The 142,624-nt window shown below is 40.0% G+C and overlaps 9 protein-coding genes, 1 non-coding gene and 1 pseudogene across 15 annotated transcripts; 6 read left to right on the top strand and 5 right to left on the bottom strand.

Annotated features, from left to right (window-relative positions):
• The first annotated feature begins 4,195 nt into the window (after positions 1-4,195).
• On the top strand, positions 4,196-10,616 carry LOC114823408 (putative germin-like protein 9-2; annotated as a pseudogene).
• Positions 10,617-13,358: 2,742 nt separating this feature from the next.
• LOC103407785 (uncharacterized) lies at positions 13,359-15,898 on the bottom strand. The gene is made up of 4 exons (XM_008346664.4): positions 15,536-15,898; positions 14,861-14,957; positions 13,793-13,847; positions 13,359-13,701 (listed from the first exon to the last, which is right to left on the bottom strand). Exons 1-4 carry the CDS (start codon positions 15,674-15,676, stop codon positions 13,521-13,523), a joined length of 474 nt encoding a protein of 157 aa, XP_008344886.1. The 5' UTR covers positions 15,677-15,898; the 3' UTR covers positions 13,359-13,520.
• Positions 15,899-26,757: 10,859 nt separating this feature from the next.
• On the top strand, positions 26,758-30,065 carry LOC103409670 (26S proteasome regulatory subunit 8 homolog A-like). The gene is made up of 9 exons (XM_029093565.2): positions 26,758-26,921; positions 27,377-27,474; positions 27,580-27,804; positions 27,934-27,996; positions 28,098-28,261; positions 28,785-28,941; positions 29,044-29,142; positions 29,457-29,567; positions 29,669-30,065. Exons 1-9 carry the CDS (start codon positions 26,780-26,782, stop codon positions 29,804-29,806), a joined length of 1,197 nt encoding a protein of 398 aa, XP_028949398.2. The 5' UTR covers positions 26,758-26,779; the 3' UTR covers positions 29,807-30,065.
• A 36,442-nt stretch (positions 30,066-66,507) lies between these two features.
• On the bottom strand, positions 66,508-71,888 carry LOC103429769 (endoglucanase 14-like). Its single transcript, XM_008367900.2, has 7 exons — positions 71,847-71,888; positions 68,652-68,831; positions 67,869-68,282; positions 67,655-67,741; positions 67,394-67,546; positions 66,953-67,234; positions 66,508-66,837 (listed from the first exon to the last, which is right to left on the bottom strand). The coding sequence occupies exons 1-7, from the start codon at positions 71,886-71,888 to the stop codon at positions 66,508-66,510; spliced, it is 1,488 nt and encodes a 495-aa protein (XP_008366122.2).
• Positions 71,889-73,764: 1,876 nt separating this feature from the next.
• Positions 73,765-73,838, top strand: TRNAV-CAC (transfer RNA valine (anticodon CAC)). The gene has a single exon. It is a non-coding gene; the product is annotated as a tRNA-Val (tRNA).
• Positions 73,839-73,850: 12 nt separating this feature from the next.
• On the top strand, positions 73,851-77,042 carry LOC103429744 (riboflavin biosynthesis protein PYRD, chloroplastic-like). Of its 3 annotated transcripts, none has more exons than XM_070817486.1 (4): positions 73,851-74,071; positions 74,539-75,081; positions 75,687-75,985; positions 76,164-77,042. In XM_070817486.1, the coding sequence occupies exons 2-4, from the start codon at positions 74,713-74,715 to the stop codon at positions 76,771-76,773; spliced, it is 1,278 nt and encodes a 425-aa protein (XP_070673587.1). In that variant the 5' UTR covers positions 73,851-74,071; positions 74,539-74,712; the 3' UTR covers positions 76,774-77,042. The 3 variants fall into 3 exon arrangements, with proteins under 3 accessions (XP_070673587.1, XP_017186245.3, XP_070673588.1); XM_017330756.3 differs by having other exon boundaries at positions 73,897-74,071; positions 74,589-75,081; XM_070817487.1 differs by having other exon boundaries at positions 73,924-74,071; positions 74,292-75,081.
• A 56-nt stretch (positions 77,043-77,098) lies between these two features.
• Positions 77,099-91,978, bottom strand: LOC103432010 (uncharacterized). 2 transcript variants are annotated; one of them, XR_011578295.1, is made up of 7 exons: positions 91,818-91,978; positions 91,634-91,689; positions 91,452-91,502; positions 91,271-91,381; positions 91,109-91,163; positions 90,536-90,644; positions 89,905-90,035 (listed from the first exon to the last, which is right to left on the bottom strand). XR_011578295.1 is itself a non-coding variant. In XM_070817495.1 (5 exons), the coding sequence occupies exons 1-5, from the start codon at positions 91,509-91,511 to the stop codon at positions 77,317-77,319; spliced, it is 381 nt and encodes a 126-aa protein (XP_070673596.1). In that variant the 5' UTR covers positions 91,512-91,634; the 3' UTR covers positions 77,099-77,316. The 2 variants fall into 2 exon arrangements, 1 of the variants encoding a protein (XP_070673596.1); XM_070817495.1 differs by lacking the exons at positions 90,536-90,644; positions 91,818-91,978 and adding an exon at positions 77,099-77,345 and having other exon boundaries at positions 89,910-90,035; positions 91,452-91,634.
• On the top strand, positions 78,778-82,796 carry LOC139193804 (uncharacterized). Its single transcript, XM_070817493.1, has 6 exons — positions 78,778-81,554; positions 81,638-81,735; positions 81,819-81,916; positions 82,000-82,097; positions 82,181-82,278; positions 82,454-82,796. Exon 1 carries the CDS (start codon positions 80,100-80,102, stop codon positions 80,772-80,774), a length of 675 nt encoding a protein of 224 aa, XP_070673594.1. The 5' UTR covers positions 78,778-80,099; the 3' UTR covers positions 80,775-81,554; positions 81,638-81,735; positions 81,819-81,916; positions 82,000-82,097; positions 82,181-82,278; positions 82,454-82,796.
• Positions 91,979-92,012: 34 nt separating the features above from the next.
• LOC103432009 (DNA replication ATP-dependent helicase/nuclease JHS1-like) lies at positions 92,013-96,545 on the bottom strand. 2 transcript variants are annotated; one of them, XM_070817489.1, is made up of 11 exons: positions 96,006-96,545; positions 95,316-95,754; positions 94,960-95,022; positions 94,472-94,681; positions 94,335-94,388; positions 94,190-94,251; positions 93,327-93,459; positions 93,107-93,191; positions 92,856-92,952; positions 92,618-92,700; positions 92,013-92,483 (listed from the first exon to the last, which is right to left on the bottom strand). In XM_070817489.1, the coding sequence occupies exons 2-9, from the start codon at positions 95,388-95,390 to the stop codon at positions 92,876-92,878; spliced, it is 759 nt and encodes a 252-aa protein (XP_070673590.1). In that variant the 5' UTR covers positions 95,391-95,754; positions 96,006-96,545; the 3' UTR covers positions 92,013-92,483; positions 92,618-92,700; positions 92,856-92,875. The 2 variants fall into 2 exon arrangements, with proteins under 2 accessions (XP_070673590.1, XP_028949384.2); XM_029093551.2 differs by lacking the exons at positions 92,013-92,483; positions 92,618-92,700; positions 92,856-92,952 and having other exon boundaries at positions 92,980-93,191.
• A 22,485-nt stretch (positions 96,546-119,030) lies between these two features.
• On the bottom strand, positions 119,031-121,616 carry LOC103412575 (uncharacterized). 2 transcript variants are annotated; one of them, XM_008351117.4, is made up of 4 exons: positions 121,468-121,616; positions 120,462-120,786; positions 119,423-120,352; positions 119,031-119,297 (listed from the first exon to the last, which is right to left on the bottom strand). In XM_008351117.4, the coding sequence occupies exons 2-4, from the start codon at positions 120,632-120,634 to the stop codon at positions 119,195-119,197; spliced, it is 1,206 nt and encodes a 401-aa protein (XP_008349339.2). In that variant the 5' UTR covers positions 120,635-120,786; positions 121,468-121,616; the 3' UTR covers positions 119,031-119,194. The 2 variants fall into 2 exon arrangements, with proteins under 2 accessions (XP_008349339.2, XP_028949376.1); XM_029093543.2 differs by having other exon boundaries at positions 120,462-120,776; positions 121,468-121,603.
• Positions 121,617-128,546: 6,930 nt separating this feature from the next.
• On the top strand, positions 128,547-129,008 carry LOC139191614 (secreted RxLR effector protein 161-like). The gene has a single exon (XM_070812559.1). The coding sequence runs from the start codon at positions 128,547-128,549 to the stop codon at positions 129,006-129,008; it is 462 nt and encodes a 153-aa protein (XP_070668660.1).
• The last annotated feature ends 13,616 nt before the right edge of the window (positions 129,009-142,624 follow it).

Here is a 142,624-nt window from a genome sequence, read left to right as displayed (position 1 = left end):
CAAGGGCCGTTGGGGCTTGATCTTGAATTGGGCTGGAAATTTCTTCAAGGGCCATTGAGGCTTGTTCTTGGACTTTGTTTGAAATTTCTTCAAGGGCCGTCGAGGCTTAATCTTGAAGGTTAAAATTGGACCACAAGGAGCTTCATGTGGTAGATGATCTTTGGCTTTGGTAGTGGATGAATCGGCACGTATTTGTTTTTGCGCTTTGTTGACTTTCCACAGCTTTGATCTTGAACTGGGTTGGAGGATTTTCTGGATTCCTCCAATTGTTGATTTTCCACAGCTTATTCTTGAACTGGATTTGATTCAAATATGGTGGACGCTTAATCTTGAATCGAACTTGTGATTTCCTCAAGGGCCGTCGAGGCTTGATCTTGAATTTGGCTAGAAGCTTCTTCAAAGGCCGTTAAGGCTTGATTCTTGAAGGTTGACTCGAACATATGGCAAGCAGACACGAGGTGAAGGTGACGACTTGTTGCTTTGTTCAATCTTTCTAATTCACACCTGAGCAGTTTGGTCAACGGTATGATCTTCAAGATTGATGGGCTATTCTTCCAGTTGGTGACTTGATCTTTAAGGATTTGATTCAAGGGTGGTGAATTGGCACGTGCAGCCCACAACGTCTAGCGAGTCGACCCAAGAATTTGAGGGTCAAAATGAGTCCTCCACCCATAGTGATTGCAACCCTGATGATATGAGATACTTTTGATTTTGAAGAAGTAGCGGATGAATCGGCACGTGCTTTGTTGTGCTTGTCTCCACATGCTTCAATGTATCATTATCCCTTGCCTTATCTGTTCTTCTGGCAGATGTGGTATCTTCTCTGGAAGCATAAGATGTTGAGATAATGGGTACCTCGAGAGCAGTGCTCGGTAAGCAATCAGGGAAGGGTTCCAAGCAGTCGGTTCCAGATCGGAAGATTGATACCAAGTGCTGACTGATTGCTTTCTTTCTCCTTGTCCCGCAGGTAAGAACAAGGACAAAGAAAAGGACAGGGAGAAAGCATGATATGAAATACTCTTGCTTTCGAAGAAGTGGTGGCGATTTGACAGCGTTGCACAGCGAGGCTTTGCTTTTCGGCGATGGTGCCATCAATATGTTGTTAAAGCTTCTCGAGCTCTTGGATTCAACTTAGACCCCTTCTTCTCTCTAATTCTTCAACTCGGACTCATTCTACTGAGTTGATTGTGCATGCCGCATTTCTTTATTTGTTCTCCAAGCAGATGTGGCAGCTTCTTGAGTTCCTCAACTTAGACTCCTTCTGCTGAGTTGACTATGCAGGCTGCATTCGTCTCTACTTGTGTCTTCTGCACGTTGTCTCCACATGCTGCAAGGTATCATTTTCACTTGCCTTATCTATTCTCCAGGCAAATGTGGCATCTTCTTTGGAAGTACATCAGCAGCTGAAGATGAGTACTAGAGAGCAATGCCAGGTAAGCAACCAGGCAAAGGTTCCAAGTAGTCGATTCCTTACCCGAGTTTGAGTGGAGGTTCCGGCATATGGTTTTCTTTATCCTTGTCTTTGTAGGTAAGAACAAGGACAAAGGAAAGGATAGGGAGAAAGCATGATATGAGATACTCTTGCTTTCTACTCTGGTGATATGAGATACTTTTGCTTTGGTGTCATTTGCTTGCAGAGGTACCCCAAGGAATAAGGAACACTGAGTGACTTGAGAGGCTTCATTGGGAAGGCATTCTCGGAGATAAAGAAAGGTTATGTATATCTGCCTTGCTATGGAGGGTGAAGGTGGACAGTTATAGGAAGTTCTTTAATACCTGTAAAGGTACTATTCTTTCACTTGTGTCGGCAACCATTGAGTGATTGATCAGTATGGCTTCACGTGTTTTATTTTTTATCAGAAATCTTCGACAAATTGTCCGTAATTTCCGCCAAGCTGAGTGTGCATGTGACAGGTGTTGACGAGGCTGAAAAAGACTGGCGCCTCTTCGATATCTGGGATCGGCGCTTCGACAAATTACCCGTGATTTCCGCAAAGCTGAGTTTGCATGTGATGGGTGCTGACGCGTCTGGAAAAGCAAGATGCCTCTCCGATTTCTGAGCTTGCCTCTTCGATTTTTGAATTGGCCTCTTCAATTTCTAAGCTCCGTCGATTGCAGAGGTTGCATGTGACAAGTGCGGACAAGTCTGGAAAGGAAGATTGGCCAGTGGTTTCCGAGCAAGCCCAGCTTTTGAGAAAGTTAGCACCTCTTCGATTTTTGAATTGGCTTCTTCGAATTCTGAGCTCGCCTCTTCGATCTCTGAAATCCCGTCGAGTGCTGATTTTTTATAGAGGCACGGAGTTCATTTCAAAGCACACTTGAATTTTCGCTTGTAGAAACTCCCTTCTTGCACTTCTAAGATCTTGATTTGTCCGATCTCTTCTTTCTTTCAACACTTTTGAAAATGTTTGGCCCCTCCGACCGTCGTCTTGACTTGAACCTTGGTGAAGAGGCAGTCCCGCCTTCTCCAGACAACATATGGCGCCCATCCTTCATATCCCCTATTGGTCCTCTTACCGTTGGGGATTCGGTGATGAAGAATGATATGACCGCTGCGGTGGTGGCCAGGAACCTTGTCACTCCCAAAGATAACAGACTACTTTCCAAATGGTCTAATGAGTTGGCTGTTAAAGATTCTCTGGCTCTCAGTGTGCAGTGTGCAGGTTCTGTGTCTAATATGGCCCAACACCTATTTGCTCGAACCCGTCAAGTTGAATCATTGGCGGCTGAGGTGATGAGTCTCAAACAGGAGATTAGAGGGCTCAATCATGAGAATAAACAGTTGCACAGGTTCGCACATAACTATGCTACAAACATGAAGATGAAGATTGACCAGATGTAGGAATCTGATGGTCAGATTTTACTTGATCATCAGAGGTTTGTGGGTTTGTTCCAATAGCATTTGCTTTCATCTTCTGGGGCTGTACCGCGTAATGAAGCTCCAAATGATCAACCTTCGATGCCTCCTCCTTCTGGGGTTCCACCGAGTATTGAGGCGCCACCTGATCAATGAAGGCTTTTGTTTGTTTGCACATTTTTTTTTTGGCATGTAAATGTTCCCACTGTAATTTTCCAGAGAAATCAATGAAATGGACTTTATTTCTCTCAATGCATTTTTTTTTTGCTATATACATACATATATTATGTACATATATATATTTTTTTTTTTCACATGGACTGATCCACCATTCCAAAAACCCTTTCCCTTTTTTTTTTTTGGCATGGTGCTAGCCACCAAGAATCCATTTACTTCTTTATATATATATATATATATATATATTTATTTTTTTTCTTCTTTTCCGTTTGCTTTCGGTGCTGACCACCACCAATTGTGCAAATGGTGTGGCACCATTCTCCTATTTTGTCATGCATCCACTACCATATATATTATATATTATTATACATATTTTATATGGTGCGGATGTACTAACATTCCACCATCTTTCTTTTTTATTATTATTTTTTTTTTGTATAAATTTGGATGGTGAGTTGAGGAATTTGCAGGGATGGTCGGGGAGCTTGTCCTGCTGCTGTAGTTTGCAGGAGTTGATAGAGGCAATGATGGACGCATAAGCAGCAACTGCCGAGCATCCTATTGCTCAGAGAAGGTCACGAGTATGGTGATGAAGTTGGAGGCTAGAGAACAAAGAACAGGCTGTCCCAAGATCACCCCGAGATCACTGGAGCTTCGACGAGATCTGATCTGGGGTCGAGGGAGATCGTCTTGTTGCTTCCGCTAGCATTCATTAACGGTTGGTGCTGCATCGACACTCTGCTGCCATCGGCTGAGCAGGGAAGAAGTAGAGTACCTCTCAAGCTTTCTTCATGTGTCTCGGTGAATAATCCAGCAGAAAGAACGGTGTATTGCAATGGCAGGAGAATGATGCAGAGGAGGACGAGGAGGAGTTGGTGGAGATTCAGGCGGTGGAGCAGATCTTTGGAGCATCAGGGGAAGAGCTGAAGGGTATGACATCGACGCCCCGTCCGCCTTCGTCCACTTTAAGCACGAGTCCATCAAGCTCCACGTCATCACCTTCCTCGAGAAGTTCTTCAACTACCAGTTCCAAAACGCCGGTGTTGACCTCTCTTCCGTCCATGTACTCGACATCTCCGACGCCTGCCTTGAACCTCGCTTCCTTGCCGTGCATCCTCTCGGCTCCGCAACCTCGTCGGTGATGTCGCTGCACCCATCTTCATGAGCAGGCGGCAAAACGGTGGTGGAGATCATGAGGTTGAAACTGAAGTTGAAGATGGTGATAGTGAGGAGGAGGTCTTCTTTTCGTTGACAAGGAACGTGGGCTGGAAGAATGTCCACTTGCTCCGGGTGTGCGCACCGTGTGTAGCAACGGTGGAAGAGACAGACTGGGCGATGGAGTTTATCCACTACTCTGCCGCGTCAAGATCAGAGGCGAGGGCCTTGATGATGGGTCTGCACCGTTGAGACGAACCTGCCTAATGGAGATCTACTGTCGACAGACAAGGAAGTGGGCTTGGAGGCTGCCATTTGGGCCTGGATGGCCTCCTTTTGAGAGGCTTGCTGCTGATGGATATACATACATATATACATATATATATATATATATTTGTATGTATATGTATGTAAATTTTTTTTTTAAACAACTAATAACGTATGTATTTTTTTTTAAATATATATTTGTATGTATATATGTATGTAATTTTTTTTTAAACAACTAATAACGTATGTATTTTTTTTTTAAGTACATAAAACATATGTATTTTTTTTCTAATAAAACATTATTATTATTTTTTTATTTGATGTGATGCTAGGAACCTTTAATTTTGGAGAAGGCAGAGCATGATGTTGGAACCCTCAAGAAGCTTTCAGAGACATGGTATTTTGAGTGAGCAAGATGTGGGCATATCTGTGCTTTCTGCTGCCTAGGGTTTGTGCAAGAGACTGCAACGGGGTTTCGCTATGTAGTGCCTTTTGATCACAGTTTTCCCCGGTGGTGCGCTGCCGTGTGGTGCTGTGCAAAAGGCTGCAGCAAGTTTATGTTGTGTAATGCCTTTTGGTCACAACTTTCCTCGGTGGGGGACGTTGCCGTGCACATTGACCTTGCTGCTTGCCATGGGCTATTTGCCGCTGCTGTTTGGAGCTTGTTACAGTGCGTCACCTTTACCTTGTGGGGTTGTACAAAAGACTGCAGCGAGTTTATGCTGTGTAATGCCTTTTGGTCACAACCTTCCTCGGTGGTGACGTTGGCGTAATGCCCACCTTTGTAATACGGCTTTGTAACCAAATCATTCCTTTAAAGAAAGAAAGTATTCATATTTTGAATTTGCTTTTTATTCTTCAAAGTGTTTGTGTTTTTTGATGATGATGTGACTGTACTTGAAGTTTTGAAGTTTCAAGTTGCCTACGTACTCTTCCAAAGAAGAGATCAAGTCATAACGTAGTTCAAATGAGTGATGAATTTAACAGTGATTTTGATGCTGATTTTGCCGTACACAGTTTATGCTCTTGCGGGCCAGGAGTGTTGGTGTTGCCTTTTATGCTCGTGTAGACCAGGAGCATTGGTGTTGCCTTTTATGCTCGTGCAGACCAGGAGCTTTGGTGTCACCTTTTATGCTCTTGCAGATCAGGAGCGTTGGTGTTGCCTTTTATGCTCGTGCGGATCAGGAGCGTTGCGCCATGCAGTTTAGGCTCGTGCAGGCGAGGAGCCTTATTGCCGTGTACAGTTTAGACTCGTACAGGCTAGGAGTTTCCATTCATGCAGTTTAGGCTCATGCGAACAAGGAGCATTGGTTCGTGCAGTTTAAGCTCGTGCGAACAAGAAGTATTTGTGGTTCGTCAAGCGATCCGGGAGAGTTGTTTCTCACAATCTTCATAGCAAAGAGCCTTGACTGAGTAGTTGAATAAGTCTTCTGGGAAGATGTCACACATCGTGATGGGGATGGATGATCTTCGTGTCAAAGTTTCATTATCTCCAACACTTTCACATTGTTCTGGAGGTTGACAGGAGCTGTTTTGCCCCTTTTCCCATTGGTGAACTTGTGGAAGAGATGGTTGCTGCCTGGAGAGGTGTTCCTCGCAATCTTTATAGCAAGGAGCCTTCATCGAGTAGCTGAATAATTTTCTGAGGAAGGAGAGATCGCGCATGGTCGATCTTTGTGTCGAAATTTCCTCATCTTCAACACTTTCACATTGCTTTGGAGGTTGGCGAAAGTTGCTTTGCCCCCTTTCCGATGGGTGAACTTGTGGAGAAGTTATATGCTTCTTGTGCAGTTTCTTCGGAGTGACATGAGTCCATCCTTCAACTTCACTTGGCTTGACTGGCATGGTTTTGGAGCATGCCCCCAGCGATTGAGGTGAAGATTTTGAGTTGACAAAGCCAGAAGTGACGTATTCTTACAGGATTTCGTCTTTTTTGTCTTCTTGGGCCTCCTCTTTAGTGCGGTCCTCTTGGGTTTGTTGGTGTGAAGATTGGCCGGTGTAGATGATGGTGCACCTCCTTACCTTCAGTGGTCCTTTTGTGTTGACCTCCAAAGCTGCTTGGCGCTTCATCCTTGAAGGAATCAAGCTTTGAACATCGTCTTTTCTTGCTAGACTGTCGAGCTTTTCTTCCTTTGGCGTTGTCTTCCCGTTTCTAGAAGGCTTCTTAGTTTCTTCAAGTCTGTCCGCAGCCGACCGTTGCGGGGGAGATCTAGCTGTGCCGCTTTGTTTCTTGGGTTTTGATAACCTTTCAAAGACAGATATTTGTGGTGTTGGCGTCTTAAGCCTTCTGAAGACGGAAGTTCGGTCTCGACCACTGATGCGATCAAGTGCCGAAATTCTAGGTTTTGAATGATTTAGCCTGTCGAAGACTGAAGTTTGAGGGGCGGGTTTAGGATCCTCTTTTGGCCTTGTGGCTTGTGGTCTTGGCTTCCTCGTTTTTTTGTAGGTCATCGATGTCCACCCTTCCTTATTACCGGTAAATGCATCTTGGTTGCTTGCCCCCGGTGATGGTTGTGTAGGAAGTGCCGTATGACTTGAACATTGACGGGAATGGTCATGCATGCTTTGGAGAGGCACATGATTGAGTGATCCAAACACGATAGTAGTAGTGTGTGCTTCAACCGTGTCTTCGAGGTCAAGCTCGATTTTCCCTTGTTGTGCTAGCTTCAGGATGAGATCTTTCAGTACGAAGCATTTTTCCGTTGGATGACTGATGAAACGGTGGAATTTACAGTACATTAGACTGTCGGTACGATTCATCTCCTCTGGCCGTCTACACTCAGGCAAGCCGATCACCTTCTTTTCCAGCAAGTCTTCTAACATGGCAACCACATCAGAGTCGGGGAATGGATAAGTCTTCTCCTCAAGCTCCTTTAAAGTGCGTCTACGCATCTCTTGATCACGAAAAGCTTCAGCTTGAATCGCATTGCCTTGTGTAGAGATTTTGACGGGAACTATGTTGACCGTCATTGCTTCCTTGGTGGATTTCCACGCAGCCTTCTCCACCTTTGTCTCAAGAACTTTGTCGTTGTTATAGTCGGCGATCGGTTCCTTCTTCCCATGATGGGCGATGCTTAACTCCATGTCATGGGCGCGAGTGGCCAATTCCTCGAAGGTCCGTGGTTTAATGCCTTGAAGGATGTATTGCAAACCCCATTGCATGCCTTGGATGCACATCTCGATTGAAGAGGTTTCCAAGAGTCTGTCTTTACAGTTGAGGCTTAGAGTGCGCCATCTGTTGATGTAGTTAATGACTGGCTCGTCCTTCCACTGCTTTGTGCTCATTATCTCTAGCATGCTCACAGTGCGGCGAGTGCTGTAAAAGCGGTTGAGGAATTCCTGCTCCAATTGCTCCCAGCTGTTGATGGACTCAGGCTCTAGGTCCGTGTACCACTCAAAGGCGTTTCCTTTCAGCGAGCGCACAAACTGCTTGGCGAGGTAGTCCCCTTCGGTCCTTGCGTTGTTGCAAGTTTCAACAAAGTGGGCAATGTGCTGTTTCGGGTTTCCCTTTCCATCGAATTGCATGAACTTTGGCGGTTGATAACCCCTCGGCATCTTTAAGGCGTCAATCTTCTTTGAATACGACTTCGAGTACAACCCGGAGGTATTTGAGCTCCCTTCGTACTGTGCCTTGATGGTGTTGGTGATCATCTCCTGCAGCTGCTGGATAGAAAGAGATCCCATAAGTGTCGTTGCTTGGTTTGGCTCGGCTTCACATCGATTTTCTTCATCGGAGGCTCCTCTTCTCCGCCAGTTCCTCCCTTTAGTGGATCATCCTCTGGGTCGGGTTTTTCGCCGTCCTGTACCTCCAATCGGTTGACTAGTGCTGCAATTTACAAGTCTTTTTCTTCCACAGTTCGGGTTAGCCTTGCGATTGCTTCATTCATTTGAGCCAGTTGCTCTTCGATGGAGGTAACGTCGATGGTCATGACTTGTGTAACCAATATATGTGACTTTCCTTTAGATATCCAGGATGCTGACGAAGAACGTCGTTGGCTGCTTTGGGATGTCATCTTGTGTGCCTCAGTAGCATGCTTTGGTACACCCAATGAGGTCAGGTTGATGACGGACTCGCGCCTTTGATGCTCCCCTTGCTCTTTTAGCAGCATTAACTTTGAAGTGGCATGTTGAGGAGCGTTTGTGGCGCCAATGGATGCTCCGTTCATGGCTGAAATGCTCAGGCTTCTTCCCTTTGTGAGAACGGCTTGTCCCTTGCTTGATGCCATTGATTTTTGGAAGTGTGCTTGAATTTCTTGAACGGAGAAAGAGATGAGAGGCAGAGATTGTCCCACTGGGCGTGCCAAATTTGTGAACACGAAAATTTCCTAAAACGAAAGAGACAAGAACAACGTGCACAAAATAATATTTGTATTTGATGATTTTGGGTTACAATCTCTCTTAAATTTGATCCTCTGATTCGATCTCCATAAGGTGTTGATTTGTGGATGTGCGATTGATCCAAAGGGCCGTTGGGCTTGATCTAAGGATGAACGTTCTTCAAGGGCTGTGGACTTGATCTTAAAGGTGGATTTGAGCGGATCTTCAAGGAGCCGTTGGGGCTTGATCTTGAGGATGAGCGTTTCTTCAAGGGCCGTTGAGGCTTGATCTTGAATAACGGTGATGAATGGATCTTCAAGGGGCTTTTGGGTTTGATCTTTGAAGAACAGTGATGAACGGATCTTCAAGGGCTTTTGGGCTTGATCTTGAAGAACGGTTGGGTGTGTGGATTTGTTGATGTTGTTGATCCAAGGGCCGTCGGGGCTAGATCTTGGAAGAACGAAGAACACTTTCTTCAAGGGCCGTCGGGGCTTGATCCTGAATTGGTGGAAGTTCTTCAAGGGGCCGTCGGGGCTTGATCTTGAAGGTGGATGATTGTTGATCCAAGGGCCGTCGGGGCTTGATCTTGGAAGAACGATGAACGAAGAACGAAGAACGAAGAACACTTTCTTCAAGGGCCGTCGGGGCTTGATCTTGAATCGGTGGATTGTTGATCCAAGGGGCCGTCGGGGCTTGATCTTGGAAGAACGATGAACGAAGAAAGAATAAGGCTTTCTTGATTCTTCGGGAATCTGGATGCTTGAGAGCTTCGGAGTTTCAGAGCTTCAGAGCTTCAAGGTGTAATATGAATTCCTCCTTAAAATGAAATGAAATTGGCTTCTATTTATAGAATTTTCCAAGGCCTAATTTTGAATATAATATTCCAGATGAAATAAGTCGTTTCTGCCATGTGTTGACACGTGTCCTGTTTGATGACTTTCCGACTCATTTCATTTTTTCGTCGAGTCATATGCTACGTGTAAAATTTATGTAATATATGAGCGTTGAAACTTTGATTTATCGATCAAGGGTTATTTACCAAAATTTTGATGTCTACAATAATATAAAATCAACTCATCACTGGAGAAATTTTTAGTTATTACGGGAACACAAGTAGTACATCACGTGTTTTAATAGGAGTGGTGAGAAATTTTATTTTTTAAGTTATTAACTTTTTAGCACACATATCCCACCATTTGTATAGTGACACGTGGTGTACCACCCGTGTACCACCCGTGTACCGGTTATACTGAAAAATCTCTCCTCATCACTGGTCATATTGTATTTTCCTGGGCCACCTTCAAAAGGGCAGTAATAGCAAGTGATCCTGACATTATTTCCGACTTTATAGTCCCACCAGATTACAACGGTACAGTTGATGGAAAGTTCTTCACTTTCACTGGATTTCACGGCATCTTCGATCAAGCTCCTCAAACCGTTAAGGCGTCAAAGACAAGCATTGTTGAGTTCCCAGCTCTCAATGGCCAAAGTGTGTCGTATACAGTACTTTAGTTCACACCCGCCCGGACGAAACTGGACTGTTGTTTCTTCTTGATGGTACCTTGGAAGTAGGGTTGATCGACACGAAAAACAATCTATATACTCAAAAGCTTCAAACTGGAGATCTGTCTGTTTTTCCCGAAGGATTAGTCCATTACCAGTACAACTCGGATCTCAGTTGCCAGCCACCGCCATTGCAGCATTCGGAAGTGCAAGTGCTAGAGCAGTTACAGTCGTGCCGTCTGTATTTGGCACGGGAATAGACGGTGTGATCCTTGCCAAATCATTTAAGACACATGTTGGTACCATTGAGAAGATCAAGACTGGCTTCAATACCCACTAGCTCCTACATAGCAAAGTGCAACTGAGCTTAATAATTCGCTTATTATGCAAACTTTGATTTGATAACTTTGTGTTTTGGATTTTGTTGACGTATGGTTTTCCCTTTAATTCTATTTTTTTAATAGAGTACTTATTCGTTAAAAAAAATAATATTTCCCTCATTTCTAGTAAGAAGGACTAAGGTGACATCATTTTATTGTACGGTTATTATAATCAGAATTGTTCATTATTTTCATCATTTAAAGATCATGTCTAGAAAAATAAAAAACACAAGAGTCATTTTCTACTTTCATTTGGTTATAAGGATCTTCAGGGCCATTCGCTCTTTTTATCATCATGTATATCTATAACTGTTCATTCTTATTTTGGGGAATCAGATTGTTGCAAAGGTAATGAGATTGTTGGAAACCAATGGAATTCAGTTCTTACTCCAGTGTTTCAGAATGTTAGGAATTGGAATCACAGTTTCATCTTCAGAAAGGACCATGAGTTAGTGCTTGTATGCTTCAGAATTATGGCAAGCTTTTGTTTTGTAGAACCCCGAGTTGGGAAGTCAATGTCTTTCATAGCTTTATTTACCCTTGGTCGAAGAAGATTTTGGATTCAAGTATCATAGACTACAATTTTTCAATAAAAAGCTAAAACACATACATTTATCTTGCAAGTTGCATCTCATGTTGTCAAATATTGCAGCCAAGTACGTCCATCGTAGTTCCAAAGCCAATAATGGATTCTTCTTCATGAACACACGTACGTTGCTGTCATTTTCCATGCAAAAACTCTCGTTTGCATACGTATGTACGTCCAAAAAACTTCAGACAATTAATTGACTAATTATTAATCGGAATATAGGAAGCATTTTATGCTCATCACCATAACTATGGTGTATGCTTACCATACATCTAATAATTTGACATGTGTTATTTCACTTAACTTTAGTTAACTTTCACATCAAATGTTTCTTTTTCAATTAACTTTGGTTAACTGTAGTTAACTTTCACATTAAATGTTACTTTTTCACATTAAATGTCATTTCATCTAATCATCTGTCACATGCCCTTTCACTTAACTTTGATTTTTTTGTTTTCAAAATTGAAAAAAGTAACATTTAATGTGAAAGCTAACTACAGTTAGGTATAATGACACATGGCAGATGATTAGATGTGTGGTGAGTATACACCATAATTATGATGGTGAGCAAAAATGCTCCCGAGAAAAAAAGCAACCTCGGAATATATAATATGTCAGCTATGCTATGAGAATAAACAGCTGTGAAATAAAATAGTAGAGTGTTTGGTAAACTTTTTTTTGTGAAAGTGCTTTTAGCAAAACAAAACAGTGTTAAAGTATTTGGTAAATTTTTATGTAAAACCACTGTGACTGTGTAAAATGACTAAAAAAGATATGATGTTGAATATTATATAATAATTTATGACATTTATAAGATTTATATAAACTATTTATAAACAGTTATAAACCCCTAAGAGCCGATTAGTTCGGACCAGCGGTGGATTGTTGTCTATCTTATCGAACAACCGGTTAGGAGCCTTCTTCTTGATTAAGAATCTGGACACGAGAACTGAGTTCATGTGAATGAGTACGATCAGGACAGGTGCTGGAATCGACTGAGAGATCTCCAAACGGGGAAGCAATTGACGGTCGACGAGTTCGAGAAATGTGTCGGTTACTCATCGGTGGTGAAAGAGGTTATGCGAAGATAGAGCATTTCTAGCGAAGGCAGTGGTGATGACAGGAAGGTTGGTGCAGGGGCAAATTCGTTTGTTTCGAAGAGCCTGAGTATGAGCAAGAGAAGAAGGGTTGCTCTGTTGAAGAACAGCATACGAGGCGTGGGGACAGCTGTGAGTGTGTTGACTGGGGAGAAAGAGAGGGAAAATACGATGTCGCCGCTGACACCACCGCCGGAGCAGAAACCCGCCAAGAACTCGAGTTCTTCTTCATCGGCTTCATCGGAGTAGGTCAAAGTTAGGCAGACAGGGAAGCATTACAAGGAGTTATCGGCATTGCATTAGAATCAAGAGATTCAAGCTCATGAGGGGGCAAGCAAAAAAAGCTGGTTTTTCAAAGTTGGGTTTTGCAGCTTTGTGTTTTTGGCTTTTTTTTCACCCAAAAATATGAAAAAAACTGAAGTTGAATGTTTACCAAACACAAAAAAACTTTCAACTTTTTTTTTATACTCACTTTTTTTTTTATGCTCACTTTTTTAGAAGCACCTTAGTACCAAACCAGAGCTAAGCCTTTCAATCCATATATCGTCAGAATTTCAGCCAAATTAACTAATTAAGTTGATGTTATTGTTAGCCGTATAGTGTATACAGCTCCGGTAAGCATATATCTATGCCGTCTTGTCCGTGACTCTCAGGCCAACTAAGAAGAAAACAGAGAAAATGACAACACAAATCTCAACAATACAAGCTGATTATTTAGCTCCTCAAAAGGCAACACAGGCAAGCGTCGAGTTTCCAGTTCCCTCAAGGCAAGCGTGGTCGAGTTTCCTTTTCTTAACGACCTGAGTGTGTCAAACGCAACGCTTCATCTTCCACCAAACTCACTATTCCCACCTCACACTCACCCCGGCGCATCTGGATTTATGTTCCTGATGGTTCCTTGGAATTAGGCCTAACCAACACGAAAAACAATCAATACACTAAGAAGCTTGAAGCTGGAGATGGGTTTCTGTTTCCTCCAAGGGATTTGATTCGAGTTGGTCTGCTAAAACAATGTATACACTAAGAAGCGCTTTTCCATCTGAATTGAATAACAATCCGATTGTGCATTACTGAGAGCAGATACTTGATCCGAACTATTGATAGCATTCCTACTTTTACATAACCGAATTTTGGTACAACATCGACTGAGTCTGTCAAAACGTATATATATTTATTATTTACCCTTTGTAGAAATCTGCTGCAGAACGGCGGTCTTGCTTGCATTGAGCCTCATTCTTATCGTCTCTGCTATGAGATGAATTCATCTTCATGAACTGAAATCCCATTATATACCGATATTCACCAGTCCCAAGGCAGCGGGAGCAGTAACCGAGACCACTTCCACCGCAAGTCCTGCACCTGCAAGAGTGGTTGAAGCAGTTTATGGGAGCACATTCAGAACTGGGCAGAACTTGCAGTTTACAATGTATACGAAGTCTTGAAACATCACCATTTTGGCCATTCTCCTTTGGGGAGCATCTTCATGTCAATAAAATTTGTCCTTCCTAGAAGATAGAAGATAACAGAGTATTAGAGACAGAGAAAAGCAAAAATTGTATATAAAGATAGAATTGCAAACAAACATAGGAATCCACACATCTAGCCAGACATTATAAACATACAAAAAAAACCTCCAAACATCTGAAAGACGGCAAAAAACTGGTGTAACAGGTCTGGACTCGAAATACATCATGATTTGACACATCCATTTTTCAATGTACAGTGAATTCCATATCAGAAGACTGGGGATAAAATAACCAGTCCATCTGGACAAAGCGTATATTTGTTTACCGTATGTTGGCAACCTAACTTCAGAGGATGGTTAACAAATTTGTTAAATAAGAATGTTTATGCGAATCACATATCAATTGAAGTTAGTTTGTCGTCCCGTAACTTAAGTATATTTCTTAACTGCTACAGATGATTGAAATCTTTAAGTAAAGAAAACAGTCTTATTGTATTCAAAGGCTTAAAACAAAGGAAAGTCAAGAACTCAGCAGTACAACAACTTCAGTATTGAAAAGTAAACACTGACTTCAGTGGCATACGCTGATGGTAAAACTTTTTAATCTTAACTATTCTCTCAAAAACCAACAGATTTCGGTGGGAAAATGATAAATCCAGAAACATCTCTTAATCGTTTTTTACTGCACTTCTGGTATAACTTCAATATTTCAGGAAGACTGAACTATATTTGTTGTATGCCTCAGAACCACGGAAAGGTGTGTCCTTTAAGTTTGTTCCCAATGCACAAGGCTCCCGCTTTACGCAGGGTCTGGGAGAGGTCGCACTTGGTGCGATGGCAAGTGCCTTCGCCCATGAGCGGTAGGTCGCACTTGGTGTGTCCTTTAAGTTTGTTAAAATAAAAAAAACAAGGCAGAGGCACCTAAGCAGCATTAAACGAAACAATTCAACATTTGCTTATGTCAGATTAAAGTCAACTGATAAAAGCACTGAAAATAAGCAAACAATAAAAATGCTAAGAATAGTGTGTACAAATGGAAAGAAAGAGAGAGACCTCTTCCACAACAATCGTGGCAATTGACCCTTCCGCTCCCAGTGCAGACTTCACAAGGAGGATCCGGCTTCTTCCTTACTTCTCTGTGAACATTTGACTGCAACAAACAGCGCGTGATCCAAAAGTTAAACACACAAAGCATGAGAAACACATGCCACATATCCATCCCTTACACTTTAGCAAGAGCTAAACATTGAGTTTTGCAGATAATTTTGATAAAATTTCTCGAAAAACCAATGCCGATACAGGCACTTGAGTGTCTATGATTGGCAGAATACAAATCACCACTATTTCAGCCCACATTCCAGAATCCAATGATTTTCACAACTATGGTTTTAGTTTAATGTCAGATATGCATAAATTATCTAAATTATGCTGAAAGATTCATCCAATATTCAAAATATTATTATAGAATTCTCCAAATAAGATAATAATAATCAACAATAATACAGAAAACCCCAACTGAAATTCTGAAATTAAATTTCAAAGCAAATATAATTTCACCCGACTAAAAATTTCAACTTTTGAAACAATCCCAATACAGAAAACCCCATTTGGGTTCTAGTAATTCAACATCTAAATATAAATTCTTGTCTTTGTTTAATTTTAATTGACTTCTCTTACTTAATTTCCACCATTTTCTCAGGAATCAAACAAGAGATATGAAGAACTTGCCTCTGTACGGACGACCCAAGAGGGCTTGGAGAGGGAGAGTCGGGGCCGCGCCTCTGGATTCCGCCGCGGAGGAAGAGCACCGTTTGATTTTGAGGCTTCGAATCGGACGGCTGGTAGTGAGCTCAGGCTTCTGACTGCCATCTATCACTGCCTTTAGAATCGGAAAGGCGGCCTTATGGATAGTTCCTTCATTGTTTTCTTTTCCGAGAAAATTGCGCAAATCGCAACTTAAATTTCTTTAATTTTGTTTATTTCCCACTCAATCTATTTTCTTACAAATGAAATTCCCACCGAGACTCTAACTCGTTGGACAATATTTTAACCCTACACATTTTCCATCCACAACTTCGTTAAATTTATTATGAATATTAATTAATATATGATTGTATAAATACGAGTTAAATTTGGTTTTTAAATTATTTATTATTCTAGTGATTATTTTTGTATAAGATTTTATTTATTTGAAGGGTAAGTTAATTCGTTTGTTATAAATAAGGACACTGATATATGGAGAATCACACAATCTCTAAGCATTCTACAATTTTTCCACTCTATATATTGCCGCACCTCTCTCCCTCAAATAAAATAAGTCATAACATGTTATCAGCAAATTAAATAGGTATCACGTTATTAGCACGCTCCTATGTTGCAATATGGAATTTGATGAGGAATTCGTGGTACATACCAAGTTGTATCTTATGAGGAATTCCTGGTACATACCAGTTCATGATATCATTATCGCAATCTAGGTTCTTCTAAAACACGATCTTTGTTTGTACCATACTTGACCAATCCCGAAACTATCGAGCATCGGTCAACGTTATACCATCAAGGACCCAGAAGAGTTTCCCTCCAACCAGGAGGCCAATCACAGAGCGACACGTGTCGACATCAGAAGCCAATCATAGCGCGACACGTGTCAACATCGGAAGCCAATCACAACAAGACACGTATCAATGTCAGAGCAAGGCTAGAAACTCTATTCTATAAAAGGAGATCATTCTCCTACAATATTTCCTAATGTCATTTGTACTAAATCATTCACTTGTACTCACTAAAGGAAAGCTTGAACCTATGTACTTGTGTAAACCCTTCACAATTAATGAGAACTCCTCTACTCCGTGGACGTAGCCAATCTAGGTGAACCACGTACATCTTGTGTTTGCTTCCTTGTCTCTATCCATTTACATACTTATCCACACTAATGACCGGAGCAATCTAGCGAATGTCACAAATTTAACACTTTCTGTTGTACCAAAGTCCTCACTGATTTTGTGCATCAACATTTGGCGCCGTCTGTGGGAACGACACTTATTCCCACTCTCTTCAGCTTTGTCAAGCTAGCTCCCACCATTCGTACACTCTCTTTTGACTAGGCATCCCTCTCTAACATGGAGAGCGAAGGAAGCCACAACACACAGAATAACACCCCTCTTACACCTAGTGCGAAGCAACGAAAGAAGGAAGGAAAGAGGGTTACTTTTCAAGCTAAAGTCGATGAGCTAGAAGCTCAAAACAACAAGATATCAATGAAGAATGAGGTCATCTAGGAGTAGTATGAGAAGCTCTTTGAGACGTTCCACGAAACTAAGCGTACTCAAACACGTGAGCTCGTTGCCCTGGTGGACATTAACCATCATCTGGGTACCCCCCAACATGGAGGGTCACCTCCCTTCGACATGGGTATCCCTGATGAAGAGCGAGCTAATCATCAAAATATTGATCAACATGAGACTTCTCTCAACCCAGATGCTTCAACCTAAAGCAGGAGAAGTGGAGTAAGACACCTCATTGCAGAAGGGTTGGAAGGATCAAAAGCCATTTATCGTGACTGCCGAGACTTCCTAAAGCAACATCTAGAGAATCCCCTCCACATATGCTCGAAGATCAATGACCCAAGGGTTTCTGAAAGACTCGGTTCCCTCCCACGACCCAAGCCAATTGCCAATCTAGGGAAGGAACAACAAGTCTTAGAGGAACATAAAGGTACATGAGACTCTGAGGTATTCCTACAGACTCGCCCTAGAAGTCAATACGGCGGGTCCAAGAAAAAACCACAAGCATTTGCTCAAACTTTCCTACTTCTAAAAGGCGATGGAGACTTACGAAAGAAAATTCTATTGGTAAATGACTTCACTCAGAACCCCCTTATCTTACAGCTCATTGAAGAAGTAAACAAGTTGAAGGCCGAACGTCAGGCCGAGATACCTGACTGGAACCAACCCAGGCCTGGCCCTCTCACAAAGAGGATCCTTGACACCCCCTTTAAGCGAAGACAAAACAAAAGCTTGGTTTACAACTCTATACTGGAAGGGAGGACCTAATTGAACACCTTAACCTCTTTGAGTCCACCATGGCATATCGGATGAACACCGACGAAGAGTGATGTCTTCTCTTCCCCTCCACCCTCTCTGATGGAGCTCTAAACTGGTATTGCCATCTTCCACCTGAGACAGTAGACTTATTTGAGGAACTGAGGAAACTATTTCTCTCAACACATCTTCCAGGCCGATCGCTTGCATTCTACAGATGACTTGTACACTATTCGCCATAAGCTGGATGAGTCACTACGAGAGTATGCCGGTTGCTTCAACCATAAGTATTCTCGCTGCGCTGAGGCAGATGACAAGACCGCCCTCAAGGCCTTCACAACAGGCCTACGTGATTGTTTCTTCAAGTTCATGATCAATGCCAACATTTGGAAGACTTACTTTGAGGTGATGGCACAGACTTACAACCACGCCTCCGCCGAAGCAAAGACATACCAAGGGAACCCCCATATGGTTAACCCCTATCAACAAGTGGGAAGTGGAAGTCAAGTTCTACCAAGTGAGGAGATTTTGGCCATTCAGACACCCATTGCATCATCTCCTGCCTCATTTAGCTACTCGCTAAGTCACTAAACGTATTTGTCTTTTGGTAAGAGGAAGGATTTTTACTCTCAGCAAGCCCATTACAACAAGAGGGATAAAAGTTCGTATCAAGACAACCAGGGGTGAACGTACCGTCGACTATTATGACTATGGGGCCAAGCCTCACTCTTTCAAAGTGGAGGACTAAGTAATGAAGGAAATGCTATTATAAGAAGGCATACACATTACAAATGTTTTGACTCTCAACCGCTTGAGATCTTTTGTCACACAAGCCATTCGACAAATATTTAAAGAAGAGGGAATTCAGACAACTTCTAAGTCTTTTGCTTTCCTAGCACTGGAACACTTGGTCGACGCTGACCTACCCTTATACTCCAACTCAGAGCTTCAAAATGCGTACTTTGACACAAAGTATGTGATACTAAGTGTTACAACCAACATGGTTCACATATCAAAAGCATGGATCCCTTCATGCATATCAAAACATTCATAAGCATCACTCATATCAATTAACATAAACATCATACATTCCAACACATTCATACAAAAACATCATACATTCCAACACATTCATACATAAACATAATACATTCCAACACATTCATACATAAACATCATACATTCCAACACATCCATACATAAGCCAACTGTGCTTCGAAAGGGTTCAACATACTTTGTGTCTTCGACACTTGCTACAATGTGCATCGACACCTTGCCCTTATTCTCACCAACTAGGTGATGAAATATGAAGAAGGAACTCATCTTCATGCCACCAACCAGGTGATGAAATATACAACCCGTACTCTAATATCATTTGGCAACTTGCCACTCATGCCACCAACTAGGTGAAGAAGAAACTCATCTTCATGCCACCAACCAGGTGATGAAATGTACAACCCGTACTCTAATATCATTTGGCAACTTGCCACTCATGCTACCAACCAGGTGAAGAAGGAACTCATCTTCGTGCACTAACCAAGTGATGAAATGTACAACCCGTACTCTTTTTCATGCCACCAACCAGGTGATGAAATGTACAACATGTACTCTAATATCATTTGGCAACTTACCACTCATGTCACTAAACAAGTGAAGAAGGAACTCATCTTCGTGCCACCAACCAGGTGATAAAATGTACAACTCGTACTTTTCTTCATGCCCCCAACTAGGTGATGAAATGTACAACCCGTACTCTAATATCATTTGGCAACTTGCCATTCATGCCACCAATCAGGTGAAGAATGAACTCATCTTCGTGCCACCAACTAGGTGATGAAAGCAACTCACCATTCATTCCACCAACTAGAAGACGAGTGGTACAACTTGTACATGTGAACTCCTAGCATTCACAAATAATCAAAAGCCTTCATGTTTTACAACTCAACTAGGGGAGCATTTATGCCCAACAAGAGTTATAGTCACCAACAAAGTCTTATTGCAAGCCAACAACAACTTCGGTGCATGGCATACGAAGATCAAACTATTCAGCCCTCCTGCATTTGCTTCAAAAATTTCTCTTTTGTAACAATGCAAACACTACAAGGTGTGGCTTGCAACACAATCTCTTGCTCAACAGTGTGGAAGCAAAATTTGTATATGTTGTCATCAAAGAAGTTTAACCACAATTCTCAAAAGCTTCACACACTCTTGATCAAGACAGTGTGAAGCAAAACCAATCTATGGTGCCAACAAGAGCTTCATCAATGGAGGACAACCACAATTCTCAAAAGCTTCACACTTTTGATCAAGACAGTGTGAAGCAAAACCAATTTATGGTGCCAACAAGAGCTTCATCAAAGGAGTTCAACCACAATTCTCAAAAGTTTCACACACTCTTGATCAAGACAGTGTGAAGCAAAACCAACATATGGTGACAACAAGAGCTTCATCAATGGAGGCCAACCACAATTCTCAAAAGCTTCACACACTCTTGATCAAGACAGTGTGAAGCAAAACCAATTTATGGTGCAAACAAGAGCTTCATCAAAGGAGTTCAACCATAATTCTCAAAAGCTTCACACACTCTTGATCAAGACAGTATGAAGCAAAACCAATTTATGGTGCCAACAAAAGCTTCATCAATGAAGGGCAACTACAACTCGTAGAAAGCTTCACACATTCTTGATCAAGATTGTTCGAAGCAAATTCAATTTATATGGTCCATCCAAACCTTCGACGACTACAAGGTGTGGCTGGCATCACAATCTCTTACTCAATAGTGTGGAAGCAAAATTTGTATATGTTGTCTCTCCCACATTTTCAAATTTCTAATTTTCCCAAAAAAAAAAAGGAAATTGGGAAATTCAACAAAGCTTCATCAATGGAGGACAACTACAAATTCTCAAAAGCTTCACAGTATCTTGATCAAGATAGTGTGAAGCAAAATCAATTCATGGTACCCAACAAAACTTCACCACAAAAGCTTCACCAACAAAAGCTTCATCAATGGAGGACAACTACAAATTCTCAAAAGCTTCACACTATCTTGATCAAGATAGTGTGAATCAAAATCAATTCATGGTACCCAATAAAAGCTTCAACTCCAAAGCTTCACCTACAAAGCTTCAACACAAAAGCTTCACCAACAAAAGCTTCATCAATGGAGGACAACTACAAATTCTCAAAAGCTTCACACTATCTTGATCAAGATAGTGTGAACCAAAATCAATTCATGGTACCTAACAAAAGCTTCAACTCCAAAGCTTGACCTACAAAGCTTCAACTCCAAACCTTCACCTACAAAAGCTTCAACACAAAAGTTTGACCCATAAAAACTTCACCTACAAAAGCTTGACCCACAAAAGCTTCACCTACAAAAACTTGACCCATAAAAGCTTCACCCACACCCACAAAAGCTTGACCCACAAAAGCTTCACCGACAAAAGCTTGACCCACAAAAGCTTGACCCACAAAAGCTTCACCTACAATGCTTCACCTACAAAAGCTTCACACACTCTTGATCAAGATAGTGTGAAGCAAAATCAATTCATAGTACCCAACAAAGCTTTGACCTCAAAACTTCACCTACAATGCTTCAACATCAAATCTTCACCTACAAAGCTTAATATATATATATTTTCGAAAATTCGAAAATTCAAAAATTCAGAAATTCAAAAATTCAGAAATTCAGAAATTCGAAAAAAAATAAAATTTGCCAGGCCTCATCTTCTTTGGGCGTAACAACTTTCATAACTCATATATATGAAGGAGGAGTTTTGGTCTACCACTTAGAAAGGAAAATGGTGAAGTTTTGTTACTTTAGAAGCTTGGCTACTAGCAAGACACCTCATTCGTCAACGCCCTCGACCGGAGACTTAGGGGACTCCTACCATATGCTACTGCACCTTGATACTCGGAAGTCTCACGACCACTCAGTGACTTGGATTTTTCAAGTCTCCAATCGAGAAGTTTTCCTCATTCTGGAAATTAAGGGAACACTACCTCAACCTATATGCTTCACTCACAAAGCTTCAACAAAAGAAAAAATTCAAAGAACTTAGTGAAGAAGGCTTTGGTGTATTTAACACAATATGTTGAAATGAAGCAAAACTTATTTATTGATATCTCCGATAAGTTACAAATATGTACATATACATGAGTCAAAATAAACAAACAAGAGGGAGCCTTCACAAAGGTTGCTTAGGAGAAGTCTCATCAGTCGGTAGAGCTCTAGAAAGAAAAGGCACCAGAGGGTGATCATTCGGAGCCTCAGTACTGGACAGAACCCCATAAGGAGGAGGCATCAGAGGTTGACCATTTGGAGCTTCATTACGTGATACAGCCCCAGAAGATGAAGGTAATAAATGCCTTTGGAACAAACCCACAAACCTCTGATGATCAAGTAAAATCTGACTGTCAGATTCCTGCATCTGGTCAAGCTTCCTCTTCATGTTTGTAGCATAGTCATGTGCAAGCCTATGCAACTGTTTATTCTCATGCTTGAGGCCTCTAATCTCCTGTTTGAGACTTATCACTTCAGCCGCCAATGATTCAACTTGGCGGGTTCGAGCAAATAGGTGTTGGGCCATATTAGACACATAACTTGCACACTGAACACTGAAAGCCAGGGAATCCTTAACAGCCAACTCATCAGACCGTTTGGAAAGTAGTCTGTTATCTTTGGGAGTGAGAAGGTTTTCGGCCACCACCGCAGCGGTCATATCATTTTTCATCACATAGTCTCTAACGGTAAGATGACCAGTAGGGGATAAGAAGGATGGGCGCCATATGTTGTCTTAAGGAGACATAGCTACCTCTTCACCAAAGTTCAAGTCAAAACGACGGTCGGATGGGCCAAACATTTTCAGAAATGATGAAGGATAAATGAGGTCTAATAAATCTCTGAAGTACAAAAATAAGGGAAAAATTCTTACAAACAATAACTCTCTGAATGTACTTCTTACACACAATTGGTGCCCTTATAAAAGAAATGGCAACATGGCCGTTGGTTAAAAAATCGAAGAGGCATCGCTTTCCGGATTTGGAAGAGACATCACTTTCCACACACAACATCAGCTCATTGGGTACCACATATAACTTTGCCAAAGATATCTGACAAAGTTTAGACACGTGAAGCTTGTAGCTCCCACTACATTTCTATGACCAAGAAGGGTAAATGAATAGCAAAGAAAGGGCAACATGGCCGTTGGTTCAAAAATTGAAGAGGCACCACTTTCCACACGCAACATCAGCTCATCGGGTACCACAGATAACTTTGCCAAAGATCTCTGACAAAGTTTAGACACGTGAAGCTTGCAGCTCCTACTACATTACTATGACCAAGAAGGGTAAATGAATAGCAAAGAAAGGGCAACATAGCCGTTGGTTGAAAAATCAAAGAGGCAGTACTCTCCGGATTTCGAAGAGGCACCACTTTCCACACGTAACATCAGCTCCTCGGGTACCACATATAACTTTGCCAAAGATCTCTGACAAAGTTTAAACACATAAATTTTGAAGGTCTAGCTACCCTACTATTACCCACAAGGGTAAAAGAACAACACAACTGCTTGATAACTGGAAAGTCCCTATATGTGTCAACCTCTGTAATCCATGGCAAGGCAAACTGGAAAAAATGCCCAACCTTTACTCACATTCGAGAAAACACTCCCAACAAGACTGCTTGCTCAAAAATTGAAGAGGCACTGCTCTCCGAATCTCAAGAACCAGATTCCCAACAGAATTGCTTGCTCAAAAATCGAAGAGGCACCGCCCTTCGAATCTCGAGAGCCAGACTCCCAACAGGATTACTTTCTCAAAAATCAAAGAGACACCGCTCTCCGAATCTCGAGAGCTAGATCCTCGATAGGATTGCTTGTTCAAAAATCGAAGAAGCACCATTCTCTGAACTTCGAGAGCCAGATTTCCTTGGATAAAGCTTGTCTGCAATCTTCACACGCAACATCAGCTTTCCAGATACCACAGACCATTTTTTCAAAGTAATCTGACAAAGTTAAAACACGTAAAGCTTGCAGCTCCCACTATATTGCTATGACCAAGAAGGGTAAAGGAATAACATTACTACTTGTTGTTAGGGAGACTCCTATATATGTCGACCTCCATCCTCAATTGACAAGAAGACCTGAAAAAATGCTCAACCCTTCCTCATATTTGAGAGGGCACTCCCAACGAAGCCTCTTGAAATACTCAACTTTCTTCCCCCCTGATAATACCTCTGCAAACAAGCTACACCAGAGCAAGAATATCTCATATCATCAGGTTAAAAGCAATAGTATCCCATATCATGCTTTTTCCTTGTCTTTTCCTTTGGCCTTGTTCTTACCTGCAAGACAAGGAGAAAGAGAGCAATCAGTCAGTACTTGGAATCAAGCTTCTAGTCAGGAACTGACTACCTAGAACCCCTTGCCTGATTACTTACCTAGCATTGCTCTCGAGTACTTCATCTTCAACATCTTATGCTTCCAGAGAAGATACCACATTTGCCTGAGGAACAGATAGGGCAAGTAAGAAGGATACAAGGAAGCATGTGGAGACAAGCGTAACAGAACACGTGCCGATACATCCATTACTTTGTCAACAACAAAAGTATCTCATATCATCAGGGTCGAACGTACTCTAGATTTGATGGACTTGTTTTGACCCTCAAATTCTTGAGTCGGCCTTATACTCTGGAGGAAACCAGAAAACCCTCCAGCCCAGTTCAAGAATAAGCTTGTGGAAAGTTACTTCTTCAAAAGCAAAAATATCTCATATCTTATCTTCTCATTTTTCTTCTCTTTATCCTTCTTGCTGCCTACAAGATAGGGAGAATGAGAACAATCAGCTGGAACTTGAAATCAAGCTTTTGATCTGGGACTGATTGCTTAGAACTCTGATTGCTTACCTTAACTGTCACCTCTTTCGGCAAATCTCCTAGCTCGGTGACTTGGAGGACTCCTACTACATGTTTTGTATCACGCTTGACCAAGCCTGAAACTACACGTAAGCTTCCAGTCAAATTGATACATTACCTTGTGCATCTCTAACGGTTAAAGATACCACCCCTAGATGGAGGAAAAGTACTTCTAGAGAAGAAGCCACATCTACCTATGAGACAGATAAGGCAAGTGAAGACGATACTACACTTCGATACTTAGAAGTTTCGTGATTACGTAGCCGCTTGGATCTTGCAAGTCCCCAACCGAGGAGTTTCCTTCACTCGGGAACTTAGGGGGACACTGTTTGTACCATACTTGACCAATCCCGAAACTACTGAGCATCGGTCAACGTTATACCGTCAAGGACCCAGAAGAGTTTCCCTCCAACCAGGAGGCCAATCACAGCGCGACACATGTCAACGTCGGAAGCCAATCACAATACAACACGTGTCAATGTCAAAACAAGGCTAGAAACTCTATTCTATAAAGGGAGATCATTCTCCCACAATATTTCCTAATGTCATTTGTACTAAATCATTCACTTGTACTCACTAAAGGAGAGCTTGAACCTATGTACTTGTGTAAACCCTTCACAATTAATGAGAACTCCTCTACTCCGTGGACGTAGCCAATCTGGGTGAACCACATACATCTTGTGTTTGCTTCCTTGTCTCTATCCATTTACATACTTATCCACACTAGTGACCGGAGCAATCTAGCGAAGGTCACAAACTTAACACTTTATGTTGTACCAAAGTCCTCACTGATTTTGTGCATCAACAATCTTAATTGTCCATATTTTCTCAGCTTGATTGCATGAAACTTCACCATAAAACATTAACTCAACTTTACGCTTTTCGAATTATAGATTTTGAATAAATCGTGTTTGCATTATATCATTAATATTGTTATATTTTTGTAAATTGATATTATGAGAGAGAAGGAAAAAAAAAGTGTTTTTTCTGAAGGGTTCCAACCCCAGCGAGCAGTGGCTAGAAGCCGTGTCGTCGAGCAACCCGAGCTGACCCCGTGAGCCACCATGGAGCCTTGTTGCTGCTCCATGACTTAAAACCATCCGCAACAAAGTTTGCCTTCCTGAAAATGTGTTTCCAATCAATATGACTAGAAAATCGAACTAGGACACGAATATCATTGATGATAAAGCTAACTCTCCAAGGAATGACCACACAACTTCAATGATGATCTTAGAGCTCCCTCCACCGCCATGTTAGTGAAACCCTTGCGCCTAGCACACTGGAGATCCTCTCGCAAACCCATCACTTCTGCAACCGAAATAGTAGCTCCATCAAGATTTAGAGCCCTCGCCCTAATGACCTGTGAGTTACTATTACAGAATACAAAGGCAGCAGAGTAGGGTTGTTTGAAATTGAACTATCAAAATTGAGCATCATGTTGGTCAAGAGGATGCCATTTAATAGAGGAAGAGATAGGCAAAGCCTCCTTGGGGTCACACTTCTCATTAACCTTGAGAAAAGCCGAACTAGCACTACCGGTGATAGAAACACAACACGCCAAGACCGGAGCAAACTACCGTGGTCATTTTTGTATCAAATTAATATATACTTTTATATAATAAGGATTAATTACTCCAATTTTCACTAAACTTATAACTGTATTTCATATTCGTCTCTAATCCATGATTTTATTTTCCTATGTTCCTCTTCCTGATACTCACTTAGTATTACAGTCTAGTGATATTTCTTTTCACTTGTAAGTGAGAGGTCTTAAGTTCGATTCTTGTAAGGAGAATTTGAACCAAATTATTGATAGACAATTGTGAAGGGGATGTGTGCTAAAATTTAGTTATTTGTACTAACAGAATTTAAGGGTTTGTTATTTTTGGCGCCAATTAAAATAAAAAACCGTTTGATGACTTGGAATATAAGTCAAGTCCCAATCGTTTAAGCTTGGCCTATTGGGAATTATACATACAGACTACGGAGGCATCCTATCGGCGTCGAGATCGAGCAGCCATGGCTGCGGAGGACAAAGGAGTTGCAGATGGTATCAAATCGTTCCTTCGCCAACAAATTGCAAGCGTCATACATCAAGGGACCGAAAAGCTTCCCCGTATCAGTCGCCTCTATGCTGAAGCCCGCATGCTCAACAATCAAGGTTCCATTTCTTTTTCAAGATTCCATTTCTTCGCCCGAGTTCTGTTTCTAATTCGCACAATCGATTTCTCTCTAGGGTCAATTTGCTGGTCTGATTCTTGCTCTGTGATCTTGTTTATCGACTGTGGTTCGATCCTTGTACTGATTTCTGAGAATGTAGATATTGTTACTGAAATTTGGTACGGAAAACACGTAGATTAAAATCTGTTTTCGGTTAAATTATTCGAAAGTGGTTTTGGTTAACAGTTTGTTTCGACTTTCAAGCAAAACAATCACATACTTCATATGTACTTAAGAGAGCAAGAAACTTATATTGGTTTTATGCTTACCAACCACGTTGTTGGTCAATTCGCGTTTTTGCATAGTTGAAATGTATATGAAATTTGGGGATCTGGTGGTGGTCTTGGATTTTATCAAATATAGCTGATTGATGAGTTAAATTTGTAAACTGAACAGTGAAATTTCTTAAGCAAGAACTCCGGCTGCTGGAGCAGCGTCCATCTTATGTTGGTGTGTTTATAAGATTAATCGAGAGGAACAAGGCTTTGGTTTTGGTAAGTAGTTGTACATTTTGTTCGTTGCAGATACTTTGGAAGTTATGCATACCAAATTCAGTACTTTTTTTTTAGTACCGACTTCTGTTTCTTTTCAATTTCCAGGTTCGCCAAAGAGGAAAATATGCTGTTAATATTGATAGAAATATTGATGTCACAATGCTCGAACCATTAATGAGAGTTGCTCTCCGCCCTGAGACCTATGCTCTTCATGTAATACTGCCAAGAAAAGTTGATCCTCTTGTCAATGTTTTGAAAGTTGAAAATGTTCCTGATTCTACTTATGAAATGATTGGTGGTCTGGATAAGCAAATCCAAGAAATAAAAGAGGTTTTATTTTGCACAACCCTACTGTCTGAACTTATATTTAGTGGCCGGTTGATTTTTTTCTCATTTAGCTTGGTTTCTGCGGATTTCTTCTTCACATTCTTAGGCAATTCATATTGATCATCTTTCCAGGTCATTGAACTTCCACTTAAACATCCTGAATTGTTTGAGCGTCTTGGTATAGCGGAACCAAAGGTAGAACTATGTTGCCAAGTTATTTTTGTTCGCTCATTTGCTTACTTAGTAGGCACCAACTGTTACGTTAGTGCCCTGAAACTCACTCCTTCATATATCAGGGCGTCCTGCTTTATGGACCACCTGGTACTGGGAAAACAGTGGTGGCTCGGGCTGTGGCTCATCATACAGACTGTACTTTCATAAGGCTTTCTGGTTCCGAGTTAGTCCAAAAGTACATTGGGCAAGGTGCTATGATGGTTAGAGCAGTTTTTCTCATGGCTAGGTTGGTTTTCATCTCATTTTATGAGGACTATTCTTGATTCCATGATTCCCTGTCTCAACATGTTGCATTTGCTATCTCCTTGTATATTTCCGTTGCTCCATTTCTTGAGTTTTACATATGCTCAGGTTTGATGGCGAGACTCTAATTCGTGGAGGGAAAGTCTGAGCTAGAATAAGCTTTTGTGCAATTGTGATGTTGGGCATCAATGGTATTGATATAGTCATACTACGGGATGGTCAAGGGCATGTATGTAAATCCGGTGCCCTTGGGAACTGAATCTAGAAGAAATAAAGGAACAATAGCTTTTTGGAGTGTCCGGGAACCTTTGAATACATGTTTTACGTTTAAATGCTGCAAAGATCTTGATTGTGGATCACTCGATGCAACTTCTTTCTAGCCTGTGAAACGGAATGAAATGAAAATTGAATATGGGGGCATACATTTAAGGTTTCTAATCTAATTTCCTCTCATACTTCTGCTCCCCGGTTACTAACTTCATCCTTTAACTTTCTATTTTGTTCAGGCTGCATGCTCCATCTATCATTTTTATGGATGAAATTGACAGTATTGGATCTGCTCGTACGGGATCTGGTAGTGGGAAAGGAGACAGTGAGGTGCAGCGGACTATGCTAGAGCTTCTCAACCAACTGGATGGATTTGAGGCAACAAGCAGGGTAAAGGTACTTTAGAGAATGTGGATGCATTGATATCGAAACACTATAAGATACGTAAACATTATCGTTTAATTGACCACCATCCTCTTCAAATTGCGACTTATACAGGTTTTAATGGCCACAAATCGTGTTGATATGCTGGATCCAGCGCTCCTCAGGCCAGGACGAATTGACAGGAAGGTTAAATTTCCACATCCTAATGAACAGGTACATGAAAGTCCATATACTGGTGGGATTATTGCTTTCAATAGGTTTGATGATGCATTCATAAGTCTAGTTTTAAGCTTGTTCTTTCAATTGATTACTTATATCTCGTCTATGGGTTTCATTCATGCAGTATAACTTAATTATAGTTCTTAGAAAATGTTAGAAATTTTATTTTAAAGAATATCATTGCACAGATTTCACTGACTTCACTGACAGGATAACAGTTTTGAGGATATGAACATAATAGACCACGGCCTATTTTATCGGTTATTCATTAACATACAATACTCATTAATATATATAACAAATTGCAGTCTCGGTTGGAAATCTTGAACATACATGCACGGAAAATGAATTTAATGCGAGGCATTGATTTGAAGAAGGTTGCAGAGAAGATAAAAGGTGCATCTGGTGCAGAGCTGAAGGTATTGATTTCTGTTTTTATTGTATCCCATGGATTTCTTAGGAAGTCAGGGTTTGTGTGCACGTTTTAAAAAAGCACATGTTGTCTTTCACCTTGCTGCAGTCAGTTTGCACAGAAGCAGGGATGTTTGCTTTGAGGGAGAGGAGGATTCATGTGACACAGGAAGATTTTGAGATGGCAGTTGCCAAGGTAATGAAGACGGAGACTAAGAACATGTCGTTGCGGAAGTTATGGAACTAATCATGTTATCATGTGTTCTTTAAGCCAATCTAAGCATGAACTTAAGATGATGTTTCAAAGGAAGCAGATGTATCTTAGAAGGATATTCGCACACACGTATGCATATTAGTGAGAAAACACAATGGAAGTTACACAAAACTATACCTGCAATTTGAAAGCCTGAATTCCGAAACGAACTCGATATTGGAACATCCAATCTGTCTATAATTGAAGTTTTAAATTTGAGTTTCCGAGTTGAAGTGTTCCCAACATTTTCGAATCCAAATGTTTATTTTATATTTCAAATTTGAACCTATAACATGTTATAAATTTGGTTGAACAAGAATTAAAAGAGAGTGGATTTCAGAAGATGAGTGTTTGTGGCATGAAAAAAGTAAATGAAAGTGAATTTGTTTATAAGCAAAGCTGTTGGGATATCCCAAATGGGTAAAAGATAACGATAAGTCAAGGGTTCGATTTCTAATTCAAACAGGAAAATTATACCTTGTAACGATTTCTGGTTAAGCAAAAAGATGGGTAATAATAGAAAAAATATGCTGAAATCCAACCAAGAAAACATTAGAAAGCAAACGGGGGTTAAAGTCGTTAGACCAGTTGGCGAGGGTAGTGTGCTCCCTTGCAGCAGCATTCATTCATTCATATATATCATTAGAGTAGTGGGGATTTTACAATCAACATTCTTATCTCAATTGAGGAATAAGACAAGGAACACAACCTAACATTGTACTAGTCTAATCTAAACCATACAGCACGGTTGCTTCATCCAAGACAAACTAACTGTCTTTGCCCCACGCTCCAGTTTCACCATTTTCAACCACTGTTATAGCCATGTGTGTTATCAGTTTACGGTTGCCTAGTAACCGGGCCAGTCTTGCCTAATCAGTAGTGATTCTGGCGTCAAACGGTAGAGTTTTGGCATGAGGCAGGGTGGTTAGTTGGTTTCGTAGCCTTTTTAGCTCGGGTTAATAAGTCCTTAGGGGTGTTCTACACCTAGTGCCCTAAAGCCCTAGTGGTTTGAGAGTCATTGACCTAAAGCTCGCTACATGAGTTGGATCAAGAGCTTAAGTGAATCGACATTGCACGACCACTACTATTACTGAAAAAAAAAAACAGAAAAAAAAATTAAAAAGAAAAAGGAAAAAAAAAGAAGCTATATTCAAAGTTAGTATGTGTGAAAGTGTGGAATAAAGAAGGACGAGAGGTAAGTGTTTTAGTCGATTCTCCTTAACTTTGTTAGTTCACTTTACACTAAAGGAAGTTTGTGAATTCTTTTCTAATTGATTCTAAATGGCTTAGACTTTGTGGTGAGATTGGTTGGAACTTCTGAAAAGATGTTCTAGTTTTTAAAATTTGCTATGGATTGCAACTTGAAGGTGGAAGTTTTGTCTTGGTTGAGTTTTAGCTAGTTGTCTAGTTTGTTAAGTTTTTCTTGTTTTGCTTGAGGACAAGCAAAAAGCTAAGTTTGGGGGTATTTTGATGAGTAGATTTTATATTATATATTTTATCATAATCTTAGTATATTTTGGTTAATATTTTGGAAGAATTTTGATACTTTGAATTGTATTTTCAATATGGGACTTTCGACTTCCTTTGGAGCAAAATAGGACGAAATGGACGAATTTTGGAGTAATTCCAGTTGGAGGACGTTCGTGAGTCACTTAGTTTGATCTTATCAAAATTTGGGATTTTTCCACCAAGCGGTCATTTTTTGGCGATAAAATAAAGGAGCGATGCGTTGTGCTGGAAAATGACGTTTTTGGGCTTAAATTGCGTTTTTGGAGCCCAAGATGACCTCAGATGGATTCGTGGCCTTCCGGAGAAGTGTTCAGAATATTCCAAACATTAAATCCAGTTTTATTGGCCAGTTTTGGAGCAGCTTATGGGTCCAAAACGTGGCTATTCAGATTTTAGGCGAATTTTACCATTTAATTTAGGGTTATGTTTTTTATTTTATTTGATTATTAATTTTAGTTTCCTAGGGGGAATAAAGGACCTGTTTTTAGGGTTTGTGTGTGGGGGGGGGGGGGTTAGTAGATATATTGCTTGGCCATCTACCATTTTTCTCTCATTTCCCCAATTCATCACTGCTCTCTCTTTCTTCTTCATTGCTCTTAGAAACGCAAGATCATTCTCTCTGGTTAGACAAACCGAAGAGACTCTCTTAGATCTCTTCCCATTTTCAAAACTTTTAAGCTCAGCCATCCATTCAAACCTCCAGTTCACAGCTGCTCCCTTATCCTCGCTATGCGCTGCATCTGTTCTGCAACCAATAACCCAGCCACACACACACCTCCCGGAGTACCTAGCCGTGATGGGAAATCTGAAAAACTGAAATGCTCAAGGTAAATCATTCTCAATTCGTTTGATTTCCTGTTCAGATTTATTTGTTGGAGGAAAATGTAACAAGATCTAACATATGCATGTGGTGTTATCTGTGTGAGAACCCTCAATAATTTCAAATCCGAGACAAACAACACAAGGAAAATGCCCTGAGTCGCCATCTCTTCTCAACCAAACCATGTGTCTCCCAAGCCTCATGCCATCACGGATTCGAGTTCTAAGCATCTAGATAGAGAGCATTTCGCACATGCAACGGTAATCATCTCCCATTTGATTCAATATACATGTCTCTTAGCTTGCGAAACATTTCTGAGAGCTATAGTCCTGCTGAAAAATAGTCTTGTTGTCACAGCTATTCATGAAGTTGTTGGTTTTGTTTTTGTTGTGCAACGAACTCCCACTCTGCTATCTGGCCAGAAGTAGCCAAGGGAGATGAGGCTTGGACATCACAGATCCCAGACGCACACTTCAATGAACCCCAGATATGTGCATTTGGGAGGTAAAATTTCATAACCCCCAAACTTGCATCTATTAATGAGCTCAATGTTAATGGCCTTAAATTCTAGCATAGAGATGTGGCTGCTGTGAATGTAGACTTACTGCTGGGTGCATGATTCCAGTAAAAGATAATCTGTCTCTATTTTCCCTTAGTTTCCATGAGTGCAACCTGCAATTAACCAATATATGCGAATATTAAAAACGGAGCTAAAATCAACTGCGTAAATAAAGAAAGCAAAATATTTTTGGATTTTTCACTTTTTTTTAATTTTTATTTATTTTCATAATTTGTATATATATATTTTTTTTTATTAAAAAATAGGTATGTAAATGCATCTAGAAATTTAACTAAAAAAAAAAATCAAACGAAAAATAAAATAATGGAAAGAATTTAGAAAAATTGGGTTGCCTCCCAATAAGCGCGGTAGTTAATGTCTATAGCTAGATGTAGAGGAATGAATTGATGATCACATCACTTGTTCTCTTGTAATCAACCACTCTTTGATAGCATCATACAACAACAGTAGGCACGGAATGAGATGATGTTTGTCAATTATGTGTTTCAGGGAAGTGGTTGAATCCTTCATATTAGCCCTTCTACGTGAATGAAATGTTGTAATAAAATAGGATCCCTTCCAACAGCGTTTACGTCTTCGTTGAACTGACTTAAACCTTGTATTTAACACCCACAATTTCTGCATTGGCCGAATTTCTTGACGAAGAATTAAGTTGCCATTAAGCTTTTTCTTTGTTTCCTTGTGGATCATAGTTTGCTTGTATGACTCCCCTAGATTTTCTTCAAATTTGCATGCTTGTATTGCTGGACCGACCAATTCAACAACATAAATTGTGTTAGTAGTCATCTGCCCTGTCTCTAACAGTGTTTTAGAGAGCTGATCATGCGACATATTAGATGTTGAATTTGTGTGAACCCCCTAACATATTAACACTCATGTCTTTTTGCAGGCTTTGTGGGAAAGGTTTTGGTGGCACAGGAACATGGGTAGCACTCGGTTCTGGTGGGATTATAAGATCAGCATGTGCTGCTTTCTCCCATGGACGTGAATGGGTGGCAGATTGCTCTTCAATTCCTGCACCAATCTCTTCTTGATCATTAAAGCTCTTCCCATAATTTAATGCTTGAATCAGAAATCCTTCATTGGTTATTTCAATGTATAAGTCAGTTAATTCCAACAATTTAGAGAGCTTGTCCTCCACTGAAAACTCTTGTGGCACATTAAGCTGCTCAAAATACTGCCCAAGATACTCTTTCAAACTTTAAGTGTAGAACTCTGAATGGGGATTATTTAAAATAATTCCTTCTAATAAGATTTTCAGTTAGTTATTGCTGTTTATACATATATATAAAAAAAAAAATTTTTAGTTCGCAAGGTCATTCTCCACAGGGATTATTAAATAATTCGAAACAAACCAAATTTCAATTAATTATTGTAAAGTAGAAATTTAGGTGATTGATTTTATAACCTAATTAAAATAAAAACGAAATTAATGAATTAAAATAAACAATCTGCAATATTAGAACTAGAGAGAACATAAAACAGTTTTGGGAGAATCAAATTAAGAAAACACTAGGATTCCACCATCACCTAGCAATCCTATGAACTTTTACCGATTACTTATGATCTACACATGCCACTTTGAAGGTTAGGTTTTCTTAATTTATATTCTACTTGGAACCTCCAACATAGAACGTATATCTAACTTGAAACCCATCCGGACGTTCGGATCAAATCTGAACATGAAAGACTCATTATGCTTTATGAAAACCCTTTGAAAAACCATGCAATCCTTAAGACGTGGTATTCATCCTAAGCGAAATTACAATTATTAATCACAAGAAGCCAGCATCAATTTCAGGGAACCTTCCGACCAAAATTGCATCAAATTACTTTTCTAAAGATCCTAATGGTGATCAGGCATTAAGACAATTAGATAGTTTTTATCCCGGTGATTAACAATTCAAAGTATACATGCAATCAATCATAAGCAATTAAATAAAAATCATATATTCATGCTAAGGCTCAAGGCTTCGCCCTAGCAATAGAAATTAGTTATGCATATTCATAATTGAAATCATAGAAAATATTATTTAGAAAAGGATTAAAAACACCTTCAAGTAGGAAATCTCCAAAACCCTAGCAATTCTCTCTGTCTCCAAAATTGCATAAAATAAAGCGTAGAGAAAAATGGTAGACGGCCAAACAATATATCTGCTAAGCCCCCCACACAAACCCTAAAAACAGGTCCTTTATTCCCCCTAGGAAACTAAAATTAATAATCAAATAAAATAGGAAATATAACCCTAAATTAAATGGTAAAATTCGCCTAAAATCTGAACAGCCACGTTTTGGATCCATAAGCTACTCCAAAACTGGCCCAATAAAGCTGGATTTAATGTTTGGAATATTCTGAACACTTCTCCAGAAGGCCACGAACACATCCGAGGTCATCTTGGGCTCCAAAAACGCAATTTAAGCCCAAAAACGTCATTTTCCAGCACTGCGCATCCCTCCTTTATTTTATCGCCAGAAAATGACCGCTTGGTGGAAAAATCCCAAATTTTGATACGATCAAAATAAGTGACTCACGAACATCCTCTAACTGGAATTACTCTGAAATTCGTCCATTTGGTCCTGTTTTGCTCCAAAGGAAGTCGAAAGTCTTATATTGAAAATACAATTCAAAGTATCAAAATTCTTCCAAAATATTAACCAAAATATACTGAAATTAAGGTAAAATATATAATATAAAATCTACTCATCAACTACATTCAAGGGCGGAGTTATAAATTCTTTCGAAGGTCGGCTAGCTTTAAGATTGAATGTTCTTTTTTCTTAAGCTCATAAATATACATGTATTATGCAAATGAAGAACCAAGTATCATTTTGTAAACCATGCAAGTCTACAAAAAAGTGAAACAAAATAATTATATGAATAAGAGAGATAAAGCTAACTGAAAAATAATTGCAAAGAGTTTATCTCCATCTTGGTGAGCTATATAAATAGTGGGTTACAATTGGTAATACATAAAAATATATTGTACACTTTTTGATACTCATTAAATTCTGTAATGCTGGTATACATCGTTTTATGCAGTAGGGATACAATTACATTTGAAGTTCAAATTACAATTCAAATATAAACTGATAAATAAGATAATAGGGATAAGTATCTCTAACTAACTGCCCTTACTGACATTCCCCCGCAAACTTGACTCCGGGGAGGTGAAAAAGTTTGAACACAACGTCTGAGAGCATGCTTTGGAAAGCCCTTTTGTGAAAACGTCAGCCAACTGTGAGATGGAGGGCAGAAACTGAACTTGATGAGTTCCAGACGAACACGTTCCTGAACGAAATGATAATCCAAACCAATATGATTCGTGCGAGCGTGAAAAACTGCCATATATGTCACACTTAAGTTGTCACAGTGCATCAAAACTGGAGAACAAAGAGGCACTCAAAACTGGAGAACAAAGAGCCTGATACTCCGTTTTGGCACTTGAACGTGAAACTGTCTTTTGCTTTTTAGCGCACCAGGAAATAAAGTTATTGTTTAACGCGACGTTCAAATATTTTCACTTAAGGTGGCCCACATATTAGTCATTAATATTTAGTTACTGATATTGGTAATCAGTTAAGATATGAATTAGTCAAACAACCCACTCCAAGTATGACTCTTGACTCTAGTTGATTACATTCCACTAAGAGCATGACTCTAGTTGACAGATAAGGGGAGAGATTTTGACTCAGCGAATCCCTTGATGGTAGGGATTAGTGGAGTCAGTTTGTTTTCACGTGAGATTATAGGGTCCCTAGCCTAGCCTATATAAAGCCTTGCATTCCATCTGAGAAAGGTACTCGAGTGGCAATAGGCTAGAAGATCACTTAAACTAGAGTTATAGGAGCTTTCGATCTTGCTGTGTCGCTGGAAACCTGTTGTTGGACGATCATGGCTAGAGGTTAGTTCGAATTCTATTTTACATGTTGCTGGGCTGAATGTGATCATAAAAAATTTGTGGTATCAGAGCCACCTTCAGTACATATTGTTCACAATTTAGTTTTCTAAGGCACGAAGTGATATTATTTGATCGTACTTAAAGATTCAAACTTGTTTGATCTATTCAAAATTACGAGTCTCATCATTTCATTATTATATGAAAACTGCAAGTGGATACCATATCCATGTATGTTATGAGTTTCTTTTCATTTGAACTCTGTAAGTTGATACATATATAATAGCTTCATGTTGATTTAAGATTAGCCGCAGCATCTTAAGTCTATAACGTGTGTGATTTAATCACTTCAGGAGTTCAGTTTTTAAAACATGAAATAAGGAATGAGGCATCTACAAATTAGTATTCTAAATAACTACTCTACCCACACGAAGTAATTATTTAACATTAGTGAAAAACAAAATGGAAATCTAGACATATAAGTGTTAGTTGTCCTATTCCCACAGGTATGGATTTTCGGTTTTGATGTCTTGATTACCTTAAAACATTAGCTTAAGTCTGATGCTCATCAAATCCAGTGTGAGCAACAGCATTCGGGGTTCAATCCTAGAATGTGATAAGGTGTCAGATTTCATGAAAGCCATTGAAGAACAATTTGTGAAATTTGATAAGGCACTTGCTAGCACCCTGATGCATAAACTTTTAAGCATGAAGCACGACAATTCCAAGAGTGTGCGTGAGCAAATTATGGAAATGAAGGACATTGCATCTCAACTTAAGTCCTTAGAGATAGAGATTTATGAGTCATTCTTGGTCAATTTCATTCTCAATTCTCTCCCTCTTGAGTATGGACCATTCAAGATTTCCTATAACACATAAGGAAAAGTGGTCTTCCAATGAACTTTTGACCATGTGTGTTCAAAAGGAAGAGAGATTGAAACTTGAGAAATTGGAAACTGCTCATCTGGTGATTAACGAGCATGAAGGTGCCAAGAAGGGCAAACGTTTTCCTAAGGTGAAAGGAAAGAAACCGATGAAGCGTTTTGCCAACAAGGATGCATGCTTGTTCTATAACAAGAAAGGACACAAGAAGAAGGAATGCGCCAAGTAGAAATGGCTGGAAAAGAAAGGTACTCTATTTGCTTATGTGTGTCATGAATCTTATTTTGTTGAGGCTCCTAGTAATACATGGTGGATTGACTCTGGTGCTACAATTCACATTACTAATGTCATGCAGGGGTTCCTAAACCATAGGAAGCTGAGGGGCAATGAGCAACACATCTACTCAGGAAATCGGATGTGCTCCAGTGTTGAAGCAGTGGGGACTTTTAGAATAAAATTAGCATTTGGTTTTAATTTAGATTTGGAAAATGTCTTTTATGTTCCGTCTTTTTCTAGAAATTTAATTTAGTTTCAAAGTTGGTACTTTGTAATTTTAAGGTTTGCTTTGACAATCCAATAATAAGTTTATTTAAGAATGGTTTGAATATTGGTGATGGCGTTTTATCAGATGGTTTATTTAAAATGAATTTAGACCCCATGCATGAGTGTAATCTTTCAACAATGCCTGCCAATGTTGGTACTAAACGATGTATTATTATTGAAAACTCCTAAAGCTTTGACATAAAAGATTAGGTCATATCTCCATGGAGAGAATGAAGAGATTAGTAAATGATGGAGTCTTGATGTCCTTAGATTTTACTGATTATGGGACTTGTAGAGCTTGCATGAAGGGAAAGCAAACCAACAAGTCCTCTAAAGGTGCCAAAAGGAGTTTGGAGTTGCTTGAGATCATACATACTGATCTTTGTGGACGTTTTCCTACCCCATGTCTAAATGGTCAAAGATATTTCATCTCATTTATAGATGATCATTCTCGTTTTATGTATCTTTACCTTTTAAATGATAAGGCTGAAGCACTAAGTGCTTTTAAAACATATAAAGTGGAGGCAGAGAAACAAAAAGAGATGAAAATTAAAATCGTATAGTCTGATAGGGGTGGAGAATTTTATGGAAGGTACATAGAAAAGGGACAAATGCCAGGTCCATTTGCTAAGTTCCTTGAATACGAGGGTAGTATTGCACAATATACAATGCTTGGCACACCACAACAAAATGGTGTGGCCGAAAGAAGGAACCGTACACTTATGGACATGGTAAGGAGCATGATTAGCAATTCAAGTCTCCCTTTATCCATGTGGAGTGAAGCCTTAAAGACCCATGTGTATGTTTTCCCATGTGTATGTTTTAAATAGGGTTCCATCTAAGGCCGTTCCTAAAACACCATTTGAAATTTGGAATGGATGAAAACCTAGCTTAAGACACTTACACGTATGGGGTTGTCCAGTTAAAGTGAGAGTTTATAATCCACAATTAAAGAAACTTGATTCAAGGACAATAAGTGGTTTTTTCATAGGCTATCCACCCAATTCAAAGGGATTCAAATTCTTTTGTCCTTCCCACACACCTAGAATTGTTGAAGCTAGAAATGCTAAATTTCTTGAAGATCATGAGCTTAGTGGGAGTGAATTTCCTCGTAATATAGAAATTGAGAAAATTAATGAGGCTAATGAGTCTTCTTCGAAAGAAGGAATAGTGGTTGTTTTTCAAGAGAATCATTCAATTGATATTCCTGAAAAACAACCCGTTCAAGTGGAACCACTCCATGAAGAACAAGCTCACGAAGAACTTACTCCTCAAAATGAACAAATTGAAGATCATGGAGTAGTTATAAGGAAATCTACAAGAATAAAGAAGCCTGCCATTTCTAGTGATTATGTTGTATTCCTACAAGAGTCTGACTATGATGTTGGACCACTAAATGATCCCTGCTTGTTTTCCCAACCCATGAATGGACCAAATTCTAATCTTTGGTATAATGCCATGCAAGAAGAAATGAAATCTATGGCTAAAAATCAAATCTGGGAGGTTGTTGAACTACCTAATGGGCATTCAACTATTGGATGCAAATGGGTCTAGAAGACCAAAAGAAATGCATCAGGTAGTATCGAATGGTATAAGGTGAGACTTGTAGCTAAAGGTTTCACTCAAATGGAAGGCATTGATTACCATGAGACCTTCTCTTCGGTTTCAAAGAAGGATTAATTTAGAATAGTGATGGCTTTAGTAGCTCATTTTGATTCAGAGTTATATCAAATGGATGTGAAAATGACATTCCTGAATGGAGATCTTGAAGAAGAGGTATACATGAAACAGCCAGAAGGTTTATTTGACGAAAAGAAAAGTCATTTAGTTTGCAAATTAAGAAAATCCATATACGGACTAAAACAGGCCACCCGTCAATGGTATTTAAAGTTTGACAATGTAATTACCTCTTATGGTTTGTCGATGAATGTGTGTGCCTTAAAATCAGTGGGAGTAAATTTATAGTTTTAGTTTTGTATGTGGATGATATTTTACTTGCAAGCAGTGACTTGGGTTTAATGCATCAGATGAAAAAATTTCTTTCACAAAATTTTGATATAAAGGATATGGGTGAAGCCTCTTATGTCATTGCCATAGAGATTCATAGAGATAGAACTCTACGAACATTAAGCCTATCTCAAAAGTCCTACGTTGAAAAGGTTTTGGAAAGATTCAAGATGAAAGATTGTTCGCCTAGTATTGCACCCATTGTCAAAGGAGACAAGTTCAGTCTTAATCAGTGTCCACAGAATGACTTGGAGCGAGAACAAATGAGGAATATACCCTATGCTTCAGCTGTTGGCAATCTAATGTATGCACAAGTGTGTACCAGACCTGATATAGGATTTGCAGTTGGAATGTTGGGTAGATACCAAAGTAATCCAGGCTTGGGGCATTGGAAGGCTACTAAGAAAGTCATGAGATATTTACAAGGAACTAAGGAATATAGGCTTACATACAAACACTCCAACTTTTTGGAAGTAGTTGGTTATTCAGACTCGGACTTCACTAGTTGTGTAGACTCAAGAATGTCTACTTCAGGATACATATATCTCCTTGCTAGAGGAGCTGTGTCTTGGAGGAGCACCAAGAAAACTTTAGTTGCTTCGTCTACCATAGAAGCAGAATACATCGTTGTCTTTGAAGCTTCTGCGCATGTGAATCGGTTAAGGAATTTTATCACACGTTTAAAGATCGTCGATAGTATTGCAAGGCCTTTGAAGATTTACTGTGATAATATGGCCGCAATTTGTTTCACAAAGAACAATAAAAGTGGAAGCCACAATAAGCATATCGACATCAAGTATTTGGTTGTCAGAAGACATGTAGAAATGGTGAAATTTCTATTGAACATATAAGCACTCAACAAATGATAGCAGACCCCATGACTAAAGGTTTGCCGGCAAATTTGTATAAGAGTCATGTGGGTAATATGGGAATCATTGAATCATCTTTGTAATTAATTGTTGAGCTTTGTATTTAAGTATTTTGAATTCAATAAAGCGTTTTATTTTTGTGCACAATAAAGTTTTTCAATTCAATGTAATTGATAAAGAAAGACCGAGAATAACAAGTTAAAGTTGTTCATAAAGGACTCAAACAGAGAGTTTCAAATATTGTTATACATGGATGAGAATGACTTGATTTTGAGTCTTGACCGCCATGATTCATGTTTGAGATGTTTTATTTGGGTTATGTTTCTTGCCATTATTTGTGTGGGAAGTTTCGATCAAGCTATCTATCTATTTAGGTCTATATCATTCTTAATGTTAATACGTGGACCAAGTGGGAGAATGTTAGCAACGTTCAAATATTTTCACTTAAGGTGGCCCACATATTAGTCATTAATATTTAGTTACTGATATTGGTAATTAGTTAAGATATGAATTAGTCAAACAATCCACTCCAAGCATGACTCTAGTTGATTACATTCCATTAAGAGCATGACTCTAGTTGACAGATAAGGAGAGAGATTTTGACTCAGTGAATCCCTTAATGGTAGGGATTAATGGAGTCAGTTTGTTTTCACGTGAGATGTTACAACCACCCCCCAATTATTTTTATTATATGTTGTTTTACCCCAAACTGCCACGTGGCAGCACCCTAACTCACATCCCTTTTCTCTTTTCGGTCCCCCACCCCTTGACCCCTATTTCCTTCTCTCTCTCTTTCCTTCTGCCTCTCGAAACCCCCTCATCCCTCTCTTGTTCTCTTGCACCGTGACCACACACACACCCACTCCACCTGCTCTAGGACACCACCATCATCTAAACCTTGTCCTCCCTCTCTTCCTCTCGTCTCTGCGAGGTCGACAAACCCAGGAAGGGCCTTAGGCGAGTCCTTTCCTTATTTTCGGTTAGGTAAGCCTTGGGTTTCCTTCCTTCCGTTTTAGATTGTTGCTTGGATGTGATTATTGAGTTTATCTCGTTATTTTTAAGGTTTTGGGAACGAGATCGGTGTGGGGGAAGGCACATCCGGCGAGTCTGTGGGTGTCGAGGGCTATTCCGATCACCTCCGGCTGTTATGCGGTGAACCAAAGGTACCATTATGCTCCTCTCGTCTCAAGCTTCAATTTGGTACCTAGATCGAGGTCTAAAACCTCTGTTTTCAGTCGACCGAAGCTTTAGAAGCTCCAGTGTTCTTCACCGGTGAAACCAGGCCTTTCAGGCAATTTCCTCAGACCTCAGGCCTTAAGCCCGTTGTGAAGCAACCCAGAAACCTAAAAGGCCTTTGAGCCTTTTCTGCCGAGCCCAACCCCAAACCCATTTCTTTTTATTTATTTGTTTTAGTGTAAAGGGCCCTTAGGCCATCTTAAATCAGGGTCTTTGGCCCATTCTCCTGAAACCCATAAACCTTTAGGCTTAAAGCCTTCGGGCATTTCAACCAGGAATCAAAGCTTTTTTCACTTAAAACCCGAAAACCCTTTAAACCCAAAACCTTTAGGGCCCAATTGGCCCAACCCAAATCTAAGCCTAGTTTGACCCTTTGACCTGTTGACTCGGTCAACGGTCAGTGTTGACTTTGACTTTGACCAGTCAACGGTCAACGTTGACTTTTAGTGGTTTCGTCCGGGACCTAACCTAGGCTAATTTTGACGTCCTGGACCTGTTTTTGAAGTCCGTTTTTCCAAATTCAATCGTTTGAATAGAGTGTGACTAAAGGTACTCTTTTATGTGAATAGAAGCAAATATTAACGATGATTCTGTTATTCCTGTTGGTACAGCTTTGTAGCATCGGTGTACAATGAGTGGACCCCTTCTAAAATTACATGTTTTTATAGTTCAATTGCATAAATGAATAGCATGGCTTACGAGTTTATGATTTGATTTTATGTTAAGCATGTTTATTGAATATGTTGTTTATCGTCTCGTTTTTGGTGAGGAATTAATTGTTGGCCTATATTAAGCTATATTTTAATATATCGTATTTTCTATAAAAACCATGAACTGGTAGACTATCTGATGGATGGCAATATGATACTAGAACATGTTTTCAAAGCCCCTCTTTATAGTAGACAATGGATGACTTTATAATATGAAGTGGTTATTTATGAGAGGCGTAACTATTTGTGCGTACCTAGTGGACACTATGCAAGCCGGGGCGAGGATCTGGTGTTGGCAGATAGGCCGGGAGAAATAATCCCTAGCTACGGGCTGAGGGACATGGAGCAGGCATTGGGCTGGAAGTTGGTAATCTCTGGCTACGGGCGTATAGACCATGGTGCTGGCATAGGTCTAGGAGTTATATTTATTTCGGTGATCTTACTAGTAGTACACTGCGCTTACGAGACGATACACGCGATGATTTATATGATGTTTTTCCGCGTTATACCTGTTGAGATGTTTTATGGATGCTAGAGTTCAGAAAACCTATCACTTATTATGCTAGTAGTTTTCATTATATATAAATCTAGGGGTTAGTATGTTCATAACTATTTTCGTATTATGTATATATATATGAACTTGGTCTACTCACCCTTGTTTTGGCGCCCCCTTTCAGGATTTAGAATCGAGGCATACGATCCTGACGTCAACGCTTTCGCATTGGCATATTCGAGTCCTCTAGGTGTAGGACCCACATCCTCTTATTTATTCAATTTTACATTAATTCTTTTAGAACTCTAGTTAGTTGTATGCTCTAAATTATTAATTCATTGTATTTAAATTCATAACCCTTATTTACTTCTTATTCTTAGCTTTTGTATCAATTAATGGCTTTTGTCACCCTCGGGTGTCGGCTAGCACGTGTCTATCTTGGTATTCGGGGAATATCAGGGTAGGGGCGTGTCAGATTATTGTAAGATCCCACATCACCTAGGGGAGTGATCCTTATATGTATATTCCAATCCCTACCTAGCATAAGGCCTTTTAGGAGCTCATTGGCTTTGGGTTCCATCGGAACTCCGAAGGTAAGCGAGTTCGTGCGAGAACAATCCAAAGATGGGTGACCCACTGGGAAGTTCTCGTGTGAGTTCCCAGAAAAAAAACTATGAGGGTGTAGTTAGGGCCCAAAGCGGACAATATCGTGTTATGGCAGAGTTGAGCCTGGGATGTGACAATTTTGTATCAGAGCCTAACCTTCGTCGTGGTGTGCCGACGAGGTCGTCGGGCCCCTTAAGGGGGTGGATTGTAAGATCCCACATTGCCCAGGGGAATGATCCTTATATATATATTCCCTTCCCTACCTAGCATGAGGCCTTTTGGAAGCTCACTGGCTTCGGGTTCCATTAGAACTCCGAAGTTAAACGAGTTCGTGCGAGAGCAATCCCAAGATGGGTGACCCATTGGGAAGTTCTCGTGTGAGTTCCCAGAAACAAAACCGTGAGGGCATAGTCGGGGCTCAAAGCGAACAATATCATGCTACGGTGGTGAAGCGGGCCCGGGATGTGGTGAACCCCGGGCTGGGATGTGACATGAGATTAAAGGGTCATTAGCCTAGCCTATATAAAGCCTTGCATTCCATCTGAGAAAGGTACTCGAGTGGCAATAGGCTAGAAGATCACTTAAATTAGAGTTACATGAGCTTTTGATTTTGTTGTGTTGCTAGAAACCTGTTGTTGGACGATCATGGTTGGAGGTTAGTTCAAATTCCATTTTACATGTTGTTACGCTGAATGTGATCATAAAAATTTTTAACAGTTACCTCCCAAAAATATGCAAAACCCAGTGGTAGACCGACGAGTGTCCGAACACCTCACCCAATCGGCATCTGAATATGCAACAAGATGACATGGTGAAAGGGGAAGGATTGAAGCATAAACCCTTGCCCATAGTGCCCTTGAGGTATCATAATATATGTTTCACAATGTCCATATGCTCAGTAGTAGGCGAACCCATGAACTGAGAGACAGATTGCACTACATACGAAATATCCGGCCAAGTGAGTGTTAGGTATTGAAGGGCTCTTACGAGTTGACGATAAAGGGAAGCATAAGGGAGTGGAGAACCTAAATGAATAGAGAGCTATGATTTGGCAGTCATAGGAGTGGAGCATGGTTTACATTCAAAGAGATTGCTCCGCTTCAAAATCTCCAAAGTGTATTTGTTTTAGGTTAAACAAACACCAGTAGACAAATATGATACTTCAATACCTAAGAAGTAATGTAACTTACCCAAGTCTTTAAGTTCAAACCCAAGATCCAACGTCCCTATAAAATATTTACTCAAACTAGGAGAATTACCCATGAGCACAATATCATTAATGTAGAGAAGAAGCACAAGAATTACAGAACCCTGATGAAATGTGAACATTGAATTGTTGAATCGACTTTGGAGAAACCCAGATTGAATCAAGAAGGAGCTAAGACGTTGAAACCAAGCACGTGAGGCTTGCTTAAGTCCATATATTTCCTTTTGAAGCTTACAAACATAATGAGGACGTTTCAGATTGACAAAACTAGGCAGTTGAGTCATGTAAACTTCCTTTATTAGCGAACCATGAAGAAAAGCATTCTTCACATCAAGTTGGTGAAGAGGCCACCCAAAAGATATAGCAAGACTAAGAACAGTATGAATCGTCGTCGGTTTTACTACGGGACTAAAAGTCTTGGAAAAATCAACACCAGCCTGCTGATGGAAACCTTTGGCAATGGTGCTCAATCGAACCATCGGAATTGCACTTTAACTTGAATACCATTTACAAGCAATGATGTTGGCATGAGGTACAGGAGGAACAAGGGACCACGTCTATTGTTTAAGTAGGCGTAAAATTCATCAACCATGGGATGCCACCACGAGGGAGAGCGGGATGCTTGTATGTAATAAGAAGGTTCAGAATCCTCCTCTACCAGAGCCGTAAAAGCTTGAGGAAGTGGGTGGCGAGAGGCAAAATACAACTTGACTTGGGATTTAAATCTCCCAGATTTGGACTGGGTTTGTGGGCCAATAGATGAGGCTAGAACCGATGTAGACGGTAGTGACTCGGTGGAAGGCAAAGCAGGCTGCACATTAGGAACTAAATCATGGAAGGATTAGTGGCCAATGGAGTAGCAAGAGAAGCATCTTGTTCAGTAGCAAGCTGTATCGCAGCTGATAAAGGCAGAGCATCTGAAGATTAAGGTGGTGGGGGCAATGAGAAAGCTCCTGATGACAAAGAAGGCACCATAGGAACAAAAATAAATTATAAAGATTCCACATGTTGAGTGGTAGCAAGAGAATCATAGGGAAATACTTCCTCATTAAAAACAACATGGCAAGATAAATAAACTCTCCCACTAGCAGGATGTAAACAATGATATCCCTTGTATTGTTCACTGTATCCAACAAAAACACAAGCCAGAGATCTTGATCACCCAAATATGGAAAACAAGCACATCCAAAAGTACAAAGAGCAAGATAATCAAGATCACGCCTAAACAAAGTGTTATATGGAGAAGCCCACTTGAGTATATGTGTAGGCAAATGGTTGATTAAATAAACCGCAGTGGTAAGAGCTTCAGGCCTAAGATTGTATTGAGGCTTTGCAACAAGTAAAAGAGTGCGACCCATTTCAGTGATATGGCGATGCTTGCGTTCAGCAATGCCATTTTGCTGCAATGTATGAGGACAAGAAAACCAATGATGAATCCCTTTTTGCGCACACAATTGTTTAAAAGATGAATTATTAAACTCCCGACCCCCATCACTTTGAAATTTTTTTAATAGTCGTAGAAAATTGAATTTGAACATACGATAAAAAATTACTAAAATGTTTGAACACCTCAGATTTGTGACACATGGGAAAAATCCAAGTACAATGCTTAAAGTCATCATAAATAAAACATAGTATCGAAAACCTGATACAGAAGCTACCGGAGACATCCAAACATCAAAATGAATTAAATCGAAAGGATACATAGAACAATGTTTTGAAGACTTAAACGACAAGCGATAGGATTTAGCCAACGCGCAACTATTACAAAATTCTTTATTGGAAACAGAAAAAAAAGGCTATAAGGAGGGCGACGTGAATAGGGAAAGAAATTACTAGACGCTAAAACACTAAGAACTTGACAAGACGGATGCCCAAGACAATGATGCCATAAGGAGGGCGACGTGAATAGGGAAGCAAAGGCATGGACTTGAGAAGACCTACTCCTAGGTGCACAATCAAGTTTGATAAGATAGAGACCATCTTCACATGGGCCCTGAAATAGAATAACACCAGTTTTTAAATCATGATGACAAAACCTCAAGGTAAAAACGTTAAACTAACCCAATTGTCCCTTGTGAACTTAGCAACAAACAACAAATTTTTACGAATTGCAGGGACATGTAAAACTTGAGACAAACGGAAAATATAGGACCTCAACACAAAGGAAATATTACCAGTGTGAGCAATAGGGAGAGCATCACCATTACCAACAACCACCTGACCAAGTTTACCATTCTCAGTAACAGATGTCATAGAACGAGCATCACTGGTCATATGATGGGTTGCATCGGTATCCGGATACCATAAGGATCAGTAGAGGAGGCAACATGCATTCCTGCAAAGGGTCGAGATAAGTCACCATCTCCACGAGCAGTTTGAGGGCACTGTATAGCAATATGACCATATTGTCAGCAAGCCCAGCACTGAGGGCCATGAGAATTGGGAGAATGACCAAAAAGTCCAAGAGCAGAGGAGTTACCACGTTAAGCCCTACGATTGTTACGCCCCAAACTAGCGCCACCAATGGCAGGAGCCTGTGCTTGACGATCATTGCCACCAGGTCCGCGAAACCCATAAGAACCACCATTACCACCAGGGTTTCGAGGAGGTTGCCCACCACCATTATTATGGCCCCTTGAGGGACCATTCCCACCATTACAAACAAAATAGAACGCATGAGGAGTATGAGCCGATTCTTTCTTTGACAGTTGGGCTTTCTACATTTTGTGAAATTTGGGAGCATCTTCATCAGAATTTTTCACAACAGTTTTGCTAATGTTGCTCACTATTGGTTTCAATTGTTTTCACTTTGTTTGTACCATACTTGACCAATCCCAAAACTACTGAGCACCGGTCAACGTTATACTGTCAAGGACCCAAAAGAGTTTCCCGTCAACCAGAAGGCCAATTTAGCGCGAATCACAACACTTCATGTGTCAATGTCAAAACAAAGCTAAAAACTCTCTTATATAAAAGGAGATCATTCTCCCACAATATTTCCTAATGTCATTTGTACTAAATCATTCACTAGTACTCACAAAAGGAGAGCTTGAACCTATGTATTTATGTAAACCCTTCACAATTAACGAGTGATAGGAGCATATGTATGCGCCTTAGTTAGCTAGTTCTTATGCATCTTTGTTATGTTTTCTTCGTTAAAGTAGTCTTTTAAGCTACTTTCTTGTGTTTTCAGGTTTAGCAGACGTATTACATGAAATGATGCAATTTGGAGCTTTTGGAGCAAAAAGTGAGCTTGAATTGAAAAGGACATGCTTGGAACGCAAGGTTGGGATGGAATTGAAGAGTTGAAGATTTGAGGTTTCCTACTTGAAGTAGGAAAGCTATGCCTAAAAGTTTCCATTTTGGGTCGATCTTTCCTAAATCGGAATTGGCAACCAAAGTTTCTAAAAGTTGGAAGTTTCTATTTTTGGAGGTTTCCATTTTCGAGAGTTTCTATTCTTAGCGTTGGGCTTTTAGATGACCTAAACCCAAATTTCCTTGTGGACCTTCAACCCATGCCGAACCCTAGGGCCTAATCATCTAAAATCTGCCATGTTAAACCCTAGTCCATTCCTCCTAAACCCAAGCCGCACCTTTCCATCCTAGAAGCCTATTTTACAAACCCTAGCCCATGTTCACTTAAGTACCGCACCTAACCCTAGCCCATCTGATTTCATTAGGGTTTTAGGTGCTTATATATTTGTGTTTTACCACCCTAGCCGAACATCTTCCCCTCTCCACAAAATCAGAAAATCATCTCTCCTTCTCCCCACCTTTTGCCGCAGCCACCATCACCCAAAATCCATCCATTCCAGCCGCCACTCATCCATCCCAGCAACCTACCCCACTTTGCCGCACCACCATACACCTCCCTTACCCTTTGCCGAACCACCATATCATCCCAAATCCATCCCTAAACCGAAATCACATCCAAACAGCCCCTAAACCCTCACTGCCGCAGCAAGGAGAAGAAGAAAGAGGAGCTTTCTGTGCAGATTTCAAAGTGGACTTCTTTGGTATTTTAGGTGTAATCTTTCTTATGTCTTCGATGTTTCAATTCAATAAACTTTGTGTTGTGAGTATGAGGAACTAAACCCCCTTAGTTGGGGGGTTATTCGAAACCATGTACATGCTTGCAATTTGATTCGATTACATTCAGTTGTTATTTCATAAGTTATGGATTCAATTCGTTCATCTATTTGATTGATAACTTATTTGTGTATGTTGATTGAGAGTGCACGCTTAGTTTTCATGCATGAATATGATGCTAGATTATGAGGGAGTTTCACCTAATAGTTACAATCTTATAATCACAAGTAGTGAAGATCGCTTGAAAACGATCACGTTGAATGAATTCTTAGCATAAGTTTCATGCAATTCATAGTAACAAATGCTTCGTCAATGCTTATGTTTTTCATAGAACGTAATGATTCTTACTTGTATCTCTATTATGCAATTCATGTAGGGAACTTGTAGGGAATGTTTTGGGTTGTCGTATGCAATCATCCAACTTAATAACTTGTGGAAAAACTGAGGGTTAATTAGTGCAATTCACGGTTAACTTGGGGCGTTGAGTATTCATAGTTTATCGGAAGAACAACTGAAAAATCGTTTTGTTTGCAAGTGTGACATGTGTGGAGAAGAACCTCCTAACTAGCCTTTTAACCATCTATTTCACCAAAATCGTTTTTACAATCTGTGTTAATTAAAGTTTCTGTTTTGTTTTCAATTTTCGTCCAAAACAATTCCCCCTTTATTTTGAAGTCTTAGATTAGTTAGAAAGTGTTTTGATTTGTGTTTCTAGGTGTTTTGATTCAAGTTTTCAACCAATTTCGTCCAGATTAGTGTAAGTGCTCAAAACTGCCCAGAAAGTGGTTTTTAGGCAGTTTTGAGTCTTCTAGTTGCTGTTTTGGTTTTTAGGTTTGTTTAAGTGTTTTAACTTTTAGTTTTGCATTCTTTGAGTCTAGTTTAGTGTTTTAAACTTTGTTTTTTAGTGTTTAAGTCAGTTTCCAAGTGTTTAGCAATCCCTCCTAATCCCCGGTCTAGAACGATCCCTACTTACATCTTTGCTACAATTTGACAAAAAGAGGGTTTAATTTGTGTGCTTATCTATTTCGCATCAACGAGAACTCTTCTACTCCGTGGACGTAGCCAATCTGGGTGAACCACGTACATCTTGTGTTTACTTCCCTGTGTCTATCCATTTACATACTTATCCACACTAGTGACCAGAGCAATCTAGCGAAGGTCACAAACTTAACACTTTCTATTGTACCAAAGTCCTCACTGATTTTGTGCATCAACATTTGGCGCCGTCTGTGGGAACGACACTTATTCCCACTCTTTTCAGCTTTGTTAAGCTGGTTTCCACCATTCGTATACTCTTCTTTGACCAGGCATCCCTCTCCAACATGGGGAGCGAAGGAAGCCACAGCACGCAGAATGACATCTCTCTTGCACTTGGTGCGAGACAACGAAAGAAGGAAGGAAAGATGGTTGATCTTCAAGCTAAAGTTGATGAGCTTGAAACTCAGAACAACAAGATAGCAATGAAGAATGATGTCTTCCATGAGCAGTATGAGAAGCTCTTTGAGACGCTTCACGAAACTAGGCGTACTCAAACACGCGAGCTCATTACCCCTGTGGACATCAACCATCATCTGGGTGCCCCCCAACACGGAGGGTCACATTCCTTTGACATGGGTATCCCTGATGAGGAAGAAGGAATGAGGGTTGCTCTTAAAGCTAAAGTTGATGAGCTAGTAGCTTAGAACAACAAGATAATAAATGAAGAATGAGGTCCTCCAAGAGCAGTATGAGAAGCTCTTTGAGACGCTTCACGAAACTAGGTGTACTCAAACACGCGAGCACGTTACTCATGTGGACATTAACCATCATTTGGGTGCCCCCTAACACGGAGGGTCACCTTCCTTCGACATGGGTATCCCTGATGAGGAGCAAGCTAATCATCAAAACATTGATCAACATGAGACTTCTCTTAACCCAGCTGCTTCCACTCGAAGCAAGAGAAGTGGAGGAAGACACCTTCTTACAGAAGAAGTTGAAGGATCGAAAGCCATCTTTCACGACTGTCGAGATTTCCTAAAGCAACTTCGAAACAATCTCATCCATGTAAGCTCGAAGATCAATGACCCAATGGTCTCTGAAATAGACATCCCACGGCAGCAACATGTTAATGAGGTAAGTGCTCGAAACAATCCCATCCATGTAAGCTCGAAGATCAATGACCCAATGGTCTCTGAAATAGACATCCCACGGCAGCAACATGTTAATGAGGTAAGTGCTATTTCTGAACTTAAAAATCAAATGGCTAATCTTACTATACTTCTTTCACAGGTGGTTGAAATACCAAAGGTACAAAGTGTAGCTGCTTGTGGCGTGTGCTTAATGCAATGATATCTCACAGATAAATGCCCTCAATTGATCGAAAATGAAGGGTGGGAATCTGCCAATGCCGTGGGTTTTCAAGGCCACAATCAGCAACATAATGACCCCTACTCTAACACTTACAATCCACGGTGGAGAGATCATCCAAATTTCAAGTGGAGAGAACCACAACAATCTGCCCAACAAGGAGGATTTCGGCCACAAACCCCTGGGATGTATCAAAAGCCATCTGTACCCACTCAAGTCCAACCACAATCTACCCAAACCAATTCAGGTGCATCCATGGATAATGATCAAATTGTTGAATTACTAACTTCTTTAGTGCAAGGGCAGCAAAATCAAAATAAAACAATGCTCAATCAATCTAAGGAGGTGGATGAATTGAAGAAACAAATGGGCCAAATGGCGGAGTTCATGGGGTAAATCAAAGAGCAAGGCAAACTGCCTAGCACAACCATTGTGAATCCAAGGGGAGGATTTGAATCAGTAAAGGCCATTACCTTGAAAAGTGGAAAAGAAGTTGGAACGGACCCCCAACCATCAAAATCTGCCCAAATGGAGGATGAGAAGCTGCAACAAGAGGAGGATGTCTAACACACACCCACGACAAGGAAGGAAACAACCTTGCCGTGCACTCCTACACTCCCTAATCCATCCAATCTGTCCACCACAGGTAAGAAATGTTCCAATTCAGTTAATTCTAACGTTATTCCACCAAATGCACCTTTCCCTCGCAGATTCATGCAAACACGGAATGAAGAAAGTGAAAAAGACATCCTTGAAACATTCAGAAAAGTACAAGTCAATATTCCACTCTTAGATGCCATCAAACAAATCCCGAAGTACGCTAAGTTTTTAAAGAAGCTTTGCACAACAAGGAACCGAATTCGGGAGAAAGAGGTGGTACATGTGAATGAGAATGTCTCTGCAATGTTGCAAAGGAAGCTGCCACCCAAATGCAAAGATCCATGTAGTTTCACTATCCCTTGTGTTATTGGAAATACGAGGTTTGAACATGCTATGCTAGATCTAGGTACATCAATTAATGTCATGCCATATTCTGTTTATGCATCTATGAATCTAGGAGAGCTTAAACATGATGGTGTTGTTATTCAACTAGCCAATCGATCTAATGCCTACCCGAAATGAGTTTTGGAGGATGTTTTGGTGCAGGTAGACCATTTGATTTTTCCTGCAGATTTCTATGTGCTTGACATGGAGGATGCAGCCCACTCTCCACCACCATCAATCTTACTTGGACGACCTTTCATGAAAACAGCTTAAACTAAGATTGATGTGGCCAAGGGAGCATTAACAATGGCATTTAATGGTGATATGATTCACTTTAAAATTCTTGAATCTAATGTGAATCTTATTGATGTTCGTTCTTGTTTTTCCATTGATGTAGTTGAAAACATAGGACAATAACCTTCAGCACCAACCAAGAAGGATGAATTTCCAACCACCAACGAAGAGGAAATTGGAGTGGAGCACAAAGAACACACCACTAACCTCCAAACGCATAATCTGGCCGAAAGCATATTTGGAAAATCTGTTGACAGTGCTGCCACTTCATTGCAACACATTGGTAAACCACCTATTCTAATTTCGATTCCCATTTCAACTAATAAGTTGTTACCTTGTATGGTGCAGGTCCCCAATCGAATCCAAGCTGGTGGGAATGATTACATTGACTTAAGGATGCTTAACGCCCCAATCGGGAAGGATTACTATCCCCTTCCATTCATAGAGCCAATGTATGAGTATTTTGAGGAGCATGCCGTAGAGGACAAACCCCTCCATGCCGTGGGCCCTATTCAAGCTTAAATGGAGGTATAGTCCGGCTAGAAGACGTTAAAGTAAGCGCTTCTTGGGAGGCAACCCATGTACTCAAATAAGGAAGATTTTTGAATTGCTCCACGATTGGTTTTGAGTTCCTCGGCGTACTCAAACACGCGAGCTCGTTACCCCTATGGACATCAACCATCATCTGGGTGCCCCCTAACATGGAGGGTCACCTTCCTTCGACATGGGTATCCCTGATGAGGAGCGAGCTAATCATCAAAACATTGATCAACATGAGACTTCTCTTAACCCAGCTGCTTCGACTCGAAACAGGAGAAGTGGAGGAAGACACCTTCTTACAGAAGGAATGGAAGGATCGAAAGCCGTCTTTCACGACTGTCGAGATTTCCTAAAGAAACTTTGAGACAATCCCATCCATGTAAGCTTGAAGATCAATAACCCAAGGGTCTCTGAAAGACTCGGTCCCCTCCTATGTCCCAGACCAGCTACCAATTTGGGGAAGGGGCAACAAATCCTAGAGAAACACGGAGGTATAAGGGACTTCGAAATGTTCCGACAGACATACCTTGGAAGTCAGTATGGCGAGTCTAGGGAAAAATCACATGCTCTTGATCAAACCTTCATACTTCCAAAAGGAGATGGAGATTTACGAAAGAAAGCTCCAGAGGTACATAACTCCACTCAGGACCCTCTTGTCCTACAACTTCTTAAGGAAGTAAACAAGTTGAAGGCCAAACGACAAGCTAAGATACCTGATTGGAACCAACCTAGGCCTAGCCCTCTTACAAGGAGGATCCTTGACACCCTCTCTAAGTAAAGACAAAGCAGAAGCTTGGCTTGCAACTCTATACTGGAAAGGAGGACCCGATTGAACACCTTAACCTTTTTTAGTCCACCATGGCATACCGGATGCACACCGACGAAAAGCGATGTCTTCTCTTCCCCTCTACCCTTTCTGGTGGAGCTCTAAATTGGTATTGCCGTCTTTCACCTGAGACGGTAGACTCATTTGAGGAATTGAGGAAACTGTTTGTTTCTCAACACATTTTTCAGACCGATTGCTTGCATTCTACGGATGACTTATACACTATTCGCCAGAAGCCAGACGAGTCATTACGTATGTATGCTGGCCGCTTCAGCCATGAGTATTCCCGTTGTGCCGAGGCAGACGACAAGACTGCCTTCAAAGCCTTCACGGAAGGCCTATGTAACTGTGTCTTTCAGTACATGATCAATGCCAACACTTGGAAGACTTACTCTGAGGTGATGGCCCAAGCTTATAACCATGCCTCCGCCGATGCAAGGACATACCAAGGGAAACCCCCCATAGTCACCCCTTATCAGCAAGTAGGGAGTGGAAGCCAGATCTAACCAAATGAGAAGACCACGACCTTCCAAACGGTAGCGGTGCCTCCCCCTGCCTTACTTAATACTTCGCCAAGTCAACAGACATATCAATCTCAGGGCAAAAGGAAAGATTTCCATCCTTACTAGTCTCATTTTAGTAAAAGGAGTAATGGACACTATTGCAATAACCAAGGGTATCGCCACGATAATGCCCGCCCCCAGGCAGTCAACACAGTGGGCCAAACACGTGTCAGGACATGCCCTACCCCGAAGTATGAGACATACATACCTTTGAACGCCACATGCATGGCCATTTACCTTAGCATAGCACACCTGATACCGAAGCCAATGCCGAGGTAGTCAGGTTACAAGCCCACGAAGAACACAGGCATGTTTTGCTGCTACCACGAGCATAACGACCATAACGGCGAGAAGTGTATCACCCTTTGTGATCATATTAAAGCTTTGGCACGTGAAGGAAAAATTGATCAATTCTTCCTTCACCTTCCAAGGGGTAACCGTAACCAACGCTAGGTGAATATGATATATTCCATAAGTGGTGGCACACCCATATCTAAATCTTCCAACAGGGCCATGAAAATAGTGAACGAGCTTTAAGGTCTGGCCACCAAGTGTTTCACGTGGAAGACATCAGGGGAGGCAAGTATTAAAAGCCTAACTGGGATCCAATATGTTTTTACCCTGAGGAAGAAAGAGGTATCATCTACCCTCACAACGACCCACTGATCGTGGAAGCTCACATAGCCAACTTTGAAGTACGACAAATCATAGTAGACACGGGGGCTTCGATCAATATCATGTTTGCTGAAGCTTTCAAGGCACTTAATGTAGCTGAACATTTGCTCGATCGCTCGATTTCTCCTCTGATAAGCTTCTCCGGTGATATCATGCAACCTTTAAGGAGCATACACTTACCTTTCACCATTGGTACAGGCTCTTACATAGTTACCATTACCATTAACTTCCTGGTGGTTGATTGCCCAACAGCATACAATGTCATCTTGGGACGCACAGGCATCAATGATCTCAAGGTCATGGTATCCACACATATGTTGTTGATGAAATTTCTAACCCCCTATGGCAATGGTTACATCAAAGGAAATCAACTTAGTGCACGATCATGTTACAACACTTCGGTCAAGCAACAACACCTGTCTGTGCCCAAGGAAACCTTTTTTATACATGACCAAGTCATAAAGACCAGCCCAGATGAAGCCAACTTGGATCTTCACGGTGGCAACAGTTAACCCAACGATCCTCGAGATAACTCTTTCACCCAGCAAGCACAACCCGCTGAAGAGTTAGAGAATGTCTCTATCTTAAAAGATTATCCGGATCGCATGGTGAAGATTGGCACCACTTTTTCACCACCCATTCGGCTGGCATTAATCTCTTTTTTGCAAGAGAACACTGAGGTCTTCACCTGGTCATACGAGGACATGCCAGGCATATCTCTCGATATCATCTATCATCGCTTAAGTATTGACCCCAAGACCAAGCCAGTGAGACAGAAGCGAATATCTTATGACGTTGAACGGTACGAGGTAATGAAGGCAGAAGTTGAAAAACTCAAAGGCATAGGCTTCATCCGCGAAGTCAATTATCCAACGTGGGTAACAAATGTTGTCCTTGTTAAGAAGAATCTGACCAAGGAAAGTCTCCTGCTCCAAAAGTTCTTGTGGAGAATGTGTGTCGATTACACCGAACATGCTGACCAACACATCACCAACCTATCTGAAACTTTCACCATTTTTAAGAGGTATCAAATGAGGTTAAACCCTAACAAATGTGCCTTCGGCGTAGGCTTTGGCAAATTCTTACTGCTTCATGATAAACCAATGAGGCATTAAGACTAATCCCGAGAAGATTAAAGCAATCCTCGACATGAAGGAACTGGTAACTTCAAAAGACATCCAGAGCCTTACTGGCAAGGTGGCAGCCTTAACTAGGTTCATCTCTAAGGCCAAAGACAGATGTGTTCATTTCTTCAAAGCATTTAAGGGAAGTAAGAAGTACATTACATGGACTGATAAATGTGCTGAGGCATTCAAGAACCTCAAAGACTACATGAGTAAAGCCCATCTGCTCTCCAAACCTGAGGTTGGTGACATTCTTATTATCTATCTGTCGATATCAGCTTCAGTAATAAGTTCCGTTCTCATTCAAAAGGATGGTAATGTCGAACGGCATGTCTACTACGTTAGCAAGGCCTTATAAGATGCGGAGACACTATACTCCAACATTGAGAAATTGGCTCTAGCATTGGTCATGTCTGATCGAAAACTTCGCCCTTACTTCTAAGTACACTCCATCATCGTGCTTACCAATCATCCTCTTCGACAGATACTCCAAAGTCCTGACACTTCTGGGTGAATGATTAAATGGGCGATAGCATTGGGTGAGTTTGACATTTCCTACCAACCAAAACCAGCTGAGAAAGGCCAAGCAGTGGCAGACTTCATCGCCGACTTCACATATCCTGTTGACATTGTTTCTACGCCTAAAGAAGTGGTTTCATTACCCTCGGAAGCTTAAAAAATAAAACTAACAGCCCCAGCATGGAATCTATATGATGATGGCTCGTCCAACCAACAGGGTTGTGAAGCAGGACCAGTCCTTATAACCCTTGACAAAGTGGCGATGGAGTATGTTCTTCATTTTAAATTCAAGGCGTCGAACAATAAGGCCGAATATGAAACCCTCCTAGCAGGCTTACGTTTGGCCAAACACCTTGAGGTTAAACGAATTGATATCTTCAGTGACTCCCAATTGGTGGTTAACCAGGTCACCAACAACTTTGATGCTAAGGATAGCTCCATGGTAGCAGATCTGGCACAAACACAATTGTTGCTCAAGCACTTCCACTACTAGATCACCTAAATTCCTCGAGCGGTAAACAGTCATGCAGATGTTTTGGCTCGTCTTACCTCAGTGGTGGAAGACAAGATTGGGAGAAAAATTCAAGTCGAATTGTTGGCAACACCAAGCACCATGGCTACGGAAATGTACAATTTACAACAGGGGGATAGTTGGATTACCCCGATTTATAGATTCCTTGCTCATGGCACCCTTCCAAATGACAAAGTCCAAGCTAAGCAAATTTGATACAAGGCTACACGTTACTTGATCATTAATGACCAACTATACAAGTGGGGTTTTAACCTACCATACCTAAGATGCCTTACGCCCGTAGAGGCAGAAACTGTTCTTCGAGAAATACATGAAAGAGTCTGCGAAGATCATGCTGGATCTCGATCCCTAGCACACAAGGCTTTTCACCAAGGATATTACTGGCCAACACTCTACCAAGATGCCATCAGAATATCCCACTCATGTGATAAGTGTCAATGCTATGCAACTATTCCTCACTCCCCTCCCGAGCCGCTCACTCCTATGATCAGCCCTTGGCTCTTCGCCCAATAGGGACTTGATTTGATCGACCCAATGCCTGCAGGGAAGGGTAAGGTTTGTTATGCAATCGTTGCAGTTGACTACTTCACAAAGTGGGCCAAAGTAGAACCCTTAGCAACCATTATTGAGGCAAAAATAGAAGACTTCGTATGAAAGAACATCCTTTGCAGATTCGGCATTCCTAATACGATAGTCACTGACAACGGGCGACAGTTAGACAACAATAAGTTCAGGATGTTCGACTCTAAGTTCAAAATGAACTTATGTTTTGCCTCCCCAGCTCATCCCCAGTCTAATGGACAAGTTGAAGCCATCAACAAAATAATCAAACGAACTTTGAAAACCAGCTTGGACAAGGCTAAAGGTTGTTGGCCAGAATTTGTACCCCAAGTTCTTTGGTCATACTGCACTTCGTATCGGACATCAACAGGAGAAACCCCATTCTTACTTGCCTTTGGTACAGATGCAGTTGTCCCAGTTGAGCTTAAGCAAGGAACGTTCTGAGTCCAGAACTACGTGCAAAGCGAAAATGACAAACAACTTACCCTTAACTTAGATCTAATCGAGGAACACAGAAACCAGGCTCACTTAAGGAATGTTGCCTACAAGTAGCGCATCTCCAACTACTATGACTCAATGGTCAAACCTTGTTCTTTCAAAGTGCGGGATTGGGTATTGAAGAAAAGATTACTCTGCGACAGAGTCCCTAGTGAAGGAACACTTAGTCCAAACTGGGATGGACCGTTTGAAGTTGTTGGCATCAATCGCCCTGGCTTCTACAAGCTTAGAAGCTCCGATGGCAAGACCCTTGGCCATCTATGGAACGTTGATCACTTAAAGTACTATTACAAGTAAACTCACATTGTACAAGTGTTAATCCTATGTAACAAAGACTATTTGGCATGAATTCAATAAAGAGATGATTTAAACAACTCGGTCCTAATCCTCTTACATTCCTAGCAATGAAACACTCGGGTTCAAAGCTTCAACATGAATGCTTCCAACATGAAACAAAGTCTAAGTATATGTCAACAAAACTATACAAATAAACGAACAACTTCACAGTATATTCATTCAATCATACATTCCAACACATTCATACATAAGCCAACTGTGCTTTGAAAGGGTTCAACATACTTTGTGTCATTTGATACTTGCTACAATATGCCTCGACACCTTGCCCTTATTCTCACCAACCAGGTGATGAAAGGTGAAGAAGGAACTCATCTTCATGCCACCAACCAGGTGATGAAATATATAACCCGTAGTCTCCTTCATGCCACCAACCAGGTGATGAAATGTACAACCCGTACTCTAATATCATTTGGCAACTTGCCATTCATGCCACCAACCAGGTGAAGAAGGAGCTCATCCTCCTGCCACCAACCAGGTGATGAAATGTGATGAAAAATGATGAAGAAACTCACCTTCGTACCACTAACCAAGTGATGAAAGCAACTCACCATTCATTCCACCTACCCGAATACAAGTGGTACAACTTGTACATCTGAACTCCTAACATTCACAAATAATCAAAAACCCTCAAGCTTGACAACTCAACTAGGGGAACACTTATGCCCTACAAGAGTTATAGTCACCAACAAAGTTTTATTGCAAGCCAACAATAACTTCAGTGTATGGCATACGAAGATCAAGCTATTCAACCCACTTGCATCTGCTTCAGACATTTCTTCTCTGTAACAATGCAAACACTACAACTCGTAGAAAGCTTCACATACTTTTGATCAAGATAATGTGAAGCAAAACCAATTTATGGTGCCAACAAGAGCTTCATCAATGGAGGGCAACCACAATTCTCAAAAGCTTTACACACTCTTGATCAAGACAGTGTGAAGTAAAACCAATTTATGGTGCCAACAAGAGCTTCATCAAAGCAGTTCAACCACAATTCTCAAAAGCTTCACACTCTTGATCAAGACAGTGTGAAGCAAAACCAATTTATGGTGCCAACAAGAGCTTCGTCAATGGAGGGCAACCACAATTCTCAAAAGCTTCACACACTCTTGATCAAGACAATGTGAAGCAAAACCAATTTATAGTGCCAACAAGAGCTTCATCAAAGGAGGGCAACCATAATTCTCAAAAGCTTCACACTCTTGATCAAGACAGTGTAAAGCAAAACCAATTTATGGTGCCAAAAAAAGCCTCATCAAAGGAGTTTAACCACAATTCTCAAAAGTTTCACACACTCTTGATCAAAACAGTGTGAAGCAAAACCAATTTATGGTGCCAACAAAAGCTTCATCAATGAAAGGCAACTATAACTCATAGAAAGTTTCACGCATTCTTGATCAAGACTATTCGAAGCAAATTCAATTTAAATGGTTCATCCAAACTTTGACTACTACAAGGTGTGGCTTGCATCACAATCTCTTGCTCAATAGTGTGGAAGAAAAATTTTTATATGTTGTCTCTCCCACATTTTCAAATTTCTAATTTTTCTCAAAAGCTTCACATTATCTTGATCAAGATAGTGTGAAGCAAAATCAATTCATCGTACCCAACAAAGTTTCACCACAAAAGCTTCACCAACAAAAGCTTCATCAATGAAGGACAACTACAAATTCTCAAAAGCTTCACACTATCTTGATCAAGATAGTGTAAAGCAAAATCAATTCATGATACCCAACAAAGCTTCACCACAAAAGCTTCACCAACAAAAGCTTTATCAATGGAGGATAACTACAAATTCTCAAAAGCTTCACACTATCTTGATTAAGATAGTGTGAAGCAAAATCAATTCATGGTACCCAACAAAAGCTTCAACTCCAAAGCTTCACCTACAAAGCTTCAACACCAAAGCTTCACCTACAAAGCTTCAACTCCAAAGCTTCACCTACAAAAGCTTCAACTCCAAAGCTTCACTTACAAAGCTCCACCTACAAAGCTTCAACACAAAAGCTTCACCCCACAAAAAGCTTCACCTACAAAGCTTCAACACAAAAGCTTAACCCCACAAAAAGCTTCACCTACAAAAGCTTCACCCACCACAAAAGATTTACTCACAAAAGCTTTACCTACAAGAGCTTCACCCATTATAAAAGCTTCACCCACTACAAAAGCTTCACCCACAAAAGCTTCACCCATCACAAAAGCTTTACCCACAAAAGCTTCATCTACAAAAGCTTCACCCACTACAAAAGTTTCACCTACAAAAGCTTCACCCACCACAAAAGCTTCACCCATAAAAGCTTCATCTACGAAAGCTTCTCACACTCTTGATCAAGATAGTGTGAAGCAAAATCAATTCATGGTACCCAACAAAGCTTCAACACCAAAGCTTCACCTACAAAGCTTAAAAATATATATATATTTTTGGAAATTCGAAATTTCGGAAATTCGAAAATTCGAAAAAAAAAATTCGAAAAAAAAAATTAGAAAAAACAAATATTGCCTAGGCCTCCTCTTCTTTGGGCCTAACAACTTTCATAACAAATATATATGAAGGAGGAGTTTTGGGCTACCACTTAGAAAGGAAATGCCTCATTCGTCAACTCCCTCGACCGGAGACTTGGGGGACTCCTACCATATGCTACTGCACCTTGATACTCGGAAGTCTCACGACCACTCAGTGACTTGGATTTTTCAAGTCTCCAACCGAGAAGTTTTCCTCACTCGGGAAATTAAGGGAGCACTACCTCAACATACATGCTTCAACATACAAGCTTCAACAAAAGAAAAAATTCAAAGAACTTAGTGAAGAATGCCTTGGTGTATTTAACATAATACGTTGAAATGAAGCAAAGCTTCTTTATTGATATCTCCGATAAGTTACAAATATGTACATATACATGAATCAAAATAAACAAACAAGAGGGAGCCTTCACAAAGGTTGCTCAGGAGAAGTCTCAGCAGTCGGCAGAGCCCCAGAAAAATAAGGCACTGGAGGGTGATTATTCGGAGCCTCAGTACTGGGCAGAATCTCAGAAGGAAGAGGCACCGAAGGTTGGTCATTTGGAGCTTCATTACACGGTACAGCCCCAGAAAATGAAGACAATAAATGCCTTTGGAACAAACCCACAAACCTCTGATGATCAAGTAAAATCTAACCATCAAATTCCTACAGCTGGTCAAGCTTTGTCTTCATGTTTGTAGCATAGTCATGTGCGAGCAAGTGCAACTATTTATTCTCATGCTTGAGCCCTCTAATCTCCTGTTTGAGACTTATCACTTCAGCCACCAATGATTCAACTTGGCGGGTTCGAGCAAATAGGCATTGGGCCATATTAGACACAGAACCTGCACACTAAACACTGAAAGCCAGAGAATCCTTAACAACTAACTCATCAGACCGTTTGAAAAATAGTCTGTTATCTTTGGGAGTGAGAAGGTTCCTGGCCACCACCGCAGCGGTCATATCATTCTTCATCACAGAGTCCCCAACAGTAAGAGGACCAGTAGGGGATAAGAAGGATGGGCGTCATATGTTGTCTTGAAGAGACATAGCTGCATCTTCACCAAAGTTCAAGTCAAAATGACGGTCGGATGGGCCAGACATTTTCAGAAATGATGAAGTAGAAATGAGGTCCAATAAATCTCTGAAGTACAAAAATAAAGGGAAAATTCCTACAAGCAATAACTTTCTGAATGTACTTCTTACACACAATTGGTGCCCTTATAAAAGAAAGGGCAACATGGCCGTTAGTTCAAAAATCGAAGAGGCACCACTCTTCGGATTTTGAAGAGGCACCACTCTCCACACGCAACATCAGCTCCTCGAGTACCACAGATAACTTTGCCAAAGATCTCTGACAAAGTTTAGACACATAAATTTTGAAGGTCCAGCTACCTTACTATTACCCACAAGGGTAAAAGAACAGCACCATTGCTTGATAACTGGCAAGTCCCTATGTGTGTCAACCTCCGTGCTCCGTGGCAAGGCAGACTGACAAAAATGTCCAACCTTTACTCACATTCGAGAAAACACTCCCAACAAGATTGCTTGCTAAAAAATCGAAGAGGCACCGCTCTCTGAATCTCGAGAGCCAAACTCCCAACAGGATTACTTGCTCAAAAATCGAAGAGGCACCGCCATCCGAATCTCGAGAGCTAGACTCCTAACATGATTACTTGCTAAAAAATTGAAAAGGCATCGCTCTCCGAATCTCGAGAGCTAGACTCCAAAGAGGATTACTTGCTCAAAAATTGAAGAGGCATCACTCTCCGAATCTCTAGAGCCAGACTACCAACAGGATTGCTTTCTCAAAAATCGAAGAGGCACCGTTCTCCAAATCTCGAGAGCCAGATCCCCGACAAGATTGCTTGTTCGAAAACCGAAGAGGCACCTCTCTCCGAACTTCGAGAGCCAGATTTCCTTGGATAAAGCTTGTCTGCAATCTTCACACACAACATCAGCTTTCCAGATACAATAGACCACTTTTTCAAAGTGCTCTAACAAAGTTAAAACACGTGAATCTTGCAACTCCCACTACATTGCTATGGCCGAGAAGGGTAAAGGAACAACATGACCACTCGCTTTTAGGATAATTCCTATATATGTTGACCTTCATCCTCCACAGCCAGGCAGACTTACAAATAAAAAAAATGCTCAACTTTTCTTCATATCCGAGAGGACACTCTCAGCAAAGTCTCTCGAAATACTCAGCTTCTTTTCCCCCCGATAATACCTCTGCAAACAAGCCACACCAGAGCAAGAGTATCTCATATCATCAGGGTTAAAAGCAAGAGTATCCCATATCATGCTTTTTCCCTATCTTTTCCTTTGGCCTTGTTCTTACCTGCAAGACAAGAAGAAAGAGAGCAATCAGTCAGCACTTGGAATCAAGCTTCCAGTGAAGAACTGATTGCCTGGGACTCCTTGCCTGATTACTTACTTGGCATTGCTCTCAAGTACTCATCTTCAACATCTTATGCTTCTAGAGAAGATACCACATTTGCCTGAGGAACAAATATGGCAAGTGAAAAGGATACAATGAAGCATGTGGAGACAAGCGTAACATAACACATGCTGATACATCCATTACTTTGTCAACAGCAAAAGTATCCCATATCATCAGGGTCAAACGTACTCTAGATTTGATGGACTTGTTTTGACCTTCAAATTCTTGAGTCGACCTTATACTTTGGAGGAAACCAGAAAACCCTTCAGCCCAGTTTAAGAATAAGCATGTGGAAAGTTACTTCTTCAAAAGAAAAAGTATCTCATATCATGTCTTCTCCTTTTTCTTCTCTTTATCCTTCTTGCTGCCTGCAAGATAGGGAGAATGAGAACAATCAGCCTAAACTCGAAATCAAACTTCTGATCTGGGACTGATTGCTGGGAGCTCTAATTGCTTACCTTGTCTGTCACCTCTTTCGGCAGATCTCCTAGCTTGGCGACTAGGGGGACTCCTACTACATGGTTTGTATCGTGCTTGACCAAGCTTGAAACTACAACTAAACTTCAAGTCAAATTGATACATTACCTTGTGCATCTCCACCAGTTAAAGATACCACCCCTAGATAGAGGAAAAGTACTTCCAGAAAAGATGTCACATCTACCTATGAGACAGATAAGGCAAGTGAAGATGATACCACACTTCGGTACGTAGAAGTTTTGTGATTACTCAGCAGCTTGGATCTTGCAATTCCCCAACCGAGGAGCTTCCCTCACTCGGGAACTTAGGGGAGCACTGTTTGTACCATACTTGACCAATCCCGAAACTACTGAGCACCGGTCAACGTTATACCGTCAAGGACCCAAAAGAGTTTCCCTCCCAAGAGGCCAATCATAGCGCGACATGTGTCGACATCAGAAGCAATCATAGCGCGACACGTGTCAACATCATAAGCCAATCACAATACGACACGTGTCAATGTCAAAACAAAGCTAAAAACTCTCTTATATAAAAGGAGATCATTCTCCCACAATATTTCCTAATGTCATTTGTACTAAATCATTCACTAGTACTCACAAAATGAGAGCTTGAACCTATGTACTTGTGTAAACCCTTCACAATTAATGAGAACTCCTCTACTTCGTGGACGTAGCCAATCTGGGTGAACCACGTACATACTTATCCACACTAGTGACCGGAGCAATCTAGCGAAGGTCACAAACTTAACACTTTTTGTTGTACCAAAGTCCTCACCGATTTTGTGCATCAACACACTTCAAAAGGGGACAAAATCCATTACGGATTATCTTTGTCAGGCTAAGAACATTGCTGATCAGCTGGCGTCCATTGGACAACCTGTTGCCAATGAAGATTTGCTGCCTTATGTGCTTCGTGGTTTAGGACCGGAGTAGAGTGTGATGATGGCAATGTTGACTAATTTTCCTCAGCCATGAAAAAAAAAATTCAAGGCTTTGGTACCATGTAAACTTTCTAATTCTCATTAACTTCCGTAATGCTAGTATACATTGTTTTATACAGTAGAGATACAAGAGTCCTATCTCATCTAAACAATTACATTTGAAGTTTAAATTACAATTCAAATATAAACTGATAGATAAGATAATAGGGAGAATTATCTCTAACTAACTGCCCTTACTAACATATATATCTAGTAAACTTCTCGTTTTTCAACCAAAGCTACATGGTACAACTCAGGATGACTTTTAATTTACGTACCTCCACCGTTGGCTACATGTATTTGAAATATTTGTAAGCAATTTTGAGAGGGGAATAAAAAACACATGCAATTGGTCTTTTGTTACACAAGTAAAAAACGTATTTACATGGACAAATGTTTTTAACGCATAAAAAGTCACTATGCATAAGAGAATTAATGGGTATGTTTTTTCTCTCTGTGTAATCCTACATGAGTTCATGATGTGATGGAGAGATATGTCATTAACTTATACTCAATTTGTGACGATAAATAATTGACTGATTGAAAGACAACCAAGGTAGGCAACCTTATACGAAAGTTCTACGTACATGAAAGGATCCATTCCCCGAAAGGACCGGACATGATAATTTTTCATCATCCAGCTCGAGCACGAATCAAACGAATCAAACGGATACATATAAACAAAATTGATATGTTATCCATATCCACACATATATGAATGATTCTATGTAAGGAAATTGATTCTCTTTTTCGCTGTTGCAACAACTAATCATTGCAAGGAACTCAGTTCTTGCAGATGAATGTTCAATACTCAAGTAGGCTTACAAAATTGATCATGATCAAATGCTTTATGGTTGGTCTCATATCTTGCAATTGGCCTTTATGACCTAAATATAGATTAAAAGTAAATTAGTTTTTACATTATAGAGTTAAAGTTCAGGACAATGGGATTTTTGTTGGAAACTAGAGAAAATGATAGAATACAACCCTAGACAGTGGCCAAGTTCAGGACAACGGATGAAAACTACCAATTAACTAAGGCAAGCCTAGCGAGGACACCTACTAGTGGTGCTGTAGAAACAGTTGCTGGTTCAGCCATTTGGAAGTTCGACCTTGAATCTGAGTAGCCATCATTCTCATCCGGGCCACCAACGATTGCTCCATCCAATACATTCGGGTTTGGCGAGGTCTTGTTGAACCACAAGTCGAACCCAGCTTTGCATGAAACAGGAGCTGAATTCTCCTTGATTGAAACAATGGATGCTCCTCTGTGGTGAACTTGGGTCGGATATTTTGTCCCAAATCCAACCATGAAACTCATACCCTCTGGATTCGATCCCAAGATATAGTCCACCTAATAAATTGGAAAGAGAATAAAGTTTTAAGTTTAGAGCATCCTACTTCATCAACAAATATGTTAACCCTAAACAATTGTCCGTCGTCTGTAAGGATGAAAAAGATATTTATACCTGTGACTGGGCCAAGGCAATAAGATCAGACGGCTTGACAATGCCCCCAGGGCATTGAATGGAGGCATGCTTGGCGTTCAAGTACTCTGAATATGCGGTTGCGACAAATACAGCAGTTGAAGTGTACTGAAGATTGTTCCATGGCAAAAACCATAACAACCCACCAGGCGTCTTCTTCACATTGTTGTTACCTTTTTGAATGCAAGAGCAAATGAATTGCTCAGCTTGGCTCTTGTATTGTCCCCATGCACCTGCAGAGTCTACCTTGCCCTCCAAAACAAGCTGCGTATATTTTATCGTCATATTATGAATCCGTACCACATATTTAGACATATTACAGTTTTTCAACAACTATAATTCAATATTGTCTAACAATTAACATAATATATCAAATTATATGATAAATAAATTTACAGCGATACACACAGATCGGTCTAGTACCTTTGCAACAAGGACTTGTGCGCCAATAAACTTGTCATCCCAAGCAAACACAGTTCTAGCACCACCAGTATTGCCTGCTTGGCCAAGATTATCCAGGTAGGTTTTATCATCAGTAGCACGATGAAGCCATGAAGCAGCCCATAATAGCTCATCCTGACGAGAAACAAAAGTACACAATTTTTTAAAATTTTGTCACAAAGATTCAACTGATTAATTAGACTTAATACTTGCATAAACCCCATGTTAAATGTTAATTATTACCTCATATCCACTGCTGGCATAGAATTTTCCTGCTGCTGAAATGCTATTCGAATAAATGCCAGGGTGATTGCGAGCAAACTCGAATAACTGCAAATTTTCATATATCCTTAGATATTGGTACACCAATTATATATGTGAAAAGTAATAATATGAATAATATAGTACGAAATTTTTTAACCCAAAAATAGGGTACGAGATCTGGTTAGAGTATTACTTGTTTTGCATGCGTCAAAAGGTCGGATGCATATTTAGGGTTTTTATCCTTGAAAGCAATGGAAGCTGCAGCCAAAGCAGCAGCAGTTTCACCGGCAAGGTCAGATCCTGGGTGTTGCTCATCAATCTTAAAGGTTGTTCGCGGAGTGGTCATGTCTTCGGGTCTCTGCCAGCACTCATGATCTGAATCACCATCACCAACTTCACCATAGAGGACATTCGGCGTAGTGTGTGCTTTGATCAGATAATCCGTTCCCCATTTGATGGCATCCAATGCATTTGACAGCTCATCCTTGGCCTCGAGTTGTTTGGTGAACTCCAATGTACTCCATGAAAGCATTGTTATTGTGAATGCCATGGGAAATCCAAACTTAACATTGTCACCAGCATCATAATATCCTCCCACAAGATCAACCTGTTATATGTGATCAAGTAGTATACGGAAGGTCATGTAACGAATAAGAAAATAATTTCTCTAACATAACATGCTGCAAAATTCTAAATGCTAGCGTTAGTTTTCGAATGTGTACTGTGGATGCTAACAATTGTTAATTGTGATTTTGAAGAAAGTATGTTTTCGTACACCTGTTTCTACCCATTAACAGGTCTGTTTGTATCTAGGATTTAGTTTGAATAAATCAAAGGAGAATTAAGGAACAAAATAAACAGGCAGGGTATGCAACAGGAGAAGAAGGGCGTGCACGAATCGTTTTCCCAAAGAAAATTTCTATATGTTCAATTGTTCATCATCAAAGGGAGCAAAGTTAAATTTGTGTGAACTTACACCAGCATCACTTCCATCTTTAAGCCCAGAATCTCCACGCCATTGCACTCTTTGCGTGGAAGGCAATTTACCGGAACGTTGAGCCTCGTAAAACAACAAAGACTTGGTGAGAGCATCGCCATAGTCTATATCACCAAGAACTGCATTTTGAGTAGTCAATAAAAACATAAGAAGGCAAATCAAACCAAATAAATTGGGGGAAGCCATGCTGAATAATCTGGGAGCTAATAAGTCAAGAAGAATGCAGAAAAACAAAGCCTCGATATGCCTCAAATTTATAGTGAAAATTTTAAATTCGTTGAGGGCATTTTGGGATAGTTATGATTTTGATTGTGTGATACTTTCTGTAATAGAGAAGTCCACGATTGTTAATTAGGGATAGTGTTGATACGATTTAATTTTCCTTGTCAATTAAGATGTAGGAATATCCGACATTAGTGTTTCATTTTCCTTCCCTTATTTTTCATTACTATTAATTCAAAACAACTTCTGTTCGGTATTTCGAAAGCCTTCGTTTTCTTTTCCTTTTTTGCGAAATTTCATGACTCATATGATCAATTTATAGTTTTTTTTACTTGGTATGATTTCTGATTTTTTTTTTCAAAGGTATTTAAGATAGAATTAATTACTAAATAATATCTTATGTTTTCCTAACATCAACTCAATTAAGCAAGAAATCATAGCCACATCCAATCAAGAATCCTACAAGATAATTCCAAGAAATTATTTAATTAATAATACCTACGTGATAATTTTTTCCTCCTCCATCCAACAGATAACACACCTTGGCCAACCGAATACTAACAAATGGCATGGTAAGCCCTACACATGTGGTCGGTCTTAGCTCCGATAAATACACATTCTCCACCAAATTTGGTAAGCTCTGGCTACCCAATTAAGCTCTTAAAAGTCTCTTTTCAGAGAAACTGACTTAGGCATCAAGTAAAGCTCCAAGCGAAGGCAGGACGCAACTACATGTGAACGGCATGCTCGTTCGAAGATCCTTCATAAGACCACATCTCCATTACTTGGCGCCTCCTGATGACCTGAAGGTTTTGAGCATGATCCACGAAGGCACTCTAGTGGCCGTTCCTTGGCTTAAAAAGCTCTTAACGTAGGCTATTACTGGTCAACCATGCCTTAAGATGCTAAAGAACTTCTACAAATATGCGACAACTGACAGCGCTTCAAGCTCTATCCATAGACAATCCATTGAGGCATTCATGCAGTTGACGATTGACCTGGTGGGACCAATGTCGCTTGCTACTAGGGCAGAAACATCATGATCACCAGATGGGTTGAAGTTGAACCCATGACTACAACCACCCAGACAAACATAGATTCAAAATCTCACTCTTTTGAAAGAAACAATGACGCAGAGTTCGTAGGCAAAGACTTGGTTATGTTCTTCCAAAAATATGGCATTAAGCAGCACATGTCTACACCAAGATTACCCCAAGGTAATGGGTAGGCCAAGGCATGCAATAAGATTATCTTAGACTGCCTCAAGAAGTCACTCATAAACAAGAAAAGGAAGTGGCCAAACGAGCTCCCTATTGTTCTATAGGCGTATCTACAACCAAACGACGAGCAATCGACAAAACTCCCTTCTTCCTAACATTCAGCTCCAAGGCGATTATCTCCCCCAATGTCATCATGCCAACCATTAACACTGCTCTGCCAAATCTGGAGTTGAAGGAGAAGGAGGTGGCCAACAACTTGGACTTGGCAAAGGAAGAATGCGACAAGGCTTATCACCAAAATCGCAATTTATCAACAACAACTATTCTCCAACTATAACGAAAAGGCCAAGATCTAATAGTTCCAGGCTAGAAACATAGTCTTGAGAAAAGCCTTCATTAATGCATGTAGAGAAGGCTCCAAAAAGATGGATCCCACCTGAGAAGGTCTTTACTAAATCAACAGAGTAAGCAGAAGGATAGTTACACACTAACCACCATGAATGACAACAAAATTGAGAAGTAGTGGAATGCCTGCAATATGATAATGTACTATGTCTGACCTAACCTTCACTTCTTGAATCTCGTCCAAGCCAAATAAGTTCAAAATCTCAAGTAGATTGACAAACAAGACCTCGCAAGCCAATAATTTTCAAGGTTGTTTTGCAGTTCTACTTTCCAACAAAGTTGGATACATTTCACCTATTTTCAATGAAGATTTGAGAAGTTATTCATAAATTTGGCTCAAATGCATGTTCAAAAACAACACTCATGTTCTCATTCAAGAGAGGGTAAGTTACCATTTAACACCCTTCTCAGGGTCCGCTCTCCTAAGGGAGAGGGTAAGCTACTTCTTACACCCTTCTTAGGGTATGTTCTCCAACGCGATATGGTAAACTAATCCCCAACACCCATATGGGTATGCTCTCTAACGTAAGAAGGCAAAACTAATCCCCTAACACTAATCTGGTATGCCCTCCATCATGAGAGGGTAAACTAATTCCCCAACACCCTTTTGAGGCATGCTTTTCTCCATGAGAAGGTAAACTATCTTGATATCCACACAAGGATGGGTTTTGCTGCCCAGGTGTAACTAAGCATAACAGAATGTGTTAACGCTCTAGGAATTAGCCATAATAGTCTTCAACAAGGCTTAGTTAACTGGCGTTTGGCTAACTGACGTTTGGCTCGACAGTAGATCAAACGGGTGAATGCATCTTGCTTGATCCGCTTAAACTTTTCCTTTAGAGACAGCCCACATTTATCCCTGCCAAAAGGCTGAGCACTTAATGCCATTCGCTATACTCAACGAGAATGTCCAAATGACATGCACTTTCTTCATGTTAGACTTGGTCTTGGGAGTTGAGCCAAACTTGAAATCTGCAAAAAAAAAAAGATATTCAGTAACTTGAAGTTAATAGCAGCTCAATAAAAATTCCAAGCTGACCAAGAAGGAGTAGTTCAGTTACCATCAATGAATGTAGTCGGAACACGCAACTCAGGTGAAGAGACAGACTCTCACTCTCCACCTACCTCCAAAGACTCCCACTCTTCACTTACCTCCAGAGTGTCCCTGACCCATTCATGATCACTCATGCTCTAGGAGTTGAAAAGCTTATGGCGAGACTTCACTGCCCCACGCCATCATTGTTGTCAATCTCAAAAAATACTAGAACTCATTGATGTTCAAGCCTAAATTGAAGAACTTGCTCAAGTTTGAGAATCCCACCCTCGCACAAATTGAATTTAAGGAGCATTGAGCAAGAACACACCTCATAGAGCAGATTGCCTCTTGGAAAAAGCACGACATAGGAAAGATCAATCTCATTGTGAAGTAGTCGGGTGAAACTTGCTAGCTCTCTTATTCGCTTTAGTAGCCTTAGTACATAACTTATGATTACTTCCACCTTTCACACGCTTCACACGAACTCCGGATGGGATTGTGTGCTTATATGTCCTAAGAAAATCCTCAAATAGCTCATCACAATCAATCTTAACTTGAGTAGCCATAAAGTAACTGACTTTACAGTAAGACCCACCCTGACAATACTTAGGCAGAAGATACTCGTCACTTTTGCAGCTAGAAGCAGGCATATTGAAAACTTCATTTGCAAAAACACCAATAAGGTGCTTAGAAGATTGCCAAAGAGATATAAAGAAAATAATAAATACAGCCAGCACAGTAAGACGTAGCCTAGCATGCCACCCCTTGGCCTAGAACCGCAAGAACCTAATGGCTAAGTGCTTAGGCTTCACAAGCTATCTCTCTCTCCAGCTGGCCCATAGGCCCACTCATGCAGAAGCTCATCGCCCCGCACCAGGCTATTCTTTTCTTTCTTAATCCAACCTAGCGAAGCAAGCCCATTGGCCCATCTCCTCCAAGCACCTCAGCTTCACCCGAGCTAACCCAAGTATGCACTGCAGCTCATTGCACGTCGTTGTCCTAACACGGCTCACCTACAACAAAAATAAAAAAAAGAGGAAAAGTTTTATTTTTTTCTTACCTTTGGTGTAGCTACGACGAAGAAGACGACAACGATCAACTCTTCTGGCTTATCCACTTAACTTGAGATTTCTACCCCTCTTGCCCTTTCTTGCATGCAACAAAGTAGGTGTGGGGGTATTTGATTCGAAAAATCTTGGAGTTGACATATGGACTTTCACCAGCTAATAACGAGAATGCCCTTATTAAATTTGGGAGACCCACATTTATTCCATTGGTAGTTAAACTCTCTTGAAGACTTGAGCATCTGACAACAACCTTATCAAGCTCTTCTACCCATGGCAAGGAGAAATGTCAAAGGTATTAAAGATAGGATTAATTGATAAATCTTATCTTTATGTTTTTTCAAATTGAAGACCAATTCAATCAAATAAGGAATCACAAACACATCCAATCAAAAATACTACAAGATAAACCCAATAAGGTATTTAATTAATAATATCTTCGAGATAATCATTTCTCCTCCATCCAACAGATGACACACCTTGGCCAACCGGACGACACATGACATGGAAAACCGTACACATGTACGCAACCTTAACTCCTATAAATATCCCATTCCTACCAAATTTTGGTAAGTTTTTGCTACGCAATTAAGCCCTAAACCTCTATCTTTTTCGGAAAACTAACTTAGGCATCGGAGTTCTATTGGCTAACCCCTTCCCCCCCTCCCCCACTCCTTGAGTTTGTGGATTTGGTCTTTAATCATAAGTGCTTATTTAGTTTGTAGGTACAAATTCGTCAAGACCGAAGACAATGGATTTTTACTATTGCAACTTTCCACTTCAATATGCATATAACCTTTCTTTACGCCTTCCCTCAGCCCCAACCTTGATAATTCCAATATTCATGTTTAAGTAAACACAAAAAAACTCATAAATTCAAATATTCCAATATTCATGTTTTAGTAACTACATGTAGTCCAATATTCAAATGGATAGGGTGTTTGAGTTTATACTCATACGTATTGGATTTGAAACTCCCCCTCCCAAATTTAAAAATAAAATAAAATAATAAAAAATAAAAAAACACACATAAAATTCTTATGTTGTTAAAACAATATACCTAATTTAGTGAGAATAAAACAATCGTGGCATAGAAATTACTAACAAGCCGTTATCATAGTTAACTAAAGCACAATGGGCAAGCAGTCTGGGTGGTGTAGTCGGTTATCACGCTAGTCTCACACACTAGAGGTCCCCGGTTCGAACCCGGGCTCAGACACTTTTTAACATTACATTTTTACCAGTTTCCTACTGCCAACAATATCCTTTCAATCCCAATTTTTTTTATTTTTTATTTTTTTATTTTTTGGGTTCAGTCTCCCTCTCAAACGCTGGCTGCCAACAATTTCTTCCACTTTTTGCCTGATGTTTACATTTTCAAGGGAAAGATTGACAAGAATTTGCACCCACTTCAATTCTTCGTTGAAACTCTGTATTCCCACAGCCACAAAGGTAAACGATTTGCTCTCTTTGTTAAACAACTCTTGACTTCAATTGGTTCAAGTTTTTGTAACACTCATTGTACTTGGGTTCCGGGTTTCAAACGTATATGTGGGACTAGATTTAAGTTCGTGTCTTTCATTTTTCCTATACTGTATGCATCTCCAGTCTCCAGATTCAGTTATTTTGAAGTAGACCGATAGCGTTAGCGTGTTAAATAGTTATTTGTCAGGGGAGGGCAATCGGTGGGAATCGAACCTGCATCAGGTGCTTGGGCATGATTTCAAGTTAAAATATGGTTGTGCTCATGGGGGTTTAGATTACAAGTTAAAATATCTGTTATCAGAAGATAATATACGCACAAGTGATCTCATCTCACAGTAAGAGATTGAGGCCATAGAACTCCATATGGCCGCTGTTTATCTGCGTTTCTAGTCTCTCTCTTTAGTTCTTGATTCATTTGCTTTGCGGAAACACAGTTTCTAAGAAACTGAAACAACGGAAAATCTGTGCTGCTCGGCTCTTACAGTGAATAAGTTGGCCTTAAAGAGCAGGAACAACCCGAGGCTCACTCAGGGAGTTGCACTCATTTAAACAAATCTGGCTGAAGTTGCAAAACTCTGATCGGAGGTTTACATTTTCAAACAAAAGAAATGCAAGTTCAAAGACTTTCACTCCCAAGTTACACCCTCAGTCCACCCAATGTCTCACTATCACAGCAACTTTCCACCAAGCTTTTGAGGTTGAATCCAAGTTCCAAATCGGGTTTTTGCAGTTCCCTCAAAAGGGTGTCGAAATCACCAACTGGTTTAAGAACCCATGGTAAGTTTGTTGCGGTCACGTGTGGAGTGGCACAAGAAGAGGATACAGATGATGGGTTCTATATGAGGAGGTGTGTGGAGCTTGCAAGAACGGCTATCGGGTGCACCAGCCCCAATCCTATGGTGGGTTGTGTTATTGTCAAGGATGGCAAGGTTGTTGGTGAAGGCTTTCACCCAAAAGCTGGCCAGCCGCATGCTGAGGTAAACTTCTTTTCCTCAGTTTTAGTTCCCCTTCTCAATGCATGGATACCGGTTTGAGTAATGATGTGGTCAAAATTTTCAGTCACTTTGCTCTTTGTTTGGTTGCTTACAACTTACAAGTTAAAATATTTTGGAAAGATCGCTAAAAATAAATAGAGGAAGGGAAAGCATATACCTGCACACTGATTCTCTCATCTTTTTATTTTTTGGATAGCATGGTCCTGTTCTTTCTGGGGTTATCTCTCTCTTGTTTTTGTTAAATTTCCAATTATATTTTCTTCACAACTGTGGAGCATTTAGCTGAAAATGTTCGCATGGGGATAGCAATCCGGAATCTGGAATTCTGTTCCTATTTCAGCTCTTGCTATAGGTGCTGTTTGAAAAATGATCAGACGTTCTAAAAGTTTTGTGCTTATAAAGTTTTTAAATTATTAGTTTCGTAATGGTGGGGTCTTTCTGTGTCCGTGCGTTTGCAGAGAGCAAGAGAGATCCGTTAGAAGTTAAAAGAATGAAAGGATAGGTGGATACTACATGCTGTCTAAGTGTTTTATCTTTTTATAAGTAGCTGTTAATGAAAATTTATACCCGGAAGTTAAATGTTACAGGTCTTTGCTCTGAGAGATGCTGGGGATTTGGCTGAGAATGCAACAGCATATGTGAGCTTGGAACCATGTAATCATTATGGGAGAACTCCACCATGCAGTGAAGCACTAATCAAAGCCAAAGTGAAAAGAGTGGTGGTCGGAATGGTAGATCCGAATCCAATTGTAGCATCAAGGGGATTGGATAGATTAAGAGATGCAGGAATTGATGTTGCTACATGCGTAGAGGAAGAATTGTGCAAGAGGCTAAATGAGGCGTATATCCATAGTATGCTAACGGGGAATCCTTTCGTCACTATCAGGTAAATTTATTCTGTTTACAGTAGTCAATAGCAAGAGAAAATCAATGGACATAAAAATGAGTGGAAATGATACCTTATTCGAGCCGTGATGTCTTTGATTGTTGTGCTGTGTAACCAAAAGATTTTTTTTATTTGTTTGCTTGGTACTGTGAAGTTGAGACTTTCCTCTTGTTTGCAGATACTCAATCTCAGTCAATGGACGCTTTCTGGATCAGCTTGGGGAAGGAGCTGCCAAGTCTGGTGGTTACTATTCGCAATTGTTACAGGAATATGATGCAGTTATTCTTTCTCCTTCCTCAATAATGGAGAACGTCTCTATTCCCGCATCCAAAGAAGCTGGAGCCAATCAACCACTTCGGATTATAATAGCTAGGAATATTAGTTCTCCAATCAAAATCTCTGCTCTCACAGTGGAACCCACAGATAAGCTAATGGTCTTTGCAGACAAGGAGACATCGGTAGAACTAGAGAGAGCTCAAACAGGCATCGAAACAGTGGTGTTTGATCAAATAAGGTTAAGTGCTATTTTGGAATACTGTAACTCTCAAGGAATGTGTAGTGTTTTGTTCGACTTAAAAGGAAATGTTAGTGATTTTGAAGAGTTTCTCCGAGATGGTATTGAGCAGAATTTGCTGCAAAAAATTGTGGTAGAAGTATTGCCGCTGTGGGATGAAAATGATGTCGGGAACTTTCCTGTTGCATTGAAGGATCTGAGCAAAAGACTGAAAGTGGAGAATTTGCAGCCTAAGATTTCAAATGAGAGTGTTGTGCTTGAGGGGTATCTGTAATGTCAGTGACTAGAACACAAAAAGAGATTTGACATGATCATTTTTGTGCCGATGCCGGAGAGAAATACAAGGATTTTACAATATTCGGGAAGAGGGTACGGACGGAGGCCAAGTTCGTTTTCAATATGAAATCTGTTAATTTTTCTGCGCAAAGGATGGGTATTCATAACAATCTTGTACTTGGTTGCCATCTTTTCGAGATTGGAGGGCTGCTGTATTACAGGAGCCAAGAGGCCGTTTATTAGTGAGATCCTACCGACTTTGCATTATTTTGGTAACAGTTTCGCAGGCAATTACAAAACAAAAACACTCATAGAATGAAGCCTACACGATCGCAACAGGTAGATTACCATTACGAAGGATCACCCAGTTTACAATTAGCAATTTTCAAAATGTTTAAGACATGTGCAAAACTGTATTTGGTTCTTTAATTTTTCACAAATTAACATGAAAGCAGGGGGGAAACAAAATCATACTCATAACAATTAGCTTGCATATAAAAGAAGCTCGCCCGCATGCACAAATGCAACTTCTTGAAACCCTTCAACTTGGGAAGACCAGAACAAGAATTCTGTTGATGCACAAAATCAGCGAAGACTTTGGTACAACAGAAAGTGTCAGGTTTTGTGACCTTCGCTTGGTTGCTTCGGTCACTAGTGAGGATAAGTACGTAAATGAATAGAGACAGAGAAGCAAACACAGGATGTACGTGGTTCACCCAGATTGGCTACGTCCACGGAGTAGAGGAGTTCTTATTAGTAGTGAAGGGCTTACACAAGTACAAAGGATCAAGCTCTCAATTTAGTGAGTTCTTGTGAATGATTTAACACAAAATGGCATTAGGCCATATTGTGGGGGAATGACCCCTATTTATAGAAAAACTTGTAGCTTTGTCACATTGACATGTGTCATGTTATGATTGGTTCTTGATGTTGACACGTGCTGCGCTCTGATTGGCTTCTAATCTTGACACGTGTCGAGTAGTGATTGGCCTCCTGGTCGGAGGGGAACTCTTCTGGGTCCTTGACAGTATAGCGTTGGCCGGTGCTCGGTAGTTTCGGGATTGGTCAAGTATGGTACAAACAGTGCTCCCCTAAGTTCCCGAGTGAGGGAAACTCCTCGGTTGGGGACTTGCAAGATCCAATCCCTTGAGTAATCACGAAACTTCTAAGTACCGAAGTGTGGTCTGATCTTCATTTGCCCTTCTCTGGAAGTACTTTTCCTCCATCCGGGAATGGTGTATTTAGCTGATGTTGACGCACAAGGTAATGTATCAATTTCACTTGAAGCTTAGTTGTAGTTTCGGGCTTAGTCAAGTGTGATACAAACCCTATAGTAGGAGTCCCCCAAGTCGCCGAGCTAGGAGATCTGCCGAAAGAGGTGACAGACAAGGTAAGCAGTCAAACTTCCAAGTAAGCAACCCAGGATCAGAGGTTTGACTTCGGCTTCCGGTTGATTGTTCTCATTCTCCTTGTCTTTCATTCAACTGCCAGGATAAGGAGAAGCAAATGGATAAGAGATGATATGAGATACTTTTGCTTTTGAAGAAGTAACTTTCCACAGGCTTATTCTTGAACTGTGCTGGAGGGTTTTCTGGTGCCCTTCAGAGTATAAGGCCGACTAAAAAATTTGAGGGTCAAAACAAGTCCATCAAATCTAGAGTACGTTCGACCTTGATGATATGGGATACTTTTGCTGTTGACGGAATAATGAATGTGGTATGGAAAGGTGTCGTGCTGTAGTGATCTGTTTCAGCTCACCGTTGAACCTTCTGCTTCAATCTTTTGCATGGCAGAAGTGGTGTGCAACCTTTGCATTTAAATGGTCCTTCAGAACATTCCTTCATAGTGACTCATCCACGCTTGGCAGCTTCAGTGTAAAGAGCCAATATCTGATCAACTGTCATGAGGTATTTGCTGGTGGAATTCGTGACCTTGACAGCAGTTGAGGATGAGTACTCGAGAGCAATGCTAAGTAAGCAACCAGGCAAAGGCTCCAGGCAGTCAGTTCCAAATTGGAGGTTTGATTTCAGGTTCCGACTGACTGCTCTCTTTCTCCTTGTCCTGCAGGTGTGGACAAGGACAAAGACAAAGACAGGGAGAAAGCATGATATGGGATACTCTTGCTTTCGACCCTGATGATATGAGATACTCTTGTTCTTGGTGTGGCTTATTTGCTGAGGTATTATCGGGGGGAAATAAAGCTGAGTATTTCGAGAGGTTATGTTGAGGGTGCCTTTTCGAATGCGAGAAAGGGTTGAGCATTTTTGCAGGTTTGCCTGTCCGTTGAGGAGGGAGGTCAATGTATATAGGGATTTCCCAATAACAAGTAGTAATGCTATTCCTTTACCCTTCTTGGTCACAGCAATGTAGTGGGAGCTGCCAGCTTCACGTGTTTTAATTTTGTCAGAGCACTTTGAAAAAGTGGTATGTGGTATCTGGAAAGCTGATATTACGTGTGGAGATTACAGACAAGCTTTATCTAAGGAAATCTGGCTCTCGAAGTTCTGAGAGTTGTGCCTCTTCGGTTTTCGAACAAGCAATCCCGTCGAGGATCTGACTCTCGAGATTCGGAAAGCGGTGCTACTCCGGTTTTTGAGAAAGTAATTATGTTGGGAGTCTTTTCTCGAATGTGAGTAAAGGTTGGTCGTTCTTGCCAACCTGTCTTGCCGCAAAACCCGGAGGTCGACACACATAGGGACTTTCCAGTTGTCAAGCAGTGGTGCTGTTCCTTTACCCTTATGGGTAATAGTAGGGTAGCTGGAACTTCGAAATTCTCGTGCCTAAACTTTGTCAGAGATCTTTGACAAAGTTATATGTGGTACCCGAGGAGTTGATGGTGCATATGGAGAGCGGTGATTGAACAGTAAGATTCACGTGCTTTCTACTTCACCAGAAATCTTCGACAGATTGCCCGTAATTTCCGCAAAGCTGAGTGTGCATGTGACAGGTGCTGACGAGGCTGAAAAAGCAGGTGCTTCTTCGATTTCTGAGATCGGCCCTCGTGGTCTCTGAGCAGCCCAGCTTTTGAGAAAGCAAACGCCTCTTCGATTTCTGAGATCGGCCCTCGTGGTCTCTGAGCAGCCCAGCTTTTGAGAAAGCAAACGCCTCTTCGATTTCTGAGATCGGCCCTCGTGGTCTCTGAGCAGCCCAGCTTTTGAGAAAGCAAACGCCTCTTCGATTTCTGAAGCTCCGTCGAGTGCAGATTTTTATAGAGGCTGGCATTAAGTTCCACAGCACACTTGAATCTCTACCAGTAGAAGCTCATTTCTTGCACTTCTAAGATCTTGATTTGTCTGACCTCTTCCTTCTTCAACACATTTGAAAATGTCTGGACCCTCCGACCGTCGTTTTGACTTGAACCTTGGAGAAGAGACAGCCACGCCTTCTCCAGACAACATATGGCGCCCATCCTTCATATCCCCTACTGGTCCTCTTACCGTTGGGGATTCTGTGATGAAGAATGATATGACCGCTGCAGTGGTGGCCAGGAACCTTCTCACTCCCAAAGATAATAGACTACTTTCCAAACGGTCTGATGAGTTGGCTGTTAAGGACTCTCTGGCTCTTAGTGTTCAGTGTGCAGGTTCTGTGTCTAATATGGCCCAACGCCTATTTGCTAGAACCCGCCAAGTTGAATCATTGGCTGCTGAAGTGATGAGTCTCAAACAGGAGATTAGAGGGCTCAAGCATGAGAATAAGCAGTTGCACCGGCTCGCCCATGACTATGCTACAAACATGAAGAGGAAGCTTGACCAGATGAAGGAATCTGATGGTAAGGTTTTACTTGATCATCAGCGGTTTGTGGGTTTGTTCCAAAGGCATTTATTGCCTTCGTCCTCTGGGGCTGTACCTGGTAATGAAGCTTCAAATGATGAACCTCCAATGCCTCCTCCTTCTGGGGTTTTGTCAAGTACTGAGGCTCCGGATAACCACCCTCCGGTGCTTTCTCTTTCTGGGGCTCTACCGACTGCTGAGACTTCCCCTAAGCAACCTTTGTGAAGGCTCCCTTTTGTTTGTTTATTTTGACTCATGTATATGTACATATTTGTGGCTTATCGAAAATATTAATAAATAAGCTTTGCTTCATTTCAACATATTGTGTTAAATACACCAAAGCCTTCTTCATAAAGTTCTTTGAATTTTTGCTTTTGTTGAAACCTGTATTGTTGAAGCTTTGTGAGTGAAGCATGTAGTTTGAGGTAGTGTTCCCTTAATTTCCCGAGTGAGGAAAACTTCTCGGTTGGAGACTTGAAAAATCCAAGTCGCTGAGTAGTCACGAACTTTTGAGTACCAAGGCGTAGTAGCATATGGTGGGAGTCCCCCAAGTCTCTAGTCGAGGGAGTTGACGAATGAGGTGTCTTGCTAATAGTCCATGTCGTAAGTACCAAAACTTCATTCTTTTGTTTTCTAAGTGGTAGCCCCGGACTTTTTCTTCATAGATTTTGTTTATGAAGGTTGCTAGGCCCGAATAAGTGGAATTGCAGAAGGTGTAACCGTTGGTGCATTAACATCATAATGGAAGCATCACAATGATGGAAGCATCACAATGATGAAAGCATCATAATGATGAAAACACCATAATGATGAAACATCATAATGATGTTTCTTTGGTGGAATTGTTTTTCATTTCCCCTAACCACCGGAATTGTTTTTCAACATAACACCATCATCTGTAGGTCGAATCACAAAGTTGTCTTCATGAAAGTTGTTCGTTAATTCCTTAACTACAACATATCCAAATTGGAGAGCCATCGGAGCAGTACAACTCCAGAAATCCAGGTATGATGAGTGACTGTTTATCATTTGTCTGTCAACCCGTCAGATTAGTTGTGAGCTGTGAAACTCTATTTTCTCTTGCTCAGATCAGCATGCTTTCTTCATTGAAGTTGTTCCTCAGCTTGTGAACTACAACATATCCAAATTTGAGATCCCTCGGAGCTGTATAACTCAAGAAACTCAGGTATGATGAATGACTGGTTATTATTTTTCTGTCAACCCGTCAGATTTGTTGTGAGCTTCGAAACTCCATTTTCTCTTGTTCAGATCGGTATGCTTTCTTCATTGAAGTTGTTCCTCAGCTTGTGAACTACAACATATCCAAATTTGAGATCCCTCGGAGCTGTATAACTCAAGAAACTCAGGTATGATGAATGACTGGTTATTATTTTTCTGTCAACCCGTCAGATTTGTTGTGAGCTTCGAAACTCCATTTTCTCTTGTTCAGATCGGTATGCTTTCTTCATTGAAGTTGTTCCTCAGCTTGTGAACTACAACATATCCAAATTTGAGATCCCTCGGAGCTGTATAACTCAAGAAATTCAGGTATGATGAATGACTGGTTATTATTTGTCTGTCAACCCGTCAGATTTGTTGTGAGCTTCGAAACTCCATTTTCTCTTGTTCAGATCGGTATGCTTTCTTCATTGAAGTTGTTCCTCAGCTTGTGAACTACAACATATCCAAATTTGAGATCCCTCGGAGCTGTATAACTCAAGAAATTCAGGTATGATGAATGACTGGTTATTATTTGTCTGTCAACCCGTCAGATTTGTTGTGAGCTTCGAAACTCCATTTTCTATTGTTCAGATCAGCATGCTTTCTTCATTGAAGTTGTTCCTCATCGTCTCTTTCATAACATATCAAAAATTCAGAATGAACTAATGGTTAAATATTTCCAGATCTTCGAAACATCACAGCAGCTTCGAAATCTGCAAGAATCCGACTGTCATGCTTGGAGCTTCAACACTTTAATTTCCGTGGCTCAAACAGAAATGGTTCCTTCTTGAAAGTTGTTCATCTGCTCAAGAACTAAAGGGTGTCCAAAATTCAGCTCCATTGGAGAGAAGCAGCAGCTGCAAAAATTTGATAGAGAAAAGGAGGCGAAGCTTTGTTGGATTTCTAGGCTGGGGAAGATTCCAGTTTTTGTAACAACTTCAGTACTGGTGAATTGCTTGTATTTTTGTCCATAACGAAATTTTGGACTTTGAATTATTATTTGATCTATCATAATATGTTTGGGAACATATATAAGTGAATAAATAAGAAGGAAGATTTTGGGCCCTTGTGGGTGTAAAACAAAAAATGTTTAGGTTTTGTGAACAAAATTTGTTTATTTGGAGCAAGGTTTTGTGTTGAAGCTTTGTAGGTGAAGCTTTGGTGTTGAAGCTTTCTAGGTGAAGCTTTGATGGTGAAGCTTTGTAGATGAAGCTTTGTAGATGAAGCTTTCTAGGTGAAGCTTTGATGGTGAAGCTTTGATGGTGAAAGTATGTAGATGAAGCTTTCTAGGTGAAGCTTTGTGGGTGAAGCTTTGGAGGTGAAGCTTTTCGGGTGAAGCTTTTTGGATGAAGTTGTTTTTTTTTTTTTTTTTTTTTTTTTTTTTGGCGCTTGACACGGTCTTCATTTGCTTGTTTTGTAGTGACTCTTTATTGAATTCATTGCCAAATGGCCTTCATTACATAGGATGCCGAACGGCTATAGCTCAACACTTGTACATCGTGAGTCTATTTGTAGTAGTACTTCAAGTGATCAGCGTTCCATGGATGGCCAAGGGTCTTGCCATCGGAGCTTCTAAGTGTGTAAGAGCCAGGGCGACTGATGCCAATGACTTCATACGGTCCATCCCAGTTTGGACTAAGTGTGCCTTCACTCGGGACTCTGTCGCAGAGTAATCTTTTCTTTAAGACCCAGTCTCCTATTTTGAAAGAACGAAGCTTGACCCTAGAGTCATAATAGTTGGAGATGCGCTGCTTGTAGGCGACATTCCTCAAGTGAGCTTGGTTTCTGTGTTCCTCGACTAAATCCAAGTTGAGGGTGAGTTGTTTGTCATTTTCACTTTGAATGTAGTTCTGGACTCGGAATGTTGCTTGCTCGAGCTCAACAGGGACAACCGCCTCTGTGCCAAAGGCAAGTGAGAATGGAGTTTCTCCTGTTGAAGTCCGATATGAAGTGCGATATGACCAAAGAACTTGGGGTACAAATTCTGGCCAACAGCCTTTAGCTTTGTCCAAGCTGGTTTTCAAAGTGCGCTTGATTATTTTGTTGATGGCCTCAACTTGTCCATTAGACTGGGGATGAGCTGGAGAGGCAAAGCATAAGTTGATGTTGAACTTAGAGCAGAACAACCTGAACTTCTTGTTGTCAAACTGTCGCCCATTGTCAGTGACTATCGCATTGGGAATGCCGAATCTACAAAGGATGTTCTTCCACACGAAGTCTTCTATCTTTGCCTCAGTAATGGTTGCCAAGGGTTCTACTTCGGCCCACTTTGTGAAGTAGTCCACTGCAACGACTGCGTAACAAACTTTGCCCTTCCCTGCCGGCATTGGGCCGATCAAATCAAGTCCCCACTGGGCGAAGGGCCAAGGGCTGATCATAGGAGTAAGAGGCTCTGGAGGGGAATGAGGAATAGTTGCATATCGTTGACATTTGTCACATGAGCGGGATACTTTGATGGCATCCTGGTGGAGTGTTGGCCAGTAATATCCTTGGCGAAAAGTCTTGTGTGCTAGGGACCGAGATCCAGCATGATCTCCACAGACTCCCTCATGTATTTCCCGAAGGACGATTTCCGCCTCGGCAGGCGTAAGACACCTTAAGTATGGCAGGCTAAAACCTCGCTTATAGAGTTGATCATTGATGATCAGGTAGCGGGTAGACTTGTATCGAATTTGCTTAGCCTGGACTTTATCATTTGGGAGGGTGCCATGAGCAAGGAAATTATAGATCGGGGTGATCCAACTATCCCCCTGTTGTAAGTTGCATACTTCTGCGGCCATGGTGCTTGGTGTTGCCAACAGTTCGACATGAATTTTTCTTCCAATCTTGTCTTCCACAGCTGAGGCGAGGCGAGCCAGGGCGTCTGCATGACTGTTTGCCGCTCGAGGAACTTGGGTGATCTGGTAGTGGAAGTGCTTGAGCAAAAGTTGTGTTTGCGCAAGATATGCTGCCATGGAGCTGTCCTTAGCATCAAAGTTGTTGGTAACCTGGTTGACCACTAATTGGGAGTCACTGAAAATATCAATTTGTTTAACCCCGAGGTGTTTGGCCAAACGTAATCCTGCTAGAAGGGCTTCATACTCGGCCTCATTGTTTGATGCCTTGAATTTGAAACGAAGAGCATACTCCATTGCTACTTTGTCGGGCGTAGTCAAGACTAGTCCCGCTCCACAGCCCTGTTGGTTGGATGAGCCATCAACATACAGACTCCATGCTGGGGTTGTTGGTTCTATCTTCTGAGCTTCCGGGGGTAATGAAGCCACTGCTTCAGGTGTAGAAGCAATGTCAACCGGATATGTGAAGTCGGCAATGAAGTCTGCCACTGCTTGGCCCTTCTCAGCTGGCTTTGGTTGGTAGGAGATGTCAAACTCACCCAACGTTATTGCCCATTTGATCATTCGCCCTGAAGTGTCAGGACTTTGGAGTATCTGTCGAAGAGGATAATTGGTAAGCACGATGATGGAGTGCGCTTGGAAGTAAGGGCGGAGTTTTCGAGCAGACATGACCAATGCCAGAGCCAATTTCTCAATGTTAGAGTACCGTGTCTCCGCATCTTGTAAGGCTTTGTTAGCGTAGTAGACAGGTCGCTCAATATTCCCATCCTTTCGAATGAGAACGGAACTTACGGCTGAAGCTGATACCGATAGGTAGATAATGAGAATGTCTCCTACCTCGGGCTTGGAGAGTAGAGGGGCTTTACTCATGTACTCCTTGAGGTTTTTGAATGCCTCGGCACATTCATCAGTCCATGTAATGTACTTCCTACTTCCCTTAAGTGCTTTAAAAAAGGGAGCACATTTGTCTGTGGCCTTAGAAATGAACCTGGTTAAGGCTGCCACCTTGCCAGTAAGGCTCTGGATGTCCTTTGAAGTTACCGGTTCCTTCATGTCGAGGATTGCTTTGATCTTCTCGGGATTAGCTTCAATGCCTCGTTGGCTAATCATGAAACCTAAGAATTTGCCAGAGCCTACGCCGAAGGCACATTTGTTGGGGTTTAACCTCATTCGATACCTCTTCAAAATAGTGAAAGTTTCATATAGGTTGGTGATGTGTTGGTCAGCATGTTTGCTCTTGACTAACATATCATCAACGTAAACTTCCATGCTCTTCCCAATCTGCTCGGCGAACATTGAGTTGACTAGTCTCTGATAAGTCGCTCCTGCATTCTTTAGGCCGAAAGGCATGACTTTGTAGCAGTATAGTCCTCTGTCGGTAGTGAAGGCTGTGTGTTCTTGATCCGAAGGGTTCATGAGGATTTGGTTGTATCCTGAGTAAGCATCCATGAAGCTCAGGAGTTCACATCCGGCCGTAGAGTCTATAAGTCTGTCAATAAGAGGAAGAGGGAAGCTATCTTTCGGACACCCTTTGTTTAGGTCGGTGTAGTCAACACACATTCTCCACAAGACCTTTTGAAGCAAAAGACTTTCTTTGGTCGGATTTTTCTTAACAAGGACCACATTTGCTACCCATGTCGGGTAATTGACTTCGCGGACAAAGCCTATGCCTTTGAGTTTTTCAACTTCTGCTTTCATTGCCTCGTATCGTTCAGCGTCATAAGATCTTCGCTTCTGTCTCACCGGCTTGATCTTGGGGTCAATACTCAAACGATGACAGATGACATCGGGAGAGATGCCTGGCATGTCCTCGTATGACCAGGCGAAGACTTCAGTGTTCTCTTTCAAAAAAGATATCAATGCTAACCGAAGGGGTGGTGACAATGTGGTGCCAATCTTCACCATGCGATCTGGATAATCTCTTGAGATAGGTACCTTCTCCAACTCTTCAGCAGGTTGGGCTTGCTGGGTGAAAGAGTCATCTCGAGGATCATCGGGTTGATTGTTGCTATCAGGAAGATCCAAGTTCGCTTCATCTAAGCTGGTCTTTGTGACTTGGTCATGTACAGACAGGGTTTCCTTGGGTCCGGGCAAGTGTTGTTGCTTAACTGAAGTGTTGTAACATGATCGTGCACTAAGCTGATCTCCTCTGATGTAGCCGTTGCCATGGGGGGTTGGAAATTTCATCAACAGCATATGCGTGGATACCATAGCCTTGAGATCATTGATGCCTGTGCGCCCAAAGATGACATTGTATGCCGTTGGGCAGTCAACCACTAGGAAGTTAGTGGTAATGGTAGCCGTGTAAGGGCCTGTACCAATAGTAAAGGGTAAATGTATGCTCCCTAAGGGTTGCACGATATCACCGGAGAAGCTTATCAGAGGAGAAATCGAGCGATCGAGCAAGTGTTCAGCTACACTGAGTGCCCTGAAAGCTTCGGCAAACATGATATTGACCGAAGCCCCTGTGTCTACGAGGATTCGTCGAACATCAAAGTTGGCTATGTGAGCCTCCACGATCAATGGGTCGTTATGAGGGTAGATGATGCCTCTTTCTTCCTCAGGGTAGAAACATATCGGATCCCAGTTAGGCTTTTGATACTTCCCTCCCCTGATGTCTTCCACGTGAAACACTTGGTGACCAGGCCTCAGAATTCGTTCACTGTTTTTCATGGCCCTATTGGAAGATTCAGATATGGGTGTGCCGCCGCTTATGGAATATATGACATTCACCTGGCGTTGGTTACGGTTATCCCTTTGAGGGTGAAGGAGGAATTGATCAATTTTTCCTTCTCGTGCCAAAGCTTCAATACGATCACGGAGGATGATACATTTCTCGCTATCATGGCCGTTATGCTCATGGTAGCAACAAAACATGCCCGCGTTATTCGGGGGCGTGTAATCTGGGTGCCTCGGCTTTGGCTTTGGTATCAGGTGAGCTATGCTGGGGTAAATGGTCGCGCATGTGGCATTCAAGGGCGTGTATGTCTCATACCTTGGGGTAGGGGGTATCTTGACGCGGGTTTGACCCACTGCATTGACTGCCTGGGGGCGAGCGTTATTGTGGCGATACCCTTGGTTATCGGGATAGTGTCCCTTACTCTTTTTACTGAAATGAGAGTGGTGAGGATGGAAATCCTTCCTCTTGCCTTGAAATTGATATGTCTGTTGATTCGGCGAAGCATTATGCAAGGCATGGGGAGGTGCCACTGCTGTTTGGAAAGTCGAGGTCTTCTCATTTAGGTGAGTCTGGCTTCCACCTCCCACTTGTTGATAAAGGATGGTTGTAGGGGGTTTCTCCTGATATGTCTTTGCCTCGGCGGAGGCATGGTTATAAGCCTGCGCCATCACCTCAGAGTAAGTCTTCCAAGTATTGGCATTGATCATGTATTTAAAGAAACAATCACGTAGGCCTGCCGTGAAGGCTTTGAGGGCAGTCTTGTCGTCTGCCTCGGCACACCGGGAGTATTCATGGCTGAAGCGGCCAGCATACATACGTAATGACTCGTCTGGCTTCTGGCGGATAGTGTACAGGTCATCTGCAGAGTGCAAGCGATCGGTTTGGAAAATGTGTTGGGAAACAAATAGTTTCCTCAATTCCTCAAATGAGTCTACCGTCTCAGGTGTAAGACGACAATACCAATTTAGAGCTCCGCCAGAGAGGGTGGAGGGGAAGAGAAGACATCGCTCTTCGTCGGTGTGCATCCGGTATGCCATGGTGGACTCAAAGAGGTTAAGGTGCTCAATCGGGTCCTCTTTTCCAGTATAAAGTTGCAAGCCAAGCTTTTGCTTTGTCTTTGCTTGAAGGGGGGTGTTGAGGATCCTCCTTGTAAGAGGGCCAGGCCTGGGTTGGTTCCAGTCAGGTATTTCAGCCTGACGTTCAGCCTTCAACTTGTTTACTTCCTCAATAAGTTGTAGGACAAGGGGGTCCTGAGCGGAGTTATGTGCCACTGGAGCTTTCTTTCGTAAATCTCCATCTCCTCTTGGAATTAGGAAGGTTTGATCAAGGGCATGTGATTTTTCCCTGGACTCGTTGTACTGGCTTCCAGGGTATGTCTGTCGGAACACCTCTGAGTCCCCTGTACCCTCATGTCTCTCTAGGACTTGTTGCCCCTTCCCCAAATTGGTGGCCGGCTCGGGCCGTGGCAGGGGACCGAGTCTCTCAGAAATCCTTGGGTCATTGATCTTTGAGCTTATATGGATGGAATTCTCTCGACGTTGCTTCAGGAAATCCCGACAATCGCGAAAGACGGCTTTCGATCCTTCTGCCCCTTCAGCAAAGAGGTGTCTCCCTCCACTTCTCATGGTTCGGGTCGAAGCAACTGGGTTAAGAGAAGCCTCATGTTGATTATCAAGTCGAGGGGTAATCTGTTCCCTATCAGGGATATCTATGTCGAATGCATGTGACCCTCCATGTTGGAGGGCACCCAGTTGATGGTTGACTTCCACGGGGGCAACAAGCTCGCGTGTCTGAGCTTGCCTAGCTTCGTGGAGTGTCTCGAAGAGCTTCTCATATTGCTCCTGGAGGACCTCATTCTTCATTGCTATCTTGTTGTTCTGAGCTTCCAACTCATCGACTTTAGCTTGAAGAAGAACTCGTTTTCCTTCCTTCTTTCGTTGTTTCGCACTATGTGCAAGGGGGGTGTCATTCTGTGTGCTGTGGCTTCCTTCGCTTCCCATGTTGGAGAGGGATGCCTGGTCAAAAGAAAGTGTACGAATGATAGAAACCAGCTTGACACAGCTGAAGAGAGTAGGAATAAGTGTCGTTTCCCACAGACGGCGCCAAATGTTGATGCACAAAATCAGCGAAGACTTTGGTACAACAGAAAGTGTCAGGTTTTGTGACCTTCGCTTGGTTGCTTCGGTCACTAGTGAGGATAAGTACGTAAATGAATAGAGACAGAGAAGCAAACACAGGATGTACGTGGTTCACCCAGATTGGCTACGTCCACGGAGTAGAGGAGTTCTTATTAGTAGTGAAGGGCTTACACAAGTACAAAGGATCAAGCTCTCAATTTAGTGAGTTCTTGTGAATGATTTAACACAAAATGGCATTAGGCCATATTGTGGGGGAATGACCCCTATTTATAGAAAAACTTGTAGCTTTGTCACATTGACATGTGTCATGTTATGATTGGTTCTTGATGTTGACACGTGCTGCGCTCTGATTGGCTTCTAATCTTGACACGTGTCGAGTAGTGATTGGCCTCCTGGTCGGAGGGGAACTCTTCTGGGTCCTTGACAGTATAGCGTTGGCCGGTGCTCGGTAGTTTCGGGATTGGTCAAGTATGGTACAAACAAATTCCATCCAGGAAAGAAAAAGAATTCAAACCTCCAGTGATTGTGGGAGGGAAGGCATTAGGGCAGAAGAGGCTTTGAATTTTCCTTTTTGTTGAAATATTGTTAGGCAGTGACAGTTTACAGGAAGCGCCTGCATGTGTAGGAAAAAACAATGAAACATATGATAAAGTATCAGATTGATTCCATAGCTAGAAGTTGTGTTCTAACATTGTTAATACGTTTATTTATCTCAAGTCAATACCCCATAATTGTTGTTATGTTTATCAAATATCAAAGGAAGAGGTGCCAGAAAACACAGTCAAGCGTAACTACTTACACACTCGACACCTTAATAAAACATCTGAAAATCTTAATGTAGAACCCATCATCTTACATATCTAAATCCATAGAGCAATAAACAGTCATGCAACAGAAGATGTACTAGGGTAAAAGTACACGCCAGAGAAAAAAAGATTCTTGATAAATGAATCATGAACATTACATGTTCTTTAATAGTCCGGACATATCCAGGGAAACAACTTCGAGTACATAAAATGCACAACTGCTGTAACAACTTTATGCTAAAAGTAGTACAAACAATCAGCGTTCATGTGAACTACCAAAAACCCGCATTATGAAAGTAGAACATACCACAAAATCACCACATCTCAGTGTGCAATCTACATCTTTTGTTGAAGAAGGGTTGCATTGAAACATAAAGTAGAACTAAGGTTCTCCATCAGTCAATTTCTTCAGAGGCCTAAATGGCAGGGGGTGCAAAAAAAGTCAATAGGAATGGTTTCAATAACTTACTGATGACATGGAGATTTCAAGGATTCAAATAATAATTAATCAGTCATGCGAATATCACGTGACGAAATTGGTGTACAGATTGTTTGCATTAGGCAGTATATTATTTTGAATAATCAAGTAAAATAGTAACAGAAATCAAACAGGAACTGAGAACAAGAGTAGAACACCTACTTAAAAGTCTCATTTAAAGGGAAAATCAATGCTGCACCTCCACTGACAAGAGCAGGCAAAAGTTTGAAAGAATCTCATTAACACACACACACACACACACAGAGGCCCGCAAGATTACAAGCTGAAGGTATCCAAGAGCAGATGAATACGAACAATTTATGAAGGAACAAATTGTTTACTCTCCTAGTTAGCAACGACTATCCACGCATACACAAAACCTTACAAGAATAATACAATTACCTTGTGATAGACAGTACAAACATTTAGATGGCGACAACTTCCGCAAATGCTGACACTACAGCACGAAAAAAGAACAAAAACAGAAAGAATCTGATCTGAAATATCAGTCCAGTAAAGAGTTTCCTGAAAAAAATAATGTTCATAATACAGCAACCATCGTACCCGTAACATTGGGGGCAGTAGTTGTGTTCGTGACCCCTTGAGGATATCATTTGCAAGTTCATTACGTTGCATGATTAGACCAACCAGGTCAGATCTTCTAGCCATAATTCCCTGTTTTATTCTTTTATTAAAATAAATTCATTAAAGACTAAATACACGATACAGGTGCACTCCATACTACCTGTGTCTGATCTGATTGCAGATAACATAGGAGACCAGTATCGACATGCTTCTGGTACATGAATACAAGAGTCGCATAGTAGATGGAACAAAGTTATCTCAAATGATATCAATATTGACTTGTAAAAGGGCCTGGTCCCCCTGGAAACCAAAAAAAATAGAGATGAACAAAACTATAACTACCTGTCCGACATGAGGAGAGTGTATAAGATCACTTGGGCACTATGCTCCATAGATGACTGCACATGTAACAACCATGACCCAAGATTCAACAGAGAAACTTTAAACAACATAAGTTAATACAATGATAAACATGACAAGTTTAATATCATTCTAGACAGGTTTCAGTAAACTAGTTTATTCTTGCCTGGCCCTTGGGTACTTTCCCACTTTTGAACTCTAAAGGCATAACTTTCCCATGAGATTCACCATTGCTGGATTCAACTTTCACTCTGACAGAAGCATCAATCTGGCCTTTCAAACCATATTTTGGAGCCCAGGCCATCTCCTCAATATCAATTACCTACAGAAAATGGATACAGTTCAGAGATGAACTAATGTTCCTGAAATGAGTGCACGTGACTTATAGAATAGAACATGATATACAATTGCAATGTTTACAAGCACAAACTTCATCTAACCAGGTATACCTTCGACTGGCAGATACAAGCAGAAAAACCCATTTTAACGCCCATCATGCATTTACTTGCAAGGTAAATATGTTACAATAAAACCAGTAATTTTCAGGAGGGTGCATGCAATGTAAAATATTTTGCAGTAACAGGAAAAACAGTCAACTTTCAAACTAGCAAGTCATGCAGGCTTCCAGATAAGTGGTTATGGCGCACGAATCCCATGTAAATGATCCATAAACTGATAGATACACTGAAAACACATCTATGGATGCAAAAATTTTATAACACAGAACAACCAATTATCTACAAGTAGGCCAAGTGCGATGCCTTGCCTTAGATAATTTGACTTTTTTCACCCCATTGTCAGATCCAAAATTAACAGAAGGAGCTTTTGAATCCTGCCACAATACCATTAGCCTCAGAATATAACCCAACTTTTTACTGTTGCTTTAAGGTGCAAATGTCAAACAATTCTTCACTTAATTGTGAAAATAAAAAATAAATAAATCAATACAAACAAAAATGGGTGCACCTGAGAATTTTTGAAGAGGTTAACCCAATTCAATATTTTGGGTACAGCCTCAATCAATGTTTTGTACATATCATTTTTGTTCCCTGCAAAGTCCACATGAAAGAGAAGAGAAGCTTGACTAAGATCCAAACAACTGACTGATGAAACGTTAAGAAAACTAGTGCCACCCAAATTAACCTGAATTATAGTGGCATAGAAAATAGAAATTATTTCAAAGTAATATCTTAAAAATTCTAACCTCCACAAGCATACAAGTTCTCAAGGTGTTTCTGGAGCACCACTCTTGTGCGTTCCTCTAAAAAAGTTAGTGTAGGTATCTCCTTCATAAGTCCAGCCTGCAGAAACCAAGAAATTTCACACGGTATAGATGGGCAAATATTACAAATTATTTCATGGGAAAAAGACGCATGACAATATCCTAATACATTAAAAGGTTTACAAGGTCATAGGGTAGTTTTCAATCCTCAAAAACTTAGTGCAACACTGTACCACTTAGTGCTGCAGTTGAATGCTCATTGGATTTTAGTCTTTCATCCAGAACAGTTCGCCTCGGGCAAACGAAGCTAGCTGTAACCTAAAAGTGTTTCAAATTATTAGGACTAAGTAGGGCAATAATAACTAAAAAACTACTGACAAAAGATCAGAGAAATCTTAACAAAAACATTGTCAATAACATGTGAAGAATATCTGAACAAGCAAGAAGTAGTACCCTAGTTCCGGACACCAAAACATCCGGATGAACAATTATAAAATTATTGTGACGATCCACTTGGCACTGTCCTTGGTTATCAAATTCACCAATAACATTGACAGTATCTCCAGGAGCAATGACACTGTAAAACCTGAGAAAATAATGGAGATTAGAAGAACGACAATATTAAAATCGTATTTCGAAAGCAAGACGAATTTGAATTTTTATGTACTAGTCTTGTTGTCCAACCAAGAGCATTCAACATTACCCCAAATGTACGAATCTCTAAGATGCTATTATCTGATACAGAAAACAAGACATTATGGTAAAGTTAAATAATATGATTTTTGCCAAGCAGTTCACCAGAGGTCCGCAATCTAGACCAAAATAAACAAACGTAGCCTATTACATCCAAATTAAAAGTACAAAGTTTGACTGCAAATGGTCAAAAATAAGATTATCTCACAGCAGCTGACCGAAATCGAGATGAAGAATATTAAAAGGAATGTTCCTAAAAAAGGGGGGAAACTAAGGACCACAAAGATGACACCTTATCCCCTAGCCTATCTTCAACAATTGTGCCATTTTTCTCTAATCAAACCACCCAAATTACAGCCAAAACAAATACAACTTTTGCCTTCTTCCAGCCCCACCCACCCAAAAATCCAAAAAAATAAAAAGGACAATGCTTCTCAAATATACATCTACAAGAGGCTAGGATCACCCATTGCAAAGAATGTGCGTTTCTATTTTTGGAAAAACAACCAAATTCTAAATAATACTTGTAAGAAATTGTAGGACTGTACCACATTACTGGAAAATGACTTCCATAGAACAATAAACTGTTAATGTGCTGCAACACAAGAAAATCCTGAACTTACCACTCATCTAGTAAATATACAGAGCTCTCTTCTCCACTTTGCTCATTTCGTAACCAAATAACCTGCAAATTAATGGGATAATCTATATTACCATAACTAATCTACAGAATAAAAGTAATAATTTAAAATTTTGCTTACTAGAAACCTTAAACAGGCATTGATCACATGATGAATCAGCATCTCCACTCTTCTCAGATACCTATAGCAGAAGACGAAAAAAATTGCTATTTAAGGAAGGTCACTATTCTTTCATCAAAGAGAAACTAAACTAGTAACCCATACCTCCAATACAAGAAAACTACAATAGGAAGATTTCCGAGTAACCGTTTCTGTTAGAGCTGTCTCTGCTCTTTTCACTGTGTTATCCAAACTGACAGGCATTCTTTTGCCTTTTTTATCTTCAACTTGAAATGGAGATTCCTCCACATCTCTAGACACTGAATCTTCAATAGAAATAACATCTTCCACTTTATCTAAGAGTTCAAGCAATGCCTAATACAATAGAAAAACACGCCAAAAGGATTTCTAATTAGCACCATAGCGTGAGAAGATAAAATTGACACATACCAGCCACAGAGATCAAGTCCAATTGAACTTGCAGATTAGAAAAATGAACTGATTAATTGCTTTTTATACGCATAACTGATGAGATAATCTATTTAATTGAATCAGGAAAAGGGATATAGATCATAAATACTGAGTTATCTAAATATGATAGCATCATAGCATGATTCAAATTTGGTCAAGTAGATAATTTGATTGATTCAAACCTTTTTATGTTGCCTCAACCCCATCTGATCTGAAACTCCATTACATGCAACACCATTAGCAAGCTGCGTTGCAGTTACAGTGTCAATCATTAAAAAATGATTCTACACCCTGTACTTAGCAGACAGAAAAAGGATATCGGAAGAATATTCTTCATATGTACTGACTGTAATGAAGAATTGACAAAGAATATTCTTCAAATCTCTTCTTCTTTTTTCCCTTTACTTTTTATTGTTTTCTCTTGTGCCCTTTTCTGTCACCAGTTGATTAGAATGTCTTGCTTTCACCATTTACATGAATTTGTTGTTCAGACAACACCATAAATAATTATGCCAGTTCACTATGAAAGTACAATTACCTTATCATGGAAGTACAATAGAGAAGGTGGAGTTCGGAAAGGACTCTGCCTACTAGCTATTCCTGGGATAGTCATATCACCCCCAGTGGTTTAACTCTTTTTACACCAACCCTATTCAGGGATACCAACGATCTATCAGAAGTATTCGATGTTGGTGAGGGAAGCCTCTTCTCAACCATTACAGCTTCAAACGGAGAAGTCTGTACATTTCATCATTGATTAAGCACCGACAACAATACAAACAACAACAAAAAATGAAAAAAAAAAGGGAAAAGCTAACAAATAAACAAGCCTTGTTTTGCGAGCATTGCCTAATGCTTAAAGACTTAAGCCTTGAAGAGTCTGCCAACACTCTAATACTCTCTGGCATGCGTTTTGAAACAACTTGGAGTCTTTCATTTACCCTCCATTTAACCACATCACCTCCATCATCCTGGCTCTGCTTTATCAACTATCAACATACCGAAACTCCCAAAATCAAATTACGAAAGAAAAGAACACAAAATCTTCACAGCAATGAGAACGGTAAATGTCGCCCACACATATAACTAAAATCAGCATTGCTCAAGCATTCACAAGTAAAACACAAGCATTTCCATCAATTGTAGCCTAAAGAAATTATCTTTCAATAAGAAACAGTACAGAAATTAAAATAACAATTACTGTAAAGTATTGAAGCTAAGAATTTACCATTCCAGGTTAAAAATTGAAGCGCTTTATAGACTTGGACTTTGAGATCTCCGGCGAGGCCTCACCGTCAACATTCTCCTTATCACCACCAACTCTGGCCGCCATCAAATTCTCTGGCGGCGTGTACTGCAACATGCTGTTCTTATTCCCCAATTTTGAATTCGACCGAACCTCATCATTCACCGAAACTAAAACCGGATTACCCCCATCAATCTGGGCAGGCTTTCGGATCTCCGGAACCAATTGTTCTGTAGCAACGGTGGAAGAGAAGGCGGCGGCAAGGGGTTTAGGGTTCTGAGGAGGGGCAGAAGCGGCGACGTTGTTGGGTTTCTGAGAGTTTTGCGTGTGGCGCTCAAAAAAATGTTGGATGCCGAACTTGGATTTTTTAGACGACGTCTTGTTGGAAAAAATGGGTTTCTTTCTCGGAGCCATCGGAGCAATGGGGTGGTAGCTCTTCCAGTTCCTGGCCTCTGCTGGTTCAGTTCTGAGAGTGCGATCGGAGAGTTGGGGATGTCGGATTTCGCTTTGTGATTTTCCCGCCCAAATGAGCGTACGGCTCCAAAATGAAAAATGAAAAATGAAAAGTGCAGTTGGGCTTTTCGGGTGAAGACGAATAGAGACCCGGCTCAATGACTCCATATTAGAGCCCAAATTGAATTTGTGGAGACGAAATGAGTCGGGGTTAGAGCATGTCATGGGACGGCAATGGTTATAGCAGGTGGGTGCGATTATTCACAACCGTCATAATATTATCTGTATAAGTGTTTATTTGTTCGGTAATTTTATCTTATACTATAACTATTTATAAACAAGTAAACGTACACAATCTCGTACCCATTTATCAATTTCCCCGTACTTTTAATAAGTTGAAAATCAAAATAGAATTTTTCATAACTTTGCTCAAATTCCATAATTGTTTTCTTTTCTCAAACCAAAGCATATTGAAAAGAAAATTCATGCATTCAGCATACTTTTCCCATAAACCCAACGCAGTTCTTACTTAAGAAATATAAACAAAAAATTAAAATAAATCAAACTCCATATGATTATAAAGTTGAAGCTTCCAAAAACTCATTCTCTTAAATACTAGATTATTCAAATCTCAAAAAAATAACTAGCCTCCAACAAATATCCAAAATTAAGCTTTTGAACACTCTAAAGCTTTGGCACGTTCAATCACAAAGTCTCATTGTTTCTTTATCCCCACAAGTGCCCGCAAAAGAAATATAAAAATTGAATTAGAATCTCGATTAATGAACAATACAAACAACAACAACAACAACAAAGCCTTTTCCCACTAAGTGGGGTCGGCTATATGAAATCCTAGAACGCCATTGCGCTCGGTTTTGTGTCATGTCCTCCGTTAGATCCAAGTACTCAAGTCTTTTCTTAGGGTCTCTTCCAAAGTTTTCCTAGGTCTTCCTCTACCCCTTCGGCCCTAAACCTCTGTCCCGTAGTCACATTTTCGAACCGGAGCGTCAGTAGGCCTTCTTTGCACATGTCCAAACCACCGGAACCGATTTTCTCTCATATTTCCTTCAATTTTGGCTACTCCTCCTTTACCTCGGATATCCTCATTCCCAATCTTATCCTTTATCGTGTGCCCATACATCCCACGAAGCATCCTCATCTCCGCTACACCCATTTTGTGTATGTGTTGATGCTTCACCGCCCAACATTCTGTGCCATACAACATCGCTGGCCTTATTGCCGTCCTATAAAATTTTCCCTTGAGCTTCAGTGGCCTACGACGGTCACACAACACGCCGGATGCACTCTTACACTTCATCCATCCAGCTTGTATTCTATGGTTGAGATCTCCATCTAATTTTCCGTTCTCTTGCAAGATAGATCCTAGGTAGCAAAAACGGTCACTTTTTGTGATCTTCGCTAGATTGCTCCGGTCATTAGTGTGGATAAGTATATAAATGGATAGAGATAGGAAAGCAAACACAAGATGTACATGGTTCACCCAGATTGGCTACGTCCACGGAATAGAGTTCTCATTAATTGTGAAGGGTTTACACAAGTACATAGGTTCAAGCTCTCCTTTAGTGAGTACAAGTGAAAGATTAAGTACAAATGACATTAGGAAATATTGTGGGAGAATGATCTCGTAACCACGAAACTTCTAAGTACCGGAGTGTGGTATCGTCTTGACTTGCCTTATCTGTCTCATAGGTAGATGTGGCATCTTCTCTGGAAGTACTCTTCCTCCATCCAGGGGTGGTATCTGTAACTGGTGGAGATGCACAAGGTAATGTATCAATTTCACTTGAAGCTTACTTGTAGGTTCACGCTTGGTCAAGCGCGATACAAACCATGTAGTAGGAGTCCCCCAAGTCGCCGGGCTAGGGGATCTGCTGAAAGAGGTGACAGACAAGGTAAGCAATCAGAGCTCCGGCTGATTGTTCACATTCTCCCTATCTTGCAGGCAGCATGAAGGATAAAGAGAAGAAAAATGAGAAGAGATGATATGGGATACTTTTGCTTTTGAAGAAGTAACTTTCCACAGGCTTATTCTTGAACCGGGCTGGAGGGTTTTCTGGTTTCCTCCAGAGTATAAGGCCGACTGAAGAATTTGAGGGTCAAAACAAGTCCATCAAATCTAGAGTACGTTCGACCCTGCTGATATGGGATACTTTTGCTTTTGACAGAGTAGTGGATGTATCGGCACGTGTGCTGTTACGCTTGTCTCCACATGTTTCCTTGTATCCTTCTCACTTGCCCTATCTGTTCCTCAGGCAGATGCGGTATCTTCCCTGGAAGCATAAGATGTTGAAGATGAGTACTCGAGAGCAATGCCAGGTAAGTAATCAGGTAAGGGGTTCCAGGCAGTCAGTTCCTGGCTGGAAGCTTGATTCCAAGTGCTGACTGATTGCTCTCTTTCTCCTTGTCTTGCAGGTAAGAACAAGGCCAAACGAAAAGACAGGGAAAAAGCATGATATGGGATACTCTTGTTTTTAACCCTGATGATATGAGATATTCTTGCTCTAGTATAGCTTGTTTACAGAGGTATTATCAGGGGGAAAGAAAGCTGAATATTTCGAAAGGCTTCGTTGGGAGTGCCTTCTCAGATAAGAGAAAGGGTTGAGCATTTTTGTAGGTCTGCCTGTCCGTTAGGGATGGAGGTCGACATATATAGGAGTCTCCCTAACATCAAGTAATAATGCTATATCTTTACCCTGCTTGGTCATAACACGGTAGTGGGAGCTGCCAGCTTCACATGTTTTAACTCTGTCAGAGCACTTTGAAAAAGTGGTCTGTGGTATCTGGAAAGCTGATGTTGCGTGTGAAGATTACAGATAAGCTTTATCCAAGGAGATCCAGCTCTTGAAGTTGGGAAAGTGGTGCCTCTTCGGTTTTTGAACAAGCAATCCTGTCGGGGATCTAGCTCTCGAGATTTGGAGAACGATGCCTCTTCAATTTTTGAGAAAGCAATCCTGCTAGGGGTCTGGCTCTCGAGATTCGGAGAGCGGTGTCTCTTCGATTTTTGAGAAAGTAATCATGTTGGGAGTCTGGCTCTCGAGATTCGGAAGGCGGTGCCTCTTCGATTTTGGAGCAAGCAATCTTGTTGGGAGTGTTTTCTCGAATGTGAGTAAAGGTTGGGCATGTTTGCTAGTCTACCTTGCCACGAAGCACAAAGGTTGACACACAGGGACTTTCCAATTATCTAGCAGTGGTATTGTTCCTTTACCCTCTCTTCGATTTTTGAGAAAGTAATCATGTTAGGAGTCTGGCTCTCGAGATTCGGAGGGCGGTGCCTCTTCGATTTTGGAGCAAGCAATCCTGTTGGGAGTGTTTTCTCGAATGTGAGTAAAGGTTGGCATGTTTGCTAGTCTACCTTGCCACGGAGCACAGAGGTTGACACACCGGGACTTTCCAGTTATCCAGCAGTGGTACTGTTCCTTTACCCTTGTGGGTAATAATATGGTAGCTAGACCTTCAAAATTTATGTGTCTAAACTTTGTTAGTGTTGTTTCTTTGCAATTCTTTTACCCTTCTTGGTCAGAGCGATGTAGCGGGAGCTGCAAGCTTCACGTGTCTCAACTTTGTCAGAGAACTTTGGCAAAGTTATATGTGGTACCCATGAGTTATTGTTGCGTATGGGAAGTGGGTGATTGAATAGTACGATTCATGTGCTTTCTACTTCCCCAGAAATCTTTGACAGAATGCCCATAATTTCCGCAAAGCTGAGTGTGTGTGTGATAGGTGCTGACAAGGCTGGAAAAGTAGGTGCCTCTTCGAATTCTGAGATCGGCCTTCGTGGTCTCTTAGCAGCCCAGCTTTTGAGAAAGCAAGTCTCTTCGATTTCTGAGATCGGTCTTCGTGGTCTTTAAGCAGCCCAGCTTTTGAGAATGCAAACGCCTCTTCGATTTCTGAGATCGACCCTCGTGGTCTCTGAGCAGCCCAGCTTTTGAGAAAGTAAACGCCTCTTCGATTTCTGAGCAAGCGCCTCTTCGATTTCTGAAGCTTCGTCGAGTGCAGATTTTTATAGGGGCTGACATTAAGTTCCAAAGCACACTTGAATATCCACCAGTAGAAGCTCCATTCTTGCACTTCTAAGATCTTGATTTGTCCGACCTCTTCTCTCTTCAACACCTTTGAAAATGTCTGGCCCCTCCGACCGTCGTTTTGACTTGAACCTTGTTGAAGAGGCAGCCCCGCCTTCTCCAGACAACATATGGCGCCCATCCTTCGTCTCCCCTACTGGTCCTCTTACCGTTGGGGATTCCGTGATGAAGAATGATATGACCGTTGCGGTAGTGGCCAGGAACCTTCTCACTCCCAAAGATAACAGAATACTTTCCAAACGGTCTGATGAGTTGGCTGTTAAGGATTCTCTGGCTCTCAGTGTTCAGTGTGCAGGTTCTGTGTCTAATATGGCCCAACGCCTATTTGCTCGAACCCGCCAAGTTGAATCATTGGCGGCTGAAGTGATGAGTCTCAAACAGGAGATTAGAGGGCTCAAGCATGAGAATAAACAGTTGCACCGGCTCGTACATGAGTATGCTACAAACATGAAGAGGAAGCTTGACCAGATGAAGGAATCTGATGGTCAGGTTTTACTTGATCATCAGAGATTTGTGGGTTTGTTCCAAAGGCATTTATTGCCTTCGTCTTCTGGGGCTGTACCGCGTAATGAAGCTCCAAATGATCAACCTCTGATGCCTCCTCCTTCTAGGGTTTTGTCCAGTACTGAGGCTCCGAATGATCCCCCTCCGGTGCCTTCTCTTTTTGGGGCTCTACCGACTGCTGAGACTTCTCCTAAGCAACCTTTGTGAAGGCTCCCTCTTGTTTGTTTATTTTAACTCAAATATATGTACATATTTGTAACTTATCGGGGATATCAATAAATAAGATTTCCTTCATTTCAACGTATTGTGTTAAATACACCAAAGCCTTCTTCGCTAAGTTCTTTGAATTTTCTTTTGTTGAAGCTTGTATGTTGAAGCTTTGTGAGTGGAGCATGTAGGTTGAGGTAGTGTTCCCTTAATTTCCCGAGTGAGGAAAACTTCTTGGTTGGAGACTTGGAAAATCCAAGTCACTGAGTGGGATCGGCTATATGAATCTTAGAACGCCATTGTGTTCTGTCCTGTGTCATGTCCTCCGTTAGATCCAAGTACTCTAAGTCTTTTCTTAGGGTCTCTTCCAAAGTTTTCCTAGGTCTTCCTCTACCCATTCGGCCCTGAACCTCTGTCCTATAGTCGCATCTTCTAATCGGAACGTCAGTAGGCCTTATTTGCACATGTCCAAACCACCGTAACCAATTTTCTCTCATCTTTCCTTCAATTTCGGCTACTCCTACTTTACCCCGGATATCCTCATTCCTAATCTTATCCTTTCTCGTGTGCCCACACATCCAACGAAGCATCCTCATCTCCGCTACACCCATTTTGTGTACGTGTTGATGCTTCACCGCCCAACATTCTGTGCCATACAGCATCGCCGGCCTTATTGCCGTCCTATAAAATTTTCCCTTGAGCTTCAGTGGCATACGGCGGTCACACAACACGCCGGATGCACTCTTCCACTTCATCCATCCAGCTTGTATTCTATGGTTGAGATCTCCATCTAATTCTCCGTTCTTTTGCAAGATAGATCCTAGGTAACGAAAACGGTCGCTTTTTGGTATTTCTTGATCTCCGATCCTTACTCCTCACTCGTTTTGGCCTCCATTTGCACTGAACTTGCACTCCATATATTCTGTCTTTGATCGGCTTAGGCGAAGACCTTTAGATTCCAACACTTCTCTCCAAAGGTTAAGCTTTGCATTTACCCCTTCCTGAGTTTCATCTATCAACACTATATCGTCTGCGAAAAGCATACACCAAGAAATATCATCTTGAATATGTCCTGTTAACTCATCCATTACCAACGCAAAAAGGTAAGGACTTAAGGATGAGCCTTGATGTAATCCTACAGTTATGGGAAAGCTTTCGGTTTGTCCTTCATGAGTTCTTACAGCAGTCTTTGCTCCTTCATACATATCCTGTATAGCTTGGATATATGCTACTCGTACTCATTTCTTCTCTAAAATCCTCCAAAGAATGTCTCTTGGGACCCTATCATACGCTTTTTCCAAATCTATAAAGACCATGTGTAAATCCTTTTTCCCATCTCTATATCTTTCCATCAATCTTCATAGGAGATAGATTGCCTCCATGGTTGAGCGCCCTGGCATGAACCCGAATTGGTTGTCCGAAACCCGTGTCTCTTGCCTCAATCTATGCTCAATGACTCTCTCCCAAAGCTTCATTGTATGACTTATTAGCTTAATACCCCTATAGTTCATGCAATTTTGTACATCGCCCTTATTCTTGTAGATAGGCACCAAAGTGCTCATTCGCCACTCATTTGACATCTTCTTCGTTTTCAAAATCCTATTGAAAAGGTCGGTGAGCCGTGTTATACCTGTCTCTCCCAAAACTTTCCACACTTCGATTGGTATATCGTCCGGGCCTACTGCTTTTCTATGCTTCATCTTCTTCAAAGCTATAACCACTTCTTCCTTCCGGATTCTACGATAAAAAGAGTAGTTTCTACACTCTTCTGAGTTACTCAACTCCCCTAAAGAAACACTCCTTTCATGTCCTTCATTGAAAAGATTATGAAAATAACCTTTCCATCTGTCTTTAATCGCGTTCTCTGTAGCAAGAACATTTCCATCCTCATCCTTGATGCACCTCACTTGGTTTAGGTCCCTTGTCTTCTTTTCCCTTGCTCTAGCTAGTTTATAGATATCCAACTCTCCTTCTTTGGTATCTAGTCGCTTATACATATCGTCATAAGCCGCTAACTTAGCTTCTCTCACAGCTTTCTTCGCCTCTTGCTTCGCTTTTCTATACCTTTCACCATTTTCATTGGTCCTATCCTTGTATAAGGCTTTACAACATTCCTTCTTAGCCTTCACCTTTGTTTGTACCTCCTCATTCCACCACCAAGATTCCTTTTGGTGTGGGGCAAAGCCCTTGGACTCTCCTAATACCTTTTTTGCTACTTTTCGGATACAACTAGCCATGGAATCCCACATTTGGTTAGCTTCCCCCTCTCTATCCCACACACACTGGGTGATTACTTTCTCTTTGAAAATGGCTTGTTTTTCTTCTTTTAGATTCCACCATCTAGTCCTTGGGCACTTCCAAGTCTTGTTCTTTTTTCTCACTCTTTTGATATGTACATCCATCACCAACAAGCGATGTTGATTAGCCACGCTCTCTCCTGGTATAACTTTGCAATCCTTACAAGTTATACGATCCCCTTTCCTCATTAGAAGAAAATCTATTTGTGTTTTTGACGACCCACTCTTGTAGGTGATCACATGTTCTTCTCTCTTCTTAAAAAAGGTGTTGGCTAAGAAGAGATCATATGCCATTGCAAAATTCAAGATAGCTTCCCCATCCTCGTTTCTCTCCCCAAAACCATGGCCACCATGAAAACCTCCATAGTTGCCTGTCTCCCTGCCCACGTGTCCATTTAAATCTCCTCTTATAAATAACTTCTCCGTCTGAGCAATTCCTTGCACCAAGTCTCCAAGGCCTTCCCAAAATTTCTCCTTCGAACTCGTATCCAACCCTACTTGAGGTGCGTACGCACTAATCACATTGATAAGTTCTTGTCCTATTACAATCTTGATTGCCATGATTCTATCTCCTACCCTCTTGACATCTACAACATCTTGTGTCAAGGTCTTGTCCACGATGATGCCAACACCGTTTCTCGTTCTATTTGTGCCCGAATACCATAGTTTAAACCCTGAGTTTTCTAGATCATTTGCCTTACAACCAACCCACTTAGTTTCTTGTAGGCACATAATATTTATCCTTCTCCTCACCATAACTTCTACTACTTCCATAGATTTTCCCATCAAGGTTCCTATATTCCACGTTCCTAAACGCATTTTGCTCTCTTGAACTCTACCCTTCTGTCCTAGCTTCTTCACCCTTCCCCGTCTAATAGGATCAAAGTACTTCTTTTGTGTGTCCCGTGTAAAGTTGATAGGAGCATATGCTCCCAAACAACTTTGAGTGGAGTCGTTCGAAAAGAAGTTTCTATAGCCCCCTTGCTCATTTAACACTGCATCCGGGTGCCGATGGAGATACAGCGACCCTTGCTCACTTATCACTGTGCTCGGGCCACACAGCGCGCCACTTACGGGTGACGCCCTAGCTTTAGCGCGATTTCGTTCTGGATTCATTTTCATAAGGATTCAACGTAATCATGGAGTGCCGGCTGTCGACTACCTGACGCCCTCCCCCTCCTCCTTTATCCGGGCTTGGGACCGGCAATGTAAGATAAACTTACACGGCGGAGTTGATTAATGAACAATAACAAAAAAAAATAAAAATAAATAAAAATAAAAATAAAAATAAAAAAAGAGTTAGTTTTACCACGTCCACATCAATATCATCAGCAAAGGGAAAATCTTCAACTAGAGTTTGAATATGATTCCACAATAGAAGTTAGAATTAGGCTAACAGGGTAAATTATTGATAGAAATTGGGTAGTTCACAGGATTGAAAACAGATGTCGTTAGACTATCGATCACAATATGGTGTGAAGGATATGAACAGAGAGTGTGTATGGAATTGAATGAATCTGACAGAAAAGGATTTGACAAATATATAGAGATGAAAAATAACCTTTCTGGAGGAGTTGTGTTCTTCAGGAGAAGTTATAACTTCTCATGTTGAAATACAATTGTTCATATCCTTTAATTAATTAATTAATTAATTATATTATATTATATTATTTCCTTTATTAATTAATTAACTCATTTCACTGCAATCATATGTATATTAGTACACCAATGTTATAGTGTACATTCACACATGATTACACATATTGTGAAAACCATGTTATCATAATCATATTCCAACATCTCCCACTTGATTATGATGACATAAATGGTTTCCTATTCTGATTTGTTTCTCAAGAGTATTACTTATAAACAAATTGAATGTAACATCAGATATGTGGCTTCTTTACCTGGTGAGCACCATTCCACTTTATCTGATAACATTTTACTCTTTAGTAAAATGGCATCATATCCAAGTAACTAGGAAAAAACAATCCATACCCCGTTACAAATAATGACTTAGCTCTGCATTATACACCATAGTGTTATATAAATTATTTCTTGAAGCTTATTATGGATTATACTTTCAAGACGATTTATTATAACCTAGTTACCTCGCTAATGCCCTCTAACCGACCAAGTACTAAAGAACCAGATAGAGTCGCATCTACTTGTCCATGTTTCCGGCGTCCCTAAAACCATACGACGATGTCTGCCGCACATCTCACACTACAACACATTTAGATGTTTTGCAAACCCATTATAGTCACATGCTCTCTGAATTTTTCTAGAGACAATCCCTTGGTCATCGGATCGGCGACCATCTCTTCGAAGGGTATGTAGTCAACCTTTACCTCTCATCTCTCCACTATATCTTGTATATAGTGATATTTAATATCAATGTGTTTTCCTTTGGAACTATTTGCTCCACTCTTTATCATAAAGATGGCGGACTTATTATCACAAAACACATTGATGTGCTCCTTAGGTATACCTATATTTAAACTATCGATAAATCGTTTAGCTCATACTGCAGTACTTACCACTGTGCTACAAGATATATATTCTGCTTCCATGGTAGACTTTGCAACACGGCCTTGTTTCATACTTAACCAAGAAACAGTCGTTCCACCAAACAATACAATGTTACCACTTGTTGACTTTCTGTCATCCAAGTCACCTGCGAAATCTGCATCACAATAACAAACTAAATTCAAATCATTTTATCCAAAACAAAGTTTCATACCTTGGGTGCCTTTAAGATATCTAATAATTCTCTTTACTGCCATCCAATGTTGCTTTCCGGGGTTGGATTGATATCTACTTACCAATCAAAATGCATGACATATGTCAGGTTTTGTGCTGGTCATAGCATACATCAAACTTCCAACTGCTTGGGCATACATAACATTTTGCATATCAATGATGTCTTACTTATGTACCAGACACATATTTTTGGAAAGCATCATTCCTTTACAAACAGGTGTACTAACTGGCCTGCAATCTTGCATATTAAATCTTTTAAATATTTTATCCAGATAATTTTGTTGATCCAAATAGTGTTTTGGCATCTCTATCCCTAGTAATTTTAATTCCTAGAACATAAGATGCTTCTCCCATATCTTTCATTTCAAATTTGGATCCCAGATATGACTTAGTCTTTTCAATTATATCTATAGACCTGCAAGTAAGATGTCATCTACATATAGTGATAACATACATAAATTATCTTGGCACTTCCAAGAGTAAACACAATGATCCAATGGATTTATTTTGTAGCCCATTTCCATAATGGCTTGCTGGAACTTTAAATATCATTGTCTTGATGATTGTTTAAGGTCATACGACGACTTTCTTAATTTATAGACTTTGTTTTCATGTCCTTTGACATGATATCCTTCGGGTTGAATCATATAGATGTCTTCCTTCAAATCTCCATTCAAGAATGTTGTTTTGACATCTAACTGATGAAGTTCTAAATCCATTCTAGCAACAATTGTCATAAGAATACGAATGGATGTAAACTTCGCAACTAGACAGTAAGTGTCCAGAAAATCTATACCGGGTGTCTAAGTATAACCCTTAGCTACAAGTCGAGCCTTAAACTTATCCAGGGTACCATTTACTTTGTACTTCTTACAAAGTACCCACTTACAACCGATGGGCTTTCTTCCATTAGGTAGATCAACCAATTCCCAAACTTCATTTTTCTTTGTGGAATCTAGTTCTTCATTCATTGCTTGTTGCCATTGTTCAGACTCAAAACTATATGTTGCTTCTTTATAATTCCTTAGGTCTGGATCTTCCACGGAATGATCTACCTCCTCAAGATTGAAAACAAAGCGATCTTTCAATCTTCTAGATGGTTCCCTTTTTCTTTTACTCTCACTGATTTGATCATTTCTCCCACTATTTATATCTTCATGATCATCTTCCATGTGTGTGTCATGATCGACATTGTTATGATCACCCATATTTACGTCTCCCACTTGATCATTGTCAATGTCATGGTCATGAGATGGAAATCTTGATCATCCATAGGAGAATTTTCTTCTCCCAAAGATTCCAATTCTTGTATTGGATTAATCAAATCAGTAGTTTCAATAAAAGTAGCATCTCTACTTTCGATCAATCCTTTCTTAGGATGATAAAACCTATATCTGTTACTATTATCAAGATATCTGATGAATTTACATTCCAAAGTTTTTGCTTGTAATTTATTTCTTCATGTCTTTGGAATGAGGACATGCGCTTTACAACCCCAAACTTTTAAGTTTGATAAATCGGGTTTTCGTCCATGCCATAATTCATATGGAGTCAGTGGCTTTGCCTTTGTATAAACTTTATTCAATATATAAGCTGCAGTAGCCAAAGCTTCACCCAAAAAATGTAAAGGTAAGTCAGCATAAGACATCATAGATCGCATCATATCCATTAGAGTTCGATTTCTTCTTCTACAATACCATTTTGTTATGGTGTATAAGGCATAGTATAATTATGCCTTATACCATTCTCTTTGTAGAAATCATCGAAGGCTTCAAATTCTCCACCTCGATCACTATTAAGGATCTTTATGGATCTTCCTAATTGGTTCTCTACTTCTACCTTAAACTCTTTAAATTTATCTAAGGCTTCATTTTTATGCTATAAGAAGTAGACATGTCCATAACGGGAATAATCATCGATGAAAGTCACAAAATATTTCATTCCTCTATGGGTTTTAGTTCTCATTGGTCCACATAAATTTGTATGCATTATCTCAAGTAAATTTGTAGAAGTCCAATGCTGAGAAAATGATTTTCTAGTCATTTTTCCTTTAATACATGATTCACATGTATCAAAATCATGTGCAGTTACTTGAGGCATCATTCCATTTTTACTCATGCGTATCATTTTATTTTTATTTATGTGATCTAAATGTAAATGCCATAAATAGGACAAATTTTGAATAGTAGAGACAAAGGCATACTCGGAAGAAATATTTTATTAATACAAAATGAGTACATATCATCGATTCTTATTCCCCTTATATAAATATAACATTTTTTTCCAATAGTGACAGCACCATTCATGAACCTTGTCTCAAAACCTTTCTTTTCTAGGACAGAGATAGAGACAAGATTCCTCCTTATATTTGGTGCAAACAGAACATTTTTAAGTACAATGGTATATTTACTATTGTTGATCTTGCAATCTCCTTCACCCAAAACATTGACATGTAGAGACGATATTCGCCTAATGCTTTCTCCTTGAAATTGATGAAGCAACTTTTGTCCTTACATACATGACGAGTTGCTCCTGAGTCTATCCACCATTGTCCTTGATCTTCAACAATGAGTGCTTCTATTCTAGTAGAGGCTAGAATTTGCTAGTAGATGCTAGATATCAATCAGGTAGACGCCACTTTACCTGCTTGTTATACATTACTTTATTTGTGATTGATTTACTTTCTTTGATACGACGAGCAAGATTGAGTTGATCTTGGCAACTATTATTATAGTATTACCATGTATGTAGTTTTCACTATATATGTGTTCAAAACAGGGGTTTTTATGTTTGAACGATTTTAAATGTGATAAAATTGGTCCACTTACGTTTTGTTTTGTCAACCCCTTTAAGACGTAACAAGAATAAGGAGAACACCGATGCTAACGAGTGGGCTTGGCAGTAAGGCTTTCATCCTTTGGATTTAGGGTGATAGTTCATTTACTGCAGTTTTATCGTACTTTTGATTATGCACAGTACTACACTTTATGTGTTTACTGTTGTGTGAACCTTGTAGTTGCTCTGATGTAATGCGATAATAATGGGACTTAATCCCAAGATAATTTACATCATAAATATCTTATGATGGTTTCGTCATTAAGTTGGCTTGTGACGTCACGATAGGGTCATATGGTCAATTTAACGCCAGCCAGCACACCACGGCCTTGTAACTTGTGTTATTGGGGTCGAGATATGTCACAGCAGTAAAATGATGTTCTTCCTAAACCTTGAACCTCTATAGTGTCTTTCATGAGTTATGAATGTTGTTTTCTGTATATCTTTAGTACTCATTCGAATTTGGTGATATCAAAACCATATATCAAGCTTAGAGAAGTATATCGCCTTATACCGTTCATCCAATAAGTCATCAATTAGAGGGATATGATATTTGTCCTTGACAATTAGTGAACTCAACTCTCTATAGCCCATACAGAGCCTCAAAGTACCTTTTTTCTTTTTTTACCAATAGCACAAGGAAAGAAAAATGGATGTGGCTAGGTATGATGAACCCCAAATCTAGCAATTCTTGCACTGCTTTCTCAATTTCTAATTTCTAGAGTGGACCATAGTAATAGGGTCTTTATATTGGGAGGTATGGAACCTGGAATGAGGGGTATATAATGATCATGGGACCTACTAGGAGGTAACTTGGATGCCAAGACAAAGATCTCCTCAAAGTGTCCCAATAGAGTTTGTAATTCCTGCAACTGCTCAAGATTTAGATCACTAGCTTCTAATTTTTTTTTTTCGATAAACAGCTTCCAATCTTTTACTCTCCATTGAGTACAAAAACAAACCCAAATTAGAGTTGAAAATCTCTTTATCCAATTACTGCAAAAAAAATCTCCTGGATAGGTGGAGTTGCAGAAGAGTTATGAGTGAGCTTGTACTTAGTATTTTTTTTGGTGAATTCCATTATGAGAAGCTGAAAAACCCAAAGGAAAAGACTAACAGAAGAGAGCCACCGTACCCCTAATACCACATCACATCCCCCTAGAGGCAAAGCATACATATCAACTACATAAGTCTAACCTCCTAGAGTTAATTCAATGGCTCTATAACAACCTGAGCTGCTTACTTTACCACCATCTGTTAAAGTAAATGTAGAAATATAAAGAATAATCCGAATGATGACTTTGAGGTACGATTTGAATCGTTTCCTTAAAGTGTTATTTGCCCCCACTTGAATGAGTTTGCTAAAGGATTCTTGGCAAGTCACTTCCAGGATACAACAAAGTATGGAATATTTGATTAGCAAAACCGAATTGTATTCCCTTAGAAATAACTAGAAAGAAATTGTATGAATGTGATGGAGAGAAAAGAGAGCAAGGAATGTAGAAACAAATTTCTGAAATTGTGTGTGAAACATTATGTCACAACAGGTATTTATAGGCATTAAGGCACCCGTTCATCGAATCCTTTCATTTTAGTTGAAGATATATAACTCTTCTTAAAAGTGTTGATCCAAAAGACATGTCTTCTATTTAGAATTTTCAGTAGCATACTAGAGTTGTGCAACGGACCTACCAGAATTATTAAGCAAAGTTTCACTAGGGTCATAAGGAGTATTTGCTTCTTTTATTTGTAGATACTTAAACTTTAAAAGCAATTTTTCTATATAATGTGATTGACACAAAGTGTAACCCCTACTATACTTCTTTACTTTAATTCCCAAGATAGTATCTACTTCATTCAAGTCTTTCATCTTAAATTTTGAATTTAGATACTCTTTAGTTTCAAATACACCTTTCATGTTTGTACCAAAAATTAGCAAGTCGTTGACATATAAACATATAACAACACAATAATCATTTGTGAATTTAGAGTATATGCATTTAGCAGCACTGTTATGTCTAAATCCATATGATAAAATGACAAAATCAAACTTTTCATGCCATTGTTTTGGTGTTTGCTTCAATCCATATAACGACTTTACTAATATACAAACCTTCTTTTCATTTCCTGGGAGAACAAACCCTTATGGTTGTTCCAAATAGACTTTTTCATCTAAATCACCATATAAAAAGCCGTTTTCACATCCATTTGATGCACATGCAAATTATATAAAGATGCCAATGCAAACAATATTCTAATTGATGTGAGCCTAGCTACTGGTGCTTATGTATCGAAATAGTCTATTCCCTTTTTCTGCTTAAAACCTTTGGCAACTAGCCTGACTTTAAATGTCTGAATAGACCCGTCTGTATTGTATTTTCTTCTAAATACCCACTTACAACCTATTGCTTTTGATCCTTGGGGCAAGTTTACTAAAACTCATTTCTAATTAGATATTAATGATTCAAATTCATCATCTATAGCCTATTTCCAAAAGGCTGCATCTCTTAAAGTCAATGCTTCACTTAGACTTTTAGGATCATCCTCAACATTCAACAATATAGGTATTTTCTTAAGAACTTTTGTTCTATTTCCTTCGACTAAAAATACAATAGATTGAGATGAAATAAAATCAGAGCCTAGAGTCTTTTCTTTTCTTACCCTTTGGCTTTTCCTTGGTTCATTAATAGTTTCATATTGTTTTCTTTTCTCACCTTGAGAATGATTAGTAGCCGGATTAGAGAAAGGTGTTTGATCATTCTCTTTTCCAGACACTGAGTAGTCGTTATAAAATTTATTTTCTATAAATTCGATATCTCTAGACTCAACTATTGTATTTGAGTCTAAATTAAGCAACCTATATGCCTTTGAATTTTCTGCATATCATACAAATATGCTTTTAATTCCTCTTGGACCCAACTTGGATCTCTTAGGGTCCAGTGCCTTGTAAAAGGCTACACAACCCCATACTCTCAAATATGACAAATTTGGTTTTCTTCCTTTCCAAATTTCATATGGTGACACATGTGTCTTCGTAGATGTAATTCTATTGTGTATATGGCATGCATTAAATAATGCTTCTCCCCATAAATGTTTAGGAGTATTAGCATTAATCATCATAAAATTAATCATTTCAGTGAGTGTCCTATTTTTTCTTTCTGCCAAACCATTTTATTATGGCGTATAGGGTGCAATTCTTTGATGTACAACACCATACTCTTCACAAAAAATATCAAATTCATGTGAAAAATATTCACCACCTCTATCACTACGAATGCATTTAATTTTCCTTCCTTTTTGGTTTTCAACTTCAGCTTTATAGCGCTTTAAACACTCAAAAGCTTCATCTTTAACATAAGTGAACTTAGAACAATCATCTATAAATGTGATAAAATATCTTTTTCCTCTTCTTGTTAAAATACCATTGAATTCACATATGTCAGAATGTATTAATTCTAATAAATTTGTATTTCTTTCCGCAGTTGGAAAAGGTTTCTTAGTCATTTTCGCTTGAATACATGTTTCACATTTATCATTATAATCATCATTGCAAGCAATTAAACCAAGTGTGTGCATGTATTTTAAAGATCTAAAATTTATATGTGCTAAACGTAAATGCCATAAATGAGAGGAAGATTCAACAATATAAGCAGAAGAATTCACTTTATTATTAATACATAGTTTGAGCATCCCATCACAAGAATACCCCTTCCCAACAAACATTCCATTTTTCGACATTATTAACTTGTCCAATTCTAGAACAGTCTTTATACCGTTCTTACATAATAAATTTGCAGACACAAGATTTTTTCTAATTTCTGGAACATGTACATTGAGCAATGTTAATTTCTTCCCAGAAGTAAACTGAAGTTCAACGGTTCCTTTTCCTAGAACTTTGGCGGAATTATGATTCTCCATTAAAACCTCTTGATTGGTCGTTAATGCTTCATATGTCTTGAATTGTGCCCTATCATTGCACATATGTATAGTAGCCCCTGAGTCGAGCCACTAATCAGAAGATTTTATTGCTGCTGCCATATTCAGTTCGGTAATCATGCCAATATGCATCATTGTTACCATTGCAACTATGTTATCAATTCCAGAATTTTCCACCATGTTTGCGCTATTGGTCTTATTAGCATATTTTTCACTTGCTTTTCTGTGTCTACAATCACGAATATAATGGCCTTTCTTTCCATAATGGTAGCAGACACCATTTGCATTCTTTTGATTGTTGATGGAATTGGTATTCTTAAACTTCCCTTTGTCAATTTTGACATTGAAATTCTTTTTGTATTTGTTTCCTTCAACAATGTGAATTTTGGAGGAATCTTGATTTACAAAATTCTTATCACGATTTCGAGTTTCCTCTTCAATTTGAATACCCTTTTGCAAATCCTCCAAACTAATATCTTCCACCATGTGTAGAAGTTTCTTTCTATAGTTATTCCATGTTTGGAGTAATTTTGCCATAATAGCCCCAACTATCATAGGATCCAAAATAACTATTTTAAGTTCACAAAGCTTTGAGACCAAGACCAATAATTCATGAACTTGGTCTAGGATGGATTTGTTATCAAACATAGTGAATACATAATATTTGAACATTAAAAATTTATCAGTACCTCTTTTCTCCGTTGTGTACTTGTGCTCAAGTGCTTCCTTTCCTTCGGAGATTGAATGTGTGCGTACAGGTCATATAAGCGATTAGATAATGTGCCCAAGATGTGTCCTCGACATACCAATTCATCTTCTTCACGCTTCTTTCGATCGGCAACTATTTTGTCAGAGTCTTTGTCACTTGGTTCACAAATAGGCTCCAATTTCGGGTCTAACACATATATGACATTTAGAACAGTAAGCATGAAACGCATCTTGTCCTTCCATAGGGTGAAATTTGATCCATCAAATTTGTCTAGCTTATAGACATCTTGATTGATAATCTTCAAAGCCATATTATCATATTTGTTCTCCATGACGAAAATAACACTTTAAGATTGTTAGAGTAAATGTAGAAATATAGAGAATAATCCGAATGATGACTTTGAGGTACAACTTGAGTCATTTCCTTAAAGTGTTATTTGCCCCCATTCGAATGAGTTTGCTAAAGGGTTCTTGGCAAGTCACTTTTAGGATACAACAAAGTATAGAATATTTGATTAGCAAAACCGAAATGTATTCCCTTAGAAATAACTAGAAAAAAATTGTATGAATGTGATGGAGAAAAAAGAGAGTAAGGAATGTAGAAACAAATTTCTAAAATTGTGTGTGAAACATTATGCCACAATAGGTATTTATAGGCATTAAGGCACTCATTCATCGAGTCCTTTTATTTTAGTTGAAGATATACAACTCTTCTTAAAAGTGTTGATCCAAACAACATGTCTTCTATTTATAATTTTTAGAAAATAAATATTGACTAATTATATCTTTTAATTCTACTCATACAATTTGAGTAAGCATCATGTCTTTTAACCAAAACTTGCAACCATTCAAAAAATATACAACCCTATAAGGTTGAATAAAACACAACCCTTTGAAAGGTTGCTGCCCTTTCTGCGCACACACACATGCTGCACAATGTAGCCAAGTCATATATATATATATGTGTGTGTGTGTGTGTGTGTGTGTGTGTATAATTTATATATTTATTTTTGAAATATCTAACACCATCTGCAATCATAACTTCAAAAGTTTTGGTTGGTTGAGAGGGCCACCCAAAGTTCTTTAACACCTGATAATCCACAAAGTTATGGTTGCTGCCTGAATCTAACAGGATTTTAATTTTTTGGCCATTGATAAAACCATCAACCTTCATGGTTTGAACCTTATGTGGACCACTAGTACATAGAATGAACACTCACTAAGCTCCATATGGGATAATTCGGATGGTAAGGTTTCTTCCTCTCCTTCCAATAATTCATTAGGGTGTATCATATCTGACATAAGTAATTGCCTATTGGTACATTTATGGTCTCGAGACCATTTTTCATTATAGAACCAACAATCTCCCCTATTCCTTTTGCGTTGAGTTTCATTAGGTGAAAGTTTCTTCACTAGCAAGGAACCAGTTCTAGCCATAGGGTTAAAAGTAGGAAATGGAGTGTGGGGTGGTGGCCGAGGTGTAAATGAAGGTTTCATAGCAGTGGATTTAAGGTCAATGTGTTTGGTATCTGATGAGTCAATATTATATTTTATATATATATTACCCTAATCTTGGTTTATTTTGATTATTATTTTGGAAGAATTTTGATACTTCAAATTGTATTTTCAATATAGGATTTCCAACTTCCTATGGAGCAAAATATGATCAAATGGATGAATTTTGGAGTAATTCCAATTGGAGGACGTTTGTGTGTGTCTCAACTTGCTCGTGTAAAAGTTTCATATTTTTCTACCAAGCGGTTTATTTATGGCGATGAAATAAAGGTACAGCGTGCTTCGCTAAAAAGTAACTTTTTGGGCTTAATTGCAAGTTTTAGAGCACAAGATGACCTCTTATGGGTTCTTGGCCTTCTTGAGAAGTGTTCAGAATATTTCCAGCTTTAAATTCAGCTATTCTGGGCTTGTTTTGGAGCAAATATGGGTCCAAAACGTGGCTCATTTGTGGCTGGACAGATTTGTCATATTTGATTAGGATTATGTTTCCTAGTTTAAGTTATTTTGTTTCCTAGTTTTTAGAAGACATTTTCTAGTAAGGATTTTAATTGTGTAGTAATATAAATAAGGCTTTTAGCCATTAGGGTTTTGAAAGAGAAGAGGGGGAAGAACGCATTAGTTTTGGAGAACTTTGCTAGGCTTTTGACAATTTGTATTTCAAGATGTTTTCTATCCTTATTTTTAATAATATTTTATTTGATGATTGTTCATAACTAATTTCCTTTTGCTAGGGCGAGACCAGAAGCCTTAGTAAAAATATGTAGTTTCTTTTCAATTTGCTTATGATTTTATGCATGCAGATTTTGAATTATTAATCACCGGTTTATACTGTCTAATTGTCTTAATGCTTAGCTACCATTATGATGTTTAGAAAAGTAATTTGATGCAATTTTGGTCGGAGGTTGGTCCTGAAATTAACGAAGGCTTCTTGTGGTTAATATGTGCAAGTTCACTTAAGATTAATACCACATCTTAAGGGTTATATAGTTTTTCAAAAGGTTTCATAAAACTTAATAAGTCATGCATGTTTAGATTTGATTTGAATACCATAGATGGATTGCATGTTTGATATACGCTATATGTTGGGTGTTCAAGTAGGTATATATTAGGAAACCCAACCTTCAAATATGCATGTATAATTCATAAGCATGGTTTGAAATGCCGATATTATCGGCGAAATATCGCCGATAATATCGGTTTTAGGAAAGAAGGATATTTTAACACTTATCCAATGAGTTTTCGTCCAAATATCGTGAGATGAACCGATAATATTGCTTCTCGAACAGCTGAGTCGACCCGAATGGGGGCGAATTGAACCGATTGAACATGCTCAACTTGTGGTCGTACATGGCCTTCTTGGTGGGGTTAGAGAGGATGTTCCAGGCCTTGGAGACCAGCCGGAAGGCATAATCAGCGTAAGGGAAGCGATTATGGTGGGGGTTCAGCAGAAGAGCAAGTCGCGCGGTACTGAGTCGCGACGATTTCGAGGTTCTGAGTGTATTGGGCGAGTTGGAGAATAGCGTACCAGTCGGGCTGTTGGTTTTGGTTGTTGATCTGGGATTCAGCGGCAAGAAGAGTGTCAGCGACGGCGATTATCTGCTCGGTGGCCTCGAGCCTGGGGTCAGTCTCTCTGGCTCAGATCGCGAAGGTCTTGGTCTCCTGCAAGTCATGCGCCGACAGTAGCTTCACGACGCTCCGCTTCCGCCATGTTGGTGTTGAAATTGAACTCCATTTCTCTCTCTCTTCTCTCTCTTTCTCTCTCTCTCACTCCCCTTCCTACCTTTCTTGGTTTTCGGTGAAGTTCAGACATAGTAGAAAGGTGGGGGAATTTTGGGTGGACGAAAGAGGACCTGGGTTATGACTAAAATGACGGAGATTGTTTGGTGGTGGGGTGGGAGAATGGGAGGTGCAGTAGGGGTATTTTGGGAGTTTGGAAAAGGTTTGATCTGATAAATCTGGGACTGACGTTTTATCTGGATGCGTAATGAGAGTGACACATAACACGTTGTTGTTGTTGAGGGTTTTGAGCACACTTGGACTCGGTTAATGGATTGAGATTTTAAACCAACGGAACTGCAACCCTTCAACACCTTGACCACCATATCATTTATGTTTTTGTGAAAATATGCTAAAATATTTATATATATGGTTTTGTTTTGAATTCTTTTTGCAAGAAACAAATTTGCATATGACAGCTCGCTATATAATCAACTTAAATCAGTTAAATCCATCATGCAATGCATTTCCTTTCAATTTTTTGTGATAAACTAATAGATAATTGACTAAATAAACATCCTGAAAAGTTTCAATAAAAATTTCCAAGTTTTTCTTACAATTTCCGTGGTTTCCATATTATTTTTATCGATATCGATAATATCCTGATATTTCCGTGTTTTTGGACTACCTATATTTCCGATATCATCAATATTTTATACCTTGTTCATAAGTAATTGAAAGAACTACATATGATTGTTAAGGTGAAGGTGGAACCCTAGTGCTTAAATTGATTTTCAAAACTATTTTCTTTTGTTTTCTTTACTTTGCCAATTTATTTAATTATTTGAATTAAATTCGTTTTTATTATTTTAAATCATAAAATCAACATTTTTTAAACTTTGTTTTAAATAATTAATTAAGAGGGTCCATATTCGCGGCAAAATACCTTTGTGAACTCCACCCAGCAAAGAGTTGAGTCTAAGCAATCAGCCCAGCAAAACCATTGTAATGCATCCTCATTAAGGTGAAAATGAGACTGTCAACACCTTCTGTTGATCAGCGTTACTGTAATAAGCAAAGAATTGCTCTACCTTGTAGATCCGGGCAACCGGATTTTTTCCTGAAACAAAACGGGGAAACTCAATACAGAGTTGCCAAGGAGGACGAGCATTACGCCCAGTTTCTGCGAGCTCACGCCAATGATGGCAAAGAGGCTCGACCTCTTAAGGATCGGAGGCATTGCCCAAAGTCGGTTGTGGAGTTGGATCTGGGTTCAAAAAAGAACCAGCATCGTGATTACAATTTTAAACCCAATTACATATTGATGAATCACAGACCATAACATCATGGGACCGGAACAGAGCGGAGCGGCCGCCGGCTGCGATACAATGTCCCTTACCTTAGCTATGTTTTGTACACTTCGAAAAGTGAGAGTTTCCCAGAACGGGAATCTTTTGATATGTTGGTTCGGAAGCATCCTCTCTCGCAGTAAGCAAAAGAGAATATGCCCCAAAACTAGAGCTAGATTTGCCTTCGATTCATTCCCGTTCTTCATTTCCTCGTCACTTCGATTAGGATGAATAACCATCAGAGAAAGGACTCAACTCTTCAACCTTTTTCTTTTTCAAGTTGAAATGAAGCTAGGTTGGAAGCCCGACCTAAAACTAAAAGCGGCTGTTTCAGTGAAAGATTTAACGACAAACTTCGCAGAAAAATAACCAGTACGAAAATTCAACTGAAAAAAGGCAATCGTATCAGTGACCTACAGAAGTAGAAGCAATTTGATCCGCAGATTATCTCTCTATAATCATAACATATACGATGTTCAAGCTATTATAAATCACATTTGGCATACGCTTTACCAGATCCAACAATTAGAAACAAGGCCTGCTAAGTGACCAATTTATTACTGCGACGCAGGTTTTCTCTAATGCTAACGATGACTGCAGCAACAAATTCACTTCTGAATGTTTATGCATCCGAACAAAATCAGGTTTTTGATTAGAGTGCATTGAGCGATAATATGCAGAGGACAGTACTTGATTTGTTAACAATATAGCCAATTCAAAAGTGCAAACAAGCTGACACAGTGAAAGTAGTACCAGAGAAATGCATAATAATAGATACACTAATACTATCTTGCGCTGAAGACTGGTTCTGCATCAGCAGTTGGTTGTGTTCTTCTAGTGTATTTGAGAAGCAAACCTTCTGCAGAAAGTCCTGGCACATTCAAGTCCCTAAGAAGTAGATTCAGACAAGGAAAATGTAAATTACTTTTGATCAAAATCTCTAAAACAAGAATAGACTGAAAAAAAAAGAAAAAGAAAAGAAAAAGGACGATCACAAGAATATACAAACTAACCTGATAAAGGGCTGTAGATCCTTCCATTCCCATTTTGGACACTCTTGAAAAAGGATGGAGAATCGTTCTGCAGGATTGTAGGGTAGAGATGAAACACTGAAGGCTCGAATCCATGTCTCAGCTCCAAGCCTCTCTATCAAAACTTCACCTTCCAATATGTCAAAACTAGCTGCCATCCCTTCAGGAACCTTGCGAACCCATTCCTCCATGAACTTCTTCATCTTCCTCTTCCCATCACTCAAGATTTCTCTTGCAAAATGCACACATACCTTCCTCTCATCCAACTTCCAGACACGACTTGTGGTCGCACCTTCAGCCACCTTACTACCAAAAACATGCAAGCAGTGGTCTGCAAGTTTGCGAGGAAAGCCATCTGATTCCAACATATTGACAACATCATCTTGATTAAGCAAACACAAGGACCAGTCATTCAACACTGAATTGTGCAAAAGCATCCTTAGAATTGTGCCCATGTACTTCTCATCCACAATTCTCCAGTATCCATTTATCTCCACTGCTGAAAGAGCCTGCAACCCAGTCCTTAATTCGTAATCACTGGCTTGAACCTTCTCGATAAGATCATTCCATCTATACAGTCCTGTATTTGTTCTCTCCATCTCCTCTAAATCCACCATTTCTATTTCCTCATCAGATTGGTAAGGATTTTGGGAAAGTAGCAACCTTAGCTTGTCAAGTCGGGGAGCAACTTCAACAAGCTCCATGTTACCAGTTGCAACCTTAATGACAGAAGCAACAGATTGGGGGTCATGATAGTTCTCATCACAACACTTTGGGGTTTCAAAAGTAGTATATTGACCGCATGGGGGTATGAGAAAAACAGAATTTGAAGTTCCAACGGACTTCATTGCATAAGTTTTTGACTCCGTGCAGAGGACTGCATCTTCATCAGGCTGTCCTCTAACAGTTACTCTAGAGAAATGAAAAAGAGAAGAAAAGAAATTGCAAGTAAGTAACAAAAAACAACATTCTATTGACCCCAGAACAAAGGCTCCAGAAGGTAGTTTAACTTATCCCTCACCTTTGGTGCAGGACATCAGGGAGAAGTTTCTGATCAACCTCGAGGAGGATCAGATCATCGTGTGGACCAAAGAGCGGGTGATATGTAATAGGAATTGATGAGTTGGGTTGGAGACTTAGTACTGCTTCAGCACCAGTGCAGGCTGGAGATGGTGGGTCCATAGCTTTCTCCATACACACACAGAGAGATTGATTGTGAAAGGGAAAATGAGACTTCTACATGAGAGTCCCAACTTCCACAAAAAAATATCTATGGTTGAAAGCCAAGATGATGAATAACCCTCGTCGTTTATTGCCTTGAGTTGTATTTTCTGGACTGGAGTTGCCTAAAATTCAAGTGTAAGAAAAAGTTATAGATTTTGGATTCATCGGTGTCAAATTAAAAAATACGAGCAAAGAAGCTACAGAAACCACTATAGTTAAGTATAGTAATTCTTTAGTAGCCCATACGCGTAAACAATCATATCATAGAAACTTGCTAATAAACAACACAATGAATCAAAACCATTGATACAACTCACAAAAGTAATCTTTAATGTTCACTCTAAATACACTAAAAAATTCTGCTCTTTATACAGAAATCAAATTTGTCAGTGTTGTGGAATTGTAACAATTAGTTATGCAATCTAAACTTGCCAATTAATTAAAAATCGCAGATTAGGCAAGGGAAAATGTAACAATCAGCCAATTCGATAACGAGATTTAACCCGCTTGAAACTGTTTACCAATCAACACCAGAAACCCCACAATTATGCTTCTGGATAGATGCTGCAAACACTAACATTTTACGGTTCTCATATCCCAAAAACCGAAAAGGCTAATTCCGATTCTTTTTCCGTTCTCTCGTTTTCCTGCATTTTCTCAGCAACCAAACACTGCCTAACGGCATTCCAAAAATTACACAAAAACAATTTGACATTTCTCAAGTTGCACAATCCCAATTTTGCCCAAATGAGAAATCAGATGAATTTTCGATAGAAAATGACGAAACAGAGAGAGATACTTACATGCTAGAACGGCAAAGATGATGGCCCAAGGTTTTTGCAGGGGAAACGACGCCGTATTGTAGTTCTCTGACTCGCTAGGGTTTCGAAGTGTGAGGAGTGGGGAAGGTGTGCACAGAGAGACTTCCAGTTCCTACTTCCTAGAGGTTTATGGCGCGCTTGATTTCCTCAATTTCATTCTTTTACCCGCCAAAAGCAGCGACGACGTCGTTGCGGTTACCCCAACAGAAAAATGGTTAACCAGGCTGAGCTTGGCCCGGTATACTCCTCTTGGCCCATCCTCCTTTTTCTTGTTTTATTTTTCTTTACCTTGTTAATATTTCTTTCTTTTACTTTGTAATTTACATTTCTTTTTCATTTGGCACGAAAATCTACTGTGGTAAATATTTATGCATGAACATGACATTAGCATTAGCCAAAAACATTGAGTCTTATTGGTCTCGTCGTTCTCTTTGAAACGACATATTATAAATTTAAATCGGACACTGACAGCTATTAGGGACTCTAAAATTCTCTCGGAGACTTAAAACAATCCTTACAAATGATGGTACAATGTTATTTTTGCAACTCACATTTGAGTCGTTTTGATGAGGACAAATGATGGTACAATCTTATTTTTGAAACTCACATTTGAGTTGTTTTTATTAGGGTCCTTACTGATAATGCAAATGACGCAATGGCTACTCCTGTGGTGTATGGAAGGTAATAGTGTCTTACATCAAAAACTAAGACATGTATAAGAGAACTAAGCGATGATTACAAGCTTTAAAAACTATACTTGAGCAAGGTCATACATCCTTAAAGTCACCTTCAACTAGCAATTTTATATGAAGCCTTGGGTTGTTACATTCCACTAATTTAAAAAATAAAAAAATAAATATAAAAAAATAAAAACCAAAAGGGCAATGTAATTAGTTATTGCAAAACTGCCAACATCCCCCCACTCCCACCGGATTAATATTGAAATGGGATTACAAAGGGGTTGAGAAGCAAGTAGTTGAGTGTAGCTTTCATGGAAGTGAAGATTGAAACGAAGCCCATCTGCCTTGCCTTTAACAACTGCCCCCTTCAAAACCTCTATCAACTGTCCTAATGTTCTATGGATGGTCGATGCGTTCCCACATCAACAAATTCACAATTTTAATTACAACTATGAGGACTTAATCATTGTGAGGTTAAATTCACCTTCTTCCATTTAGAGTAGATAATAACGTTTGTTAAAAAAATGTTTACATTGTCAAATAAAGTAAAGACTAAAGAGGTTGATTTGGCATATTCTCTTTCAAAAGAATGTTATCCGCCCGTTATTGTTTGTTAATCCATGTCATTATGTCCACTCACCTATACTAATTTAGTTATATAATAAGTGAGATATATGATTCGTTGTGACAGAGTGACAATCGAAAAAAGGAAGGTGATGAATTGTCTACAACGATATATTTTTTTAATTATTATATTATTATAATTAAGGAGATGTGAGAGCTTTAGAGCAACAATCTAAAAAAAGAAAGTGATGAATTGTTTATAAGGAAAACTAATGAAAATGACTTAAAAACTTTGAATTTTAATGAAAATTACAAAATAAAGGATAAAGTGAATAGTGCCATGATTGACTTTTTTGGGACTCACTGGTTTCACATCCCAATCCGACTCTGCTGTAGCACGCTATTGTTTGCTTTAGGCCCCAACCACGCCCTCACGGTTTTGTTTCTGGGAACTCAGACGAGAACTTCTCAGTGGATTACCCATCCTAGGATTGCTCTCACCCGAACTCGCTTAACTTCGGAGTTCCGATGGAACCCGAAGCCAATGAGTCCCCAAAAAACCTCATGCTATATGGGGGTGGGCATGTACATATAAGGCACATCACCCCTCTCCATTGGTCGATGTGGGATGTTACAATTCACCCCCCTTAGGGGCCCTACGTCCTCGTCTGCACACTCGCACCAAACGGCAGAGTGGCTCTGATACCATTCTTTCACAGTCCGACTCTGCCGTAGCACGATATTGTCCACTTTGGGCCCCGACCACACCTTCATAGTTTTCTTTTTGGGAACTCAGACGAGAACTTCCCAGTGGGTCACCCATCCTAAGATTACTCTCACCCGAACTCTCTTAACTTCGGAGTTCCGATGGAATCCGAAGCCAATGAGTCCCCAAAAGGCCTCGTGCTATATGGAGGTGGGCATGTACATATAAGGCACATCACCTCATCTCCGTTGGTTGATTTGGGATGTTACAATCCACCCCTCTTAGGGGCCCGACGTCATCGTCGGTACACTCACACCAAATGGTAGAGTGGCTCAAATACCATTCTGTCACATCCCAGTCCGACTTCGCCGTAGCACGATATTGTCTGCTTTGGGCCCACGCCCTCACGATTTTGTTTATGGGAACTCAGACGAGAACTTCCCAGTGGGTCACCCATCCTAGGATTGCTCTCGCCTGAACTCGCTTAACTTCACATCCCAGTCCGACTCTGCCGTAGCACAATATTGTCTGTCTTTAGCAAAGGTTATTTCTCTAACTTTTGCTTATTCATAAAACGTTATCAGCACGACTCTCTAACCCTAAACAATTATCATCTCCATTCGCTGAAAATGTTTCCTCCTAGGATTTTACTATCCTTCTTCTTCATTTGCCTCACTTGTTTATAGCCTCATGAAGAACTGTTTACACCATGCCTGCTTCTCATTCTCAATTTAACAATTACTTATATATTTGATTTCTTGTTTGGTTTAGTTCTTGATTACTAACCCAGTATTTATTTATGTTAATTACTGCGATTAAAGATGGTGCGGTATCATCGCCCATCTTGGATTGCAGATTTAATTTTACTGCAATTTTAGGTGGTGCGATATAATCATCCACCTTGCATATTTAAATTTGCCTGCTATTTAATTTTACTGCAATTTTAGGTGGTGTGGTATAATCGTCCACCTTGCTTTGCATATTTAAATTTTCCTGCAGTTTGAGTGGTGCGAAATAATCGCCCATCCTATGCTTACTTCAATAAGAATGGTGCGGTACAATCGCCCTTCTCATTAATCATGTAAATCTCGAGCCTGAAGTTTCGAGTGCTTATCATTTTGGCATAAAGATCAAAATGAAAAATTTGTAAGAACCAGAAGTTCTAACACTATATTCCTCCAGGAATACATATTATTGCAAGTTCTTACACATATCATTTTTCTTTCAAAAAAGAAAATGGCGAACTTGGAAAAGCTTGATTTTGTTGCCTTGGACATTACTGGGAAGAACTACCTTACCTGGGTAGTGGATACCAAGTCCATCTGGAGATAGGAAATCTTGGAGAAACCATTAGGAAGGAAAACAATGCTTCATCTCAAGATCGGGAAAAGCCATGATCTTTATTCGTTGCCACCTTGATGAAGGACTAAAGAGCGAGTACCTAACAGTTGAAGATCCATTAGCTCTCTGGAAGGCATTGAGAAACAGATACAATCACCATAAAATGGTGATTCTTCTAAGAGCTCGTTATGAGTAGACTCACCTAAGAATCTAGGATTTTAGGTCAGTGGCTGAGTACAATTCTGTGATGTTCAGAATTAGCTCTCAGATAAAGCTCTATGGGGAAACCATTACTGAGGAATATATGCTGGAAAAGACTTCCATCACCTTTCATGCCTCCAACATGCTCCTATAGCAGCAGTATAGAGAGCAAGACTTTACTGAATACAACCAGCTGATATCTGTGTTCCTAGTAGCTGAACAAAACAATGAGCTCCTGATGAAGAATCATCAATCCCGACCTACTAGATCGGCACCATTCCCAGAAGTGAATGCTGCTTCCCTTGAAGGGAATACCATATCCTATCATGGCAATAATTACAAACGAGGACGTGGCCATAAGTGAGGCTGGTGGAATGGGAAGGGTAAAAACCATGGTGTTTAATTTTACAACCAAGTTCTAAGGCATAATTCAGGCCTGAGCTTCAAGAATGCAAATCGCCACAAAGGTAAAGCTCATACGAACAACGTTCCTAGAAACTTTGAATGAGCCTACCATAGGTGTGGTGGCAATGGGAACTGAGCGCGTACCTGTTGTACCCTAAAATATCTGGTGGATCTATGTCAAGCTTCCCTCAAGGAGAAATGTGTCGAAATCAATTTCCTTGACCAGGCTAGACCAATGGATATACCTGATCCAGTGCTTAACACATCAGGATAGTTGAACACAACCAACCTAGATGCTTAAGACTTCATTATGGAAAGAGGGAATGAAGTGTATCGGTCCGATTGAATCATTTATGTTTGATGTATCTTTTATTCTGAACTTGTAGTTTAAAACTTGCATTTCAATTCAATAAAAGTGGCATTTCAATTTCCCTTTTATTATGAATAAGTTGTTTTTAACTGTGATCCCCTTTACAAAGAAAGCATGGATAAAAACTGTGGTTATTCTCAAAACATGAGAAATGACAGAGATATTTGTCTTGCAGACAACGCAACCACGCATACAATAGTTCGTAATCGAAAGTTTTTCTCAAGCTTAATGCTTACAAACGTAAGGGTAACAACAATATCAGGGCAATCAGATGTAATTGAAGGCTCAGGGAAAACCCAGATTATGTTACCAAATGGAACAATATTGTCTATACAAAATGCGTTGCATGCTACTCGATCTACTCGAAATTTGTTGAGTTTCAAAGACATGCGTTTCAATGGATACCATATTGAAACAAAAAATGCAGAAAATGTGGAGTATCTATGCATTACCTCTAATGATGCCCATAAACGTATATTGGAGAAGTTGCGTGGTTTGTCGAGTGGATTATATTATACATACATAAAGACAGTTGAATCACATATTGTCATGAACCAGAAGTTCATTGATTCAAAAGTTTACATGTTTTGGCATGACCATCTAGGCCATCGAGGATCCACCATGATGCGTAGGATCATTACTAACTCTAACGGACATCCATTATTGAGTAAACACATTGCTATCTTAAATGATAACCCTTGCAAGGCTTGTTCTCAAGGAAAGTTGGTAATTAGCCCATCAAAACTAAAGGTTGATGTTGAATCCCCATCATTTTTGCAAAGCAATCATCTTGTGGACCATTTCGATATTTTATGGTTTTGGTTGATGCATCTACCCGATGGTCATATGTTTGTCTTTTGTCTACTTGAAATGTAGCTTTTGCAAGGCTTCTTGCTCAAATAATTAAGTTGCGAGCACAGTTCCCAGACCCCATTAAGTCAAACCGACTTGATAACATTAGTGAATTTACGTCCCAAACCTTTGATGATTACTGTATGACATTGTGCATTGATGTTGAACACCCTGTTCCTCATGTCCATACTCAAAATGGTTTAGCATAAGCATTGATCAAGCGACTTCAGTTAATAGCCCACACTCTGCTCATGAAAACAAAATTGCCAGTTTCTGCATGGGGACATGCCATCTTACATGCTACATCATTGGTTTGATTGAGACCTATAGCCAACCACCAATACTCATCAGTACAACTCGTGTTTGGGCATCAGCCAAACATTTCACATTTACGAGTTTTTGGTTGTGTTGTTTATATGCCTATTACTCTGCCATAATGCACTAAAATGGGACTTTAGTGCAGATCGGGAATTTATGTGAGTTTTGATTCACCATCTATCATTAGATATTTGGAACCCTTGACAGGTGATATATTTATAGCTTGTTTTACAAATTGTCATTTTGATGAAACAGTCTTCCCGTCATTAGGGGGAGAAAAGATTGCTCCAGAAGAACGGCAAGAGCTGACATGAGTTGTTCCCACCTTATCTCTTTTTGATCCACAAAGCACTCAATGTGAAAATGATCGTTCACCTTCAAAGTATTGCTAATCAAATGCCATATGTATTTAATAATGATTCAAAAGTGACAAAGTCACATATGCCAGCTGCAAATGCACCTGTAAGAATGGATGTCCCTGTTGGACAAAATAAAATGGCAACGAATGAATCATCTGGTGCACGCCTGAAGCGTGGTAGACCCCTAGGTTCAAGAGATTCAATAAGAGAAAGATGAGGGCACAACTGAATCCAAATGAAATCATTCAAGAAAAGAAAATGAATGATAAATCCCCAATTCATGATTTTGAAAAAGAAAATGTCCTTGATGAGACACATGTCCCCAAAGAGACAGAAGTGCATAAAAGCAAAGAAATCTCCATAAATTATACATGTACTAACGAATTATGGGATCAAAATGAAATAATCATCGACGACATATGCACATTCTTAGTAGCTAGTGAAATCATATTAAGCGATGATATTGAGCCCCGCTTTATTGATGAATGCAAACAGAGACAAGATTGGCCTAAATGGAAAAATGCAATCCGGGCAAAATTAAATTCCTTGGAAAGGCGAAGTATTTTTGGACCGATAGTCCAAACCCTACCTAATGTAAATCCTGTAGGTTACAAATGAGTATTCACAAGAAAGCACAATGAGAAAAACGAGATTGCAAGATATAAAGCACGACTCGTTGCACAAGGTTTTTCACAAAGGCTTGGAATTGATTATGAGGAGACATATTCTCCTGTAATGGACGCAATTACATTCTGTTACTTAATAAGTTTAGTGGTTTCAAAAAAACTTGACATGCGACTTATGAATGTCATCACCGTGTATCTATATGGAGAATTAGACACTGACATATATATGAAAGTCCCAGAAGGACTTAAGTTGCCTGAAATGACTAACAAACCACGAGGTATGCTCTTAATCAAATTAAGGAAATTATTGTATGGGCTGAAACAATCTGGACGAATGTGGTATAATCATCTCAGTGAGTATTTGATCAAAGAAGGATATATCAACAATGTCATTTGTCTTTGTGTGTTCATTAAGAAATTCAAATTTTGATTTGCTATAATGGCAATATATGTCGATGATATAAACCTAGTTGGAATTCCTGAAGAGCTTAATAAAACTGCTGGATTTCTAAAAAGTGAATTTGAAATGAAAGACCTTGGGAAAACAAATATTGTCTCGACCTGCAGATCGAGCATTGTGTTAGTGGAATTTTGGTCCACCAATCAGCTTATATTGAAAAAATTCTAAAGCGATTTGGAATGGACAAGGCTTATCCACTTAGCACGTCAATGGTTGTTCGTTCTTTGGACATTAAGAAAGATCCATTTCGTCCAAAAGAAGATGATGAAATGGTCCTTGGTCTAGAAGTACCATATTTGAGTGCAATAGGTGCTTTATTGTATTTAGCACAGTGTACTCGACCAGATATAGCTTTTTCAGTTAACATGTTAGCAAGGTATAGCTCTGCTCCAACAATTCATCATTGGAAAGGAATCAAAGATATTTTGCGATACCTTTGTGGGACAACAAACATGGGTCTCTTCTACTTAGAGAAATCCACAAATGACCAGATCCTTGCTGGATATGCAAATGCTGGCTTCCCCTCTGATCTGCATAAAGCTCGCTCACAAACTGGATATGTGTTCACTAATGGAGATACAACAATCTCATGGTGCTCAACAAATGAAACACTAGTTGCTACATCATCCAATCACTCGTAAATACTTGCTTAACATGAAGCAAGTTGTGAATGTTCTTGGTTAAGATCAATGATCCATCATATTCAAAATTCATGTGGTCTAACTTCAAAGACAGACACTCCAACTGAAGGAAGGATTCATCAAGGGTGATAAGACTAAACACATATCTCCAAATTTTTTTAGTGCACATAAGCTTCAGAAGGCTAAAGTTATTGAAGGCAAACAAATTCGTTCCAATGAAAATCTGGCAGGCTTGTTCACCAAATCTTTACCAAAGTGTACATTTTAGAAGTTAGTGCAAGGAATCAGATTACATCGACTTACAAATCAATTAAATTTGAAGAATGCAGAATTAGGAAGAGATACAATTCAGGAGGAGCATCCATGATACATGCATGTTGTACTCTTTTTCTTTCGATTAGGATTTTTCCCACTGGGTTTTTTCTATCAAGGTTTTAACGAGGCAACATAAGCTTACATAACACTATATCAACATTCTAGGGAAAGTTGTACTTTTTTTCCTTCGCTATGTTTTTTTTCCCACTGGGTTTTTCCAAGCAAGGTTTTAACGAGGCAACTGATGTTGATATGTGGACATCCAAGGGAGAGTGTTGTAAAAAATGTATGGTTCTGCCCACATCCCACGTGCATTAGTATACCCACATGCATTTGGAAAAAGGTGAAAAGGATAGTGATATATTTATTGTTATGTAATATTGTCAAAAGTAGCCATCATATCATTTTTGGATGTTCTCATGGGAGTAGCTCTATAAATAGAGTGATCTGTGTGTTATCAAAACACACACTATGAAAGAAAGAATCAAATAAATAATATCATTGTATCTACCTCCCTCTCTTTATATGCCATCCTTTGTGTTATAGCTACTAAAGTTATAGTATGATATTTTGCACCCACTTCGCTCCTGTCTTTAGCAAAAGTTATTTCTCTAACTTTTGCCTATTTATAACAAAGGATAGTTACAGACATTTATAAATTAAAAAAAAGCTAGGATTATTTTAGATTTTGTAATTGACTCTGAGATGACGCGTTCCAATTAAGAAGTACGACCCACCCATCTCATCAGCCATGCTTCCTTTTGAATTATTTTGTATTGGAGTATCTAAAGTTAGTATTAATTCTTTTGCAGGGAAGTTTCTTGCTCAATTCGCGTTAAAGGTGAATTTGAATTATATTATTGTTAGCTTATTATGAGGTTTAGCTCACTCCTCTACTTTTTTAGTGTAGATAATATCATTTGTTCAAAAAGAAGAAGTTAATACTACCACTCTATGTATTTGGACAATTTCACTTCTTCAAATGAGACGTGTCATTTTCACATAGCAAAAAACTTTTTCCTTTTTTTTTGGTGTCATTTAAAGAAGTGAAATTGTTCAAATAAACTCCCAAAAAATTATATATACATACATATATCTTGACTTGATGACTGGAACCAAAATATATATAAATTACTTATTAATAAAATTCTCTTTGTTAACTAAAAAATGTTAAAGACCAAATTGACCCTATTGATGCACAAAATCAGTGAGGACTTTGGTACAACAGAAAGTGTCAAGTTTGTGACATTCGCTAGATTGCTCCGGTCACTAGTGTGGATAAGTATGTAAATGGATAGAGATAGGGAAACAAACACAAGATGTACGTGGTTTACCCAGATTGGCTACGTCCATGGAGTAGAGGAGTTCTCATTAATTGTGAAGGGTTTACACAAGTACATAGGTTCAAGCTCTCCTTTAGTGAGTACTAGTGAATGATTTAGTACAAATGACATTCGAAAATATTGTGTGAGAATGATCTCTATTTATAGAAGAGAGTTTCTAGTTTCATTCTGACATTGACACGTGTTGTGTTGTGATTGGCTTCTGATGTGACATGTATCGCACTATGATTGGTTTCTGATGTCGACACGTGTTGCGCTGTGATTGGCCTCCTGGTTAGAGGGAAACTCTTCTGGGTCTTTGACAGTATAACGTTAATCGGTGCTCAGTAGTTTCGGGATTGGCCAAGTATGGTACAAACAATGCTCCCCTAAGTTCCCAAGTAAGGGAAGCTCTTCGGTTGGGGACTTGGAAGATCCAAGCCATTGAGTAATCACGAAACTTCTAAGTACCGAAGTGTGGTATCATTTTCACTTGCCTTATCTGTCTCATATGTAGATGTGGCATCTTCTCTGGAAGTACTTTTCCTCTATCCAGGGGTGGTATCTTTAACCGATGAAGATGCACAAGGTAATGTATCAATTTCACTTGAAGCTTACTTGTAGTTTCGGGTTTAGTCAAGTACGATACAAGTAGGAGTCCCTCAAGTCGCCGAGTTAGGAGATTTGCCGAAGGAGGTAACAGACAAGGTAAGCGATCAGACTTCCAAGCAAGCAACCTGGATCTGAGGTTCGACTTCGGCTTTCGGTTGATTGTTCTCCGTCTCCTTGTGTCGTAAACAGCAACAAGGATAAGGAGAAGCAAATGGATAAGAGATGATATGAGATACTTTTTCTTTTGAAGAAGTAACTTTCCACATGCTTATTCTTGAACTGGGCTGGAGGGTTTTTTGGTTTCCTCCAGAGTACAAGGCCGACTCAAGAATTTGAGGGTCAAAACAAGTCCATCAAATCTAGAGTACGTTCGACCCTGATGATATGGGATACTTTTGCTGTTGACAAAGTAATGGATGTATCGGCACATGTTCTGTTACGCTTGTCTCCACATGTTTCCTTGTATGCTTCTCACTTGCCCTATCTGTTCCTCAGGCAGATGTGGTATCTTCTTTGGAAGCATAAGATGTTGAAGATGAGTACTCGAGAGTAATGCCAGGTAAGTAATCAGGCAAGGGGTTCTAGGCAGTCAGTTCCTGACTGGAAGCTTGATTCCAAGTGCTGACTGATTGCTCTCTTTCTTTTTGTCTTGCAAGTAAGAACAAGGCCAAAGGAAAAGACAGGGAAAAAACATGATATGGGATACTCTTGCTTTTAACCCTGATGATATGAGATACTCTTGCTCTGGCTTGTTTGCAAAGGTATTATCAGGGGGAAAATAAGCTGAGTATTTCGAGAGACTCTGCTGAGAGTACCTTCTCAGATGTGAAGAAAAGTTAAGCATTTTTTTATTTGCAGGTCTGCCTGGCTGTGGAGGATGAAGGTTGACATATATAGGAATTGTCCCAACAACGAGTAGTAACATTATTCCTTTACCCTTCTCGGTCATAGCAATGTAGTGGCAGCTACAAGATTCACGTGTTTTAACTTTGTCAGAGCACTTTGAAAAAATGGTCTATGGTATCTGGAAAGCTGATGTTGCGTGTGAAGATTGCAGACAAGCTTTATCCACGGAAATCTAACTCTCGAAGTTCGAAGAGCGGTGCCTTTTCAGTTTTCGAACAAGTAATCTTGTCGGGGATCTGGCTCTCGAGATTCAGAGAACGGTGCCTCGTCGTTTTTTAAGAAAACAATCATGTTGGGAGTCTGGATCTTGAGATTCGGAGAGTGGTGCCTCTTTGATTTTTTAGCAAGTAATCTTGTTGGGAGTCTGGCTCTCGAGATTCAGAGGGCGGTGCCTCTTCGATTTTTGAGCAAGTAATCCTGTTGGGAGTCTGGCTCTCAAGATTCGGAGAGCTGTGCCTCTTCGATTTTTGAGCAAGCAATCTTGTTGGGAGTATTTTCTCGAATGTGAGTAAAGGTTGGGCATTTTTGCCAGTCTGCCTTACCACGGAGCACGGAGGTTGACACACATAGGGACTTTCTAGTTATCAAGCAGTGGTGTTGTTCCTTTACCCTTGTGGGTAATAGTAGGGTAGTTGGACCTTCAAAATTTATGTGTCTAAACTTTGTCAGAGATCTTTGGCAAAGTTATCTGTGGTACCCGATGAGCTGATGTTGCGTGTGGGGATTGTCGACATATTTTACTCAAGAAAATCTGCTTCTCGAAATCCGGAGAATGGTGCCTCTTCGATTTTTGAACCAATGGCTTTGTTACCCTTTCTTTTATAGGGTCACCAATTGTATGCAAGAAGTACGTTTAGAGAGTTATTGCTTGTAGGAATTTTTCCTTTATTTTTGTAATTCAGAGATTTATTGCACCTCATTTCTCCTTCATCATTATTGAGAATGTCTGGCCCATCCGACCATCGTTTTGACTTGAACTTTGGTGAAAAGGCAGCCATGCCTTCTCAAGACAACATATGGCGCCCATCCTTCTTATCCCCTACTGGTCCTCTTACCGTTGGGGACTTTGTGATGATGAATGATATGACAGCTGCGGTGGCCACCATGAACCTTCTCACTCCCAAAGATAACAGACTACTTTCCAAACGGTCTGATGAATTGGCTGTTAAGGATTCTCTAGCTCTCAGTGTTTAGTGTGCATGTTCTGTGTCTAATATGGCCTAACGCCTATTTGCTCAAAACCGCCAAGTTGAATCATTGGCGGTTGAAGTGATATGTCTCAAATAGGAGATCAGAGGGCTCAAGCATGAGAATAAACGGTTGCACAGGCTCGCATATGACTATGCTACAAACATGAAGAGGAAGTTCGACCAGCTGCAGGAATATGATGGTCAGATTTTACTTGATCATTAGAGGTTTGTGGGTTTGTTCCAAAGGCATTTGTTGCCTTCGTCTTTTAGGGCTGTACCACATAATGAAGCTCCAAATGATCAACCTTCGGTGCCTCCTCCTTCTGGGGTTTTGCCTAGTACCGAGGTTCCGAATAATCACCCTCCGGTGCCTCCTCTTTCTGGGGCTTTGCAGACTGCTGAGACTTCTTCTGAGCAACCTTTGTGAAGGCTCCCTCTTGTTTGTTTATTTTGATTTATGTATATGTACATATTTGTAACTTAGCGGAGATATCAATAAACAAGCTTTGCTTCATTTCAACGTATTGTGTTAAATACACCAAGGCCTTCTTCACTAAGTTCTTTGAGTGTTTTCTTTTGTTGAAGCTTTGTGAGTGAAGCATGTAGGTTGAGGTAGTGCTCCCTTAATTTCCCGAGTGAGGAAAACTTCTCGGTTGGAGACTTGAAAAATCCAAGTCACTGAGTGGTCGTGAGACTTCTGAGTATAAAGGTGCAGTAGCATATGAGTCCCCCAAGTCTCCGGTCAAGGGAGTTGACGAATGAGGCATTTCATTTCTAAGTGATAGCCCAAAACTCTTCCTTCATATATATTTGTTATGAAAGTTGTTAGGCCCAAAGAAGAGTAGGCCTAGGCAAATTTTTTATTTTATTTTTTTTGAATTTTATTTTTTTTCGAATTTTCGAATTTTCGAATTTCCGAATATATATATATATATATATATATATATATTTAAGCTTTGGTGTTGAAGCTTTGTAGGTGAAGCTTTGAGGTTGAAGCTTTGTTGGGTACCATGAATTGATTTTGCTTCACACTATCTTGATCAAGATAGTGTGAAGGTTTTGTAGGTGAAGCTTTTGTGTTGAAGCTTTGTAGGTGAAGCTTTTGTGGTGAATGAAGTTTTTGTGGGTGAAGCTTTTGTGGTGGGTGAAGCTTTTGTTGGTGAAGCTTTTGTAGGTGAAGCTTTTGTTGGTGAAGCTTTTATGGGTGAAGCTTTGTTGGTGAAGCTTTTATGGGTGAAGCTTTTGTAGGTGAAGCTTTTGTGGTGGGTGAAGCTTTTGTGGGTGAAACTTTTGTAGGTGAAGCTTTTATGGGTGAAGCTTTTGTGGGTGAAGCTTTTGTAGGTGAAGTTTTTGTGGTGGGTGAAGCTTTTGTGGGTGAAGCTTTTGTTGGTGAAGCTTTTATGGGTGAAGCTTTTGTAGGTGAAGCTATTGTGGGTGAAACTTTTATGGGTGAAGCTTTTGTGTTGAAGCTTTGGAGTTGAAGCTTTGTAGGTGAAGCTTTTGTGTTGAAGCTTTTGTAGGTGAAGCTTTGAAGTTGAAGCTTTATAGGTGAAGCTTTGGAGTTGAAGCTCTATAGGTGAAGCTTTGGAGTTGAAGCTTTTGTTGGGTACCATGAATTGATTTTCTTTCACACTATCTTGATCAAGATAGTGTGAAGCTTTTGAGAATTTGTAGTTGTTCTCTATTTATGAAGCTTTTGTTGGTGAAGCTTTCGTGGTGAAGCTTTGTTGAGTACCATGAATTGATTTTGCTTCACAGTATCTTGATCAAGATAGTGTGAAGCTTTTGAGAATTTGTAGTTGTCCTCCATTGATGAAGCTTTGTTGAATTTTCCAATTTTTTTTTTTTGGGAAACTAGAAATTTGAAAATGTGGGAAAAACAACATAAACAAATTTTGCCCCACACTATTGAGCAAGAGATTGTGATGCAAGCCACACCTTGTAGTAGTTGAAGGTTTGGACGAACCATATAAATTGAATTTGCTTTGAACAGTCTTGATCAAGAGTGTGTGAAGCTTTCTACGAGTTGTAGTTGCCCTTCATTGATGAAGCTTTTGTTGGCACCATAAATTGGTTTTGCTTCACACTGTCTTGATTAAGAGTGTGTGAAGCTTTTGAGAATTGTGGTTGAACTCCTTTAATGAAGCTCTTGTTGGCACCATAAATAGGTTTTTCTTCATACTGTCTTGATCAAGAGTGTGTGTGAAGCTTTTGAGAATTGTGGTTGAACTCCTTTGATGAAGCTCTTATTGGCACTATAAATTGGTTTTGCTTCACACTGTCTTGATCTAGAGTGTGTGAAGCTTTTGAGAATTGTGGTTGCTTTCCTTTGATGAAGCTCTTGTTGGCACTGTAAATTGGTTTTGCTTCACACTGTCTTGATCAAGAGTGTGTGAAACTTTTGAGAATTGTGGTTGAACTCTTTTGATGAAGCTCTTGTTGGCACTATAAATTGGTTTTGCTTAACATTGTTTTGATCAAGAGTGTGTGAAGCTTTTGAGAATTGTGGTTGCCTTCCATTGATGAAGCTCTTGTTGGCACCATAAATTGGTTTTGTTCACACTGTCTTGATCAAGAGTGTGTGAAGCTTTTGAGAATTGTGGTTGAACTCCTTTGATGAAGCTCTTGTTGGCACCATAAATTAGTTTTGCTTCACACTGTCTTGATCAAGAGTGTGTGAAGTTTTTTAAAATTGTGGTTGCCCTCCATTGATGAAGCTCTTGTTGGCACTATAAATTGGTTTTGCTTCACACTGTCTTGATCAATAGTGTGTGAAGCTTTTGAGAATTGTGGTTGAACTCCTTTGATGAAGCTCTTGTTGGCACTATAAATTGGTTTTGCTTTACACTGTCTTGATCAAGAGTGTGTGAAGCTTTCTACGAGTTGTAATGTTTGCATTGTTACACAGGGGAAATGCTTGAAACAGATGCAAGAGGGCTGAATAGCTTGATCTTTGTATGCCATGCACTGAAGTTGTTGTTGGCTTGCAATAAGACTTTGTTGGTGACTATAACTCTTGTTGGGCATAAGTGCTCCCCTAGTTGAGTTGTTAAGCTTGAGGGTTTTTAATTATTTGTGAATGCTAGGAGTTCACATGGACAAGTTGTACCACTCGTCTTCTGGTCGGTGGAATGAATGGTGAGTTGCTTTCATCACTTGGTTGGTGGTACGAATGTGAGTTCCTTCATCACCTTTCATCACATTTCATCACCTGGTTGGTGGCATGAGGATGAGTTCCTTCTTCACCTGGTTGGTGGTATGAATGGCAAGTTGCCGAATGATATTAGAGTACGGGTTGTACATTTCATCACCTGGTTGGTGGTATGAAGATGGGTTTCTTCTTCACCTGGTTGGTGGCATGAGTGGCAAGTTGCCAAATGATATTAGAGTATGGGTTGTACATTTCATCACCTGGTTGGTGGCATGAAGGAGAGTACGGGTTGTACATTTCATCACCTGGTTGGTGGCATGAAGATGAGTTCATTCTTCACCTGGTTGGTGGCATGAGTGGCAAGTTGCCAAATGATATTAGAGTATAGGTTGTAAATTTCATCACCTGGTTGGTGGCATGAATGAGAGTATGGGTTGTACATTTCATCACCTGGTTGGTGGCATGAATGGCAAGTTGCCAAATAATATTAGAGTACGGGTTGTACATTTCATCACCTGGTTGGTGGCATGAAAAAGAGTACGGGTTGTACATTTCATCACCTAGTTGGTGGCATGAAGATGAGTTCTTTCTTCACCTGGTTGGTGGCATGAGTGGCAAGTTTCCAAATGATATTAGAGTACGAGTTATACATTTCATCACCTGGTTGGTGGAATGGAGGAGAGTACGGGTTGTACATTTCATCACCTGGTTTGTGATATGAAGGAGAGTTGATAGGAGCATATTTATGTGACTGAGTTAGCTTGTTTTCATGCATTTATGTTGTTATTTCTTAGTTAATTATGTATTTTAAACTATTTTTGTGTGTTTGTAGGCCCATAGGCCTTATGAAGCAATAAGATGCATTTTGGTGCATTTTGGAGCAGTTTTGGGCTTGGAATGAATAACACATGCATGGAACAAGGTATTGAAGACTAAAGAGGCTAGGAATGTGTTAAAGAGAAAGAAGAATTAATGTAAAAAAGACAAAGCTTAGCCACAAAGGGGTGTCACTCTACCATTCACCTTTCCATCATTGACGTGCACCACCAATGCACTCCCTTTGGATTCCTATGCCGTGCATCATCATCCATGTTCCCTCCATTGAGTCATTTGTTGCATCATTCCACCTCCCTTTCCTTTCTCTACCATGTGCACAATCATTCATGTTCCCTAGCTGCAACACCACTCCATTTTACCCCCATGCTTTGCATCATCACTTCACTTTCACCTTTGAATCATTTCAAACACCACTCATTGCACTCAATTGCTACACCATTCCTTGTTCCCTCCATCATTTCAGATTTCATGCATCATTACATTGAATCATTGCACTCAATCGCTACACCATTCCTTGTTCCCTCCATCATTTCAGATTTCATGCATCATTGCACTCAATTGTTACACCACTTCATGTTCCCCTCCATTGCCATGCACTTCCTCTATAAAAGGAAGTGTGTGTAACATAAATTTAGTTCATACTTGGTTAGATCATTCATTCCCATTTCAACACAACCTTCATCCAAACACATCCATTCATCTTCACATCCATTCCTCCATACAAACAAACCTTCAAACACTCACCAACACCTTGTGCCGTAGCAAAGGAAGGGAAGGAAAGTGCTTTGACGTGCTTGTTGTCCAACTTGGATCGTTGGAGCGTTTAGGTGTTTTCTTTCTTTTGTTTCTAATGTTTAAATTCATTTCCTTTCGTTTTGTTGTAAATATGAGTGGCTAAACCCCTCTTGGCTAGGGGTGATTTCAAAGCCATGATTATGTGTGCAATATAATTTGATAAATTCCAGTTATGAACTCTTGAATCGTGAATGCAATTGGCTTAACTATTTGATTGATAACTTATTTGTATTTGTTAATTAAGGGTCGACACTTAATTGGCATGCATAAATCCGTTGTTAGAATATAAGGAAGTTTCACATAATCGTTACAAACTTATATTCACATGTAGTGAAGGTCGCTTATAAACGATCACGTTAAGTTCAATTCCTAGCATGAGTGACATGATGTCATAGTTGTAAGTGCTTTGTCAATGCTTATGATTTTCATTAAACGTAATGATCTTTGATTGTATCTCTATTATGATGTCATGTAGGGAACTTTAGAAGAATGTTTTGGGTTGTCGAATGATGTCATCCAATCCAATAAAACAAGGAAAATCTAAGAGTTAACTAGTGATGTCACGGTTAATTTGGAGCATTGTCGTTCATAATTCAATGAAGTAGTAACTGGAAATCGAGTTATTTGCATACATGTCATGTGTGGAGAAAAAGCCTCTAGCTATCCCATCCATCATCTTATTTCTCAAATTTGTTTTACAATTTGTCTAGTTTTTCATACTTGTTTGTTTGTTTCAACTTCGTCCAAAACTCAATCCCCCTTTACTTTAGTGTGTCTAATTAGTTAGAATCTGTTTTAATTTGTGTTTTTAAATGTTTTGATTCAAGTAAAAGTCAATTTTCGTCCAAAGTCATTCCTAGTGTCTAGTTTAAGTTTATTTAGTTGTTTTAAGTTGTTTTGAGTATTTTATGTTTGCTTTGAGTCTTATGAGTCTTGTTAAGTATTTTTAAGTTTAGTTTTATGTTTTTGAGTCAGTTTAGAGGTTATTAGCAAGCCCTCCTAATCCCCGGTCCAGAACGATCCCTACTTATACTTATACTACAGTTGTCAAAAGAGGCTTAAATTTGTGTGTTAAGTTAATTTTCGCATCAAGTTTTTGGCACCGTTGCCGGGGATTAGCAACTTTGCTAATCCCTTGTTATTGTTTTTTGTTTATTTTCGTGTCTTTTGTTTTTAGTTACTGACTTTGTTTCTGTTTTTGTTTTTTTTGTTTGTTTTACTTTTGATATTTGATTTAGTTTTGTTTCCTTGATTTCAGGTACTAGAGAAGTAAGACATGGATTTTGCTACCATTCAAGCTCAATTGGCGGAACTTACTTCTCAATTGTCACAATATGCCGAAAGGACCATAATGCAAAGTGTCTCTACATGTGGTGTGTCCTATGGGCAAGGATATCCAACTCAGCAATATTCTCAATTCGCTGCGAATGAAAATGCTTGGGCTTATTAAGGCCATAGCTAATCATGGGACAACATGTTTTCCAATGCTTACAATTCGGATTGGAGAGATTATTCAGATTACATAGAACCTCAACAATTCCAACAAGATGAATATTGGCAGCAAGAAGAGGAGTTCCAGTCAAGACCTATGCAGCCATCACAACCTCATATACAATATGCTCAATCAAACTCAGGTTCGTCAATAGATTATGATCGAATTTTTAATGAAATAAATTCTTTGGTGCAGGGCTCACAAAATCAAACTAAGAAGGCTCAACAAGATGGATATTGGCAGCAATCTGATGAGTTTTATTTAATACCTATGCAGCCACCACAGCTTCCCCTACAACAATTCCAATCAAATTCAAGTATGTCCACGGATAGTGATCAAAATTTTCAATTACTAACCTCTTTGGTGTAGGGGTAGCAAAATCAAAATGAAACAATGCTCCATCAAGCTAAGGAGATGAGCGAATTGAAAAATCAACTTGGAGAGATTATGGAGTTCACGGCACAGATTCAAGAGCAAAGTGAACTCTCCAACTCAACTATTGAAAATTTGAAGGAAGATTTTGAAATCCATGATGCTGTCACTTTGGGAAGTGTTATGGAGGTTGAAGGTGAACCCAAGACATCCAAACCAAGCCAAAACATGGATGAGCAGCTGATGCTTGAAGAAGAGGAGAATAACAAGGCCATGGTAAGGGAAGAACCACCCTTGCTGCAACCCCATATGCCCTCTATGCTGTCCACTGCAACCAAGGTAAGCCTAAATTCAATTCATCTTGACCCCATTTCACCAAATGTCCTTATTCCTTGCAGGATCAAGCAATCCAAGGAAGAAAAGGGTGAGAAAGGCATCTTCGAAACCTTTCCAAAGAATCAAGAGCAAGAAGTGGATGGGGAATGTCTAGAATTCATCAAAGAAGATACACTTGAGACGAAAAATCCCAAAAAAGTTGGATTTTATGACACGGGACAAGTCATAACTCTCAAAACACCAAATTTGGCCAAATCCCATATCCTTGCAACCTTCAAAGATGTGGTGTTCGTAATTGAGTTTGTGTCAGAGCAAGCAAGTAAGCCATCTTCTCCAACTTCAATTTTATTTTATACTAACTTGCTGATTTTGATGATTCAGGCACCTACACTAGAATTTAAACCATTGCCAGATCACTTCAAGTATCACCTTTCATTCAAGGATCAATTCCATGCTATGGGCCCTATCCAAGCTTAGAAGGAAGTTTCGTCCGGCTGGAAGACGTTAAAGCAAGCGCTTTTGGGAGGCAACCCATGTATTAAAAAAAAAGGAAAATCTTTGAATCGCTTCACAATCAGTTTTGCGTTTCTAAAAACCTTCCATTTTCTGCATTTTTATTTTGCCATAATTGTCATTTTTATTTGTTGCTTGTTTATTTGTTTTTGGTGTGGGTTTATTTTTGAAACGTTGACAGATAGGCAAGGTATTTTTACATTAAAATTCGTTGAAAACAAACAGGAGGCAGAAAAATACAAGAGGGAGCCTTCACAAAGGCTGCTTAGGAGAAATCTCAGTAGTTGGCAGAGCCACAGAAGGATGAGGTATCAGAGGTTGATTATTTGGAGCTTCATTACGCGGTACAGCCCTAGAAGACGAAGGCAAATGCTGTTGAACAAACCCACAAACCTCTGATGATCAAGTAAAATCTAACCATCAGATTCCTGCATCTGGTCAATCTTCCTCTTCATGTTTGTAGCATAGTTGTGCGCAAGATTTTGCAACTGTTTATTCTCATGCTTGAGCCTTCTAATCTCCTGTTTGAGACTCATCACTTTAGCCGCCAATGATTCAACTTGACGGGTTCGAGCAAATAGACGTTGGGCCATATTGGACACAGAACCTGCACACTGCACACTGAGAGCCAGAGAATCCTTAACAGCCAACTTATTAGATCGTTCGGAAAGTAGTCTGTTATCTTTAGGAGTGACAAGGTTCCTTGTCACCACCGCAGCGGTCATATCATTTTTCATCACCGAATCCCCAACGGTAAGAGGACCAGTAGGGGATATGAAGGATAAGGGCCATATGTTGTATGGAGAAGGCATGGATGCCTCTTCACCAAGGTTCAAGTCAAAACGATGGTCGGAGAGGCCAGACATTTTAAAGGTGTTGAAGAAAGAAGAGGTTAGACAAATCGAGATCTTAGAAGTGCAATGAAGGGAGTTTCACCAGGCGGAAATTCATGTATGCTTTGAAACAAACTACGCGCCTCTATAAAAATCAACACTCGACGGCATTTCAGAGATCGAAGAGGCGAGCTTAGAAATCGAATAGGCCAATTCAAAAATCGAAGAGGCGCTAGCTTTCTCAAAAGCTGGGCTTGCTCAGAAACCACGGGCCAATCTTCTTTTCCAGATTTGTCCGCACTTGTCACATGAAACCTCTGCACTCGACGGAGCTCAGAACTCGAAGAGGCAAGCTTAGAAATCAGAGAGGCATCTATTTTTTTAGACGTGTCAGCATCTGTCACATGCACACTCAGTTTTGCGGAAATCACGGGCAGTTTGTCGAAGCACCGATTCCAGATATCGAAGAGGCACTTGCTTTTCCATACGTGTCAGCGCCTGTCACATGCATACTCAGCCTTGCGGAAATTATAGGCAATCTGTCGAAGATTTCTTATGAAGTAGAAGGCACGTGAAGTTTACTGTTAAATTATCCAACGGTTGCCGATAAGAGTGAAAGAATAGTACCAATTATTAATTCCTATAAATGTCAACCTTCACCCTCCATTGCAAGGCAGACAACCTTTCTTCATCTTCGAGAATGCCTTCCCAACGAAGCATCTCGAGTCACTCAGTGTTCCTTATTCCTTGGGGTACTTCCGCAAACAACTCGTCCAAAGCAAAAGTATTTCATATCATGAAGGTTGAAAGCAAGAGTATTTCATATCATGAAGGTTGAAAGCAAGAGTATCTCATATCATGTTTTCTCCCTGTCCTTCTCATTGTCGTTGTTTTTATTTGCAGGACAAGGAGAAAGAGAGCAATCAGCTAGCACTTGGTATC

Source organism: Malus domestica, chromosome 02 (assembly GCF_042453785.1).
Source record: "Malus domestica chromosome 02, GDT2T_hap1".
NCBI lineage: Eukaryota > Viridiplantae > Streptophyta > Magnoliopsida > Rosales > Rosaceae > Malus > Malus domestica.
The sequence above is the reverse complement of the archived record's forward strand: the minus strand, read 5'-3'. Positions and strand labels throughout refer to the sequence as shown.

What these genes read in the sequence shown, in the direction of transcription:
- LOC103432009 (XM_070817489.1), bottom strand. Translation starts at nt 95,390, where the DNA reads ATGACTATCCCAGGAATAGCTAGTAGGCAGAGTCCTTTCCGAACTCCA. An exon ending in GGTTGAGGCAACATAAAAAG is followed by an intron (nt 94,682 to 94,959) that starts GTTTGAATCAAT and finishes CTATTGTATTAG; the next exon opens with GCATTGCTTGAACTCTTAGA. An exon ending in GTAGTTTTCTTGTATTGGAG is followed by an intron (nt 94,389 to 94,471) that starts GTATGGGTTACT and finishes CTTCTGCTATAG; the next exon opens with GTATCTGAGAAGAGTGGAGA.
- LOC139191614 (XM_070812559.1), top strand. Translation starts at nt 128,547, where the DNA reads ATGGACAAGGCTTATCCACTTAGCACGTCAATGGTTGTTCGTTCTTTG.
- LOC103407785 (XM_008346664.4), bottom strand. Translation starts at nt 15,676, where the DNA reads ATGGCAGTCAGAAGCCTGAGCTCACTACCAGCCGTCCGATTCGAAGCC. An exon ending in CTTGGGTCGTCCGTACAGAG is followed by an intron (nt 14,958 to 15,535) that starts GCAAGTTCTTCA and finishes TGTTTGTTGCAG; the next exon opens with TCAAATGTTCACAGAGAAGT. An exon ending in AAAGGAGAATGGCCAAAATG is followed by an intron (nt 13,702 to 13,792) that starts GTGATGTTTCAA and finishes CCACTCTTGCAG; the next exon opens with GTGCAGGACTTGCGGTGGAA.
- LOC103429769 (XM_008367900.2), bottom strand. Translation starts at nt 71,888, where the DNA reads ATGAGGTGTGTTCTTGCTCAATGCTCCTTAAATTCAATTTGT. An exon ending in TTTTGACGCATGCAAAACAA is followed by an intron (nt 67,742 to 67,868) that starts GTAATACTCTAA and finishes GAAAATTTGCAG; the next exon opens with TTATTCGAGTTTGCTCGCAA. An exon ending in CACAAGTCCTTGTTGCAAAG is followed by an intron (nt 67,235 to 67,393) that starts GTACTAGACCGA and finishes AAATATACGCAG; the next exon opens with CTTGTTTTGGAGGGCAAGGT.
- LOC103409670 (XM_029093565.2), top strand. Translation starts at nt 26,780, where the DNA reads ATGGCTGCGGAGGACAAAGGAGTTGCAGATGGTATCAAATCGTTCCTT. An exon ending in GGAACAAGGCTTTGGTTTTG is followed by an intron (nt 27,475 to 27,579) that starts GTAAGTAGTTGT and finishes TTCAATTTCCAG; the next exon opens with GTTCGCCAAAGAGGAAAATA. An exon ending in AGGCAACAAGCAGGGTAAAG is followed by an intron (nt 28,942 to 29,043) that starts GTACTTTAGAGA and finishes CGACTTATACAG; the next exon opens with GTTTTAATGGCCACAAATCG.
- LOC103432010 (XM_070817495.1), bottom strand. Translation starts at nt 91,511, where the DNA reads ATGTACCAGAAGCATGTCGATACTGGTCTCCTATGTTATCTGCAATCA. An exon ending in TTTGTACTGTCTATCACAAG is followed by an intron (nt 90,036 to 91,108) that starts GTAATTGTATTA and finishes CTACACATGCAG; the next exon opens with GCGCTTCCTGTAAACTGTCA. An exon ending in TTCTTTTTCTTTCCTGGATG is followed by an intron (nt 77,346 to 89,909) that starts GAATTTGTTTGT and finishes TGTGCATCAACA; the next exon opens with GAATTCTTGTTCTGGTCTTC.
- LOC103429744 (XM_070817486.1), top strand. Translation starts at nt 74,713, where the DNA reads ATGCAAGTTCAAAGACTTTCACTCCCAAGTTACACCCTCAGTCCACCC. An exon ending in CTGGCCAGCCGCATGCTGAG is followed by an intron (nt 75,082 to 75,686) that starts GTAAACTTCTTT and finishes TAAATGTTACAG; the next exon opens with GTCTTTGCTCTGAGAGATGC. An exon ending in AATCCTTTCGTCACTATCAG is followed by an intron (nt 75,986 to 76,163) that starts GTAAATTTATTC and finishes TCTTGTTTGCAG; the next exon opens with ATACTCAATCTCAGTCAATG.
- LOC103412575 (XM_008351117.4), bottom strand. Translation starts at nt 120,634, where the DNA reads ATGGAGAAAGCTATGGACCCACCATCTCCAGCCTGCACTGGTGCTGAA. An exon ending in CCTGATGTCCTGCACCAAAG is followed by an intron (nt 120,353 to 120,461) that starts GTGAGGGATAAG and finishes TCATTTCTCTAG; the next exon opens with AGTAACTGTTAGAGGACAGC. An exon ending in GATCTACAGCCCTTTATCAG is followed by an intron (nt 119,298 to 119,422) that starts GTTAGTTTGTAT and finishes TCTACTTCTTAG; the next exon opens with GGACTTGAATGTGCCAGGAC.
- LOC139193804 (XM_070817493.1), top strand. Translation starts at nt 80,100, where the DNA reads ATGTCTGGACCCTCCGACCGTCGTTTTGACTTGAACCTTGGAGAAGAG.